General features: G+C 47.3%; 4 protein-coding genes, 1 long non-coding RNA gene, 1 other non-coding gene and 5 pseudogenes across 12 annotated transcripts; 9 read left to right on the top strand and 2 right to left on the bottom strand.

Annotated features, from left to right (window-relative positions):
* Positions 1 to 2671: 2671 nt before the first annotated feature.
* On the bottom strand, positions 2672 to 4658 carry LOC139405637 (2-iminobutanoate/2-iminopropanoate deaminase-like; annotated as a pseudogene).
* A 399-nt stretch (positions 4659 to 5057) lies between these two features.
* Positions 5058 to 62605, top strand: LOC139386548 (ribonucleases P/MRP protein subunit POP1-like). The gene is made up of 15 exons (XM_071132195.1): positions 5058 to 5111; positions 5441 to 5707; positions 5969 to 6144; positions 7690 to 7950; positions 11009 to 11096; positions 15019 to 15230; positions 17196 to 17470; positions 19011 to 19104; positions 20056 to 20164; positions 20755 to 20874; positions 21817 to 21938; positions 25153 to 25341; positions 56281 to 56435; positions 57635 to 57820; positions 61087 to 62605. The coding sequence occupies exons 2-15, from the start codon at positions 5452 to 5454 to the stop codon at positions 61853 to 61855; spliced, it is 3012 nt and encodes a 1003-aa protein (XP_070988296.1). The 5' UTR covers positions 5058 to 5111; positions 5441 to 5451; the 3' UTR covers positions 61856 to 62605.
* A 22779-nt stretch (positions 62606 to 85384) lies between these two features.
* LOC139406221 (U2 spliceosomal RNA) lies at positions 85385 to 85486 on the top strand (annotated as a pseudogene).
* Positions 85487 to 90604: 5118 nt separating this feature from the next.
* Positions 90605 to 90791, top strand: LOC139406217 (U2 spliceosomal RNA). Its single transcript, XR_011633945.1, has one exon. It is a non-coding gene; the product is annotated as a U2 spliceosomal RNA (small nuclear RNA).
* A 1165-nt stretch (positions 90792 to 91956) lies between these two features.
* On the top strand, positions 91957 to 99478 carry LOC139386539 (uncharacterized). Of its 3 annotated transcripts, none has more exons than XR_011629069.1 (2): positions 91957 to 92096; positions 98661 to 99478. XR_011629069.1 is itself a non-coding variant. In XM_071132173.1 (2 exons), exons 1-2 carry the CDS (start codon positions 95784 to 95786, stop codon positions 99207 to 99209), a joined length of 855 nt encoding a protein of 284 aa, XP_070988274.1. In that variant the 5' UTR covers positions 95655 to 95783; the 3' UTR covers positions 99210 to 99478. The 3 variants fall into 3 exon arrangements, 1 of the variants encoding a protein (XP_070988274.1); XR_011629070.1 differs by lacking the exon at positions 91957 to 92096 and adding an exon at positions 95654 to 96093; XM_071132173.1 differs by lacking the exon at positions 91957 to 92096 and adding an exon at positions 95655 to 96089.
* A 178-nt stretch (positions 99479 to 99656) lies between these two features.
* On the top strand, positions 99657 to 99831 carry LOC139406219 (U2 spliceosomal RNA; annotated as a pseudogene).
* Positions 99832 to 100325: 494 nt separating this feature from the next.
* On the top strand, positions 100326 to 108526 carry LOC139386528 (uncharacterized). 4 transcript variants are annotated; one of them, XM_071132150.1, is made up of 3 exons: positions 100431 to 101138; positions 105008 to 105131; positions 107703 to 108520. In XM_071132150.1, coding segments are annotated over exons 1-3 (675 nt in total). In that variant the 5' UTR covers positions 100431 to 101136; the 3' UTR covers positions 108252 to 108520. The 4 variants fall into 4 exon arrangements, 2 of the variants coding, with proteins under 2 accessions (XP_070988251.1, XP_070988243.1); XR_011629067.1 differs by lacking the exon at positions 105008 to 105131 and having other exon boundaries at positions 100326 to 101138; positions 107703 to 108526; XR_011629068.1 differs by lacking the exon at positions 100431 to 101138 and having other exon boundaries at positions 104696 to 105135.
* Positions 108527 to 108698: 172 nt separating this feature from the next.
* On the top strand, positions 108699 to 108873 carry LOC139406218 (U2 spliceosomal RNA; annotated as a pseudogene).
* A 639-nt stretch (positions 108874 to 109512) lies between these two features.
* Positions 109513 to 122767, top strand: LOC139405636 (uncharacterized). 2 transcript variants are annotated; one of them, XM_071148051.1, is made up of 3 exons: positions 109513 to 110161; positions 119057 to 119180; positions 121752 to 122767. In XM_071148051.1, coding segments are annotated over exons 1-3 (675 nt in total). In that variant the 5' UTR covers positions 109513 to 110159; the 3' UTR covers positions 122301 to 122767. The 2 variants fall into 2 exon arrangements, 1 of the variants encoding a protein (XP_071004152.1); XR_011633893.1 differs by lacking the exon at positions 119057 to 119180.
* Positions 122747 to 122920, top strand: LOC139406215 (U2 spliceosomal RNA; annotated as a pseudogene).
* A 5025-nt stretch (positions 122921 to 127945) lies between these two features.
* On the bottom strand, positions 127946 to 130743 carry LOC139405634 (uncharacterized). Its single transcript, XR_011633892.1, has 2 exons — positions 130647 to 130743; positions 127946 to 129745 (listed from the first exon to the last, which is right to left on the bottom strand). It is a non-coding gene; the product is annotated as an uncharacterized lncRNA (long non-coding RNA).
* Positions 130744 to 141986: the final 11243 nt, after the last annotated feature.

The raw sequence follows: 141986 nt of genomic DNA, 5'->3' as shown, positions 1-141986 counted from the left end.
CTTCTGGACTAGACTGAACCCTGCTGATGTGGAACTCAACCTGTTCTTCTGGACTAGACTGAACCCTGCTGATGTGGAACTCAACCTGTTCTTCTGGACTAGACTGAACCCTGCTGATGTGGAACTCAACCTGTTCTTCTGGACTAGACTGAACCCTGCTGATGGGGAACTCAACCTGTTCTTCTGGACTAGACTGAACCCTGCTGATGGGGAACTCAACCTGTTCTTCTGGACTAGACTGAACCCTGCTGATGTGGACTAGACTGGACTGGACTAGACTGAACCCTGCTGATGGGGGAAGTCATTAATGAATGAATGATTACTTCAATATGGTTATTTAACAGGTAGATAAGGAATACTAAGAGCTTAACAGTAGACCCGGAGTGTACAGTGAAATGTTGAGAAGAGAATTTACACTGAGTGAACAAAACATTAAGAACACCTTCCCTAATATTGAGTTGCCCTCAGAACAGCTTCAATCCGTTGGGTCATGGACTCTACAAGGTGTCGAAAGCGTTCCACAGGGATGCTGGCCCATGTTGACTCCAATGCTTCACACAGTTGTGTTAAGTTGGCTGGATGTCCTTTGGTGTGGTGAACCATTCTTGATACACACGGGAAACTGTTGAGCGGGAAAACCCCAGCAGCGTTGCAGTTCTTGACAAACACAAACCGGGGCGCCTGGCACCTACTACCATACCCAGTTCAACGGCTCTTAAAGCCACACACAATCCATGTCTCAACTGTCGAAAAGCTTATAAATCCTTCTTTAACCGGTCTTCCCCTTCATCTACACTGATTTTAACCTGTCTCTTCCTCTTCATCTACACTGATTTTAACCTGTCTCTTCCTCTTCATCTACACTGATTTTAACCTGTCTCTTCCTCTTCATCTACACTGATTTTAACCTGTCTCTTCCTCTTCATCTACACTGATTTTAACCTGTCTCTTCCTCTTCATCTACACTGATTTTAACCTGTCTCTTCCTCTTCATCTACACTGATTTTAACCTGTCTCTTCCTCTTCATCTACACTGATTTTAACCTGTCTCTTCCTCTTCATCTACACTGATTTTAACCGGTCTCTTCCCCCTTCATCTACACTGATTTTAAAGTGGATTTAACAAGTGATCATAGCGTTTACCTGGTCAGTCTGTTTAGTTCTCCTCTTTCTCACCTTGTTTGTTTCAAAATGTCACTATATATAGATTCATGATGAGTCTGTCTGTTTGAAGAGGAGTCCTGATCTCGATGCAGTAGGACATGATGTCACTATATATAGATTCATGATGAGTCTGTCTGTTTGAGGAGGAGTCCTGATCTCGATGCAGTAGGACATGAGGTACCAAATCGAGTGTAAATGAACCATTCAGTGTGAAAAACACTCAATGGTTAAAAAAATAAAATAAAGTTATTTAAACTTTGATTTCTACCTTTGTTATTTATAATAACATGGAGCCGTCACTTGTAGGTTTCTACCTTTTACCTGTCCTCTCTTCACCTGGGAATAACCTGTTACCTTCAGACACAGTCCTGAGCCAACACACACTACAGCTCCTCTCCCTTCATACACAGACCTGAGCCAACACACACTACAGCTCCTCTACCTTCTACAACCACCTCCGGCTGGAATGCAAAAGATTAAACAAAGGTCTTGGTATTAGATAAGACAGCCACAGGAGTCTGGTTCATCCTGAACAACAACTTTGGAGTCTCTTAATACCTAGCTGGCATTTCCCAAAAGGTTCAATCTGTCAACCTCCCCCTGAACTTATCAATGGCTCTGCATGCCATTGTAGAGAGACTGTGATTTTTAGTAGGTGTGTTGGGCAATAGGATTAAAGAGGTTTGATGTTCTTTTCTATGCCAGACCTTGAAACAGTGTTATATATTCATTCTGATAAGAGCTTTCTGTGTTCTGCACTAAACTGTACAGTCGAAATAAAGCTTTGTCTACTAATACCTAGACTGAGTTTGGTTTGGAGCTGGAGAGAGGGGGAGGAGAGGGGGGGGGGGGGGGTTGGTTTGGTGCTGGAGAGGGGGGGGGGGGGGGGGGGGTTGGTTTGGTGCTGGAGAGAGAGGGGGGTATCAGGCTATAATGCCATTGCAAGCAGCACCCAGGTTGGATTCCTGTCGGACTACGCTGCTAACCCACATCAGATCTTACAAATGCCTGGATATCAGCTACCCCACATCATATGATACCTGAATAGGTAGTTAATGTATCAGCTAACCCACATCTGATATAGTCATCTGATACCTGAATAGGTAGTTAATGTATCAGCTAACCCACATCACCTGATACCTGGATAGGTAGTTAACATATCAGCTAACCCACATCATCTGATGACCGACTGCACAGTTGATGTGGTGAGCAACCGTTGTCAGTCAGGAAGTACCAGAACCATTACCTCATCACGTAGGTCCTCAGCAGCCAATAAGAATGATGCTGTAGAACCTGCAACAGTCTTCTACAAAATGTCACAGATTTATTCACCAATACATTCTATTCATTTGTTTTGACTTTATTTTTAAACAGGAAGTGATGTTTTATTGGACCATCTTAACCAATGGAAATGATTCACTATGCTGGTATTGTGATGGCACGTCATTTTATGGGACATGGGAGTTGTTGATTTTGTTCCTGTTCTGTCGCTGACGTTTAGGCTACATCAAGAGACCTCAGTCAGAGGGCCCAGAACAGCAACAGCTTCAATCTCTACAAGCCCACCCTGAGAGAGAGAGAGAGAGAGAGAGAGAGAGAGAGAGAGAGAGAGAGAGAGAGAGAGAGAGAGAGAGAGAGAGAGAGAGAGAGAGAGAGAGAGAGAGAGAGAGAGAGAGAGAGAGAGAGAGAGAGAGAGAGACACACACACAAAAATAGCATTCAAGTACTTCTCAGGTTTGTTGTCAGTAACATCACATGGTTAGGTTCTGTATTCTTTCAGGATCTCCCCCATGTTTACCAGAGCCTGTATGGGATAGAAATAGAGGGAAAGGGAATGCATTCAACTGAAATGTGTCTTCCGCATTTAACTGCCACAATCGACTTCCACGGCGCCCGGGGAACAATGGGTTAACTGCCTTGTTCAGGGGAAACAGTGGGTTAACTGCCTTGTTCAGGGGAACAGTGGGTTAACTGCCTTGTTCAGGGGAACAGTGGGTTAACTGCCTTGTTCAGGGGAAGAGTGGGTTAACTGCCTTGTTCAGGGGAACAGTGGGTTAACTGCCTTGTTCAGGGGAACAGTGGGTTAACTGTCTTGTTCAGGGGAACAGTGGGTTAACTGCCTTGTTCAGGGGCAGAACGACAGATTTTGTACCTTGTCAGCTCAGGGATTCGATCAAATCAGGGATTCGATCCAGCAACCTTTCGGTTACTGGCCCAACGCTCTAACCACTAGTCTACCTGCAGCGCAAGTGGAAACACTTCAGTAGATGAGTGAGTTTCACAGATTTCCCCCCTCCCTCCATCGGCAACATCCCTGTTCTATGTCCTGTGGTTGTAACTGAGAAGGAGGGGGGGGGGGGGGTTCTAAGCTTCACCTCACCTGTTTGGTCTGAGCCTGGACCCCTCCCTCCACCAGCTGACCAGAGGCAGGGTCCATCCCCAGCTGGCCTGACACGTACATGGTCCTGTCCACCACCACCGCCTGGCTGGGAGACAGAACAACGAATATGAACACAGGACTGGACAGCTGATAAGATATGTACCAACATGGGGCAGGTGAAATGTTGTTCTCTGTCACAGTCAAGATATAATAGACACTACGACGACGACTACTACTACTACCTAAATGAAGCAAACAAATAAAATGTCCTCAGTCTTTTCCATCCAGAACACAATTAACGTTGTTTGACTTTCCAGGTATCTAAATTGATACTTTACTGCCACCTACTGGTTAAACTGAGCAACCATGTGGGGACTGTTTCTGAATGTCATGTAATACAATAGTGTGTAATACAGTAGGCGTTTAAGGGAACGTAGAGCAACGACAGTGCCAGTCCACAGAATGCTCCATTCCAACACATACCCTCTGTGCCAACTCTGCCAGTCACAGGCCTTCAGTCAAAAAGCACTTTAACCTGAAATAAAACTCAAGTCTCTCTTTCTCCAGTTTACAGCGGCGCCACAGCTCCACCTCCCACGATTATTGGGTAAAAAGGGGTGACACCCCCTACCGTAACAGACCGCGAATGTCCCTTCACAGACGGAACAGAAATGCCAATACAGCATGTGAGATTCATAGTACCCTGCGCAGACACACGAACAATGTTTAAAATAGTTGCTTACTGAATGAATGCAAACAAGAATATACTATTCTTATATATACATAAATACTCCGGACTCCGACATTGCTCGTCCTAATATTTCTATATTCCATTATTTAACATCGTACTCCTGCACTGTTAGATACTACGGCGCCGTTGAAGATAGGAACACAAGCATTTCGCTACAACCACAATAGCATCTTGCTAAATATGTGTATGCGATCAATTTGATTTGATTTGATTTAAAAAAAAAAAAAATAGTTCGACATCTTCAGATCAACAGTGTGATAAAGGCTGCACAGACCACCTACCTGTACGGCCCGATAGCTGCTGGCGCTTTAGTGGTGTTGATTATCTTCCTGATGATCGAAGACATGATTAGAATTGGACACAAAAAAGTCTTCACTTAAAACAAAGAAGTTCCTGCTTTGAAGCCCGTGGAGGTCTGAAATGACAGATCAGCTGGTAGAGCGCGTCTACTACCGTAAAGTCTCAACTAAACGGGCCTAGAAGTTTCAATAGACCCACAACTTATATCATTGTAATCGTTGTGGGTATTGGCAGGGTACTGATTCTTGCCCAAAAACCAAAATGACGCTAAATTCAGAAAGTGTCATTTATTTTCTGACAATTTTGCCATATTTTTTTGACGCGACTAAATATATCTACTACATAAATACATTTTAAATAACATTTTCAAAATATCTACTATATACTACGTTTCCCATGAACACAATTTAACCGGAACAAGATATACGTCATATTTATGCGGAAGAGCTGTAGACATAAATGTGAGCTTACGGCGTGGTTTTGAAATATCACTGTTCCTCCATTCAGGATTTGAAAGTGAATATATTTTCAGTTACCTTTACAAATACACTGTGGTGTGATGGAAGTGGGTAACTTCATAACTCGTTAGCATAGCCTGTTTGTGTCATGCAAAGTAGTCGCATGATGTCCCAATGTGTATCAAGCTTGCTAAGTAGCTAATTTAGCTATTAGCTATTCTGCTGAGGTGGAGATTGATTCAAAGGTTTGCTGACAATAACATCCGATCAGTGACTGTGCAATTCTCTCTTAAATAGTTGCTAGTAGCCTGCTCGTGTCCCACGATAGGATCATTTTTGACAGCACCACTAGCCTTATTATCAATGAGTCTTGTTTATTTTCTGCAGAGCTATCAAAAATGTCTACAGCCAAGCACAGGATGCGCGATAAGAAGATGAGGAACCAGCCGATCAACGTCACCTATTCCTCCCAGGGCAGCTCACACTGGAGGAACGGAGGGGACACTCCTACAGGTCGAGGCCATGATCTGTCTCCACATCCATGGGGCCAGGGGTCCTCCCACTCTGGCCATGCCCAGGGAGGGGGTTGGGTCCGGGGCCACCAGAGAGAAGGACACGGGGGATACCCGCAGGCTCTGCCCACACACATCACTGGTAAGAACACCTTCCTCTGCATACAGTTGTCAAATGTATTTTAAATGGATGCTCATGTCTTGATGGGTTTTTAAACTGATACAGGTTCTAACTGAGCACTTCTGCATGTCGATGTTGAACCAGCTGTAAATCAACAGCTTTTATTACATTCAATTCAAATGGCATTTAGAATGAGTAAATATAATGTCTGATGCTCCAACCCATTGACTCCCAGCCAGTCTTTTGTGATGTGTGGTGCTGTGCTGTGCCTCCTCTCCTCAGCCTCAGCGTTTGCCAAGGCCCGGGCTGCAGAGGTGAACGCCATGTTGATGGCCGTCACCAAGACAACAGGCAGCTCCCATGTGTTTGGAGCTCTTCCTAAACACATGAGGAGGCGGGCTATGAGTCATAACACCAAGAGACTGCCCTGCAGGCTGAGAGACATGGCCAACAACATGGTGGGTTTGTCTAAGTAACACACTTAGTCACACACACACGCACCCAGTCACACACACGCACCCAGTCACACACACACGCACCCAGTCACACACACACGCACTCAGTCACACGCACTCAGTCACACGCACTCAGTCACACGCACTCAGTCACACGCACTCAGTCACACGCACTCAGTCACACACACTCAGTCACACACACTCAGTCACAGTGAAACGCGGCCTTTCTCTCTCTTGACTTTAAAGCATGGTCCCAGATCTGTCTCTGTTATTGTCATGTCCATACATGGAGGAAGGACTGGTCACACCTAGAGCCGGACTAGTCACACCTAGAGCCGGACTGGCCACACCTAGAGCCGGACTGGTCACACCTAGAGCCGGACCGGCCACACCTAGAGCCGGACCGGTCACACCTAGAGCCTGACCGGCCACACCTAGAGCCTGACTAGCCACACCTAGAGCCGGACTAGTCACACCTAGAGCCTGACTAGTCACACCTAGAGCCTGACTAGTCACACCTAGAGCCTGACTAGCCACACCTACAGCCAGACTAGCCACACCTAGAGCCTGACTAGCCACACCTAGAGCCGGACTAGCCACACCTAGAGCCTGACTAGCCACACCTAGAGCCTGACTAGCCACACCTAGAGCCAGACTAGCCACACCTAGAGCCTGACTAGCCACACCTAGAGCCGGACCGGTCACACCTAGAGCCGGACCGGCCACACCTAGAGCCGGACCGGCCACACCTAGAGCCGGACCGGTCACACCTAGAGCCGGACCGGTCACACCTAGAGCCGGACCGGTCACACCTAGAGCCGGACCGGTCACACCTAGAGCCGGACCGGTCACACCTAGAGCCTGACTAGTCACACCTAGAGCCTGACTAGTCACACCTAGAGCCTGACTAGTCACACCTAGAGCCGGACTAGTCACACCTAGAGCCGGACTAGCCACACCTAGAGCCTGACTAGTCACACCTAGAGCCTGACTAGTCACACCTAGAGCCTGACTAGTCACACCTAGAGCCGGACTAGTCACACCTAGAGCCGGACTAGCCACACCTAGAGCCGGACTAGTCGCACCTAGAGCCGGACTAGCCGCACCTAGAGCCGGACTAGCCACACCTAGAGCCTGACTAGTCACACCTAGAGCCTGACTAGCCACACCTAGAGCCAGACTAGCCACACCTAGAGCCAGACTAGCCACACCTAGAGCCAGACTAGCCACACCTAGAGCCAGACTAATATAAACATCCTGTATGTTTCCTCTCTGGTCCAGTTGGAGAAGAGTCAGAAGGCTGGTCACACCTAGATCCAGACTAGCCACACCTAGAGCCAGACTAGTCACACCTAGAGCCAGACTAGTCACACCTAGAGCCAGACTATTCACACCTAGAGCCAGACTAGTCACACCTAGAGCCAGACTAGCCACACCTAGAGCCAGACTAGCCACACCTAGAGCCAGACTAGCCACACCTAGAGCCGGACTAGCCACACCTAGAGCCAGACTAATATAAACATCCTGTGTGTTTCCTCTCTGGTCCAGTTGGAGAAGAGTCAGAAGGCTGGTCAGAAGGTGAAGAAGGAACCGTCCAAGAGCAAGAGCCGTAAAGCCCGGCGTCGCCACGGCAACATGCTTCTGGAATTCAACCGTCGCCAGCGGAAGAACCTGTGGCTGGAGACGCACATCTGGCACGCCAAGCGCTTCCACATGGTCAAGAGATGGGGCTACTGTCTGGGAGACAGGCCAACCTACAAGTGTTACAGAGCCTGCTACAGAGCCATGAGCTCCCACTGTCTACTACAGGTTAGTGTCTTTACCCACGGAGGCTGGATATCTGGGAGACAGGCCAACCTACAAGAGTTACAGAGCCTGCTACAGAGCCATGAGCTCCCACTGTCTACTACAGGTTAGTGTCTTTACCCACGGAGGCTGGATATCTGGGAGACAGGCCAACCTACAAGTGTTACAGAGCCTGCTACAGAGCCATGAGCTCCCACTGTCTACTACAGGTTAGTGTCTATACCCACCGAGGCTGGATATCTGGGAAGCACTTTGGGACAACTGATAGGAAGTACATTTTGATTTGATTGACTGATTTTATAGGGTCCTGTTCGAATTACTGCTCAATAAGGTTAGGAGTTCTCCAGACCTGGGAAAACTCTAGTTTTAAATTACTGCTCAATAAGGTTAGGAGTTCTCCAGACCTGGGAAAACTCTAGTTTTAAATATTCTTTGTGGAAAGTTTAAAACATTTCTGGGGGACTATTTTCAATACACATCCCCAACAATGGGGGACACGAATCACCTTAACATTGAGCTAGATCTAGACAACAGTGAGGGATATGAATCACCTTAACATTGAGCTAGATCTAGACAACAGTGAGGGATATGAATCACCTTAACATTCAAAGTACAACAGTTTCAGAATGACTAAAATACAGTAACACTTGACGTTCTTCTAATAGGTTTACTGTGGGATCTCTACAGTAGTAGTCTCTGTAACAGTTCTAATAGGTTTACTGTGGGATCTCTACAGTAGTAGTCTCTGTAACAGTTCTAATAGGTTTACTGTGGGATCTCTACAGTAGTAGTCTCTGTAACAGTTCTAATAGGTTTACTGTGGGATCTCTACAACAGTAGTCTCTGTAACAGTTCTAATAGGTTTACTGTGGGATCTCTACAGTAGTAGTCTCTGTAACAGTTCTAATAGGTTTACTGTGGGATCTCTACAACAGTAGTCTCTGTAACAGTTCTAATAGGTTTACTGTGGGATCTCTACAATAGTAGTCTCTGTAATAGGTTTACTGTGGGATCTCTACAACAGTAGTCTCTGTAACAGTTCTAATAATTTACTGTGGGATCTCTACAACAGTAGTCTCTGTAACAGCTCTAATAATTTACTGTGGGATCTCTACAACAGTAGTCTCTGTAACAGTTCTAATAGGTTTACTGTGGGATCTCTACAATAGTAGTCTCTGTAACAGTTCTAATAGGTTTACTGTGGGATCTCTACAATAGTAGTCTCTGTAATAGGTTTACTGTGGGATCTCTACAACAGTAGTCTCTGTAACAGTTCTAATAATTTACTGTGGGATCTCTACAACAGTAGTCTCTGTAACAGCTCTAATAATTTACTGTGGGATCTCTACAACAGTAGTCTCTGTAACAGTTCTAATAGGTTTACTGTGGGATCTCTACAATAGTAGTCTCTGTAACAGTTCTAATAGGTTTACTGTGGGATCTCTACAACAGTAGTCTCTGTAACAGTTCTAATAATTTACTGTGGGATCTCTACAACAGTAGTCTCTGTAACAGTTCTAATAGGTTTACTGTGGGATCTCTACAGTAGTAGTCTCTGTAACAGTTCTAATAGGTTTACTGTGGGATCTCTACAACAGTAGTCTCTGTAACAGTTCTAATAGGTTTACTGTGGGATCTCTACAATAGTAGTCTCTGTAATAGGTTTACTGTGGGATCTCTACAACAGTAGTCTCTGTAACAGTTCTAATAATTTACTGTGGGATCTCTACAACAGTAGTCTCTGTAACAGCTCTAATAATTTACTGTGGGATCTCTACAACAGTAGTCTCTGTAACAGTTCTAATAGGTTTACTGTGGGATCTCTACAATAGTAGTCTCTGTAACAGTTCTAATAGGTTTACTGTGGGATCTCTACAACAGTAGTCTCTGTAACAGTTCTAATAATTTACTGTGGGATCTCTACAACAGTAGTCTCTGTAACAGTTCTAATAGGTTTACTGTGGGATCTCTACAATAGTAGTCTCTGTAACAGCTCTAATAGGTTTACTGTGGGATCTCTACAACAGTAGTCTCTGTAACAGTTCTAATAATTTACTGTGGGATCTCTACAACAGTAGTCTCTGTAACAGCTCTAATAGGTTTACTGTGGGATCTCTACAACAGTAGTCTCTGTAACAGTTCTAATAATTTACTGTGGGATCTCTACAACAGTAGTCTCTGTAACAGCTCTAATAGGTTTACTGTGGGATCTCTACAACAGTAGTCTCTGTAACAGTTCTAATAATTTACTGTGGGATCTCTACAACAGTAGTCTCTGTAACAGCTCTAATAGGTTTACTGTGGGATCTCTACAACAGTAGTCTCTGTAACAGTTCTAATAATTTACTGTGGGATCTCTACAACAGTAGTCTCTGTAACAGTTCTAATAATTTACTGTGGGATCTCTACAATAGTAGTCTCTGTAACAGCTCTAATAGGTTTACTGTGGGATCTCTACAACAGTAGTCTCTGTAACAGTTCTAATAATTTACTGTGGGATCTCTACAACAGTAGTCTCTGTAACAGTTCTAATAATTTACTGTGGGATCTCTACAACAGTAGTCTCTGTAACAGTTCTAATAGGTTTACTGTGGGATCTCTACAATAGTAGTCTCTGTAACAGTTCTAATAGGTTTACTGTGGGATCTCTACAATAGTAGTCTCTGTAATAGGTTTACTGTGGGATCTCTACAGTAGTAGTCTCTGTAACAGTTCTAATAGGTTTACTGTGGGATCTCTACAATAGTAGTCTCTGTAATAGGTTTACTGTGGGATCTCTACAGTAGTAGTCTCTGTAACAGTTCTAATAGGTTTACTGTGGGATCTCTACAACAGTAGTCTCTAAAGTATATAATAATTAACTGTTCTCTACTCAGGTCTGGTGTTCACACGGTATGAACATGAGCGACAACCACTTTAAATGTTTGCTGTGTGATCAGATATGAATACAGCATTTTGGTAAATTTGTCTTTTGGCGGTTTCCAAACTGTAAAATTATATTTTGAAGTGTTAGAGGATTCACTTTGGGTTACATACTGTCCCCCCCCCCCCCCCCACCCAGGACATGTCGTACTACTGCTGTGTGGAGTTACAGGGGCCAGGGGAACAGCTGTTAGCTGCTCTGTCTAAGCTGACCAGCAAGGAAACTGGTAAGTACTGCTTTCGTGTTTTCTCTCCTCAACAAACAAACGACCACAATTGTCAATCATGCTGCGTTTTAGATGGTACGAGGTAGACGGCATGCTGCGCTTTAGATGGTACGAGGTAGACGGCATGCTGCGTTTTAGATGGTACGAGGTAGACGGCATGCTGCGTTTTAGATGGTACGAGGTAGACGGCATGCTGCGCTTTAGATGGTACGAGGTAGACGTCCATGCTGCGTTTTAGATGGTACGAGGTAGACGGCATGCTGCGTTTTAGATGGTACGAGGTAGACGGCATGCTGCGTTTTAGATGGTACGAGGTAGACGTCCATGCTGCGCTTTAGATGGTACGAGGTAGACGTCATGCTGCGCTTTAGATGGTACGAGGTAGACGGCATGCTGCGCTTTAGGTGGTACGAGGTAGACGGCATGCTGCGCTTTAGATGGTACGAGGTAGACGTCCATGCTGCGCTTTAGATGGTACGAGGTAGACGGCATGCTTCGCTTTAGATGGTACGAGGTAGACGGCATGCTGCGCTTTAGATGGTACGAGGTAGACGGCATGCTGCGCTTTAGATGGTACGAGGTAGACGGCATGCTGCGTTTTAGATGGTACGAGGTAGACGGCATGCTGCGTTTTAGATGGTACGAGGTAGACGGCATGCTGCGCTTTAGATGGTACGAGGTAGACGGCATGCTGCGCTTTAGATGGTACGAGGTAGACGTCCATGCTGCGCTTTAGATGGTACGAGGTAGACGGCATGCTGCGCTTTAGATGGTACGAGGTAGACGTCCATGCTGCGCTTTAGATGGTACGAGGTAGACGTCATGCTGCGCTTTAGATGGTACGAGGTAGACGGCATGCTGCGTTTTAGATGGTACGAGGTAGACGTCATGCTGCGCTTTAGATGGTACGAGGTAGACGGCATGCTGCGCTTTAGATGGTACGAGGTAGACGGCATGCTGCGCTTTAGATGGTACGAGGTAGACGGCATGCTGCGTTTTAGATGGTACGAGGTAGACGGCATGCTGCGCTTTAGATGGTACGAGGTAGACGGCATGCTGCGCTTTAGATGGTACGAGGTAGACGGCATGCTGCGCTTTAGATGGTACGAGGTAGACGGCATGCTGCGCTTTAGATGGTACGAGGTAGACGGCATGCTGCGCTTTAGATGGTACGAGGTAGACGGCATGCTGCGCTTTAGATGGTACGAGGTAGACGGCATGCTGCGCTTTAGATGGTACGAGGTAGACGGCATGCTGCGCTTTAGATGGTACGAGGTAGACGGCATGCTGCGCTTTAGATGGTACGAGGTAGACGGCATGCTGCGCTTTAGATGGTACGAGGTAGACGGCATGCTGCGCTTTAGATGGTACGAGGTAGACGGCATGCTGCGCTTTAGATGGTACGAGGTAGACGGCATGCTGCGCTTTAGATGGTACGAGGTAGACGGCATGCTGCGCTTTAGGTGGTACGAGGTCGACGGCATGCTGCGCTTTAGGTGGTACGAGGTAGACGGCATGCTGCGTTTTAGATGGTACGAGGTAGACGGCATGCTGCGTTTTAGATGGTACGAGGTAGACGGCATGCTGCGCTTTAGATGGTACGAGGTAGACGGTACGAGGTAGACGTCATGCTGCGTTTTAGATGGTACGAGGTAGACGGCATGCTGCGTTTTAGATGGTACGAGGTAGACGTCATGCTGCGTTTTAGATGGTACGAGGTAGACGGCATGCTGCGCTTTAGGTGGTACGAGGTAGACGGCATGCTGCGCTTTAGATGGTACGAGGTAGACGGCATGCTGCGTTTTAGATGGTACGAGGTAGACGGCATGCTGCGTTTTAGATGGTACGAGGTAGACGGCATGCTGCGCTTTAAATGGTACGAGGTAGACGGCATGCTGCCCTTTAGATGGTACGAGGTAGACGGCATGCTGCGTTTTAGATGGTACGAGGTAGACGGCATGCTGCGCTTTAGGTGGTACGAGGTAGACGGCATGCTGCGCTTTAGGTGGTACGAGGTAGACGGCATGCTGCGCTTTAGATGGTACGAGGTAGACGTCATGCTGCGCTTTAGATGGTACGAGGTAGACGTCATGCTGCGCTTTAGATGGTACGAGGTAGACGGCATGCTGCGCTTTAGGTGGTACGAGGTAGACGGCATGCTGCGCTTTAGGTGGTACGAGGTAGACGGCATGCTGCGCTTTAGGTGGTACGAGGTAGACGGCATGCTGCGCTTTAGGTGGTACGAGGTAGACGGCATGCTGCGCTTTAGATGGTACGAGGTAGACGTCCATGCTGCGCTTTAGATGGTACGAGGTAGACGTCCATGCTGCGCTTTAGGTGGTACGAGGTAGACGGCATGCTGCGCTTTAGATGGTACGAGGTAGACGTCCATGCTGCGCTTTAGATGGTACGAGGTAGACGGCATGCTGCGCTTTAAATGGTACGAGGTAGACGGCATGCTGCGCTTTAAATGGTACGAGGTAGACGGCATGCTGCGCTTTAAATGGTACGAGGTAGACGGCATGCTGCGTTTTAGATGGTACGAGGTAGACGGCATGCTGCGCTTTAGATGGTACGAGGTAGACGGCATGCTGCGCTTTAGATGGTACGAGGTAGACGGCATGCTGCGTTTTAGATGGTACGAGGTAGACGTCATGCTGCGTTTTAGATGGTACGAGGTAGACGGCATGCTGCGCTTTAGGTGGTACGAGGTAGACGGCATGCTGCGCTTTAGGTGGTACGAGGTAGACGGCATGCTGCGCTTTAGGTGGTACGAGGTAGACGGCATGCTGCGCTTTAGATGGTACGAGGTAGACGGCATGCTGCGCTTTAGATGGTACGAGGTAGACGGTACGAGGTAGACGGCATGCTGCGTTTTAGATGGTACGAGGTAGACGGCATGCTGCGCTTTAGATGGTACGAGGTAGACGGTACGAGGTAGACGGCATGCTGCGTTTTAGATGGTACGAGGTAGACGTCATGCTGCGTTTTAGATGGTACGAGGTAGACGGCATGCTGCGCTTTAGATGGTACGAGGTAGACGGCATGCTGCGCTTTAGATGGTACGAGGTAGACGGTACGAGGTAGACGGCATGCTGCGTTTTAGATGGTACGAGGTAGACGTCATGCTGCGTTTTAGATGGTACGAGGTAGACGGCATGCTGCGCTTTAGATGGTACGAGGTAGACGGCATGCTGCGCTTTAGATGGTACGAGGTAGACGGCATGCTGCGCTTTAGATGGTACGAGGTAGACGGCATGCTGCGCTTTAGATGGTACGAGGTAGACGGCATGCTGCGCTTTAGATGGTACGAGGTAGACGGCAAACAAAGATGTCCGTTGTTTTCAACGAGAGCGCAACGGTAAACGCCGTTGAGGCACGGCGGTGAATGCCATCAGCCACCACGGTAGACGGGACTTGGCAACCAGAGTTTTAAAAAAATTATTTCAACCAGAGTTTAAAAAAAAAAATTCAACTTTTACCATCTGTGTTGTTTTCTACCTGATGTTGATTTGGACTGTTTGGTGAAATCACCATAGCAACGGCGTGCCGTCGTGCCGGCTTGTTTTTGCCGCCAGCCTCTTCCTTGCTTTCTTGTCCCGCTCTGCCGACTGGTATGACTGATCTTCATGTTCCTCGTCTAAACGCAGCATTAGTCTCGAAATATATACAAGTGTTTCAGTATAAAGTTTAGATGTGTTGGATTCTAGCTTGAAATACACTTATTCGTGTTGCCATATTAGATCGTATTGATGACTTAACATGTATAATGGAGGTCTGTGTTGGGGTCAGTGGAGGATGGATGAGAACCAAGTGTACGGAAAGTGACTGAGTGTGGGATTGTTTTGAGTCGGGTGGTCTAACAAATATGTGACTCGCTGCTTTACGGTATTATTGACGATGACGTGTGTTGTACCTGCAGGGCCTACGTTTGCAGCAGCCATGTGTGTGTCAGGCAGGAGACAGGGCAGTGTGGTGGTGTACAGAGCAGGACAGTACCCTCTCCAGCCCCTGGGGCCTGTCACATTCCTCTGGAGACCCACAACGCAGGGCCGGGGGGGCCAGGAGGACCAGGGCTCCCAGGGATCAACACACAGACAGCTGTGGATCTGGGCTCACCCCACCATGAAAACGGTCAGAGGGACTAATATGCAGAATCAATCAGTTGTAGAAGTGTTGAACAACCATTTAACTATTCATTGATGGTGTAATGTCTTTATTGTTGTCTATAATCTGGTGAACTTAATGTCCCCTTTGGGATCGGTAAAGGTACTATCCAATCAGATGTCCCCTTAGGGATCGGTAAAGTACTATCCAATCAGATGTCCCCTTTGGGATCGGTAAAGTACTATCCAATCAGATGTCCCCTTTGGGATCGGTAAAGTACTATCCAATCAGATGTCCCCTTTGGGATCGGTAAAGTACTATCCAATCAGATGTCCCCTTTGGGATCGGTAAAGTACTATTCATTCTGACTGTGCTCTGTGTCGTGACTGTGCTCTGTGTCGTGACTGTGCTCTGTGTCAGGACCTCCTCCCAGAGCTGCAGGCTGTCTGTCAGTGCCCCGTGTCGTGACTGTGCCCTGTGCTCTGTGTCGTGACTGTGCTCTGTGTCGTGACTGTGCCCTGTGCTCTGTGTCGTGACTGTGCTCTGTGTTGTGACTGTGCTCTGTGTCGTGACTGTGCTCTGTGTCGTGACTGTGCCCTGTGCTCTGTGTCAGGACCTCCTCCCAGAGCTGCAGGCTGTCTGTCAGTGCCCCGTGTCGTGACTGTGCCCTGTGCTCTGTGTCGTGACTGTGCTCTGTGTCGTGACTGTGCCCTGTGCTCTGTGTCGTGACTGTGCTCTGTGTCGTGACGGTGCCCTGTGCTCTGTGTCGTGACTGTGCTCTGTGTCGTGACTGTGCTCTGTGTCGTGACTGTGCTCTGTGTCGTGACTGTGCTCTGTGTCTGTGTTACTATCCAATCAGATGTCCCCTTAGGGATCGGTAAAGTACTATCCAATCAGATGTCCCCTTTGGGATTGGTAAAGTAATGTCCAATCAGATGTCCCCTTTGGGATCGGTAAAGTACTATTCATTCTGACTGTGCTCTGTGTCGTGACTGTGCTCTGTGTCGTGACTGTGCTCTGTGTCGTGACTGTGCTCTGTGTCGTGACTGTGCTCTGTGTCGTGACTGTGCTCTGTGTCGTGACTGTGCTCTGTGTCAGGACCTCCTCCCAGAGCTGCAGGCTGTCTGTCAGTGCCCCGTGTCGTGACTGTGCCCTGTGCTCTGTGTCGTGACTGTGCTCTGTGTCGTGACTGTGCCCTGTGCTCTGTGTCGTGACTGTGCTCTGTGTCGTGACTGTGCTCTGTGTCGTGACTGTGCTCTGTGTCGTGACTGTGCCCTGTGCTCTGTGTCAGGACCTCCTCCCAGAGCTGCAGGCTGTCTGTCAGTGCCCCGTGTCGTGACTGTGCCCTGTGCTCTGTGTCGTGACTGTGCTCTGTGTCGTGACTGTGCCCTGTGCTCTGTGTCGTGACTGTGCTCTGTGTCGTGACGGTGCCCTGTGCTCTGTGTCGTGACTGTGCTCTGTGTCGTGACTGTGCTCTGTGTCGTGACTGTGCTCTGTGTCGTGACTGTGCTCTGTGTCTGTGTTACTATCCAATCAGATGTCCCCTTAGGGATCGGTAAAGTACTATCCAATCAGATGTCCCCTTTGGGATCGGTAAAGTACTATTCATTCTGACTGTGCTCTGTGTCGTGACTGTGCTCTGTGTCGTGACTGTGCTCTGTGTCGTGACTGTGCTCTGTGTCGTGACTGTGCTCTGTGTCGTGACTGTGCTCTGTGTCGTGACTGTGCTCTGTGTCAGGACCTCCTCCCAGAGCTGCAGGCTGTCTGTCAGTGCCCCGTGTCGTGACTGTGCCCTGTGCTCTGTGTCGTGACTGTGCTCTGTGTCGTGACTGTGCCCTGTGCTCTGTGTCGTGACTGTGCTCTGTGTCGTGACGGTGCCCTGTGCTCTGTGTCGTGACTGTGCTCTGTGTCGTGACTGTGCTCTGTGTCGTGACTGTGCTCTGTGTCGTGACTGTGCTCTGTGTCGTGACTGTGCCCTGTGCTCTGTGTCAGGACCTCCTCCCAGAGCTGCAGGCTGTCTGTCAGTGTTCTGAGGCTGTCCTTCCACCTGCTCCAGTGGACCTCCCTGTCCCACAGCCAGCCCCTACCCCCACCTTGGCCCCCGGTCCTGAGGCGGCGCAGGCCTCTGGTTCTGGTTCTAAGAGGAAGTGGTCCTCCAGGGAGCCTGAGGCTGCTGGGCCACCAGCCAAGAAGCTCCTGGGATACAGTACCATTTCTGCTACCACACCCGTAACCTGGAGGTCCAGTACCACTGGTATAGTCATCAGGTGGGTTCTGACTGGTACCACTGGTATAGTCATCAGGTGGGTTCTGACTGGTACCACTGGTATAGTCATCAGGTGGGTTCTGACTGGTACCACTGGTATAGTCATCAGGTGGGTTCTGACTGGTACCACTGGTATAGTCATCAGGTGGGTTCTGACTGGTACCACTGGTATAGTCATCAGGTGGGTTCTGACTGGTACCACTGGTATAGTCATCAGGTGGGTTCTGACTGGTACCACTGGTATAGTCATCAGGTGGGTTCTGACTGGTACCACTGGTATAGTCATCAGGTGGGTTCTGACTGGTACCACTGGTATAGTCATCAGGTGGGTTCTGACTGGTATAGTCATCAGGTGGGTTCTGACTGGTATAGTCATCAGGTGGGTTCTGACTGGTATAGTCATCAGTTGGGTTCTGACTGGTATAGTCATCAGTTGGGTTCTGACTGGTACCACTGGTATAGTCATCAGGTGGGTTCTGACTGGTACCACTGGTATAGTCATCAGGTGGGTTCTGACTGGTACCACTGGTATAGTCATCAGGTGGGTTCTGACTGGTACCACTGGTATAGTCATCAGGTGGGTTCTGACTGGTACCACTGGTATAGTCATCAGGTGGGTTCTGACTGGTACCACTGGTATAGTCATCAGGTGGGTTCTGACTGGTACCACTGGTATAGTCATCAGGTGGGTTCTGACTGGTATAGTCATCAGGTGGGTTCTGACTGGTATAGTCATCAGGTGGGTTCTGACTGGTATAGTCATCAGGTGGGTTCTGACTGGTATAGTCATCAGTTGGGTTCTGACTGGTACCACTGGTATAGTCATCAGGTGGGTTCTGACTGGTACCACTGGTATAGTCATCAGGTGGGTTCTGACTGCTTTGATTTAGTCATATTTAGAGTTTTCTGTCAATTTTATAAAACCCCTCCCTTTATAAAACCCCTCCCTTTATAAAAACCCCTCCCTTTATAAAAACCCCTCCCTTTATAAAACCCCTCCCTTTATAAAAACCCCTCCCTTTATAAAACCCCTCCCTTTATTAAACCCCTCCCTTTATTAAACCCCTCCCTTTATTAAACCCCTCCCTTTATTAAACCCCTCCCTTTATAAAACCCCTCCCTTTATAAACCCCCTCCCTTTATTAAACCCCTCCCTTTATAAAACCCCTCCCTTTATTAAACCCCTCCCTTTATAAATCCCCTCCCTTTATAAACCCCTCCCTTTATAAACCCCTCCCTTTATAAACCCCTCCCTTTATAAAACCCCTCCCTTTATAAAACCCCTCCCTTTATAAACCCCCTCCCTTTATAAAACCCCTCCCTTTATAAACCCCTCCCTTTATAAAACCCCTCCCTTTATAAAACCCCTCCCTTTATAAAACCCCTCCCTTTATATACCCCTCCCTTTATAAAACCCCTCCCTTTATAAAACCCCTCCCTTTATAAAACCCCTCCCTTTATAAAACCCCTCCCTTTATAAACCCCTCCCTTCATTCTCAACCATGTGGACTTCCTGAATGTTGTTGTTTACTGTTTTGCAGTGACCTCACCATGGAGATGGTGCGGTATCGTCTGATTGGACCTCTATCACATTCCGTTCTGACTGAAACCCTGGCCCCTGCCACATACTGTGATGTAAGAACCTGGGATGATTTATCTGGAGGCCAGCTAATCACCTGAGATGATTTGTCTGGAGGCCAGCTAATCACCTGAGATGATTTGTCTGGAGGCCAGCTAATCACCTGAGATGATTTGTCTGGAGGCCAGCTAATCACCTGAGATGATTTGTCTGGAGGCCAGCTAATCACCTGAGATGATTTGTCTGGAGGCCAGCTAATCACCTGAGATGATTTGTCTGGAGGCCAGCTAATCACCTGGGATGATTTGTCTGGAGGCCAGCTAATCACCTGGGATGATTTGTCTGGAGGCCAGCTAATCACCTGGGATGATTTGTCTGGAGGCCAGCTAATCACCTGGGATGATTTGTCTGGAGGCCAGCTAATCACCTGGGATGATTTGTCTGGAGGCCAGCTAATCACCTGGGATGATTTGTCTGGAGGCCAGCTAACCACCAGGGATGATTTATCTGGAGACCAGCTAATCACCAGGGATGATTTATCTAGAGCCCAGCTAATCACTTGGGATGATTTATCTAGGGACCAGCTAATACCCTATCACCTGGGATGATTTGTCTGGAGACCAGCTAATCACCAGGGATGATTTGTCTGGAGACCAGCTAATCACCAGGGATGATTTGTCTGGAGACCAGCTAATCACCAGGGATGATTTGTCTGGAGACCAGCTAATCACCTGGGATGATTTGTCTGGAGGCCAGCTAATCACCTGGGATGATTTGTCTGGAGACGACATCCTGTTTGTTCCAGTGTAAGATGTTTTATCTAGACTACATCCTGTTTGTTCCAGTGTAAGGTGTTTTATCTAGATACTACATCCTGTTTGTTCCAGTATAAGATGTTTTATCTAGACTACATCCTGTTTGTTCCAGTGTAAGGTGTTTTATCTAGATACTACATCCTGTTTGTTCCAGTGTAAGGTGTTTAGTCAGGTGTTTTATCTGTATTCCAGGCTACAGGTAAATCCAGACCATCTCCCTTCTGGTGGCCAGATCACTGCAGAGATGACTGTAACATGTCTCTTCATCAACAACAAGCTGGTGTCTTCAACATGCTCAAAGGTGAGTTCCTCACAACTACATTCCTCATTCATTACCTACATTCATTAGCTCAGATCAGGGCTCTCCAACCCTGTTCCTGGAGAGAGACCCTCCTGTAGGTTTTAACTCCGACCCTGTTCCTGGAGAGATATCCTCCTGGAGGTTTTAACTCCGACCCTGTTCCTGGAGAGAGATCCTCCTGGAGGTTTTAACTCAAACCCTGTTCCTGGAGAGAAATCTTCCTGTAGGTTTTAACTCCGACCCCAGTTGTAACTAACCTTATTCAGCTTATCAACCAGCTAATCATTAGAATCAGGTGCACTAGATTGGGGTTGGAGTTAAACCCTACAGGAGGGTATCTCTCCAGGAACAGGGTTGGAGTTAAAACCTACAGGAGGGTCTCTCTCCAGGAACAGGGTTGGAGTTAAAACCTCATGTCTGTCCTGTCTCTCCTCCCCTCCAAAGCCTACCTCATGTCTGTCCTGTCTCTCCTCCCCTCCAAAGCCTACCTCATGTCTGTCCTGTCTCTCCTCCCCTCCAAAGCCTACCTCATGTCTGTCCTGTCTCTCCTCCAAAGCGTACCTCATGTCTGTCCTGTCTCCTCTCCTCAGGTGTGTACTCCACAGCGGAGGTCCCAGCCGGCTCAGTTCTGGGTCTGACGGTGGATGACCCCAGATTGACCTTACCAAACAAGAGAAGCAAGGCAGTGTCCGACATCAGGAAGGCACAAGGTAACCTCTGAGCCAGTAGCCATGGTAACCCCTGAGCCAGTAGCCATGGTAACCTCTGAGCCAGTAGCCATGGTAACCCCTGAGCCGGTAGCCATGGTAACCTCTGAGCCAGGAGACAGGGTGGGGGTGGTTCAGACATGTCCGATATAGTTTACATCATTAGTTCTCCTTTAGGGTGATTCTACCTGGGCCATGTTCAGAACACAACCTTTTCAATCAGAGTGAAACTGTGACGTAGCCGACTATTCAAATGAGAACGCATCCAAGAAAATGTCAGAGATTTGTTCCCTGCTGAACAGGACCCTGTGTTTATGAATGTGATGGTAATAGGTCCTGAGGCTTTGTGGGTAGGGAGGTTCTGTGGGTCATTCTCTGCTCTTCTGCTGGTGGTACTTCTCTGGTCCTGTGCTCCTGGGGAGCCTCTGCTCGTCCATGCAGATGTCCCAGGTTCGAATCCTGGCAGGACCCTGTGCTCAGACCACGCCCTCAGAGGTTCACACCCACTTCCTTATTTATCTTTTTAGTACCTGGCTGGGGATTGCATCACCCACTTCCTTATTGACCTTTTAGTACCTGGCTGGGGGTTGCATCACCCACTTCCTTGTTTTCCTTGTTTACCTTTTAGTACCTGGCTGGGGGTTGCATCACCCACTTCCTTGTTTACCTTTTAGTACCTGGCTGGGGGTTGCATCACCCACTTCCTTATTGACCTTTTAGTACCTGGCTGGGGGTTGCATCACCCACTTCCTTATTGACCTTTTAGTACCTGGCTGGGGGTTGCATCACCCACTTCCTTATTTAGTGGATGTAGGCCCTATAGAGCTACTCGGTGAAGCTGTAGATGTTGCCAACTAGTTGTGTGCTTCCTCTGGCCTACTCAACACAGTTTGGTGACTCTCCTGAGTACCTGGTCATACGGCACTATGCCCTCTGTTGTTTCAGGAGTGAACGAGGAGAGGAGGAGGGAACTGATGTTGAAGGGGATCCCTGAACCCCTCAGCCAGAGTTCCCTGTGGGACCGGTCTGTCCGCGACAACGTCACACACAACAAGATGACAGACCAGGTACTGAACCATAGCACCATGTCTGTTTAATATATCATTACTAAATGTATGAAGACTCTACCCAGGGTATGTCCCACAGGAAGAAGAGTCACTAAATGAATGTCCTCCTGGAGACTCAACCCAGGAAGAAGAGTCACTAAATGTATGTCCTCCTGGAGACTCAACCCAGGAAGAAGAGTCACTAAATGTATGTCCCCCTGGAGACTCAACCCAGGAAGAAGAGTCACTAAATGTATGTCCTCCTGGAGACTCAACCCAGGAAGAAGAGTCACTAAATGTATGTCCTCCTGGAGACTCAACCCAGGAAGAAGAGTCACTAAATGTATGTCCTCCTGGAGACTCAACCCAGGAAGAAGAGTCACTAAATGTATGTCCTCCTGGAGACTCAACCCAGGAAGAAGAGTCACTAAATGTATGTCCTCCTGGAGACTCAACCCAGGAAGAAGAGTCACTAAATGTATGTCCTCCTGGAGACTCAACCCAGGAAGAAGAGTCACTAAATGTATGTCCTCCTGGAGACTCAACCCAGGAAGAAGAGTCACTAAATGTACGTCCTCCTGGAGACTCAACCCAGGAAGAACAGTCACTAAATGTACATCCTCCTGGAGACTCAACCCAGGAAGAAGAGTCACTAAATGTATGTCCTCCTGGAGACTCAACCCAGGAAGAAGAGTCACTAAATGTATGTCCTCCTGGAGACTCAACCCAGGAAGAAGAGTCACTAAATGTATGTCCTCCTGGAGACTCAACCCAGGAAGAAGAGTCACTAAATGTATGTCCTCCTGGAGACTCAACCCAGGAAGAAGAGTCACTAAATGTATGTCCTCCTGGAGACTCAACCCAGGAAGAAGAGTCACTAAATGTATGTCCTCCTGGAGACTCAACCCAGGAAGAAGAGTCACTAAATGTATGTCCTCCTGGAGACTCAACCCAGGAAGAAGAGTCACTAAATGTATGTCCTCCTGGAGACTCAACCCAGGAAGAAGAGTCACTAAATGTACGTCCTCCTGGAGACTCAACCCAGGAAGAACAGTCACTAAATGTACATCCTCCTGGAGACTCAACCCAGGAAGAAGAGTCACTAAATGTATGTCCTCCTGGAGACTCAACCCAGGAAGAAGAGTCACTAAATGTATGTCCTCCTGGAGACTCAACCCAGGAAGAAGAGTCACTAAATGTATGTCCTCCTGGAGACTCAACCCAGGAAGAAGAGTCACTAAATGTATGTCCTCCTGGAGACTCAACCCAGGAAGAAGAGTCACTAAATGTATGTCCTCCTGGAGACTCAACCCAGGAAGAAGAGTCACTAAATGTATGTCCTCCTGGAGACTCAACCCAGGAAGAAGAGTCACTAAATGTATGTCCTCCTGGAGACTCAACCCAGGAAGAAGAGTCACTAAATGTATGTCCCCCTGGAGACTCAACCCAGGAAGAAGAGTCACTAAATGTATGTCCTCCTGGAGACTCAACCCAGGAAGAAGAGTCACTAAATGTACGTCCTCCTGGAGACTCAACCCAGGAAGAAGAGACCAATATGTGTTCCTTGCGTTTGATTGTTCTTCAAGAATCCACGCCGCTGTTTGATTGAGTCTTTGACTGCGTTTGTACCCAGGTTTCTATCCAATGGGGGGACAGATTTTCATGTGAATATAAAACAATCAGCATTTAAAAACAATGTGCACATCTTCCCGCCAGATGTGTTTCCATCACATTGACTTGTTGCAGGTTAAAGTCTGTGTGTGTGTGATGACGTAGGGCACATAAACATACCTTCTGTTGTTTAAATTCCTTAATATATTAACAATACAAGTTAGATGGGTTACCATCGCGTTCACAGAAACTGTTTCCTGTCAGGTTCTGGAGCGTTCACAGAAACTGTTTCCTGTCAGGTTCTGGAGCATTCTCCCTAGACAAACAGTTCACTGTCAGGTTCTGGAGCATTCTCTCTAGACGTTCTGGAGCGTTCTCTATAGACAACAGTTCACTGTCAGGTTCTGGAGCATTCTCTAGACGTTCTGGAGCATTCTCTATAGACAACAGTTCACTGTCAGGTTCTGGAGCATTCTCTAGACGTTCTGGAGCATTCTCTATAGACAACAGTTCACTGTCAGGTTCTGGAGCATTCTCTAGACGTTCTGGAGCATTCTCTATAGACAACAGTTCACTGTCAGGTTCTGGAGCATTCTCTATAGACAAACAGTTCACTGTCAGGTTCTGGAGCATTCTCTAGACGTTCTGGAGCATTCTCTCTAGACAACAGCTCACTGTCAGGTTCTGGAGCATTCTCTCTAGACAACAGTTCACTGACAGGTTCTGGAGCATTCTCTCTAGACAAACAGTTCACTGTCAGGTTCTGGAGCATTCTCTATAGACAACAGTTCACTGTCAGGTTCTGGAGCATTCTCTCTAGACAACAGTTCACTGACAGGTTCTGGAGCATTCTCTCTAGACAACAGTTCACTGACAGGTTCTGGAGCATTCTCTCTAGACAACAGTTCACTGACAGGTTCTGGAGCATTCTCTCTAGACGTTCTGGAGCGTTCTCTATAGACAACAGCTCACTGTCAGGTTCTGGAGCATTCTCTATAGACAACAGTTCACTGTCAGGTTCTGGAGCATTCTCTCTAGACAACAGTTCACTGACAGGTTCTGGAGCATTCTCTCTAGACAACAGTTCACTGACAGGTTCTGGAGAATTCTCCCTAGACAAACAGTTCACTGTCAGGTTCTGGAGCATTCTCTCTAGACAACAGTTCACTGTCAGGTTCTGGAGCATTCTCTATAGACAACAGTTCACTGTCAGGTTCTGGAGCATTCTCTATAGACAACAGTTCACTGTCAGGTTCTGGAGCATTCTCTAGACGTTCTGGAGCATTTTCCCTAGACAAACAGTTCACTGTCAGGTTCTGGAGCATTCTCTCTAGACAACAGTTCACTGACAGGTTCTGGAACATTCTCTCTAGACAACAGTTCACTGCCAGGTTCTGGAACATTCTCCCGGTTTACCACGCCGTAGTACAACGTAGCATTTCATGGCCTGACATAATACATTTTTACCAACAAAATAAACATGTCTAAGGAACATTTTTCTGTTGACGATTTGTGAAATTGTATCACACCTGTGGTGATTTATTTCCAAACGGTGTAACTTGCATAAAACCGTTGTATGGAAACGTGGTTTGTCTCCCATATCCAGTCTTCTCTCTGTCTACAGGAAGTAAACAGACTGCGTAATGAAGTTCTGGTCCCAGGCTCCAGACTCCCCACCCCCCTGCAGGGTAGAGTACCCGTCCTACTGGTGCAGCAGTCTGGGAAGAGCCAGGGCACAGAGATGGGGTCCTGGGGGGCGGGATGGGACCTGCTGCTACCCAAGGCCTGGGGCATGGCCTTCTGGGTCCCTCTGGTATGGACCACACATTCCCTATATAGTACATTACTCTAGACCAGGACCCAATGGCACCCTATTCCCTATATAGTGCACTACTTTAGACCAGGACCCACACTATTCCCTTTATAGTGCACTACTCTAGATCAGGACCCAATGGCACCCTGTTCTCTATGTAGTGCACTACTCTAGATCAATGGCCATATAATATTTTGAGAAGCCCCTTTTTAAGTAGACAAATGACTAATTACTACAAATATGTCTGATCAACCTCCTCTCCTCGACAGGTAGGTAGAGGAGAGGTAACTAAAGTAGTAACCCTCTCCAGGTAGATAGAGGAGAGGTAACTAAAGTAGTAACCCTCTCCTCTCCAGGTAGATAGTGGAGAGGTAACTAAAGTAGTAACCCTCTCCTCTCCAGGTAGATAGAGGAGAGGTAACTAAAGTAGTAACCCTCTCCAGGTAGATAGAGGAGAGGTAACTAAAGTAGTAACCCTCTCCTCTCCAGGTAGGTAGAGGAGAGGTAACTAAAGTAGTAACCCTCTCCAGGTAGATAGAGGAGAGGTAACTAAAGTAGTAACCCTCTCCTCTCCAGGTAGATAGAGGAGAGGTAACTAAAGTAATAACCCTCTCCTCTCCAGGTAGATAGAGGAGAGGTAACTAAAGTAGTAACCCTCTCCTCTCCAGGTAGATAGAGGAGAGGTAACTAAAGTAGTAACCCTCTCCAGGTAGATAGAGGAGAGGTAACTAAAGTAGTAACCCTCTCCAGGTAGATAGAGGAGAGGTAACTAAAGTAGTAACCCTCTCCAGGTAGATAGAGGAGAGGTAACTAAAGTAGTAACCCTCTCCTCTCCAGGTAGATAGAGGAGAGGTAACTAAAGTAGTAACCCTCTCCAGGTAGATAGAGGAGAGGTAACTAAAGTAGTAACCCTCTCCTCTCCAGGTAGATAGAGGTAACTAAAGTAGTAACCCTCTCCAGGTAGATAGAGGAGAGGTAACTAAAGTAGTAACCCTCTCCTCTCCAGGTAGATAGAGGAGAGGTAACTAAAGTAGTAACCCTCTCCTCTCCAGGTAGATAGAGGAGAAGTAACTAAAGTAGTAACCCTCTCCTCTCCAGGTAGATAGAGGAGAAGTAACTAAAGTAGTAACCCTCTCCTCTCCAGGTAGATAGAGGAGAGGTAACTAAAGTAGTAACCCTCTCCAGGTAGATAGAGGAGAGGTAACTAAAGTAGTAACCCTCTCCAGGTAGATAGAGGAGAGGTAACTAAAGTAGTAACCCTCTCCAGGTAGATAGAGGAGAGGTAACTAAAGTAGTAACCCTCTCCAGGTAGATAGAGGTAACTAAAGTAGTAACCCTCTCCTCTCCAGGTAGATAGAGGAGAGGTAACTAAAGTAGTAACCCTCTCCAGGTAGATAGAGGTAACTAAAGTAGTAACCCTCTCCTCTCCAGGTAGGTAGAGGAGAGGTAACTAAAGTAGTAACCCTCTCCTCTCCAGGTAGGTAGAGGAGAGGTAACTAAAGTAGTAACCCTCTCCTCTCCAGGTAGGTAGAGGAGAGGTAACTAAAGTAGTAACCCTCTCCTCTCCAGGTAGGTAGAGGAGAGGTAACTAAAGTAGTAACCCTCTCCTCTCCAGGTAGGTAGAGGAGAGGTAACTAAAGTAGTAACCCTCTCCTCTCCAGGTAGGTAGAGGAGAGGTAACTAAAGTAGTAACCCTCTCCTCTCCAGGTAGGTAGAGGAGAGGTAACTAAAGTAGTAACCCTCTCCTCTCCAGGTAGATAGAGGAGAGGTAACTAAAGTAGTAACCCTCTCCTCTCCAGGTAGATAGAGGAGAGGTAACTAAAGTAGTAACCCTCTCCTCTCCAGGTAGATAGAGGAGAGGTAACTAAAGTAGTAACCCTCTCCAGGTAGATAGAGGAGAGGTAACTAAAGTAGTAACCCTCTCCAGGTAGATAGAGGATAGGTAACTAAAGTAGTAACCCTCTCCAGGTAGATAGAGGAGAGGTAACTAAAGTAGTAACCCTCTCCAGGTAGATAGAGGAGAGGTAACTAAAGTAGTAACCCTCTCCAGGTAGATAGAGGTAACTAAAGTAGTAACCCTCCCCTCTCCAGGTAGATAGAGGAGAGGTAACTAAAGTAGTAACCCTCTCCAGGTAGATAGAGGAGAGGTAACTAAAGTAGTAACCCTCTCCTCTCCAGGTAGATAGAGAGGTAACTAAAGTAGTAACCCTCTCCAGGTAGATAGAGGAGAGGTAACTAAAGTAGTAACCCTCTCCTCTCCAGGTAGATAGAGGAGAGGTAACTAAAGTAGTAACCCTCTCCTCTCCAGGTAGGTAGAGGAGAGGTAACTAAAGTAGTAACCCTCTCCTCTCCAGGTAGATAGAGGAGAGGTAACTAAAGTAGTAACCCTCTCCTCTCCAGGTAGATAGAGGAGAGGTAACTAAAGTAGTAACCCTCTCCAGGTAGATAGAGGAGAGGTAATTAAAGTACTAACCCTATCCAGGTAGATAGAGGAGAGGTAACTAAAGTAGTAACCCTCTCCTCTCCAGGTAGATAGAGGAGAGGTAACTAAAGTAGTAACCCTCTCCAGGTAGATAGAGGAGAGGTAACTAAAGTAGTAACCCTCTCCAGGTAGATAGAGTAGAGGTAACTAAAGTAGTAACCCTCTCCTCTCCAGGTAGATAGAGAGGTAACTAAAGTAGTAACCCTCTCCAGGTAGATGGAGGAGAGGTAACTAAAGTAGTAACCCTCTCCTCTCCAGGTAGATAGAGGAGAGGTAACTAAAGTAGTAACCCTCTCCTCTCCAGGTAGATAGAGGAGAGGTAACTAAAGTAGTAACCCTCTCCTCTCCAGGTAGATAGAGGAGAGGTAACTAAAGTAATAACCCTCTCCTCTCCAGGTAGATAGAGGAGAGGTAACTAAAGTAATAACCCTCTCCTCTCCAGGTAGATAGAGGAGAGGTAACTAAAGTAGTAACCCTCTCCAGGTAGATAGAGGAGAGGTAACTAAAGTAGTAACCCTCTCCAGGTAGATAGAGGAGAGGTAACTAAAGTAGTAACCCTCTCCAGGTAGATAGAGGATAGGTAACTAAAGTAGTAACCCTCTCCAGGTAGATAGAGGAGAGGTAACTAAAGTAGTAACCCTCTCCTCTCCAGGTAGGTAGAGGAGAGGTAACTAAAGTAGTAACCCTCTCCTCTCCAGGTAGGTAGAGGAGAGGTAACTAAAGTAGTAACCCTCTCCTCTCCAGGTAGGTAGAGGAGAGGTAACTAAAGTAGTAACCCTCTCCAGGTAGATAGAGGAGAGGTAACTAAAGTAGTAACCCTCTCCTCTCCAGGTAGATAGAGGAGAGGTAACTAAAGTAGTAACCCTCTCCTCTCCAGGTAGATAGAGGAGAGGTAACTAAAGTAGTAACCCTCTCCTCTCCAGGTAGATAGAGGAGAGGTAACTAAAGTAGTAACCCTCTCCTCTCCAGGTAGATAGAGGAGAGGTAACTAAAGTAGTAACCCTCTCCTCTCCAGGTAGATAGAGGAGAGGTAACTAAAGTAGTAACCCTCTCCTCTCCAGGTAGATAGAGGAGAGGTAACTAAAGTAGTAACCCTCTCCAGGTAGATAGAGGAGAGGTAACTAAAGTAGTAACCCTCTCCAGGTAGATAGAGGAGAGGTAACTAAAGTAGTAACCCTCTCCAGGTAGATAGAGGATAGGTAACTAAAGTAGTAACCCTCTCCAGGTAGATAGAGGAGAGGTAACTAAAGTAGTAACCCTCTCCAGGTAGATAGAGGAGAGGTAACTAAAGTAGTAACCCTCTCCAGGTAGATAGAGGTAACTAAAGTAGTAACCCTCTCCTCTCCAGGTAGATAGAGGAGAGGTAACTAAAGTAGTAACCCTCTCCAGGTAGATAGAGGAGAGGTAACTAAAGTAGTAACCCTCTCCTCTCCAGGTAGATAGAGAGGTAACTAAAGTAGTAACCCTCTCCAGGTAGATAGAGGAGAGGTAACTAAAGTAGTAACCCTCTCCTCTCCAGGTAGATAGAGGAGAGGTAACTAAAGTAGTAACCCTCTCCTCTCCAGGTAGGTAGAGGAGAGGTAACTAAAGTAGTAACCCTCTCCTCTCCAGGTAGATAGAGGAGAGGTAACTAAAGTAGTAACCCTCTCCTCTCCAGGTAGATAGAGGAGAGGTAATTAAAGTACTAACCCTATCCAGGTAGATAGAGGAGAGGTAACTAAAGTAGTAACCCTCTCCTCTCCAGGTAGATAGAGGAGAGGTAACTAAAGTAGTAACCCTCTCCAGGTAGATAGAGGAGAGGTAACTAAAGTAGTAACCCTCTCCAGGTAGATAGAGTAGAGGTAACTAAAGTAGTAACCCTCTCCTCTCCAGGTAGATAGAGAGGTAACTAAAGTAGTAACCCTCTCCAGGTAGATGGAGGAGAGGTAACTAAAGTAGTAACCCTCTCCTCTCCAGGTAGATAGAGGAGAGGTAACTAAAGTAGTAACCCTCTCCTCTCCAGGTAGATAGAGGAGAGGTAACTAAAGTAGTAACCCTCTCCTCTCCAGGTAGATAGAGGAGAGGTAACTAAAGTAATAACCCTCTCCTCTCCAGGTAGATAGAGGAGAGGTAACTAAAGTAATAACCCTCTCCTCTCCAGGTAGATAGAGGAGAGGTAACTAAAGTAGTAACCCTCTCCAGGTAGATAGAGGAGAGGTAACTAAAGTAGTAACCCTCTCCAGGTAGATAGAGGTAACTAAAGTAGTAACCCTCTCCAGGTAGATAGAGGATAGGTAACTAAAGTAGTAACCCTCTCCAGGTAGATAGAGGAGAGGTAACTAAAGTAGTAACCCTCTCCAGGTAGATAGAGGAGAGGTAACTAAAGTAGTAACCCTCTCCAGGTAGATAGAGGAGAGGTAACTAAAGTAGTAACCCTCTCCAGGTAGATAGAGGAGAGGTAACTAAAGTAGTAACCCTCTCCTCTCCAGGTAGATAGAGGAGAGGTAACTAGTAGTAACCCTCTCCTCTCCAGGTAGGTAGAGGAGAGGTAACTAAAGTAGTAACCCTCTCCTCTCCAGGTAGATAGAGGAGAGGTAACTAAAGTAGTAACCCTCTCCAGGTAGATAGAGGAGAGGTAACTAAAGTAGTAACCCTCTCCTCTCCAGGTAGATAGAGGTAACTAAAGTAGTAACCCTCTCCAGGTAGATAGAGGAGAGGTAACTAAAGTAGTAACCCTCTCCAGGTAGATAGAGGAGAGGTAACTAAAGTAGTAACCCTCTCCTCTCCAGGTAGATAGAGGTAACTAAAGTAGTAACCCTCTCCAGGTAGATAGAGGAGAGGTAACTAAAGTAGTAACCCTCTCCTCTCCAGGTAGATAGAGGAGAAGTAACTAAAGTAGTAACCCTCTCCTCTCCAGGTAGATAGAGGAGAAGTAACTAAAGTAGTAACCCTCTCCTCTCCAGGTAGATAGAGGAGAGGTAACTAAAGTAGTAACCCTCTCCAGGTAGATAGAGGAGAGGTAACTAAAGTAGTAACCCTCTCCAGGTAGATAGAGGAGAGGTAACTAAAGTAGTAACCCTCTCCAGGTAGATAGAGGAGAGGTAACTAAAGTAGTAACCCTCTCCAGGTAGATAGAGGAGAGGTAACTAAAGTAGTAACCCTCTCCAGGTAGATAGAGGTAACTAAAGTAGTAACCCTCTCCTCTCCAGGTAGATAGAGGAGAGGTAACTAAAGTAGTAACCCTCTCCAGGTAGATAGAGGAGAGGTAACTAAAGTAGTAACCCTCTCCAGGTAGATAGAGGAGAGGTAACTAAAGTAGTAACCCTCTCCAGGTAGATAGAGGAGAGGTAACTAAAGTAGTAACCCTCTCCAGGTAGATAGAGGAGAGGTAACTAAAGTAGTAACCCTCTCCTCTCCAGGTAGATAGAGGAGAGGTAACTAGTAGTAACCCTCTCCTCTCCAGGTAGGTAGAGGAGAGGTAACTAAAGTAGTAACCCTCTCCTCTCCAGGTAGGTAGAGGAGAGGTAACTAAAGTAGTAACCCTCTCCTCTCCAGGTAGGTAGAGGAGAGGTAACTAAAGTAGTAACCCTCTCCTCTCCAGGTAGGTAGAGGAGAGGTAACTAAAGTAGTAACCCTCTCCTCTCCAGGTAGGTAGAGGAGAGGTAACTAAAGTAGTAACCCTCTCCTCTCCAGGTAGGTAGAGGAGAGGTAACTAAAGTAGTAACCCTCTCCAGGTAGATAGAGGAGAGGTAACTAAAGTAGTAACCCTCTCCTCTCCAGGTAGATAGAGGAGAGGTAACTAAAGTAGTCACCCTCTCCTCTCCAGGTAGGTAGAGGAGAGGTAACTAAAGTAGTAACCCTCTCCTCTCCAGGTAGGTAGAGGAGAGGTAACTAAAGTAGTAACCCTCTCCTCTCCAGGTAGGTAGAGGAGAGGTAACTAAAGTAGTAACCCTCTCCTCTCCAGGTAGGTAGAGGAGAGGTAACTAAAGTAGTAACCCTCTCCTCTCCAGGTAGGTAGAGGAGAGGTAACTAAAGTAGTAACCCTCTCCAGGTAGATAGAGGAGAGGTAACTAAAGTAGTAACCCTCTCCAGGTAGATAGAGGAGAGGTAACTAAAGTAGTAACCCTCTCCTCTCCAGGTAGATAGAGGAGAGGTAACTAAAGTAGTAACCCTCTCCTCTCCAGATAGGTAGAGGAGAGGTAACTAAAGTAGTAACCCTCTCCTCTCCAGGTAGGTAGAGGAGAGGTAACTAAAGTAGTAACCCTCTCCTCTCCAGGTAGGTAGAGGAGAGGTAACTAAAGTAGTAACCCTCTCCAGGTAGATAGAGGAGAGGTAACTAAAGTAGTAACCCTCTCCAGGATGATAGAGGAGAGGTAACTAAAGTAGTAACCCTCTCCAGGTAGATAGAGGAGAGGTAACTAAAGTAGTAACCCTCTCCAGGTAGATAGAGGAGAGGTAACTAAAGTAGTAACCCTCTCCTCTCCAGGTAGATAGAGGAGAGGTAACTAAAGTAGTAACCCTCTCCTCTCCAGGTAGATAGAGGAGAGGTAAGTAAAGTAGTAACCCTCTCCTCTCCAGGTAGATAGAGGAGAGGTAACTAAAGTAGTAACCCTCTCCTCTCCAGGTAGGTAGAGGAGAGGTAACTAAAGTAGTAACCCTCTCCTCTCCAGGTAGGTAGAGGAGAGGTAACTAAAGTAGTAACCCTCTCCAGGTAGATAGAGGAGAGGTAACTAAAGTAGTAACCCTCTCCAGGTAGATAGAGGAGAGGTAACTAAAGTAGTAACCCTCTCCAGGTAGATAGAGGAGAGGTAACTAAAGTAGTAACCCTCTCCAGGTAGATAGAGGAGAGGTAACTAAAGTAGTAACCCTCTCCAGGTAGATAGAGGAGAGGTAACTAAAGTAGTAACCCTCTCCAGGTAGATAGAGGAGAGGTAACTAAAGTAGTAACCCTCTCCAGGTAGATAGAGGAGAGGTAACTAAAGTAGTAACCCTCTCCAGGTAGATAGAGGAGAGGTAACTAAAGTAGTAACCCTCTCCTCTCCAGGTAGATAGAGGAGAGGTAACTAAAGTAGTAACCCTCTCCTCTCCAGGTAGGTAGAGGAGAGGTAACTAAAGTAGTAACCCTCTCCAGGTAGGTAGAGGAGAGGTAACTAAAGTAGTAACCCTCTCCAGGTAGATAGAGGAGAGGTAACTAAAGTAGTAACCCTCTCCAGGTAGATAGAGGAGAGGTAACTAAAGTAGTAACCCTCTCCAGGTAGATAGAGGAGAGGTAACTAAAGTAGTAACCCTCTCCTCTCCAGGTAGATAGAGGAGAGGTAACTAAAGTAGTAACCCTCTCCTCTCCAGGTAGATAGAGGAGAGGTAACTAAAGTAGTAACCCTCTCCAGGTAGATAGAGGAGAGGTAACTAAAGTAGTAACCCTCTCCTCTCCAGGTAGATAGAGGAGAGGTAACTAAAGTAGTAACCCTCTCCTCTCCAGGTAGATAGAGGAGAGGTAACTAAAGTAGTAACCCTCTCCAGGTAGGTAGAGGAGAGGTAACTAAAGTAGTAACCCTCTCCAGGTAGATAGTGGAGAGGTAACTAAAGTAGTAACCCTCTCCTCTCCAGGTAGATAGAGGAGAGGTAACTAAAGTAGTAACCCTCTCCAGGTAGATAGAGGAGAGGTAACTAAAGTAGTAACCCTCTCCAGGTAGATAGAGGAGAGGTAACTAAAGTAGTAACCCTCTCCAGGTAGATAGAGGAGAGGTAACTAAAGTAGTAACCCTCTCCTCTCCAGGTAGATAGAGGAGAGGTAACTAAAGTAGTAACCCTCTCCTCTCCAGGTAGATAGAGGAGAGGTAACTAAAGTAGTAACCCTCTCCAGGTAGGTAGAGGAGAGGTAACTAAAGTAGTAACCCTCTCCAGGTAGATAGAGGAGAGGTAACTAAAGTAGTAACCCTCTCCAGGTAGATAGAGGAGAGGTAACTAAAGTAGTAACCCTCTCCTCTCCAGGTAGATAGAGGAGAGGTAACTAAAGTAGTAACCCTCTCCAGGTAGATAGAGGAGAGGTAACTAAAGTAGTAACCCTCTCCAGGTAGATAGAGGAGAGGTAACTAAAGTAGTAACCCTCTCCAGGTAGATAGAGGAGAGGTAACTAAAGTAGTAACCCTCTCCAGGTAGATAGAGGAGAGGTAACTAAAGTAGTAACCCTCTCCTCTCCAGGTAGGTAGAGGAGAGGTAACTAAAGTAGTAACCCTCTCCTCTCCAGGTAGGTAGAGGAGAGGTAACTAAAGTAGTAACCCTCTCCTCTCCAGGTAGGTAGAGGAGAGGTAACTAAAGTAGTAACCCTCTCCTCTCCAGGTAGGTAGAGGAGAGGTAACTAAAGTAGTAACCCTCTCCAGGTAGATAGAGGAGAGGTAACTAAAGTAGTAACCCTCTCCTCTCCAGGTAGATAGAGGAGAGGTAACTAAAGTAGTAACCCTCTCCTCTCCAGGTAGGTAGAGGAGAGGTAACTAAAGTAGTAACCCTCTCCTCTCCAGGTAGGTAGAGGAGAGGTAACTAAAGTAGTAACCCTCTCCTGTCCAGGTAGGTAGAGGAGAGGTAACTAAAGTAGTAACCCTCTCCTCTCCAGGTAGGTAGAGGAGAGGTAACTAAAGTAGTAACCCTCTCCTCTCCAGGTAGGTAGAGGAGAGGTAACTAAAGTAGTAACCCTCTCCAGGTAGATAGAGGAGAGGTAACTAAAGTAGTAACCCTCTCCTCTCCAGGTAGATAGAGGAGAGGTAACTAAAGTAGTAACCCTCTCCTCTCCAGGTAGATAGAGGAGAGGTAACTAAAGTAGTAACCCTCTCCTCTCCAGATAGGTAGAGGAGAGGTAACTAAAGTAGTAACCCTCTCCTCTCCAGGTAGGTAGAGGAGAGGTAACTAAAGTAGTAACCCTCTCCTCTCCAGGTAGGTAGAGGAGAGGTAACTAAAGTAGTAACCCTCTCCAGGTAGATAGAGGAGAGGTAACTAAAGTAGTAACCCTCTCCAGGATTATAGAGGAGAGGTAACTAAAGTAGTAACCCTCTCCAGGTAGATAGAGGAGAGGTAACTAAAGTAGTAACCCTCTCCTCTCCAGGTAGATAGAGGAGAGGTAACTAAAGTAGTAACCCTCTCCTCTCCAGGTAGATAGAGGAGAGGTAACTAAAGTAGTAACCCTCTCCTCTCCAGGTAGATAGAGGAGAGGTAACTAAAGTAGTAACCCTCTCCTCTCCAGGTAGATAGAGGAGAGGTAACTAAAGTAGTAACCCTCTCCTCTCCAGGTAGGTAGAGGAGAGGTAACTAAAGTAGTAACCCTCTCCAGGTAGGTAGAGGAGAGGTAACTAAAGTAGTAACCCTCTCCAGGTAGATAGAGGAGAGGTAACTAAAGTAGTAACCCTCTCCAGGTAGATAGAGGAGAGGTAACTAAAGTAGTAACCCTCTCCAGGTAGATAGAGGAGAGGTAACTAAAGTAGTAACCCTCTCCAGGTAGATAGAGGAGAGGTAACTAAAGTAGTAACCCTCTCCAGGTAGGTAGAGGAGAGGTAACTAAAGTAGTAACCCTCTCCAGGTAGATAGAGGAGAGGTAACTAAAGTAGTAACCCTCTCCTCTCCAGGTAGATAGAGGAGAGGTAACTAAAGTAGTAACCCTCTCCTCTCCAGGTAGGTAGAGGAGAGGTAACTAAAGTAGTAACCCTCTCCAGGTAGGTAGAGGAGAGGTAACTAAAGTAGTAACCCTCTCCAGGTAGATAGAGGAGAGGTAACTAAAGTAGTAACCCTCTCCAGGTAGATAGAGGAGAGGTAACTAAAGTAGTAACCCTCTCCAGGTAGATAGAGGAGAGGTAACTAAAGTAGTAACCCTCTCCAGGTAGATAGAGGAGAGGTAACTAAAGTAGTAACCCTCTCCAGGTAGATAGAGGAGAGGTAACTAAAGTAGTAACCCTCTCCTCTCCAGGTAGATAGAGGAGAGGTAACTAAAGTAGTAACCCTCTCCTCTCCAGGTAGGTAGAGGAGAGGTAACTAAAGTAGTAACCCTCTCCAGGTAGGTAGAGGAGAGGTAACTAAAGTAGTAACCCTCTCCAGGTAGATAGAGGAGAGGTAACTAAAGTAGTAACCCTCTCCAGGTAGATAGAGGAGAGGTAACTAAAGTAGTAACCCTCTCCTCTCCAGGTAGATAGAGGAGAGGTAACTAAAGTAGTAACCCTCTCCTCTCCAGGTAGATAAAGGAGAGGTAACTAAAGTAGTAACCCTCTCCTCTCCAGGTAGATAGAGGAGAGGTAACTAAAGTAGTAACCCTCTCCAGGTAGATAGAGGAGAGGTAACTAAAGTAGTAACCCTCTCCTCTCCAGGTAGATAGAGGAGAGGTAACTAAAGTAGTAACCCTCTCCTCTCCAGGTAGATAGAGGAGAGGTAACTAAAGTAGTAACCCTCTCCAGGTAGGTAGAGGAGAGGTAACTAAAGTAGTAACCCTCTCCAGGTAGATAGTGGAGAGGTAACTAAAGTAGTAACCCTCTCCTCTCCAGGTAGATAGAGGAGAGGTAACTAAAGTAGTAACCCTCTCCAGGTAGATAGAGGAGAGGTAACTAAAGTAGTAACCCTCTCCAGGTAGATAGAGGAGAGGTAACTAAAGTAGTAACCCTCTCCAGGTAGATAGAGGAGAGGTAACTAAAGTAGTAACCCTCTCCAGGTAGATAGAGGAGAGGTAACTAAAGTAGTAACCCTCTCCTCTCCAGGTAGATAGAGGAGAGGTAACTAAAGTAGTAACCCTCTCCAGGTAGGTAGAGGAGAGGTAACTAAAGTAGTAACCCTCTCCAGGTAGATAGAGGAGAGGTAACTAAAGTAGTAACCCTCTCCTCTCCAGGTAGATAGAGGAGAGGTAACTAAAGTAGTAACCCTCTCCAGGTAGATAGAGGAGAGGTAACTAAAGTAGTAACCCTCTCCAGGTAGATAGAGGAGAGGTAACTAAAGTAGTAACCCTCTCCAGGTAGATAGAGGAGAGGTAACTAAAGTAGTAACCCTCTCCAGGTAGATAGAGGAGAGGTAACTAAAGTAGTAACCCTCTCCAGGTAGATAGAGGAGAGGTAACTAAAGTAGTAACCCTCTCCTCTCCAGGTAGATAGAGGAGAGGTAACTAAAGTAGTAACCCTCTCCTCTCCAGGTAGATAGAGGAGAAGTAACTAAAGTAGTAACCCTCTCCTCTCCAGGTAGATAGAGGAGAGGTAACTAAAGTAGTAACCCTCTCCTCTCCAGGTAGATAGAGGAGAGGTAACTAAAGTAGTAACCCTCTCCAGGTAGATAGAGGAGAGGTAACTAAAGTAGTAACCCTCTCCAGGTAGATAGAGGAGAGGTAACTAACGTAGTAACCCTCTCCAGGTAGATAGAGGAGAGGTAACTAACGTAGTAACCCTCTCCAGGTAGATAGAGGAGAGGTAACTAAAGTAGTAACCCTCTCCTCTCCAGGTAGATAGAGGAGAGGTAACTAAAGTAGTAACCCTCTCCAGGTAGATAGAGGATAGGTAACTAAAGTAGTAACCCTCTCCAGGTAGATAGAGGAGAGGTAACTAAAGTAGTAACCCTCTCCAGGTAGATAGAGGAGAGGTAACTAAAGTAGTAACCCTCTCCTCTCCAGGTAGATAGAGGAGAGGTAACTAAAGTAGTAACCCTCTCCTCTCCAGGTAGATAGAGGAGAGGTAACTAAAGTAGTAACCCTCTCCTCTCCAGGTAGATAGAGGAGAGGTAACTAACGTAGTAACCCTCTCCAGGTAGATAGAGGAGAGGTAACTAACGTAGTAACCCTCTCCAGGTAGATAGAGGAGAGGTAACTAAAGTAGTAACCCTCTCCTCTCCAGGTAGATAGAGGAGAGGTAACTAAAGTAGTAACCCTCTCCTCTCAGGTAGGTAGAGGAGAGGTAACTAAAGTAGTAACCCTCTCCTCTCCAGGTAGTTTGAGGAGAGGTAACTAAGTAGTAACCCTCTCCAGGTAGATAGAGGAGAGGTAACTAAAGTAGTAACCCTCTCCTCTCCAGGTAGATAGAGGAGAGGTAACTAAAGTAGTAACCCTCTCCAGGTAAATAGAGCAGAGGTAACTAAAGTAGTAACCCTCTCCAGGTAGATAGAGGAGAGGTAACTAAAGTAGTAACCCTCTCCTCTCCAGGTAGATAGAGGAGAGGTAACTAAAGTAGTAACCCTCTCCTCTCCAGGTAGATAGAGTAGAGGTAACTAAAGTAGTAACCCTCTCCAGGTAGATAGAGGAGAGGTAACTAAAGTAGTAACCCTCTCCTCTCCAGGTAGATAGAGGAGAGGTAACTAAAGTAGTAACCCTCTCCTCTCCAGGTAGATAGAGGAGAGGTAACTAACGTAGTAACCCTCTCCAGGTAGATAGAGGAGAGGTAACTAAAGTAGTAACCCTCTCCTCTCCAGGTAGATAGAGGAGAGGTAACTAAAGTAGTAACCCTCTCCTCTCCAGGTAGGTAGAGGAGAGGTAACTAAAGTAGTAACCCTCTCCTCTCCAGGTAGATAGAGGAGAGGTAACTAAAGTAGTAACCCTCTCCAGGTAGATAGAGGAGAGGTAACTAAAGTAGTAACCCTCTCCAGGTAGATAGAGGAGAGGTAACTAAAGTAGTAACCCTCTCCAGGTAGATAGAGGAGAGGTAACTAAAGTAGTAACCCTCTCCAGGTAGAGGAGAGGTAACTAAAGTAGTAACCCTCTCCAGGTAGATAGAGGAGAGGTAACTAAAGTAGTAACCCTCTCCAGGTAGATAGAGGAGAGGTAACTAAAGTAGTAACCCTCTCCAGGTAGATAGAGGAGAGGTAACTAAAGTAGTAACCCTCTCCAGGTAGATAGAGGAGAGGTAACTAAAGTAGTAACCCTCTCCTCTCCAGGTAGATAGAGGAGAGGTAACTAAAGTAGTAACCCTCTCCAGGTAGATAGAGGAGAGGTAACTAAAGTAGTAACCCTCTCCAGGTAGATAGAGGAGAGGTAACTAAAGTAGTAACCCTCTCCTCTCCAGGTAGATAGAGGAGAGGTAACTAAAGTAGTAACCCTCTCCAGGTAGGTAGAGGAGAGGTAACTAAAGTAGTAACCCTCTCCAGGTAGATAGAGGAGAGGTAACTAAAGTAGTAACCCTCTCCTCTCCAGGTAGATAGAGGAGAGGTAACTAAAGTAGTAACCCTCTCCTCTCCAGGTAGATAGAGGAGAGGTAACTAAAGTAGTAACCCTCTCCAGGTAGATAGAGGAGAGGTAACTAAAGTAGTAACCCTCTCCAGGTAGATAGAGGAGAGGTAACTAAAGTAGTAACCCTCTCCTCTCCAGGTAGATAGAGGAGAGGTAACTAAAGTAGTAACCCTCTCCTCTCCAGGTAGATAGAGGAGAGGTAACTAAAGTAGTAACCCTCTCCAGGTAGATAGAGGAGAGGTAACTAAAGTAGTAACCCTCTCCAGGTAGATAGAGGAGAGGTAACTAACGTAGTAACCCTCTCCAGGTAGATAGAGGAGAGGTAACTAACGTAGTAACCCTCTCCAGGTAGATAGAGGAGAGGTAACTAAAGTAGTAACCCTCTCCTCTCCAGGTAGATAGAGGAGAGGTAACTAAAGTAGTAACCCTCTCCTCTCCAGGTAGATAGAGGAGAGGTAACTAACGTAGTAACCCTCTCCAGGTAGATAGAGGAGAGGTAACTAACGTAGTAACCCTCTCCAGGTAGATAGAGGAGAGGTAACTAAAGTAGTAACCCTCTCCTCTCCAGGTAGATAGAGGAGAGGTAACTAAAGTAGTAACCCTCTCCAGGTAGATAGAGGAGAGGTAACTAAAGTAGTAACCCTCTCCTCTCCAGGTAGATAGAGGAGAGGTAACTAAAGTAGTAACCCTCTCCTCTCCAGGTAGATAGAGGAGAGGTAACTAACGTAGTAACCCTCTCCAGGTAGATAGAGGAGAGGTAACTAACGTAGTAACCCTCTCCAGGTAGATAGAGGAGAGGTAACTAAAGTAGTAACCCTCTCCTCTCCAGGTAGATAGAGGAGAGGTAACTAAAGTAGTAACCCTCTCCTCTCCAGGTAGGTAGAGGAGAGGTAACTCAAGTAGTAACCCTCTCCAGGTAGATAGAGGAGAGGTAACTAAAGTAGTAACCCTCTCCTCTCCAGGTAGATAGAGGAGAGGTAACTAAAGTAGTAACCCTCTCCAGGTAAATAGAGGAGAGGTAACTAAAGTAGTAACCCTCTCCAGGTAGATAGAGGAGAGGTAACTAAAGTAGTAACCCTCTCCTCTCCAGGTAGATAGAGGAGAGGTAACTAAAGTAGTAACCCTCTCCTCTCCAGGTAGATAGAGGAGAGGTAACTAACGTAGTAACCCTCTCCAGGTAGATAGAGGAGAGGTAACTAACGTAGTAACCCTCTCCAGGTAGATAGAGGAGAGGTAACTAAAGTAGTAACCCTCTCCTCTCCAGGTAGATAGAGGAGAGGTAACTAAAGTAGTAACCCTCTCCTCTCCAGGTAGGTAGAGGAGAGGTAACTAAAGTAGTAACCCTCTCCTCTCCAGGTAGATAGAGGAGAGGTAACTAAAGTAGTAACCCTCTCCTCTCCAGGTAGATAGAGGAGAGGTAACTAAAGTAGTAACCCTCTCCAGGTAGATAGAGGAGAGGTAACTAAAGTAGTAACCCTCTCCAGGTAGATAGAGGAGAGGTAACTAAAGTAGTAACCCTCTCCAGGTAGATAGAGGAGAGGTAACTAAAGTAGTAACCCTCTCCAGGTAGATAGAGGAGAGGTAACTAAAGTAGTAACCCTCTCCAGGTAGATAGAGGAGAGGTAACTAAAGTAGTAACCCTCTCCAGGTAGATAGAGGAGAGGTAACTAAAGTAGTAACCCTCTCCTCTCCAGGTAGATAGAGGAGAGGTAACTAAAGTAGTAACCCTCTCCTCTCCAGGTAGATAGAGGAGAGGTAACTAAAGTAGTAACCCTCTCCAGGTAGATAGAGGAGAGGTAACTAAAGTAGTAACCCTCTCCTCTCCAGGTAGATAGAGGAGAGGTAACTAAAGTAGTAACCCTCTCCAGGTAGGTAGAGGAGAGGTAACTAAAGTAGTAACCCTCTCCAGGTAGATAGTGGAGAGGTAACTAAAGTAGTAACCCTCTCCTCTCCAGGTAGATAGAGGAGAGGTAACTAAAGTAGTAACCCTCTCCAGGTAGATAGAGGAGAGGTAACTAAAGTAGTAACCCTCTCCAGGTAGATAGAGGAGAGGTAACTAAAGTAGTAACCCTCTCCAGGTAGATAGAGGAGAGGTAACTAAAGTAGTAACCCTCTCCTCTCCAGGTAGATAGAGGAGAGGTTTCTAAAGTAGTAACCCTCTCCTCTCCAGGTAGATAGAGGAGAGGTAACTAAAGTAGTAACCCTCTCCAGGTAGGTAGAGGAGAGGTAACTAAAGTAGTAACCCTCTCCAGGTAGATAGAGGAGAGGTAACTAAAGTAGTAACCCTCTCCAGGTAGATAGAGGAGAGGTAACTAAAGTAGTAACCCTCTCCTCTCCAGGTAGATAGAGGAGAGGTAACTAAAGTAGTAACCCTCTCCAGGTAGATAGAGGAGAGGTAACTAAAGTAGTAACCCTCTCCTCTCCAGGTAGATAGAGGAGAGGTAACTAAAGTAGTAACCCTCTCCTCTCCAGGTAGATAGAGGAGAGGTAACTAAAGTAGTAACCCTCTCCAGGTAGATAGAGGAGAGGTAACTAAAGTAGTAACCCTCTCCTCTCCAGGTAGATAGAGGAGAGGTAACTAACGTAGTAACCCTCTCCAGGTAGATAGAGGAGAGGTAACTAACGTAGTAACCCTCTCCAGGTAGATAGAGGAGAGGTAACTAAAGTAGTAACCCTCTCCTCTCCAGGTAGATAGAGGAGAGGTAACTAAAGTAGTAACCCTCTCCTCTCCAGGTAGATAGAGGAGAGGTAACTAAAGTAGTAACCCTCTCCTCTCCAGGTAGATAGAGGAGAGGTAACTAAAGTAGTAACCCTCTCCTCTCCAGGTAGATAGAGGAGAGGTAACTAAAGTAGTAACCCTCTCCTCTCCAGGTAGATAGAGGAGAGGTAACTAAAGTAGTAACCCTCTCCTCTCCAGGTAGATAGAGGAGAGGTAACTAAAGTAGTAACCCTCTCCAGGTAGATAGAGGAGAGGTAACTAAAGTAGTAACCCTCTCCAGGTAGATAGAGGAGAGGTAACTAAAGTAGTAACCCTCTCCAGGTAGATAGAGGAGAGGTAACTAAAGTAGTAACCCTCTCCAGGTAGATAGAGGAGAGGTAACTAAAGTAGTAACCCTCTCCAGGTAGATAGAGGAGAGGTAACTAAAGTAGTAACCCTCTCCAGGTAGATAGAGGAGAGGTAACTAAAGTAGTAACCCTCTCCTCTCCAGGTAGATAGAGGAGAGGTAACTAAAGTAGTAACCCTCTCCTCTCCAGGTAGATAGAGGAGAGGTAACTAAAGTAGTAACCCTCTCCTCTCCAGGTAGATAGAGGAGAGGTAACTAAAGTAGTAACCCTCTCCAGGTAGATAGAGGAGAGGTAACTAAAGTAGTAACCCTCTCCAGGTAGATAGAGGAGAGGTAACTAAAGTAGTAACCCTCTCCAGGTAGATAGAGGAGAGGTAACTAAAGTAGTAACCCTCTCCAGGTAGGTAGAGGAGAGGTAACTAAAGTAGTAACCCTCTCCAGGTAGATAGAGGAGAGGTAACTAAAGTAGTAACCCTCTCCTCTCCAGGTAGATAGAGGAGAGGTAACTAAAGTAGTAACCCTCTCCTCTCCAGGTAGATAGAGGAGAGGTAACTAAAGTAGTAACCCTCTCCAGGTAGATAGAGGAGAGGTAACTAAAGTAGTAACCCTCTCCAGGTAGATAGAGGAGAGGTAACTAAAGTAGTAACCCTCTCCAGGTAGATAGAGGAGAGGTAACTAAAGTAGTAACCCTCTCCTCTCCAGGTAGATAGAGGAGAGGTAACTAAAGTAGTAACCCTCTCCAGGTAGATAGAGGAGAGGTAACTAAAGTAGTAACCCTCTCCAGGTAGATAGAGGAGAGGTAACTAACGTAGTAACCCTCTCCAGGTAGATAGAGGAGAGGTAACTAACGTAGTAACCCTCTCCAGGTAGATAGAGGAGAGGTAACTAAAGTAGTAACCCTCTCCTCTCCAGGTAGATAGAGGAGAGGTAACTAAAGTAGTAACCCTCTCCTCTCCAGGTAGATAGAGGAGAGGTAACTAAAGTAGTAACCCTCTCCTCTCCAGGTAGATAGAGGAGAGGTAACTAAAGTAGTAACCCTCTCCTCTCCAGGTAGATAGAGGAGAGGTAACTAAAGTAGTAACCCTCTCCTCTCCAGGTAGATAGAGGAGAGGTAACTAACGTAGTAACCCTCTCCAGGTAGATAGAGGAGAGGTAACTAACGTAGTAACCCTCTCCAGGTAGATAGAGGAGAGGTAACTAAAGTAGTAACCCTCTCCTCTCCAGGTAGATAGAGGAGAGGTAACTAAAGTAGTAACCCTCTCCTCTCCAGGTAGGTAGAGGAGAGGTAACTAAAGTAGTAACCCTCTCCTCTCCAGGTAGATAGAGGAGAGGTAACTAAAGTAGTAACCCTCTCCAGGTAGATAGAGGAGAGGTAACTAAAGTAGTAACCCTCTCCAGGTAGATAGAGGAGAGGTAACTAAAGTAGTAACCCTCTCCAGGTAGATAGAGGAGAGGTAACTAAAGTAGTAACCCTCTCCAGGTAGATAGAGGAGAGGTAACTAAAGTAGTAACCCTCTCCAGGTAGATAGAGGAGAGGTAACTAAAGTAGTAACCCTCTCCTCTCCAGGTAGATAGAGGAGAGGTAACTAAAGTAGTAACCCTCTCCTCTCCAGGTAGATAGAGGAGAGGTAACTAAAGTAGTAACCCTCTCCAGGTAGATAGAGGAGAGGTAACTAAAGTAGTAACCCTCTCCTCTCCAGGTAGATAGAGGAGAGGTAACTAAAGTAGTAACCCTCTCCTCTCCAGGTAGATAGAGGAGAGGTAACTAAAGTAGTAACCCTCTCCAGGTAGATAGAGGAGAGGTAACTAAAGTAGTAACCCTCTCCAGGTAGATAGTGGAGAGGTAACTAAAGTAGTAACCCTCTCCTCTCCAGGTAGATAGAGGAGAGGTAACTAAAGTAGTAACCCTCTCCAGGTAGATAGAGGAGAGGTAACTAAAGTAGTAACCCTCTCCAGGTAGATAGAGGAGAGGTAACTAAAGTAGTAACCCTCTCCTCTCCAGGTAGATAGAGGAGAGGTAACTAAAGTAGTAACCCTCTCCTCTCCAGGTAGATAGAGGAGAGGTAACTAAAGTAGTAACCCTCTCCAGGTAGATAGAGGAGAGGTAACTAAAGTAGTAACCCTCTCCAGGTAGATAGAGGAGAGGTAACTAAAGTAGTAACCCTCTCCAGGTAGATAGAGGAGAGGTAACTAAAGTAGTAACCCTCTCCTCTCCAGGTAGATAGAGGAGAGGTAACTAAAGTAGTAACCCTCTCCTCTCCAGGTAGATAGAGGAGAGGTAACTAAAGTAGTAACCCTCTCCAGGTAGATAGAGGAGAGGTAACTAAAGTAGTAACCCTCTCCAGGTAGATAGAGGAGAGGTAACTAAAGTAGTAACCCTCTCCAGGTAGATAGAGGAGAGGTAACTAAAGTAGTAACCCTCTCCTCTCCAGGTAGATAGAGGAGAGGTAACTAAAGTAGTAACCCTCTCCTCTCCAGGTAGATAGAGGAGAGGTAACTAAAGTAGTAACCCTCTCCAGGTAGATAGAGGAGAGGTAACTAACGTAGTAACCCTCTCCAGGTAGATAGAGGAGAGGTAACTAACGTAGTAACCCTCTCCAGGTAGATAGAGGAGAGGTAACTAAAGTAGTAACCCTCTCCTCTCCAGGTAGATAGAGGAGAGGTAACTAAAGTAGTAACCCTCTCCTCTCCAGGTAGATAGAGGAGAGGTAACTAAAGTAGTAACCCTCTCCTCTCCAGGTAGATAGAGGAGAGGTAACTAAAGTAGTAACCCTCTCCTCTCCAGGTAGATAGAGGAGAGGTAACTAAAGTAGTAACCCTCTCCTCTCCAGGTAGATAGAGGAGAGGTAACTAACGTAGTAACCCTCTCCAGGTAGATAGAGGAGAGGTAACTAACGTAGTAACCCTCTCCAGGTAGATAGAGGAGAGGTAACTAAAGTAGTAACCCTCTCCTCTCCAGGTAGATAGAGGAGAGGTAACTAAAGTAGTAACCCTCTCCTCTCCAGGTAGGTAGAGGAGAGGTAACTAAAGTAGTAACCCTCTCCTCTCCAGGTAGATAGAGGAGAGGTAACTAAAGTAGTAACCCTCTCCAGGTAAATAGAGGAGAGGTAACTAAAGTAGTAACCCTCTCCAGGTAGATAGAGGAGAGGTAACTAAAGTAGTAACCCTCTCCTCTCCAGGTAGATAGAGGAGAGGTAACTAACGTAGTAACCCTCTCCAGGTAGATAGAGGAGAGGTAACTAACGTAGTAACCCTCTCCAGGTAGATAGAGGAGAGGTAACTAAAGTAGTAACCCTCTCCTCTCCAGGTAGATAGAGGAGAGGTAACTAAAGTAGTAACCCTCTCCTCTCCAGGTAGATAGAGGAGAGGTAACTAAAGTAGTAACCCTCTCCTCTCCAGGTAGATAGAGGAGAGGTAACTAAAGTAGTAACCCTCTCCAGGTAGATAGAGGAGAGGTAACTAAAGTAGTAACCCTCTCCTCTCCAGGTAGATAGAGGAGAGGTAACTAAAGTAGTAACCCTCTCCTCTCCAGGTAGATAGAGGAGAGGTAACTAACGTAGTAACCCTCTCCAGGTAGATAGAGGAGAGGTAACTAACGTAGTAACCCTCTCCAGGTAGATAGAGGAGAGGTAACTAAAGTAGTAACCCTCTCCTCTCCAGGTAGATAGAGGAGAGGTAACTAAAGTAGTAACCCTCTCCTCTCCAGGTAGGTAGAGGAGAGGTAACTAAAGTAGTAACCCTCTCCAGGTAAATAGAGGAGAGGTAACTAAAGTAGTAACCCTCTCCAGGTAGATAGAGGAGAGGTAACTAAAGTAGTAACCCTCTCCTCTCCAGGTAGATAGAGGAGAGGTAACTAAAGTAGTAACCCTCTCCAGGTAGATAGAGGAGAGGTAACTAAAGTAGTAACCCTCTCCTCTCCAGGTAGATAGAGGAGAGGTAACTAAAGTAGTAACCCTCTCCTCTCCAGGTAGATAGAGGAGAGGTAACTAACGTAGTAACCCTCTCCAGGTAGATAGAGGAGAGGTAACTAACGTAGTAACCCTCTCCAGGTAGATAGAGGAGAGGTAACTAAAGTAGTAACCCTCTCTTCTCCAGGTAGATAGAGGAGAGGTAACTAAAGTAGTAACCCTCTCCTCTCCAGGTAGGTAGAGGAGAGGTAACTAAAGTAGTAACCCTCTCCTCTCCAGGTAGATAGAGGAGAGGTAACTAAAGTAGTAACCCTCTCCAGGTAGATAGAGGAGAGGTAACTAAAGTAGTAACCCTCTCCAGGTAGATAGAGGAGAGGTAACTAAAGTAGTAACCCTCTCCAGGTAGATAGAGGAGAGGTAACTAAAGTAGTAACCCTCTCCAGGTAGATAGAGGAGAGGTAACTAAAGTAGTAACCCTCTCCAGGTAGATAGAGGAGAGGTAACTAAAGTAGTAATCCTCTCCAGGTAGATAGAGGAGAGGTAACTAAAGTAGTAATCCTCTCCAGGTAGATAGAGGAGAGGTAACTAAAGTAGTAACCCTCTCCTCTCCAGGTAGGTAGAGGAGAGGTAACTAAAGTAGTAACCCTCTCCAGGTAGGTAGAGGAGAGGTAACTAAAGTAGTAACCCTCTCCAGGTAGATAGAGGAGAGGTAACTAAAGTAGTAACCCTCTCCTCTCCAGGTAGATAGAGGAGAGGTAACTAAAGTAGTAACCCTCTCCTCTCCAGGTAGATAGAGGAGAGGTAACTAAAGTAGTAACCCTCTCCAGGTAGATAGAGGAGAGGTAACTAAAGTAGTAACCCTCTCCAGGTAGATAGAGGAGAGGTAACTAAAGTAGTAACCCTCTCCTCTCCAGGTAGATAGAGGAGAGGTAACTAAAGTAGTAACCCTCTCCTCTCCAGGTAGATAGAGGAGAGGTAACTAAAGTAGTAACCCTCTCCAGGTAGGTAGAGGAGAGGTAACTAAAGTAGTAACCCTCTCCTCTCCAGGTAGATAGAGGAGAGGTAACTAAAGTAGTAACCCTCTCCAGGTAGATAGAGGAGAGGTAACTAAAGTAGTAACCCTCTCCAGGTAGATAGAGGAGAGGTAACTAAAGTAGTAACCCTCTCCAGGTAGATAGAGGAGAGGTAACTAAAGTAGTAACCCTCTCCTCTCCAGGTAGATAGAGGAGAGGTAACTAAAGTAGTAACCCTCTCCAGGTAGGTAGAGGAGAGGTAACTAAAATAGTAACCCTCTCCAGGTAGATAGAGGAGAGGTAACTAAAGTAGTAACCCTCTCCTCTCCAGGTAGATAGAGGAGAGGTAACTAAAGTAGTAACCCTCTCCAGGTAGATAGAGGAGAGGTAACTAAAGTAGTAACCCTCTCCTCTCCAGGTAGATAGAGGAGAGGTAACTAAAGTAGTAACCCTCTCCTCTCCAGGTAGATAGAGGAGAGGTAACTAAAGTAGTAACCCTCTCCTCTCCAGGTAGATAGAGGAGAGGTAACTAAAGTAGTAACCCTCTCCAGGTAGATAGAGGAGAGGTAACTAAAGTAGTAACCCTCTCCAGGTAGATAGAGGAGAGGTAACTAAAGTAGTAACCCTCTCCTCTCCAGGTAGATAGAGGAGAGGTAACTAACGTAGTAACCCTCTCCAGGTAGATAGAGGAGAGGTAACTAACGTAGTAACCCTCTCCAGGTAGATAGAGGAGAGGTAACTAAAGTAGTAACCCTCTCCTCTCCAGGTAGATAGAGGAGAGGTAACTAAAGTAGTAACCCTCTCCTCTCCAGGTAGATAGAGGAGAGGTAACTAAAGTAGTAACCCTCTCCTCTCCAGGTAGATAGAGGAGAGGTAACTAAAGTAGTAACCCTCTCCAGGTAGATAGAGGAGAGGTAACTAAAGTAGTAACCCTCTCCAGGTAGATAGAGGAGAGGTAACTAAAGTAGTAACCCTCTCCTCTCCAGGTAGATAGAGGAGAGGTAACTAACGTAGTAACCCTCTCCAGGTAGATAGAGGAGAGGTAACTAACGTAGTAACCCTCTCCAGGTAGATAGAGGAGAGGTAACTAAAGTAGTAACCCTCTCCTCTCCAGGTAGGTAGAGGAGAGGTAACTAAAGTAGTAACCCTCTCCTCTCCAGGTAGATAGAGGAGAGGTAACTAAAGTAGTAACCCTCTCCAGGTAGATAGAGGAGAGGTAACTAAAGTAGTAACCCTCTCCTCTCCAGGTAGATAGAGGAGAGGTAACTAAAGTAGTAACCCTCTCCAGGTAAATAGAGGAGAGGTAACTAAAGTAGTAACCCTCTCCAGGTAGATAGAGGAGAGGTAACTAAAGTAGTAACCCTCTCCAGGTAGATAGAGGAGAGGTAACTAAAGTAGTAACCCTCTCCTCTCCAGGTAGATAGAGGAGAGGTAACTAAAGTAGTAACCCTCTCCAGGTAGATAGAGGAGAGGTAACTAAAGTAGTAACCCTCTCCAGGTAGATAGAGGAGAGGTAACTAACGTAGTAACCCTCTCCAGGTAGATAGAGGAGAGGTAACTAACGTAGTAACCCTCTCCAGGTAGATAGAGGAGAGGTAACTAAAGTAGTAACCCTCTCCTCTCCAGGTAGATAGAGGAGAGGTAACTAAAGTAGTAACCCTCTCCTCTCCAGGTAGATAGAGGAGAGGTAACTAAAGTAGTAACCCTCTCCTCTCCAGGTAGATAGAGGAGAGGTAACTAAAGTAGTAACCCTCTCCAGGTAGATAGAGGAGAGGTAACTAAAGTAGTAACCCTCTCCTCTCCAGGTAGATAGAGGAGAGGTAACTAAAGTAGTAACCCTCTCCAGGTAAATAGAGGAGAGGTAACTAAAGTAGTAACCCTCTCCAGGTAGATAGAGGAGAGGTAACTAAAGTAGTAACCCTCTCCTCTCCAGGTAGATAGAGGAGAGGTAACTAAAGTAGTAACCCTCTCCTCTCCAGGTAGATAGAGGAGAGGTAACTAAAGTAGTAACCCTCTCCAGGTAGATAGAGGAGAGGTAACTAAAGTAGTAACCCTCTCCTCTCCAGGTAGGTAGAGGAGAGGTAACTAAAGTAGTAACCCTCTCCTCTCCAGGTAGATAGAGGAGAGGTAACTAAAGTAGTAACCCTCTCCAGGTAGATAGAGGAGAGGTAACTAAAGTAGTAACCCTCTCCAGGTAGATAGAGGAGAGGTAACTAACGTAGTAACCCTCTCCAGGTAGATAGAGGAGAGGTAACTAACGTAGTAACCCTCTCCAGGTAGATAGAGGAGAGGTAACTAAAGTAGTAACCCTCTCCTCTCCAGGTAGATAGAGGAGAGGTAACTAACGTAGTAACCCTCTCCAGGTAGATAGAGGAGAGGTAACTAACGTAGTAACCCTCTCCAGGTAGATAGAGGAGAGGTAACTAAAGTAGTAACCCTCTCTTCTCCAGGTAGATAGAGGAGAGGTAACTAAAGTAGTAACCCTCTCCTCTCCAGGTAGGTAGAGGAGAGGTAACTAAAGTAGTAACCCTCTCCTCTCCAGGTAGATAGAGGAGAGGTAACTAAAGTAGTAACCCTCTCCAGGTAGATAGAGGAGAGGTAACTAAAGTAGTAACCCTCTCCAGGTAGATAGAGGAGAGGTAACTAAAGTAGTAACCCTCTCCAGGTAGATAGAGGAGAGGTAACTAAAGTAGTAACCCTCTCCAGGTAGATAGAGGAGAGGTAACTAAAGTAGTAACCCTCTCCAGGTAGATAGAGGAGAGGTAACTAAAGTAGTAATCCTCTCCAGGTAGATAGAGGAGAGGTAACTAAAGTAGTAATCCTCTCCAGGTAGATAGAGGAGAGGTAACTAAAGTAGTAACCCTCTCCTCTCCAGGTAGGTAGAGGAGAGGTAACTAAAGTAGTAACCCTCTCCAGGTAGGTAGAGGAGAGGTAACTAAAGTAGTAACCCTCTCCAGGTAGATAGAGGAGAGGTAACTAAAGTAGTAACCCTCTCCTCTCCAGGTAGATAGAGGAGAGGTAACTAAAGTAGTAACCCTCTCCTCTCCAGGTAGATAGAGGAGAGGTAACTAAAGTAGTAACCCTCTCCAGGTAGATAGAGGAGAGGTAACTAAAGTAGTAACCCTCTCCAGGTAGATAGAGGAGAGGTAACTAAAGTAGTAACCCTCTCCTCTCCAGGTAGATAGAGGAGAGGTAACTAAAGTAGTAACCCTCTCCAGGTAGGTAGAGGAGAGGTAACTAAAGTAGTAACCCTCTCCTCTCCAGGTAGATAGAGGAGAGGTAACTAAAGTAGTAACCCTCTCCAGGTAGATAGAGGAGAGGTAACTAAAGTAGTAACCCTCTCCAGGTAGATAGAGGAGAGGTAACTAAAGTAGTAACCCTCTCCAGGTAGATAGAGGAGAGGTAACTAAAGTAGTAACCCTCTCCTCTCCAGGTAGATAGAGGAGAGGTAACTAAAGTAGTAACCCTCTCCAGGTAGGTAGAGGAGAGGTAACTAAAATAGTAACCCTCTCCAGGTAGATAGAGGAGAGGTAACTAAAGTAGTAACCCTCTCCTCTCCAGGTAGATAGAGGAGAGGTAACTAAAGTAGTAACCCTCTCCAGGTAGATAGAGGAGAGGTAACTAAAGTAGTAACCCTCTCCTCTCCAGGTAGATAGAGGAGAGGTAACTAAAGTAGTAACCCTCTCCTCTCCAGGTAGATAGAGGAGAGGTAACTAAAGTAGTAACCCTCTCCTCTCCAGGTAGATAGAGGAGAGGTAACTAAAGTAGTAACCCTCTCCAGGTAGATAGAGGAGAGGTAACTAAAGTAGTAACCCTCTCCAGGTAGATAGAGGAGAGGTAACTAAAGTAGTAACCCTCTCCTCTCCAGGTAGATAGAGGAGAGGTAACTAACGTAGTAACCCTCTCCAGGTAGATAGAGGAGAGGTAACTAACGTAGTAACCCTCTCCAGGTAGATAGAGGAGAGGTAACTAAAGTAGTAACCCTCTCCTCTCCAGGTAGATAGAGGAGAGGTAACTAAAGTAGTAACCCTCTCCTCTCCAGGTAGATAGAGGAGAGGTAACTAAAGTAGTAACCCTCTCCTCTCCAGGTAGATAGAGGAGAGGTAACTAAAGTAGTAACCCTCTCCAGGTAGATAGAGGAGAGGTAACTAAAGTAGTAACCCTCTCCAGGTAGATAGAGGAGAGGTAACTAAAGTAGTAACCCTCTCCTCTCCAGGTAGATAGAGGAGAGGTAACTAACGTAGTAACCCTCTCCAGGTAGATAGAGGAGAGGTAACTAACGTAGTAACCCTCTCCAGGTAGATAGAGGAGAGGTAACTAAAGTAGTAACCCTCTCCTCTCCAGGTAGGTAGAGGAGAGGTAACTAAAGTAGTAACCCTCTCCTCTCCAGGTAGATAGAGGAGAGGTAACTAAAGTAGTAACCCTCTCCAGGTAGATAGAGGAGAGGTAACTAAAGTAGTAACCCTCTCCTCTCCAGGTAGATAGAGGAGAGGTAACTAAAGTAGTAACCCTCTCCAGGTAAATAGAGGAGAGGTAACTAAAGTAGTAACCCTCTCCAGGTAGATAGAGGAGAGGTAACTAAAGTAGTAACCCTCTCCAGGTAGATAGAGGAGAGGTAACTAAAGTAGTAACCCTCTCCTCTCCAGGTAGATAGAGGAGAGGTAACTAAAGTAGTAACCCTCTCCAGGTAGATAGAGGAGAGGTAACTAAAGTAGTAACCCTCTCCAGGTAGATAGAGGAGAGGTAACTAACGTAGTAACCCTCTCCAGGTAGATAGAGGAGAGGTAACTAACGTAGTAACCCTCTCCAGGTAGATAGAGGAGAGGTAACTAAAGTAGTAACCCTCTCCTCTCCAGGTAGATAGAGGAGAGGTAACTAAAGTAGTAACCCTCTCCTCTCCAGGTAGATAGAGGAGAGGTAACTAAAGTAGTAACCCTCTCCTCTCCAGGTAGATAGAGGAGAGGTAACTAAAGTAGTAACCCTCTCCAGGTAGATAGAGGAGAGGTAACTAAAGTAGTAACCCTCTCCTCTCCAGGTAGATAGAGGAGAGGTAACTAAAGTAGTAACCCTCTCCAGGTAAATAGAGGAGAGGTAACTAAAGTAGTAACCCTCTCCAGGTAGATAGAGGAGAGGTAACTAAAGTAGTAACCCTCTCCTCTCCAGGTAGATAGAGGAGAGGTAACTAAAGTAGTAACCCTCTCCTCTCCAGGTAGATAGAGGAGAGGTAACTAAAGTAGTAACCCTCTCCAGGTAGATAGAGGAGAGGTAACTAAAGTAGTAACCCTCTCCTCTCCAGGTAGGTAGAGGAGAGGTAACTAAAGTAGTAACCCTCTCCTCTCCAGGTAGATAGAGGAGAGGTAACTAAAGTAGTAACCCTCTCCAGGTAGATAGAGGAGAGGTAACTAAAGTAGTAACCCTCTCCAGGTAGATAGAGGAGAGGTAACTAACGTAGTAACCCTCTCCAGGTAGATAGAGGAGAGGTAACTAACGTAGTAACCCTCTCCAGGTAGATAGAGGAGAGGTAACTAAAGTAGTAACCCTCTCCTCTCCAGGTAGATAGAGGAGAGGTAACTAAAGTAGTAACCCTCTCCTCTCCAGGTAGATAGAGGAGAGGTAACTAAAGTAGTAACCCTCTCCTCTCCAGGTAGATAGAGGAGAGGTAACTAAAGTAGTAACCCTCTCCAGGTAGATAGAGGAGAGGTAACTAAAGTAGTAACCCTCTCCTCTCCAGGTAGATAGAGGAGAGGTAACTAAAGTAGTAACCCTCTCCTCTCCAGGTAGATAGAGGAGAGGTAACTAACGTAGTAACCCTCTCCAGGTAGATAGAGGAGAGGTAACTAACGTAGTAACCCTCTCCAGGTAGATAGAGGAGAGGTAACTAAAGTAGTAACCCTCTCCTCTCCAGGTAGATAGAGGAGAGGTAACTAAAGTAGTAACCCTCTCCTCTCCAGGTAGGTAGAGGAGAGGTAACTAAAGTAGTAACCCTCTCCAGGTAAATAGAGGAGAGGTAACTAAAGTAGTAACCCTCTCCAGGTAGATAGAGGAGAGGTAACTAAAGTAGTAACCCTCTCCTCTCCAGGTAGATAGAGGAGAGGTAACTAAAGTAGTAACCCTCTCCAGGTAGATAGAGGAGAGGTAACTAAAGTAGTAACCCTCTCCTCTCCAGGTAGATAGAGGAGAGGTAACTAAAGTAGTAACCCTCTCCTCTCCAGGTAGATAGAGGAGAGGTAACTAACGTAGTAACCCTCTCCAGGTAGATAGAGGAGAGGTAACTAACGTAGTAACCCTCTCCAGGTAGATAGAGGAGAGGTAACTAAAGTAGTAACCCTCTCTTCTCCAGGTAGATAGAGGAGAGGTAACTAAAGTAGTAACCCTCTCCTCTCCAGGTAGGTAGAGGAGAGGTAACTAAAGTAGTAACCCTCTCCTCTCCAGGTAGATAGAGGAGAGGTAACTAAAGTAGTAACCCTCTCCAGGTAGATAGAGGAGAGGTAACTAAAGTAGTAACCCTCTCCAGGTAGATAGAGGAGAGGTAACTAAAGTAGTAACCCTCTCCAGGTAGATAGAGGAGAGGTAACTAAAGTAGTAACCCTCTCCAGGTAGATAGAGGAGAGGTAACTAAAGTAGTAACCCTCTCCAGGTAGATAGAGGAGAGGTAACTAAAGTAGTAATCCTCTCCAGGTAGATAGAGGAGAGGTAACTAAAGTAGTAATCCTCTCCAGGTAGATAGAGGAGAGGTAACTAAAGTAGTAACCCTCTCCTCTCCAGGTAGGTAGAGGAGAGGTAACTAAAGTAGTAACCCTCTCCAGGTAGGTAGAGGAGAGGTAACTAAAGTAGTAACCCTCTCCAGGTAGATAGAGGAGAGGTAACTAAAGTAGTAACCCTCTCCTCTCCAGGTAGATAGAGGAGAGGTAACTAAAGTAGTAACCCTCTCCTCTCCAGGTAGATAGAGGAGAGGTAACTAAAGTAGTAACCCTCTCCAGGTAGATAGAGGAGAGGTAACTAAAGTAGTAACCCTCTCCAGGTAGATAGAGGAGAGGTAACTAAAGTAGTAACCCTCTCCTCTCCAGGTAGATAGAGGAGAGGTAACTAAAGTAGTAACCCTCTCCTCTCCAGGTAGATAGAGGAGAGGTAACTAAAGTAGTAACCCTCTCCAGGTAGGTAGAGGAGAGGTAACTAAAGTAGTAACCCTCTCCTCTCCAGGTAGATAGAGGAGAGGTAACTAAAGTAGTAACCCTCTCCAGGTAGATAGAGGAGAGGTAACTAAAGTAGTAACCCTCTCCAGGTAGATAGAGGAGAGGTAACTAAAGTAGTAACCCTCTCCAGGTAGATAGAGGAGAGGTAACTAAAGTAGTAACCCTCTCCTATCCAGGTAGATAGAGGAGAGGTAACTAAAGTAGTAACCCTCTCCAGGTAGGTAGAGGAGAGGTAACTAAAATAGTAACCCTCTCCAGGTAGATAGAGGAGAGGTAACTAAAGTAGTAACCCTCTCCTCTCCAGGTAGATAGAGGAGAGGTAACTAAAGTAGTAACCCTCTCCAGGTAGATAGAGGAGAGGTAACTAAAGTAGTAACCCTCTCCTCTCCAGGTAGATAGAGGAGAGGTAACTAAAGTAGTAACCCTCTCCTCTCCAGGTAGATAGAGGAGAGGTAACTAAAGTAGTAACCCTCTCCTCTCCAGGTAGATAGAGGAGAGGTAACTAAAGTAGTAACCCTCTCCAGGTAGATAGAGGAGAGGTAACTAAAGTAGTAACCCTCTCCAGGTAGATAGAGGAGAGGTAACTAAAGTAGTAACCCTCTCCTCTCCAGGTAGATAGAGGAGAGGTAACTAACGTAGTAACCCTCTCCAGGTAGATAGAGGAGAGGTAACTAACGTAGTAACCCTCTCCAGGTAGATAGAGGAGAGGTAACTAAAGTAGTAACCCTCTCCTCTCCAGGTAGATAGAGGAGAGGTAACTAAAGTAGTAACCCTCTCCTCTCCAGGTAGATAGAGGAGAGGTAACTAAAGTAGTAACCCTCTCCTCTCCAGGTAGATAGAGGAGAGGTAACTAAAGTAGTAACCCTCTCCAGGTAGATAGAGGAGAGGTAACTAAAGTAGTAACCCTCTCCAGGTAGATAGAGGAGAGGTAACTAAAGTAGTAACCCTCTCCTCTCCAGGTAGATAGAGGAGAGGTAACTAACGTAGTAACCCTCTCCAGGTAGATAGAGGAGAGGTAACTAACGTAGTAACCCTCTCCAGGTAGATAGAGGAGAGGTAACTAAAGTAGTAACCCTCTCCTCTCCAGGTAGGTAGAGGAGAGGTAACTAAAGTAGTAACCCTCTCCTCTCCAGGTAGATAGAGGAGAGGTAACTAAAGTAGTAACCCTCTCCAGGTAGATAGAGGAGAGGTAACTAAAGTAGTAACCCTCTCCTCTCCAGGTAGATAGAGGAGAGGTAACTAAAGTAGTAACCCTCTCCAGGTAAATAGAGGAGAGGTAACTAAAGTAGTAACCCTCTCCAGGTAGATAGAGGAGAGGTAACTAAAGTAGTAACCCTCTCCAGGTAGATAGAGGAGAGGTAACTAAAGTAGTAACCCTCTCCTCTCCAGGTAGATAGAGGAGAGGTAACTAAAGTAGTAACCCTCTCCAGGTAGATAGAGGAGAGGTAACTAAAGTAGTAACCCTCTCCAGGTAGATAGAGGAGAGGTAACTAACGTAGTAACCCTCTCCAGGTAGATAGAGGAGAGGTAACTAACGTAGTAACCCTCTCCAGGTAGATAGAGGAGAGGTAACTAAAGTAGTAACCCTCTCCTCTCCAGGTAGATAGAGGAGAGGTAACTAAAGTAGTAACCCTCTCCTCTCCAGGTAGATAGAGGAGAGGTAACTAAAGTAGTAACCCTCTCCTCTCCAGGTAGATAGAGGAGAGGTAACTAAAGTAGTAACCCTCTCCAGGTAGATAGAGGAGAGGTAACTAAAGTAGTAACCCTCTCCTCTCCAGGTAGATAGAGGAGAGGTAACTAAAGTAGTAACCCTCTCCAGGTAAATAGAGGAGAGGTAACTAAAGTAGTAACCCTCTCCAGGTAGATAGAGGAGAGGTAACTAAAGTAGTAACCCTCTCCTCTCCAGGTAGATAGAGGAGAGGTAACTAAAGTAGTAACCCTCTCCTCTCCAGGTAGATAGAGGAGAGGTAACTAAAGTAGTAACCCTCTCCAGGTAGATAGAGGAGAGGTAACTAAAGTAGTAACCCTCTCATCGACAGGTAGATAGAGGAGAGGTAACTAAAGTAGTAACCCTCTCCAGGTAAATAGAGGAGAGGTAACTAAAGTAGTAACCTTCTCCTCTCCTTCAGGTTTATAGAGGAGTACGTATTGGAGGGCTGAGGATGAGCCTGAAACACGCCCAGAATAAAGGAGAGCCTCACTTTCCCCACGACTACCCAGACTGCCCTGCAGGAGCACGCTTCCAGGAAGAGCAGGAGGTTGAGCTGCTGGCCAAGTTCAGGAGGTGAGGAGAGGGTCGGTTTCACGTGATGGAGCTCCAGGTGTGTTGGTATCACCTGATGTAACTCCAGGTGTGTTGGTATCACCTGATGTAACTCCAGGTGTGTTGAGGAGAGGGTTGGTATCACCTGATGTAACTCCAGGTGTGTTGGTATCACCTGATGTAACTCCAGGTGTGTTGAGGAGAGGGTTGGTATGACCTGATGTAACTCCATGTGTGTTGGTATCACCTGATGTAACTCCAGGTGTGTTGGTATCACCTGATGTAACTCCAGGTGTGTTGAGGAGAGGGTTGGTATCACCTGATGTAACTCCAGGTGTGTTGAGGAGAGGGTTGGTATCACCTGATGTAACTCCAGGTATGTTGGTATCACCTGATGTAACTCCAGGTGTGTTGGTATCACCTGATGTAACTCCAGGTGTGTTGGTATCACCTGATGTAACTCCAGGTGTGTTGGTATCACCTGATGTAACTCCAGGTGTGTTGAGGAGAGGGTTGGTATCACCTGATGTAACTCCAGGTGTGTTGAGGAGAGGGTTGGTATCACCTGATGTAACTCCAGGTGTGTTGGTATCACCTGATGTAACTCCAGGTGTGTTGGTATCACCTGATGTAACTCCAGGTGTGTTGAGGAGAGGGTTGGTATCACCTGATGTAACTCCAGGTGTGTTGGTATCACCTGATGTAACTCCAGGTGGGTTGGTATCACCTGATGTAACTCCAGGTGTGTTGAGGAGAGGGTTGGTATCACCTGATGTAACTCCAGGTGTGCTGGTATCACCTGATGTAACTCCAGGTGTGTTGGTATCACCTGATGTAACTCCAGGTGTGTTGGTATCACCTGATGCAACTCCAGGTGTGTTGAGGAGATGGTCGGTGTCACCTGTAACTCCAGGCAAAAGGGGGTGTCTGGTAGTGTTTGATAAAGTCTAACTCACTGGTATTCTGGATGTTTCATACTGTACTGGCTCTCAAACCAACATATTGATACAGGATCTGTGTTAACACTGTTAAGATTCAAGTCAGATTACCGGTGAGAGTTTAATATAAACTATCCTTTTGAGTTTGATATTTCAACTGAGCTCATTTCATCAAGTGGAGGCTAATGACTGGGTTATATATCATCGTTACATAAACGACTGGGCTCCCCCTCCTGCCCTGAAACAGTTTGACTAGAGCATGACCCCCTGACCTCTGTATAGGCGCCCACCAGCCAAACGGACCAATTACATCAAACATGGCTGCCTGGCTCCGTTCCGTTGTCCCTGGCAACAGCTGGTCGAGGAGTGGGAGCTGATCGTGAAGGAGGGAGGAGGAGGAGGAGAGGAGGCAGTCGCATCAATGGAACAGGAAGTGACACCACCACAGAGTAACTTCACAGTCTTGAGGTAGATGCCACTTCTGGATGATTCTGAATATAATATAATATATCTGTTGACAACAGTCGACGCCAACCCCATCTGTTTTGACCTATAGTCACACACACACGCGTCTGTTTTGTTGAATACTCCATTCTGATTGGGTAGAAGGGCATTCTAGAGTGTGAATACACTTCAGACAGTTGGACACCTCTGAAATAGTTCCAACAATACATTTATTTATTTTTACCTTTTATTTAACCAGGCAAGTCAGTTAAGAACAAATTCTTATTTTCAATGATGGCCTAGGAACAGTTAACCCCACTGTTCCTAGACCAGTTAACCCCACTGTTCCTAGACCAGTTAACCCCACTGTTCCTAGACCAGTTAACCCACTGTTCCTAGACCAGTTAACCCACTCTTCCTAGACCAGTTAACCCCACTGTTCCTAGGCCGTCATTGTTCCTAGGCCGTCATTGTAAATAATAATTTGTTCTTAACTGACTGTATATGCTGGGGAGGGGTTAAATAAAGGTAAAATAAAATTTGACATCAGTCAAAACACCTCCTGGTGTCAAGAACAAGATAACGAGCTGAAACGAGTCCCACAAGGCAGCTTCTTGTCATTGTTGTTGTCTGACCAACCAGAATCATTACAACACACGGCCTTGCCTCATTGAAGTGACGTTGTCAGCTAACCCGTCTAGAAGACTTATCTCAACTAGCTTATAGTAAGTATCCTGCTTAGCCCATGTTTTCACAAATGACTGGTACTTGTGTTGGTCCTCCTGCAATGATATGTTTTGTTAAGGAAAGTTCCTAAGTCAAACATCCTCCTTATATCCTGTTAGGCCTCTATTCAATCCTCCTTATATCCTGTTAGGCCTCTATTCAAACCTCCTTATATCCTGTTAGGCCTCTATTCAATCCTCCTTATATCCTGTTAGGCCTCTATTCAATCCTCCTTATATCCTGTTAGGCCTCTATTCAAACCTCCTTATATCCTGTTAGGCCTCTATTCAATCCTCCTTATATCCTGTTAGGCCTCTATTCAATCCTCCTTATATCCTGTTAGGCCTCTATTCAATCCTCCTTATATCCTGTTAGGCCTCTATTCAATCCTCCTTATATCCTGTTAGGCCTCTATTCAATCCGTATCACGGTAGTTCAGTGTTACAGCGTGATTTGACATTTAAAGGTGATGTTACCGCGGAAGTGGAGACTGCATTCACGGTAAACGTGGCATATGTCGGCTCAATGGGAAATTATCTTTCAATTTCTATAGCGGAATCTGTAGCGCTTCAGCCTTAGACTGAATAGAGTCCTGAATCTGTAGGGCTTCAGCCTTAGACCGAATAGAGTCCTGAATCTGTAGCGCTTCAGCCTTAGACCGAATAGAGTCCTGAATCTGTAGCGCTTCAGCCTTAGACCGAATAGAGTCCTGAATCTGTAGCGCTTCAGCCTTAGACCGAATAGAGTCCTGAATCTGTAGTGCTTCAGCCTTAGACCGAATAGAGTACTGAATCTGTAGCGCTTCAGCCTTAGACTGAATAGAGTCCTGAATCTGTAGTGCTTCAGCCTTAGACCGAATAGAGTACTGAATCTGTAGCGCTTCAGCCTTAGACTGAATGGAGTCCTGAATCTGTAGCGCTTCAGCCTTAGACTGAATAGAGTCCTGAATCTGTAGCGCTTCAGCCTTAGACCGAATTAGTCCTGAATCTGTAGCGCTTCAGCCTTAAACTGAATAGAGTACTGAATCTGTAGCGCTTCAGCCTTAGACCGAATAGAGTCCTGAATCTGTAGCGCTTCAGCCTTAGACCGAATAGAGTCCTGAATCTGTAGCGCTTCAGCCTTAGACCGAATAGAGTCCTGAATCTGTAGCGCTTCAGCCTTAGACTGAATAGAGTCCTGAATCTGTAGCGCTTCAGCCTTAGACTGAATAGAGTCCTGAATCTGTAGTGCTTCAGCCTTAGACCGAATAGAGTACTGAATCTGTAGCGCTTCAGCCTTAGACCGAATAGAGTCCTGAATCTCACTAGAAAGTGTTTTTCATTACCTCTAATATTAGTTTCATCCTCTCCTGCATAACTTATAGTATTCATTCATAATGTTTTAATAATTGCATTTCACATTTTATGAAACCCCTATTGTTGTTTTAATAATGACTTGTCCTTTTATGAAACCCCTATTGTTGTTTTAATAATGACTTGTCCTTTTATGAAACCCCTATTGTTGTTTTAATAATGACTTGTCCTTTTCCGCCCACAGTGTAGCGTAGTGTCTGACAGATCTGATGCATACCCCCTCCCAGCATACCTTTCATGATGATAACCCCTCCCCAGCATACCTTTCATGATGAGAACATAACCCCTCCCCAGCATACCTTTCATGATGAGAACATAACCCCTCCCCAGCATACCTTTCATGATGAGAACATAACCCCTCCCCAGCATACCTTTCATGATGAGAACATACCCCCTCCCCAGCATACCTTTCATGATGACCCCTCCCCAGCATACCTTTCATGATGAGAACATAACCCCTCCCCAGCATACCTTTCATGATGAGAACATACCCCCTCCCAGCATACCTTTCATGATGATAACCCCTCCCCAGCATACCTTTCATGATGAGAACATAACCCCTCCCCAGCATACCTTTCATGATGAGAACATAACCCCTCCCCAGCATACCTTTCATGATGAGAACATAACCCCTCCCCAGCATGCCTTTCATGATGAGAACATAACCCCTCCCCAGCATACCTTTCATGATGAGAACATAACCCCTCCCCAGCATACCTTTCATGATGAGAACATAACCCCTTCCCAGCATACCTTTCATGATGAGAACCCTTCCCTAGCATGCCTTTCATGATGAGAACCCTTCCCCAGCATACCTTTCATGATGAGAACATAACCCCTTCCCAGCATACCTTTCATGATGAGAACCCTTCCCCAGCATACCTTTCATGATGGTAACATCCAGACCCAAATAACTGCAGAGAGATTATCCTCCTAAAATCAGCAGTTTGTAGAGTAATGGCTGACTTCATGAGCTCAGATTGTGTTTTTACTGCGCTTTGGCTGAATCCATTATTTTTTTTTGGTGCTGGGAATCACTGGAGGGTTTTTAAAAAACAACGGTTCATACCTTTTTAAGACCACTTTGTTGGTCCACTGAGGATAGAAAATGGTTTTCCTAGAAGTAGTGGCTGTATTTTATAAACCCTGAGCCACGATTGGGTTCCGCAGCTTAAACACTGAACCCTAATTGGTTGTCTCTGTGTTCAACAGGAACAGGAAGTCTCTAAGGCAGCTGTCCGCTTGGTGTCGCCCCACATCCTCTAAATGTCAGAGGGCACGTAACCCGGGATCAACACCACAGCTCAACCGTAACGTTGCAGCGTCTCTCCTCTCGGCACACGGTGGCAGCAGCCTGGTGTGGATCCGTCTCTCCCTCGTCACCAAGGGCCAACCGGAGCAGCACGCCCTGGTGTGTGTCCCCACCGCAGAGGACCTCCAGCTGGTACGTAAGGAGCCGGGCTGCACAGGGCCCCAGGAGCCTCTCCACACTGACCACTTCAAGAGCCGTGTCAAACGGCCACGCAAGAAGGACCACAACAAACCTGGAACCACCTCCTCTTCCTCCACCAAGCCTGAAAACAAGCAGTCTGACCCTGCCTCTACCTCAGTCCCTGGTGTCAACCCTGGTCCTGATCCTAGCTCCTCATCTAGCCTCACCAACCCCTCTTCCTCCGCCAAGCAGTCTGACCCTGCCTCTACCTCAGTCCCTAGTGTCAACCCTGGTCCTGATCCTAGCTCCTCATCCAGCCTCACCAACCTTCCCAGCGTCACCTCCCACTGCTCCAGGGTGACTCTGGGCTGGGTGACCCAGGGGGACTTCTCCCTGTCGGCTGGCTGTGGAGAGGCTCTGGGGCTCCTCAGCCTTACTGGTCTCATACACACCCTGCTCAGACAGCCTGACGGCCAGAGAGGACTGGTGCTGCTACGGAACCCCGGGTCACTGCAGTACCGATTCGCTAAGATCAACATAGAGGTCTGAGGAGTACTGCAGGTTCAATCCCACATCACAACAGTACCGCTTCTCTAAGATCAACATAGAGGTCTGAGGAGTACTGCAGGTTCAATCCCATATCACAACAGTACTGCTTCCCTAAGATCAACATAGAGGTCTGAGGAGTACTGCAGGTTCAATCCCATATCACAACAGTACCGTTTCTCTATGTAAAGCCACAGACTGTGTTCTGAATAAAACACTGTGCCTAGTGCGAGTCCCTTCACCCCAACACCTGTTAGGGGTACTAGATATGAAATAAAACACTGTGCCTAGTGTGAGTCCCTTCACCCCAACCCCCGTTAGGGGTACTAGATATGAAATAAAACACCCTGTTAGGGGTACTAGATATGAAATAAAACACCCTGTTAGGGGTACTAGATATGAAATAAAACACCCTGTTAGGGGTACTAGATATGAAATAAAACACTGTGCCTAGTGTGAGTCCCTTCACCCCAACCCCTGTTAGGGGTACTAGATATGAAATAAAACACTGTGCCTAGTGTGAGTCCCTTCACCCCAACCCCTGTTAGGGGTACTAGATATGAAATGCCTGGCATGCACACACAACATTACACACATTGAATGACACATTGTTTGAGTGGAATAAATTCCCTGTAAGGTTTTCTGGGATTTTTTCATTTGAGTTGAAATGACAGTTATTTTTTTTTAGTTCAATATTGTTTTCACCGAAGGGACTGCCTTCAGATTGTCACTGGGTGTGTACCGGTTCTGTAGAGAAGACACCAGTCTGTACCGGTTCTGTAGAGAAGACACCAGTCTGTACCGGCTCTGTAGAGAAGACACCAGTCTGTACCGGTTCTGTAGAGAAGACACCAGTCTGTACCGGTTCTGTAGAGAAGACACCAGTCTGTACCGGCTCTGTAGAGAAGACACCAGTCTGTACCGGTTCTGTAGAGAAGACACCAGTCTGTACCGGTTCTGTAGAGAAGACACCAGTCTGTACCGGTTCTGTAGAGAAGACACCAGTCTGTACCGGTTCTGTAGAGAAGACACCAGTCTGTACCGGTTCTGTAGAGATGACACCAGTCTGTACCGGTTCTGTAGAGAAGACACCAGTCTGTACCGGTTCTGTAGAGAAGACACCAGTCTGTACCGGTTCTGTAGAGAAGACACCAGTCTGTACCGGTTCTGTAGAGAAGACACCAGTCTGTACCGGTTCTGTAGAGAAGACACCAGTCTGTACCGGTTCTGTAGAGAAGACACCAGTCTGTACCGGTTCTGTAGAGAAGACACCAGTCTGTACCGGTTCTGTAGAGAAGACACCAGTCTGTACCGGTTCTGTAGAGATGACACCAGTCTGTACCGGTTCTGTAGAGAAGACACCAGTCTGTACCGGTTCTGTAGAGAAGACACCAGTCTGTACCGGTTCTGTAGAGAAGACACCAGTCTGTACCGGTTCTGTAGAGAAGACACCAGTCTGTACCGGTTCTGTAGAGAAGACACCAGTCTGTACCGGTTCTGTAGAGAAGACACCAGTCTGTACCGGTTCTGTAGAGAAGACACCACTCATTCTTTGGTTTGCCTCGATTCCCATTTTTGTGAAAACAGATCTTTGTTTGGATTTGAGAGCTCGAGTTGAAATGGTTGACAATAAAAATCCCTCCACTCCAATCGGAGTTACCTAAAGTCTATTCCCTGTCAAACACTGTGTTAGTTACTGTATAGTGTAGCCTGGCCTGCACAGCGTTCGCTACTGTTTACTGCACATGGTAGTTGTCTTGCTAACGGTGTGTAACCTGGCCTGCACAGCGTTCGCTACTGTTTACTGCACATGGTAGTTGTCTTGCTAACGGTGTGTAGCCTGGCCTGCACAGCGATAGCTACTGTTTACTGCACATGGTAGTTGTCTAGCTAACGGTGTGTAGCCTAGCCTGCACAGCGATAGCTACTGTTTACTGCACATGGTAGTTGTCTTGCTAACGGTGTGTAGCCTGGCCTGCACAGCGTTCGCTACTGTTTACTGCACATGGTAGTTGTCTTGCTAACGGTGTGTAGCCTGGCCTGCACAGCGATAGCTACTGTTTACTGCACATGGTAGTTGTCTAGCTAACGGTGTGTAGCCTAGCCTGCACAGCGATAGCTACTGTTTACTGCACATGGTAGTTGTCTTGCTAACGGTGTGTAGCCTGGCCTGCACAGCGTTCGCTACTGTTTACTGCACATGGTAGTTGTCTAGCTAACGGTGTGTAGCCTAGCCTGCACAGCGATAGCTACTGTTTACTGCACATGGTAGTTGTCTTGCTAACGGTGTGTAGCCTAGCCTGCACAGCGATAGCTACTGTTTACTGCACATTGTAACGGTTTTGACTTGAGGTTATTTTTTTTATAGGGGTGCCAGGTAGGTTGTGCCTACCAGAGAAAACATTGGTTTCTCCTTTTAGTTTGGGAGGGAATGAGTCCCATCTGGTCCGTCAAGTCTACACCATACAAAGGACTTATGTAAACGTCAGAAGGGAAATCAACTTTTCATAAACCCTTAAAACATTGAAAGAACTTCAAAAACAACTATTCTTTTGCGTGGGTTGTATTAGCAACATCAATGGATTACACACACATAATAATATAATACAATGAGTTCTGGTTCCTCCAGAAATGTCCTGTACCTCGGGCCTAAAAAGAGTCCCGCCCGGTAAAGGAGTTCAGTGAACTCAAGTGACTTTGGTCACGCAATGTTGGTCCGTTCATTCCGTGTAGCGTAAACCCAGTATTAAATTATACAATCAATATAACCATTTTACCACAGAACTTTAAAGCGTATCTGCTCTTACTAATTCCTCAACTACATCTAACTACATAAATCATCACCGTATACATCATATCAAAACAAATGAAATACCGTATACAAAAAAGGTGGTAGTCAGTCGGTCAGTCAGACAATCCAATCCGCCAACAGATCTCCAGCGGAGAAAGGCCACGAAGAATAGAGAGGAGTAGTCCACGGACGCAAAGAGTGGATCCGATCCTGGGTAAACTCTCAGGCTACAAAACACACGTTTAACAGCAACAAAACAACCGGAATAGAGAAGCTTCGGGAACACATCCTCAGTCACGTCTCCATCACAAAACGCCACTTTTGCGCAGCTGATGCTGGCTATTTAATTGGGAATTAAAGGGCAAGCACCCTATTGGAAGGAGAAGCACTGAGACGGCTCAAAATAATTCAGGGCCGTCACACACCCCCTCCCCTGGAAAAAGCCGACCATTGCCCTGGAAGGCACATCTTGGTCGGGGTAACCGAGAAAGGTCTCCTCATCACTTTCCTCTACAAAAATTCTCATGACTTTTTGGAGCTCACGCTCCTCAGCTGAGGGGTCACAGGCCTTAAGGTGTGAGACTTCTGGGTCTGGGAATCCGAGAAAAGTCTCCTCACTTTCCTCTTCAAAGATATCCAAGATCTTGCGGCGCTCAATCGCCTCCAATTCCTCAGCCGAGGGGTAACAGGCCTTAAGGCGTGAGACATGGACAACGCGCATATCTTCACCTGTGTCCTCTTTCACCACTCGGTAGTTCAAAGGGCCCATCTGCTCCACAATCCTATATGGTCCTTGCCATTTAGGAGCGAGCTTGGCAGAGAAGAATTGTTCAGCTTTCGAGTAAGGATGAGAGCGAAGCCACACCCGATCACGAAGCTGAAACTGCATGTCTCGTCTGTTCTTATCATAATTTCTCTTCTGCTTGAGTCGAGCCTGGGTCATGTTCTTTGAGACAAGAGCTCTCAAGTCATGGAGATGGACTACCTGGTCATAGCAAGCAGCGTCTGGAGTAATCTGCTGGGGCTGTAGCACCATATCCAAGGGTCCTCGGAGGGGACGACTTAGGTTCAGCTCTGCAGGTGTGACTCCAGTGGACTCTTGCACAGCAGAATTCAGGGCAAATCGAAACTCGTGAAGGTGCTTGTCCCAGTGTTTGTGCTGGGTCCCTACATAGGAAGCAATCATTGTCTTCAAGGTTCGATTTACTCTCTCAGTGAGATTGGTCTGTGGGTGATAGGCCGTGGTCAACTTCTGTCTCAGGTTCCATCTTTGGCAGGTCTCCTCAAAGAGATCAGAGACAAATTGGGAACCTCGATCAGACAGGATGTAATCAGGCACTCCCCAGCGAGTCAGGATCTCTTTCGTAAGGATGTTAGAGACGGTCCTTGCTGTGGCCTGACGCAGGGAAAAGAGTTCCACCCACTTTGAATAATAATCAACAAACACAAGCATGTACACATTCTGATTGGAGCTTCTAGGAAATGGACCCATCAAATCCACTCCTAGCATTTCCCAAGGTCGGGTAACCACCGTTTGCTGCAACTTGCCAGCAGGCTTTCTACCTTCTGGTTTGTACATTTGACAAACCTGACAGTTTCGGATGTGTGACTTCACATCCATGCTCAGATGTGGCCAGTACAGTAACGCTTGCAACCGCTTGTAGGTTTTGAACCTGCCCAAATGACCAGCTAATGGGTCTTCATGGAAATGTTGAAGCAGTTGTAGGCGTAGAGTTTCAGGTATGTACAATTGGTAGAGGGTTCTGTGAGGTAGTTGTACAACACGGTAGACTTTGTCTTCCATGATGGTCAGCTTTGTGGTAGGATTGACCATCTTTTCTCCATCTTCCAGGATAGTCTGGTACAAAGCCTGTACTTCTGGATCATCCTGTTGGGCTGTCCATATGGTCTCATCAGAGATGGGAAAGTCTGCTTTGGGCGAGTCTCGACTGCTTGACAGGACAGTAGCACATGTAAGATGCTCAGTGAGTTTCTGAATTCCATGGCACTCTGTTGTTGCTCTTCCCTCAGACATTTGAATTTATCGTGGATAAGAGTTTGGAGATGTTGTTGAGTCCGACGAATATCAAGGATGTCACCTTGAAGTTGTAAAACTACAACCTCTGGAGATAAACCAGACAATGGAGGAAGGTTGGGTGTCAGATGGAGGGCTGGCTCAGTACTTTCACACAGATCCATGTCAATAAGTGAGTAACTGGTTAGACCTCCTGTGGCCTGTGGTCCAGACCGAGCATTCAGATTCCCAGGGCTCTGGCCCAAATCAACTCCATTATCTCCATTCCCATTATGATTTGTGTTGTCAGCTTGATGGTCAGAATGGCCCTGTGTATTCCCATTGACAGGTATGAAATGGATGAGCACATTATCTTGGGGTGAATCCATTGTTTTAATTCCACACAAAATATTTGCTTTGGTTAGTTCTCAATGTTGAGCTGTCCCATCTGGGGTGCCATTTTTTATGTAACGGTTTTGACTTGAGGTTATTTTTTTTATAGGGGTGCCAGGTAGGTTGTGCCTACCAGAGAAAACATTGGTTTCTCCTTTTAGTTTGGGAGGGAATGAGTCCCATCTGGTCCGTCAAGTCTACACCATACAAAGGACTTATGTAAACGTCAGAAGGGAAATCAACTTTTCATAAACCCTTAAAACATTGAAAGAACTTCAAAAACAACTATTCTTTTGCGTGGGTTGTATTAGCAACATCAATGGATTACACACACATAATAATATAATACAATGAGTTCTGGTTCCTCCAGAAATGTCCTGTACCTCGGGCCTAAAAAGAGTCCCGCCCGGTAAAGGAGTTAAGTGAACTCAAGTGACTTTGGTCACGCAATGTTGGTCCGTTCATTCCGTGTAGCGTAAACCCAGTATTAAATTATACAATCAATATAACCATTTTACCACAGAACTTTAAAGCGTATCTGCTCTTACTAATTCCTCAACTACATCTAACTACATAAATCATCACCGTATACATCATATCAAAACAAATGAAATACCGTATACAAAAAAGGTGGTAGTCAGTCGGTCAGTCAGACAATCCAATCCGCCAACAGATCTCCAGCGGAGAAAGGCCACGAAGAATAGAGACGAGTAGTCCACGGACGCAAAGAGTGGATCCGATCCTGGGTAAACTCTCAGGCTACAAAACAGTAGTCGGTAGTTGTCTAGTGAGACCTAGTTAGCTAGCTAACCGGTGTGTAGCCTAGCCTGCACAGCGATAGCTACTGTTTACTGCACATGGTAGCAGTAAGTGACGTGTGCCAGAACACGCCCCTTATTTTGAAATTGATGAGCTGATTTGCTATAATTTTATATATTTTTTATATTTTTCCCCCATTTTAAATATTCAAGCATAATTTAAAATTCATTACATAGGCCTAAATGAAATATACTTCATGTACGATATCCTGAAAGGCATCTACCAAATAAAACGTATTATTATTATTGACTATAGTTTTAGGTTCACCCCCCCCCCCCCGTTCACAAAAATGGTTCGCTCCTACAGACAGTGAGTCACGTGGCCTGCTATAAAAAGCAGGCAGACCGGCCATTCAGTTACTGTTCGATTGAGCAAAACGAGTGACCCAAGCGATTTTGAGCGTGCTGTGATCGGCCTCCTGGGCTATTCACGCATGACAGTGTCTGGGGTTTACCGAGAACGCTACGACAAACAAACAACATCCAGTCAGAGGCAGTCCTGTGGGTGAAAACAGCTCATTAATGAGAGGTCGGCAGTCCTGTGGGTGACAACATCTCGGTAATGAGAGGGAGGCAGTCCTGTGGGTGAAAACATCTCGGTAATGAGGTCGGCAGTCCTGTGGGTGACAACATCTCATTAATGAGAGGGAGGCAGTCCTGTGGGTGACAACAGCTCATTAATGAGAGGTCAGCAGTCCTGTGGGTGAAACAGCTCATTGATGAGAGGGAGGCAGTCCTGTGGGTGACAACATCTCATTAATGAGAGGGAGGCAGTCCTGTGGGTGACAACATCTCATTAATGAGAGGGAGGCAGTCCTGTGGGTGACAACATCTCATTAATGAGAGGGAGGCAGTCCTGTGGGTGACAACAGCTCATTCATGAGAGGTCAGCAGTCCTGTGGGTGACAACAGCTCATTAATGAGAGGGAGGCAGTCCTGTGGGTGACAACATCTCATTAATGAGAGGGAGGCAGTCCTGTGGGTGACAACATCTCATTAATGAGAGGGAGGCAGTCCTGTGGGTGACAACATCTCGGTAATGAGAGGGAGGCAGTCCTGTGGGTGACAACATCTCGGTAATGAGGTCGGCAGTCCTGTGGGTGACAACATCTCATTAATGAGAGGGAGGCAGTCCTGTGGGTGACAACATCTCATTAATGAGAGGGAGGCAGTCCTGTGGGTGACAACATCTCATTAATGAGAGGGAGGCAGTCCTGTGGGTGACAACATCTCATTAATGAGAGGGTGGCAGTCCTGTGGGTGACAACATCTCATTAATGAGGTCGGCAGTCCTGTGGGTGACAACATCTCATTAATGAGAGGGAGGCAGTCCTGTGGGTGACAACATCTCATTAATGAGAGTGAGGCAGTCCTGTGGGTGACAACATCTCATTAATGAGAGGGAGGCAGTCCTGTGGGTGACAACATCTCATTAATGAGGGAGGCAGTCCTGTGGGTGACAACATCTCATTAATGAGAGGGAGGCAGTCCTGTGGGTGACAACATCTCATTAATGAGAGGGAGGCAGTCCTGTGGGTGACAACATCTCATTAATGAGAGGGAGGCAGTCCTGTGGGTGACATCTCATTAATGAGAGGGTGGCAGTCCTGTGGGTGACAACATCTCATTAATGAGAGGGTGGCAGTCCTGTGGGTGACAACATCTCATTAATGAGAGGGAGGCAGTCCTGTGGGTGACAACATCTAATTAATGAGGGAGGCAGTCCTGTGGGTGACAACATCTCGGTAATGAGGTCGGCAGTCCTGTGGGTGACAACATCTCATTAATGAGAGGGAGGCAGTCCTGTGGGTGACAACATCTCATTGATGAGAGGGAGGCAGTCCTGTGGGTGACAACATCTCATTAATGAGAGGGAGGCAGTCCTGTGGGTGACAACATCTCATTAATGAGAGGGAGGCAGTCCTGTGGGTGACAACATCTCATTAATGAGAGGGAGGCAGTCCTGTGGGTGACAACATCTCATTAATGAGAGGGAGGCAGTCCTGTGGGTGACAACATCTCATTAATGAGAGGGAGGCAGTCCTGTGGGTGACAACATCTCATTAATGAGAGGGAGGCAGTCCTGTGGGTGACAACATCTCATTAATGAGAGGGAGGCAGTCCTGTGGGTGACAACATCTCATTAATGAGAGGGAGGCAGTCCTGTGGGTGACAACATCTCATTAATGAGAGGGAGGCAGTCCTGTGGGTGACAACATCTCATTAATGAGAGGGAGGCAGTCCTGTGGGTGACAACATCTCATTAATGAGAGGGAGGCAGTCCTGTGGGTGACAACATCTCATTGATGAGAGGGAGGCAGTCCTGTGGGTGACAACATCTCATTAATGAGAGGGAGGCAGTCCTGTGGGTGACAACATCTCATTAATGAGAGGGAGGCAGTCCTGTGGGTGACAACATCTCGGTAATGAGAGGGAGGCAGTCCTGTGGGTGACAACATCTCGGTAATGAGGTCGGCAGTCCTGTGGGTGACAACATCTCATTAATGAGAGGGAGGCAGTCCTGTGGGTGACAACATCTCATTAATGAGAGGGAGGCAGTCCTGTGGGTGACAACATCTCATTAATGAGAGGGAGGCAGTCCTGTGGGTGACAACATCTCATTAATGAGAGGGTGGCAGTCCTGTGGGTGACAACATCTCATTAATGAGGTCGGCAGTCCTGTGGGTGACAACATCTCATTAATGAGAGGGAGGCAGTCCTGTGGGTGACAACATCTCATTAATGAGAGGGAGGCAGTCCTGTGGGTGACAACATCTCATTAATGAGAGGGAGGCAGTCCTGTGGGTGACAACATCTCATTAATGAGGGAGGCAGTCCTGTGGGTGACAACATCTCATTAATGAGAGGGAGGCAGTCCTGTGGGTGACAACATCTCATTAATGAGAGGGAGGCAGTCCTGTGGGTGACAACATCTCATTAATGAGAGGGAGGCAGTCCTGTGGGTGACATCTCATTAATGAGAGGGTGGCAGTCCTGTGGGTGACAACATCTCATTAATGAGAGGGTGGCAGTCCTGTGGGTGACAACATCTCATTAATGAGAGGGAGGCAGTCCTGTGGGTGACAACATCTAATTAATGAGGGAGGCAGTCCTGTGGGTGACAACATCTCGGTAATGAGGTCGGCAGTCCTGTGGGTGACAACATCTCATTAATGAGAGGGAGGCAGTCCTGTGGGTGACAACATCTCATTGATGAGAGGGAGGCAGTCCTGTGGGTGACAACATCTCATTAATGAGAGGGAGGCAGTCCTGTGGGTGACAACATCTCATTAATGAGAGGGAGGCAGTCCTGTGGGTGACAACATCTCATTAATGAGAGGGAGGCAGTCCTGTGGGTGACAACATCTCATTAATGAGAGGGAGGCAGTCCTGTGGGTGACAACATCTCATTAATGAGAGGGAGGCAGTCCTGTGGGTGACAACATCTCATTAATGAGAGGGAGGCAGTCCTGTGGGTGACAACATCTCATTAATGAGAGGGAGGCAGTCCTGTGGGTGACAACATCTCATTAATGAGAGGGAGGCAGTCCTGTGGGTGACAACATCTCATTAATGAGAGGGAGGCAGTCCTGTGGGTGACAACATCTCATTAATGAGAGGGAGGCAGTCCTGTGGGTGACAACATCTCATTAATGAGAGGGAGGCAGTCCTGTGGGTGACAACATCTCATTGATGAGAGGGAGGCAGTCCTGTGGGTGACAACATCTCATTAATGAGAGGGAGGCAGTCCTGTGGGTGACAACATCTCATTAATGAGAGGGAGGCAGTCCTGTGGGTGACAACATCTCATTAATGAGGTTGGCAGTTCTGTGGGTGAAAACAGCTCATTAATGAGGTCGGCAGTCCTGTGGGTGACAACATCTCGGTAATGAGGTCGGCAGTCCTGTGGGTGAAACATCTCGGTAATGAGGTCGGCAGTCCTGTGGGTGACAACATCTCATTAATGAGAGGGAGGCAGTCCTGTGGGTGGCAACAGCTCATTAATGAGAGGGAGGCAGTCCTGTGGGTGACAACATCTCATTAATGAGAGGGAGGCAGTCCTGTGGGTGACAACATCTCATTAATGAGAGGGTGGCAGTCCTGTGGGTGACAACATCTCATTAATGAGAGGGAGGCAGTCCTGTGGGTGACAACATCTCATTAATGAGAGGGAGGCAGTCCTGTGGGTGACAACATCTCATTAATGAGAGGGTGGCAGTCCTGTGGGTGACAACATCTCATTAATGAGGTCGGCAGTCCTGTGGGTGACAACATCTCGGTAATGAGGTCAGCAGTCCTGTGGGTGACAACATCTCATTAATGAGAGGGAGGCAGTCCTGTGGGTGACAACATCTCATTGATGAGAGGGAGGCAGTCCTGTGGGTGACAACATCTCATTAATGAGAGGGAGGCAGTCCTGTGGGTGACAACATCTCATTAATGAGAGGGAGGCAGTCCTGTGGGTGACAACATCTCATTAATGAGAGGGAGGCAGTCCTGTGGGTGACAACATCTCATTAATGAGAGGGAGGCAGTCCTGTGGGTGACAACATCTCATTAATGAGAGGGAGGCAGTCCTGTGGGTGACAACATCTCATTAATGAGAGGGAGGCAGTCCTGTGGGTGACAACATCTCATTAATGAGAGGGAGGCAGTCCTGTGGGTGACAACATCTCATTAATGAGAGGGAGGCAGTCCTGTGGGTGACAACAGCTCATTAATGAGAGGGAGGCAGTCCTGTGGGTGACAACATCTCATTAATGAGAGGGAGGCAGTCCTGTGGGTGACAACATCTCATTAATGAGGTCGGCAGTTCTGTGGGTGAAAACAGCTCATTAATGAGGTCAGCAGTCCTGTGGGTGACAACATCTCGGTAATGAGGTCGGCAGTCCTGTGGGTGAAACAAATCGGTAATGAGGTCGGCAGTCCTGTGGGTGACAACATCTCATTAATGAGAGGGAGGCAGTCCTGTGGGTGACAACAGCTCATTAATGCGAGGTCAGCAGTCCTGTGGGTGAAACAGCTCATTGATGAGAGGGAGGCAGTCCTGTGGGTGACAACATCTCATTAATGAGAGGGAGGCAGTCCTGTGGGTGACAACATCTCATTAATGAGAGGGAGGCAGTCCTGTGGGTGACAACATCTCATTAATGAGAGGGAGGCAGTCCTGTGGGTGACAACAGCTCATTAATGAGAGGGAGGCAGTCCTGTGGGTGACAACATCTCATTAATGAGAGGGAGGCAGTCCTGTGGGTGACAACATCTCATTAATGAGAGGGAGGCAGTCCTGTGGGTGACAACATCTCGGTAATGAGAGGGAGGCAGTCCTGTGGGTGACAACATCTCGGTAATGAGGTCGGCAGTCCTGTGGGTGACAACATCTCATTAATGAGAGGGAGGCAGTCCTGTGGGTGACATCTCATTAATGAGAGGGAGGCAGTCCTGTGGGTGACAACATCTCATTAATGAGAGGGTGGCAGTCCTGTGGGTGACAACATCTCATTAATGAGGTTGGCAGTCCTGTGGGTGACAACATCTAATTAATGAGAGGGAGGCAGTCCTGTGGGTGACAACATCTCATTAATGAGAGGGAGGCAGTCCTGTGGGTGACAACATCTCATTAATGAGAGGGAGGCAGTCCTGTGGGTGACAACATCTCATTAATGAGGTCGGCAGTCCTGTGGGTGACAACATCTCATTAATGAGAGGGAGGCAGTCCTGTGGGTGGCAACAGCTCATTAATGAGAGGGAGGCAGTCCTGTGGGTGACAACATCTCATTAATGAGAGGGAGGCAGTCCTGTGGGTGACAACATCTCATTAATGAGAGGGTGGCAGTCCTGTGGGTGACAACATCTCATTAATGAGAGGGAGGCAGTCCTGTGGGTGACAACATCTCATTAATGAGAGGGAGGCAGTCCTGTGGGTGACAACATCTCATTAATGAGAGGGTGGCAGTCCTGTGGGTGACAACATCTCATTAATGAGGTCGGCAGTCCTGTGGGTGACAACATCTCGGTAATGAGGTCAGCAGTCCTGTGGGTGACAACATCTCATTAATGAGAGGGAGGCAGTCCTGTGGGTGACAACATCTCATTAATGAGAGGGAGGCAGTCCTGTGGGTGACAACATCTCATTAATGAGAGGGAGGCAGTCCTGTGGGTGACAACATCTCATTAATGAGAGGGAGGCAGTCCTGTGGGTGACAACATCTCATTAATGAGAGGGAGGCAGTCCTGTGGGTGACAACATCTCATTGATGAGAGGGAGGCAGTCCTGTGGGTGACAACATCTCATTAATGAGAGGGAGGCAGTCCTGTGGGTGACAACATCTCATTAATGAGAGGGAGGCAGTCCTGTGGGTGACAACATCTCATTAATGAGGTTGGCAGTTCTGTGGGTGAAAACAGCTCATTAATGAGGTCGGCAGTCCTGTGGGTGACAACATCTCGGTAATGAGGTCGGCAGTCCTGTGGGTGAAACATCTCGGTAATGAGGTCGGCAGTCCTGTGGGTGACAACATCTCATTAATGAGAGGGAGGCAGTCCTGTGGGTGACAACATCTCATTGATGAGAGGGAGGCAGTCCTGTGGGTGACAACATCTCATTAATGAGAGGGAGGCAGTCCTGTGGGTGACAACATCTCATTAATGAGAGGGAGGCAGTCCTGTGGGTGACAACATCTCATTAATGAGAGGGAGGCAGTCCTGTGGGTGACAACATCTCATTAATGAGAGGGAGGCAGTCCTGTGGGTGACAACATCTCATTAATGAGAGGGAGGCAGTCCTGTGGGTGACAACATCTCATTAATGAGAGGGAGGCAGTCCTGTGGGTGACAACATCTCATTAATGAGAGGGAGGCAGTCCTGTGGGTGACAACAGCTCATTAATGAGAGGGAGGCAGTCCTGTGGGTGACAACATCTCATTAATGAGAGGGAGGCAGTCCTGTGGGTGACAACATCTCATTAATGAGGTCGGCAGTTCTGTGGGTGAAAACAGCTCATTAATGAGGTCAGCAGTCCTGTGGGTGACAACATCTCGGTAATGAGGTCGGCAGTCCTGTGGGTGAAACATATCGGTAATGAGGTCGGCAGTCCTGTGGGTGACAACATCTCATTAATGAGAGGGAGGCAGTCCTGTGGGTGACAACAGCTCATTAATGAGAGGTCAGCAGTCCTGTGGGTGAAACAGCTCATTGATGAGAGGGAGGCAGTCCTGTGGGTGACAACATCTCATTAATGAGAGGGAGGCAGTCCTGTGGGTGACAACATCTCATTAATGAGAGGGAGGCAGTCCTGTGGGTGACAACATCTCATTAATGAGAGGGAGGCAGTCCTGTGGGTGACAACATCTCATTAATGAGAGGGTGGCAGTCCTGTGGGTGACAACATCTCATTAATGAGGGAGGCAGTCCTGTGGGTGACAACATCTCATTAATGAGAGGGAGGCAGTCCTGTGGGTGACAACATCTCATTAATGAGAGGGAGGCAGTCCTGTGGGTGACAACATCTCATTAATGAGAGGGAGGCAGTCCTGTGGGTGACAACATCTCATTAATGAGGGAGGCAGTCCTGTGGGTGACAACATCTCATTAATGAGAGGGAGGCAGTCCTGTGGGTGACAACATCTCATTAATGAGAGGGAGGCAGTCCTGTGGGTGACAACATCTCATTAATGAGAGGGAGGCAGTCCTGTGGGTGACATCTCATTAATGAGAGGGTGGCAGTCCTGTGGGTGACAACATCTCATTAATGAGAGGGTGGCAGTCCTGTGGGTGACAACATCTCATTAATGAGAGGGAGGCAGTCCTGTGGGTGACAACATCTAATTAATGAGGGAGGCAGTCCTGTGGGTGACAACATCTCGGTAATGAGGTCGGCAGTCCTGTGGGTGACAACATCTCATTAATGAGAGGGAGGCAGTCCTGTGGGTGACAACATCTCATTGATGAGAGGGAGGCAGTCCTGTGGGTGACAACATCTCATTAATGAGAGGGAGGCAGTCCTGTGGGTGACAACATCTCATTAATGAGAGGGAGGCAGTCCTGTGGGTGACAACATCTCATTAATGAGAGGGAGGCAGTCCTGTGGGTGACAACATCTCATTAATGAGAGGGAGGCAGTCCTGTGGGTGACAACATCTCATTAATGAGAGGGAGGCAGTCCTGTGGGTGACAACATCTCATTAATGAGAGGGAGGCAGTCCTGTGGGTGACAACATCTCATTAATGAGAGGGAGGCAGTCCTGTGGGTGACAACATCTCATTAATGAGAGGGAGGCAGTCCTGTGGGTGACAACATCTCATTAATGAGAGGGAGGCAGTCCTGTGGGTGACAACATCTCATTAATGAGAGGGAGGCAGTCCTGTGGGTGACAACATCTCATTAATGAGAGGGAGGCAGTCCTGTGGGTGACAACATCTCATTGATGAGAGGGAGGCAGTCCTGTGGGTGACAACATCTCATTAATGAGAGGGAGGCAGTCCTGTGGGTGACAACATCTCATTAATGAGAGGGAGGCAGTCCTGTGGGTGACAACATCTCGGTAATGAGAGGGAGGCAGTCCTGTGGGTGACAACATCTCGGTAATGAGGTCGGCAGTCCTGTGGGTGACAACATCTCATTAATGAGAGGGAGGCAGTCCTGTGGGTGACAACATCTCATTAATGAGAGGGAGGCAGTCCTGTGGGTGACAACATCTCATTAATGAGAGGGAGGCAGTCCTGTGGGTGACAACATCTCATTAATGAGAGGGTGGCAGTCCTGTGGGTGACAACATCTCATTAATGAGGTCGGCAGTCCTGTGGGTGACAACATCTCATTAATGAGAGGGAGGCAGTCCTGTGGGTGACAACATCTCATTAATGAGAGGGAGGCAGTCCTGTGGGTGACAACATCTCATTAATGAGAGGGAGGCAGTCCTGTGGGTGACAACATCTCATTAATGAGGGAGGCAGTCCTGTGGGTGACAACATCTCATTAATGAGAGGGAGGCAGTCCTGTGGGTGACAACATCTCATTAATGAGAGGGAGGCAGTCCTGTGGGTGACAACATCTCATTAATGAGAGGGAGGCAGTCCTGTGGGTGACATCTCATTAATGAGAGGGTGGCAGTCCTGTGGGTGACAACATCTCATTAATGAGAGGGTGGCAGTCCTGTGGGTGACAACATCTCATTAATGAGAGGGAGGCAGTCCTGTGGGTGACAACATCTAATTAATGAGGGAGGCAGTCCTGTGGGTGACAACATCTCGGTAATGAGGTCGGCAGTCCTGTGGGTGACAACATCTCATTAATGAGAGGGAGGCAGTCCTGTGGGTGACAACATCTCATTGATGAGAGGGAGGCAGTCCTGTGGGTGACAACATCTCATTAATGAGAGGGAGGCAGTCCTGTGGGTGACAACATCTCATTAATGAGAGGGAGGCAGTCCTGTGGGTGACAACATCTCATTAATGAGAGGGAGGCAGTCCTGTGGGTGACAACATCTCATTAATGAGAGGGAGGCAGTCCTGTGGGTGACAACATCTCATTAATGAGAGGGAGGCAGTCCTGTGGGTGACAACATCTCATTAATGAGAGGGAGGCAGTCCTGTGGGTGACAACATCTCATTAATGAGAGGGAGGCAGTCCTGTGGGTGACAACATCTCATTAATGAGAGGGAGGCAGTCCTGTGGGTGACAACATCTCATTAATGAGAGGGAGGCAGTCCTGTGGGTGACAACATCTCATTAATGAGAGGGAGGCAGTCCTGTGGGTGACAACATCTCATTAATGAGAGGGAGGCAGTCCTGTGGGTGACAACATCTCATTGATGAGAGGGAGGCAGTCCTGTGGGTGACAACATCTCATTAATGAGAGGGAGGCAGTCCTGTGGGTGACAACATCTCATTAATGAGAGGGAGGCAGTCCTGTGGGTGACAACATCTCATTAATGAGGTTGGCAGTTCTGTGGGTGAAAACAGCTCATTAATGAGGTCGGCAGTCCTGTGGGTGACAACATCTCGGTAATGAGGTCGGCAGTCCTGTGGGTGAAACATCTCGGTAATGAGGTCGGCAGTCCTGTGGGTGACAACATCTCATTAATGAGAGGGAGGCAGTCCTGTGGGTGGCAACAGCTCATTAATGAGAGGGAGGCAGTCCTGTGGGTGACAACATCTCATTAATGAGAGGGAGGCAGTCCTGTGGGTGACAACATCTCATTAATGAGAGGGTGGCAGTCCTGTGGGTGACAACATCTCATTAATGAGAGGGAGGCAGTCCTGTGGGTGACAACATCTCATTAATGAGAGGGAGGCAGTCCTGTGGGTGACAACATCTCATTAATGAGAGGGTGGCAGTCCTGTGGGTGACAACATCTCATTAATGAGGTCGGCAGTCCTGTGGGTGACAACATCTCGGTAATGAGGTCAGCAGTCCTGTGGGTGACAACATCTCATTAATGAGAGGGAGGCAGTCCTGTGGGTGACAACATCTCATTGATGAGAGGGAGGCAGTCCTGTGGGTGACAACATCTCATTAATGAGAGGGAGGCAGTCCTGTGGGTGACAACATCTCATTAATGAGAGGGAGGCAGTCCTGTGGGTGACAACATCTCATTAATGAGAGGGAGGCAGTCCTGTGGGTGACAACATCTCATTAATGAGAGGGAGGCAGTCCTGTGGGTGACAACATCTCATTAATGAGAGGGAGGCAGTCCTGTGGGTGACAACATCTCATTAATGAGAGGGAGGCAGTCCTGTGGGTGACAACATCTCATTAATGAGAGGGAGGCAGTCCTGTGGGTGACAACATCTCATTAATGAGAGGGAGGCAGTCCTGTGGGTGACAACAGCTCATTAATGAGAGGGAGGCAGTCCTGTGGGTGACAACATCTCATTAATGAGAGGGAGGCAGTCCTGTGGGTGACAACATCTCATTAATGAGGTCGGCAGTTCTGTGGGTGAAAACAGCTCATTAATGAGGTCAGCAGTCCTGTGGGTGACAACATCTCGGTAATGAGGTCGGCAGTCCTGTGGGTGAAACAAATCGGTAATGAGGTCGGCAGTCCTGTGGGTGACAACATCTCATTAATGAGAGGGAGGCAGTCCTGTGGGTGACAACAGCTCATTAATGAGAGGTCAGCAGTCCTGTGGGTGAAACAGCTCATTGATGAGAGGGAGGCAGTCCTGTGGGTGACAACATCTCATTAATGAGAGGGAGGCAGTCCTGTGGGTGACAACATCTCATTAATGAGAGGGAGGCAGTCCTGTGGGTGACAACATCTCATTAATGAGAGGGAGGCAGTCCTGTGGGTGACAACAGCTCATTAATGAGAGGGAGGCAGTCCTGTGGGTGACAACATCTCATTAATGAGAGGGAGGCAGTCCTGTGGGTGACAACATCTCATTAATGAGAGGGAGGCAGTCCTGTGGGTGACAACATCTCGGTAATGAGAGGGAGGCAGTCCTGTGGGTGACAACATCTCGGTAATGAGGTCGGCAGTCCTGTGGGTGACAACATCTCATTAATGAGAGGGAGGCAGTCCTGTGGGTGACATCTCATTAATGAGAGGGAGGCAGTCCTGTGGGTGACAACATCTCATTAATGAGAGGGTGGCAGTCCTGTGGGTGACAACATCTCATTAATGAGGTTGGCAGTCCTGTGGGTGACAACATCTAATTAATGAGAGGGAGGCAGTCCTGTGGGTGACAACATCTCATTAATGAGAGGGAGGCAGTCCTGTGGGTGACAACATCTCATTAATGAGAGGGAGGCAGTCCTGTGGGTGACAACATCTCATTAATGAGGTCGGCAGTCCTGTGGGTGACAACATCTCATTAATGAGAGGGAGGCAGTCCTGTGGGTGGCAACAGCTCATTAATGAGAGGGAGGCAGTCCTGTGGGTGACAACATCTCATTAATGAGAGGGAGGCAGTCCTGTGGGTGACAACATCTCATTAATGAGAGGGTGGCAGTCCTGTGGGTGACAACATCTCATTAATGAGAGGGAGGCAGTCCTGTGGGTGACAACATCTCATTAATGAGAGGGAGGCAGTCCTGTGGGTGACAACATCTCATTAATGAGAGGGTGGCAGTCCTGTGGGTGACAACATCTCATTAATGAGGTCGGCAGTCCTGTGGGTGACAACATCTCGGTAATGAGGTCAGCAGTCCTGTGGGTGACAACATCTCATTAATGAGAGGGAGGCAGTCCTGTGGGTGACAACATCTCATTAATGAGAGGGAGGCAGTCCTGTGGGTGACAACATCTCATTAATGAGAGGGAGGCAGTCCTGTGGGTGACAACATCTCATTAATGAGAGGGAGGCAGTCCTGTGGGTGACAACATCTCATTAATGAGAGGGAGGCAGTCCTGTGGGTGACAACATCTCATTAATGAGAGGGAGGCAGTCCTGTGGGTGACAACATCTCATTGATGAGAGGGAGGCAGTCCTGTGGGTGACAACATCTCATTAATGAGAGGGAGGCAGTCCTGTGGGTGACAACATCTCATTAATGAGAGGGAGGCAGTCCTGTGGGTGACAACATCTCATTAATGAGGTTGGCAGTTCTGTGGGTGAAAACAGCTCATTAATGAGGTCGGCAGTCCTGTGGGTGACAACATCTCGGTAATGAGGTCGGCAGTCCTGTGGGTGAAACATCTCGGTAATGAGGTCGGCAGTCCTGTGGGTGACAACATCTCATTAATGAGAGGGAGGCAGTCCTGTGGGTGACAACATCTCATTGATGAGAGGGAGGCAGTCCTGTGGGTGACAACATCTCATTAATGAGAGGGAGGCAGTCCTGTGGGTGACAACATCTCATTAATGAGAGGGAGGCAGTCCTGTGGGTGACAACATCTCATTAATGAGAGGGAGGCAGTCCTGTGGGTGACAACATCTCATTAATGAGAGGGAGGCAGTCCTGTGGGTGACAACATCTCATTAATGAGAGGGAGGCAGTCCTGTGGGTGACAACATCTCATTAATGAGAGGGAGGCAGTCCTGTGGGTGACAACATCTCATTAATGAGAGGGAGGCAGTCCTGTGGGTGACAACATCTCATTAATGAGAGGGAGGCAGTCCTGTGGGTGACAACAGCTCATTAATGAGAGGGAGGCAGTCCTGTGGGTGACAACATCTCATTAATGAGAGGGAGGCAGTCCTGTGGGTGACAACAGCTCATTAATGAGGTCAGCAGTCCTGTGGGTGACAACATCTCGGTAATGAGGTCGGCAGTCCTGTGGGTGAAACATATCGGTAATGAGGTCGGCAGTCCTGTGGGTGACAACATCTCATTAATGAGAGGGAGGCAGTCCTGTGGGTGACAACAGCTCATTAATGAGAGGTCAGCAGTCCTGTGGGTGAAACAGCTCATTGATGAGAGGGAGGCAGTCCTGTGGGTGACAACATCTCATTAATGAGAGGGAGGCAGTCCTGTGGGTGACAACATCTCATTAATGAGAGGGAGGCAGTCCTGTGGGTGACAACATCTCATTAATGAGAGGGAGGCAGTCCTGTGGGTGACAACAGCTCATTAATGAGAGGGAGGCAGTCCTGTGGGTGACAACATCTCATTAATGAGAGGGAGGCAGTCCTGTGGGTGACAACATCTCATTAATGAGAGGGAGGCAGTCCTGTGGGTGACAACATCTCGGTAATGAGAGGGAGGCAGTCCTGTGGGTGACAACATCTCGGTAATGAGGTCGGCAGTCCTGTGGGTGACAACATCTCATTAATGAGAGGGAGGCAGTCCTGTGGGTGACATCTCATTAATGAGAGGGAGGCAGTCCTGTGGGTGACAACATCTCATTAATGAGAGGGTGGCAGTCCTGTGGGTGACAACATCTCATTAATGAGGTTGGCAGTCCTGTGGGTGACAACATCTCATTAATGAGAGGGAGGCAGTCCTGTGGGTGACAACATCTCATTAATGAGAGGGAGGCAGTCCTGTGGGTGACAACATCTCATTAATGAGAGGGAGGCAGTCCTGTGGGTGACAACATCTCATTAATGAGGTCGGCAGTCCTGTGGGTGACAACATCTCATTAATGAGAGGGAGGCAGTCCTGTGGGTGGCAACAGCTCATTAATGAGAGGGAGGCAGTCCTGTGGGTGACAACATCTCATTAATGAGAGGGAGGCAGTCCTGTGGGTGACAACATCTCATTAATGAGAGGGTGGCAGTCCTGTGGGTGACAACATCTCATTAATGAGAGGGAGGCAGTCCTGTGGGTGACAACATCTCATTAATGAGAGGGAGGCAGTCCTGTGGGTGACAACATCTCATTAATGAGAGGGTGGCAGTCCTGTGGGTGACAACATCTCATTAATGAGGTCGGCAGTCCTGTGGGTGACAACATCTCGGTAATGAGGTCAGCAGTCCTGTGGGTGACAACATCTCATTAATGAGAGGGAGGCAGTCCTGTGGGTGACAACATCTCATTGATGAGAGGGAGGCAGTCCTGTGGGTGACAACATCTCATTAATGAGAGGGAGGCAGTCCTGTGGGTGACAACATCTCATTAATGAGAGGGAGGCAGTCCTGTGGGTGACAACATCTCATTAATGAGAGGGAGGCAGTCCTGTGGGTGACAACATCTCATTAATGAGAGGGAGGCAGTCCTGTGGGTGACAACATCTCATTAATGAGAGGGAGGCAGTCCTGTGGGTGACAACATCTCATTAATGAGAGGGAGGCAGTCCTGTGGGTGACAACATCTCATTAATGAGAGGGAGGCAGTCCTGTGGGTGACAACATCTCATTAATGAGAGGGAGGCAGTCCTGTGGGTGACAACAGCTCATTAATGAGAGGGAGGCAGTCCTGTGGGTGACAACATCTCATTAATGAGAGGGAGGCAGTCCTGTGGGTGACAACATCTCATTAATGAGGTCGGCAGTTCTGTGGGTGAAAACAGCTCATTAATGAGGTCAGCAGTCCTGTGGGTGACAACATCTCGGTAATGAGGTCGGCAGTCCTGTGGGTGAAACATCTCGGTAATGAGGTCGGCAGTCCTGTGGGTGACAACATCTCATTAATGAGAGGGAGGCAGTCCTGTGGGTGACAACATCTCATTAATGAGAGGTCGGCAGTCCTGTGGGTGACAACATCTCGGTAATGAGAGGGAGGCAGTCCTGTGGGTGACAACATCTCGGTAATGAGGTCGGCAGTTCTGTGGGTGAAAACAGCTCATTGATGAGAGGTCAGCAGTCCTGTGGGTGAAAACAGCTCATTAATGAGAGGTCGGCAGTCCTGTGGGTGAAACAGCTCATTAATGAGAGGTCGGCAGTCCTGTGGGTGACAACATCCCGGTAATGAGGTCGGCAGTTCTGTGGGTGACAACATCTCATTAATGAGAGGTCGGCAGTCCTGTGGGTGACAACATCTCGGTAATGAGGTCGGCAGTCCTGTGGGTGACAACATCTCATTAATGAGAGGGAGGCAGTCCTGTGGGTGACATCTCATTAATGAGAGGGAGGCAGTCCTGTGGGTGACAACATCTCATTAATGAGAGGGAGGCAGTCCTGTGGGTGACAACATCTCATTAATGAGAGGTCGGCAGTCCTGTGGGTGACAACATCTCGGTAATGAGAGGGAGGCAGTCCTGTGGGTGACAACATCTCGGTAATGAGGTTGGCAGTTCTGTGGGTGAAAACAGCTCATTGATGAGAGGTCAGCAGTCCTGTGGGTGAAAACAGCTCATTAATGAGAGGTCGGCAGTCCTGTGGGTGAAACAGCTCATTAATGAGAGGTCGGCAGTCCTGTGTGTGAAAACAGCTCATTAATGAGAGGTTGGCAGTCCTGTGGGTGAAACAGCTCGGTGATGAGAGGTCGGCAGTCCTGTGGGTGACAACAGCTCGGTGATGAGAGGTCGGCAGTCCTGTGGGTGACAACAGCTCATTGATGAGAGGCTGGACAGTCCTGTGGGTGACAACAGCTTGGTGATGAGAGGTCCAAGGAGAATTGCAAGAATCGTGCAAGCGGATGAGGTGGGACCGCTCGCCACGGAGGTTGCTCGAACTTCCGTTCGTGCGCTCAACGTAGCGGTGGCCCACCTCCGGGCACTTCATGCAGACGACCTTCTGACAGGCGTCTGCAAGGTGGCCATGTTCACCACACTTACGGCACAGCTTGGGCTGGTCCTGGTAGTGAACATGGCCCCTGTTCTCTCCGAGGACTATGGTGGATGGGATGGCTTTCAACCCACCATAGCCCCCAAGGTCCCCCCTTTGCTGGACAGTGACCCTCCAGGCCCCTGTCCAGATCCCATCGAGGTCTTTTACCTGGATCAGGGGACCCTTCACGTTGCAGTTCCTGCCCAGCCATACTGCAACGTCCTCCGGCTGTACGGTTTCATTGTACATACGGACAATAACGGTTTTAATGCTATTATCCGTCAGCTTGGTCACCTCAAACATCGCTGTGAGGGACCCCTGGGTGTTCAGGGCGTTCTGGAGTTTCCCCCAGAACTCCCTCAGGAAGCTGGCGTTGGCAAAGCTGACATCGATTAAATGTGGTTAATGTAGGGCTCATTAAATGTGGTTAATATAGGGCTCATTAAATGTGGTTAATGTAGGGCTCATTAAATGTGGTTAATGTAGGGCTCATTAAATGTGGTTAATGTAGGGCTCATTAAATGTGGTTAATGTAGGGCTCATTAAATGTGGTTAATGTAGGGCTCATTAAATGTGGTTAATGTAGGGTTCATTAAATGTGGTTAATGTAGGGCTCATTAAATGTGGTTAATGTAGGGCTCATTAAATGTGGTTAATGTAGGGCTCATTAAATGTGGAAACTACCAGGTTATTTATTATCCTATAATACAGGGGAAATATTCAACTTTAATGCACATACAGGTTGATTCACAAGACACCAATCAAGTAACTTACATATATTGTATCTTCATTAGGCCTAATGGCATTTTATGAAGTTAGTTATAGTGACTGAGTAAGTCTACAAAAGAGAGGCTATTTTTATTGGTCACGTTATTTTCGTTGACGATGTCTTGAAGTCAAGTGGTTCAATATTGAAATGCATTTTTCTGTACCACACAGGACAACCACAGGACAACCAGGAAAAAGCGACGGTCGGTGGAACTCTGGCACCACCAAGTGGACAATTGCTTCAGTTCGTTTGCGGCAGCAATGCTACCAGATATACTTGATACAAGATTAAATGTTACGTCAACATTATTATCTCCAAATTGCCCCCCCCCCCCCCCACACACAAACACACACGTAATAAATTATTATTCCAATTTGGCTGTTGATCTGGTTTTAACTTAACAACTCTTTCTCTCATTTCTGATTGGAGGGCGGACGACCACGTGTTCTTAGAACCTACAAATGTGTTACATTGTAACAGTCAAACGTGGTCATTCCTGGCGTTGATCAACTCTCCCTCCAAGTCACCATTTATTGAAAGCATTCTATTTTTTATGGAAAACAAAAAGCATACAGAGCTCATTGTGACGTAAACATATTCGAATTTAACGTGTCGGAGAACGGCCACTTCGTCCCGAAACCATTGTGGGTATCGCTTCTCGGCCTTTTGGCTAAGATCAAGTGTAGTATCGCTTCTCGGCCTTTTGGCTAAGATCAAGAGCAAGATCGACTGTATTTCTCGCGGGATCCTCAAAGTGGTGCGATGTCGTCATCGGCCACGTCACAGTCAGCGGCTGCTGGACTGAAGAATACGCTTCGTTTTAATTGGACAGGAAAGGAAAATTTGATGGAGAGAGTTCGATTTGGAAAGGAAGTGCTGTTTGGACCTCTACGCCTGACAGCAGACGATGTGCACTGCCTGCAACAGAACACACCCGAGAAGTTCTACGATGTGTCGTTCTACACCATCACCCGGCTGGAGGAAGTAAAGGGGCTCTTCCGTGCGAACGCGACAGCACCCGCCCTCGTGGATTTTAAAGTTGAGTCCATGTGCAGGCACAATATGAGGGTGCTAACGGTGCATATGTTCAACCCCTGGGTCACTGAAGAAACGTTAGTGTGCTATCTCAGCCGGTATGTGACCATCTTGCCAGGAGTGAGAGACATTAAGGACGCCCTAGGCATCTGGACAGGGAAGAGGCAGTTTCGTGTGCTGCTAAAGGAAGACGAGAGCGGCCATGATGGATACCGCCATCCTCCCGCTTCGTTTTCCATCGGTGCTGACAGGGGCTACCTCATGTATGCTGGACAGCCTCGTTTCTGCAGGAAGTGTAGCACGTACGGGCACCTCGCGGATGCCTGCACACAGACAAGGTGCAGAAACTGTGGAATTATTGGACACACAATGAGGGATTGCACGGTGCCAAAGCGCTGCAGTCTGTGTAACTCAGAGGACCACCTGTTCCGTCACTGCCCGAAGGCAGTCCCCTCTTACGCCAGAGCGGTAAGCGGGAAAAGAGCTGAAGGCGGGAAAAGACCAGATGAGGGAGAAGGCATGGAACTACGCGCCATTGAGGAGGTTGTGGATGAGATAGTGATGGAGAGAGAACTGCGAGAGTCAGAGGAGAGCGGGAGTGAGACGCCATCATCATCTCACGAGGAGAGAGGAGAAGCGGACAGAAGTTGGAATAAGCAAGTGGAGGAGGAGAAGGGAGAGCCCACCGCGCCCGCGGCTACCGAGAGCTGGACAACGGTGAGAGAGAGGAGAAAGTGCTCGGTGAAAAGGAAGCAGATGAGCCCTGTTTCCCCACTCATCCGCATGGAGGCGACGGAGAAGTCCGCTTTGGGGGGGAATCGCTTCAGTTGTTTCGAAAGCGGGAAGTCTGAGGAGAAAAGCGAGGGAAACCTGGGCAGCGCAGAGGAGACTCTGCTAACCCTGTCAGGCGCGGCCTCCATCGAGAGCAGCGGTCTGGCACCCAGTGGGGTTCCAGCACCCACGCAGATGGAGGGGGAGCATGAGGAGGAGGACAGTGTTTTCCAGACCCCTATCTTGGTGGACAGTCCTCCGACTGGAGACCATCGTTTCCCAGACCGGCCGCCAAATGAGTTAATGTACTTAAAGTGAGTTTGGAAAATAACGTCATAATTAGATAGTTGTCTTTTTCCCTTTTTACCTCATGTCGTCTTTTATTAACCTAGCTAGCATCAATGTTAGAGGGTTTAGAAACCCAGTTAAAAGGGCGACTGTTTTTTCCCATTTGTCCTCCATTCGCTTCTCTGTGTGTTTTTTACAAGAAGTACATTTAAAAGATCAAAATGACGTGGAGAGGTTTACGCGGGAATGGGTTCAGGGAGAGTCGAGGTGGAGTGTCGGAGGGGTGCATTCTACAGGGGTTGGTGTTCTATGTGGGAATAGGGATTTAAAAATAGTAGGAAGTTTTTCGGCAGTACACGGGAGGGTTTTAATAGTAGATATCGATTGGAAGGGTAAATGTTTTAGATTTATTAATGTATATGCACCATCGACACCCAAGGAAAGGAGGGAAATGCTTAACGACCTAGACGCTATTTTTATGACAAACAGACAGGTGTTTATGGGGGGAGATTTTAATGTGTCATATGACCGAGGTAATCTAGGCGGGCATCTTGTAAAAAGTCTTATAGGTAAATATAATTTGGTTGATTCTTATAGAATGGCGCATGCGGATGATCCCGGTTTCACTTGGGGAAACAGCAGAGGCTCGAGGAGCCGAATAGATTATCTGTTTGTTCCGCGTGAACTCCGTGTGTCCTCCGCGTGCGTTACACCGGTTTTTTATTCGGACCACAGTTGCCTGTCTGTGACAGTAGAATTAAAAACAATTGAATTTGGAAAAGGGTATTGGAAAATTAATAACGGCATTTTACATGACAAAACTTTTGGGACAAGATTCAGGTCTTTTTTCCAGGGCTGTGTAGCTATGAAACCTTTTTATTCCACTGTCATAGAGTGGTGGGAGAGCACAAAATTAAGAATCAAGAGTTTTATTCAGAATTTTTGCAAAGACAAAGTACGTAATAACCACACAGAATTTTATAAATTGCAGAATGAACTAAAAGATCTACACATCCAAGGAAATGTAAATGGTGGTGGATTAGATAAAGACAAATTGGGTATCCTGCTGAAAAAGCAACACACATTATTTGAAAAGAAAGCTCGAGACTTCATTTTTAAAAGTCAGCAAGATAAATGGGAAAATGATGAGAAGTGCTCGGCATATTTTTTCAAGCAAATTAAATCACGGGGAAAGAGGAGGACTATTTCGGCTTTATTGGACCAAGATGGGGAGATGGTTGAGGATAGAGATGGCATGCTTGGTGTCGCTACACACCACTTTTCTCAGCTATTTCAAAAACAAACAATTGATTATGAGAAAGGGACTACATTTTTAAAATGCGTGGATGTGCAAATACCTTTGGATATTAGAGACCAATTAGAAGGGGAATTGAAATTAGATGAAATTTATATGGCACTGAAGAGCATGAAAGATAACAAAGTACCAGGAGTGGATGGGCTCTCTAAAGAGTTCTACTTAGTTTTTTGGGATATAATTGGATGTCATCTGTTGGAAGTGTTTAGAGCTATATTTGGTTTAGAGCATATGGGAGGTTCGATGTGTGAGGGGGTAATCTCACTACTGTATAAAAAGGGAGACCCCAAGACATTAGCAAATTGGAGACCTTTAACAATGTTGTGTGTTGACTATAAATTATTAAGCAAAGCCGTAACTAATCGCCTATCTTCTGCCATGGCATATGTTGTTGGTTTAGACCAAACATGTGGTGTGGTGGGGAGAAGATTAACCTGGAACTTGCAATTGCACAGAGACGTTCAAGCCTATTTAGAGGAAAGGCACCTGCAAGCTATTACTGTGAATTTGGACCAGGAAAAAGCCTTTGACATGGTAAACCATGAGTTTTTGTTTAGAATTATGGGGAAATTTGGGTTTGGAAATAATTTTATGAAATGGGTAAAAATTCTGTATAGTAATGTGGGTAGCAGGGTAAATATTAATGGGAATATTGGAAATGTTATCAAGCAATTACGAGGTGTCAGACAGGGTGACCCTCTATCTGCTCTATTGTATGTTTTATATATTGAACCTTTCGCATGCGCAATTAGGAAAAATTATAACATCAAAGGCATCATTTTACCTGGAGGGGATATGCTAAAAATATCGCAATATGCGGACGACACAGTTTTATATTTACAAGACGACCTGAGCTTGAAAGAGTCTATCAAAGTCATTGATGAATTCTCTGTTGCGTCTGGGTCGAAGATAAACAAGAATAAAACAGAAATAAAATATTTGGGACAGTGGAAAAGGAGAACGGACCAGTTATGTGGTTTGACTGTGTGCACAGGACCAATGGTTGTCCTCGGCATATCTTTCGGAAATGAAATTAAAGATGACATGTTCAATTGGAAAGAAAAACTATTATCGATTAATAAAAGATTGGGACTGTGGAAAGTCAGGCGACTATCTTTTAGTGGGAAGGTGTTAGTGCTGAAGGCGGACATTCTGCCTTCATTACTTCACCTTGCATATGTGTTTCCCATGCCGGTGTCGCTAAGAAAAACTTTTATACGGGTACTGTTTAATTTCTTTTGGGGGGGATATGAGTACATCCGTAGAGATCGGATGTACCAGCCTATAGAGGCTGGTGGAAGGGATTTCCCTCATATTCCTCTCAAGCTAGATGCGTTGTTCTACTCAAACATTTGTTGTCTTTTGTCGTCTTCTGTACACAAATGTCACATTTTAATAAAATTCTGGCTGTCTGTACCGTTAAGGTTCATGGTGAAGTGGGATAATAGTAAGCCAAAAGCTGAAATTATCCCGTTACATTTTAAGAAAATAGTGGAATGGGCAAAGAAAACCCCTGTCTGCAAAGTAAAGGAAAATGTAATCAACCACAGATTGCTATACGCCAAATTAATAGAAAATTGTCGTCCTAGAGACAGATTACCAATATCGCCTTCCACCTGGATACGGACACAATTAAAAGGGTTAGACAACAGACTGAAAGATTTTAATTGGCTTGTTTTACACAGACGTCTTCCGGTCCGTTCAACTTTATACGATCATAATTTGACCCTAAATAAATTCTGTCCCAGGGACAATTGTTTCGCAATCGAAACAATTCCACATGTTTTATGGGAATGTTCTTTTGCTCAATCAGTTTGGGGAAAAAGTAAACAATTTTTTGAGATTTTAAAAAACATTGATTATGAAGGGGTTGCCAAACTAGAAATAAAAAATGTGGAAAGGGTGCAATTATTAGCAGTAGTGACTCTGGTGTCCCTTATCAAGACCAAACTTTGGGAGGCCAGATGTGGTGCAGTTAATGACACCCTCAAGTGGTCACCGACGGGATTGGTTCAATTTATAAAACAGGAAGTTTGGAAAAGAATACAATTTGAAATAGATAAGGGGGGCATTGCATCAGTAAAACAGAGATGGAAAGGGATTTACCCGTCATTGTAAATGTGTTTATAACCAATATATAATTGTATTACATAGGTACAATTGAAATGTAAACTAAGCCTTTGTAGATATTTGATATACACAGTTTTATCCAGAGTGCATTTTGGCATATGTATATATTTTTATTTATAGAATTGTTTGTATTGTTTTTGGAGATTGTTAGAGGCATGTTAATCTTGAATATAGGCCAATAATACTGCTCAGGTTCTGCAGAACAGCACTTTTTTTAGGAGTTTTGATATTCTTATATTGTTACGGTACTTGTTGATACTGTTTGTAAGTATCCATGTTATGTACAACGTTATGCACTGAATTTGTATTTCAATGTGAAATGAAAATAAAAATTATTTTTCCAAAAAAAAAAAAAAAAAAAAAAATCTGTTCTTATCAGTTTAATATCTGATACGTCCCCTATCTGGGGACCATATATTAAATTGATTTTTGGAATAGGGAGATGGAATAGGGGCTTGCTCCGTCCACTCCACGCATCGACCTGGTATTGCAGTACCTCCAGGAACGGTGCACCCCCTTTCATTGTAAAGAGAAATCACACAGAGTTGCTTCGTTGATCTATATTGTATCTTCACATTGAGCAACTTCATTTCAATGTCAGTGATGGCTAGATAGTGCTGGTCAAATCAAATCGGTCACCGTTTTACTGACTACGATAGCTGTTATAATCAAATATTTTTTTCGTCACACGGGATACTTACTTGCAAACTTTCCTCAACAGTGCAAATATACACACAGAGCTAAGTAATAAAGTAGTTAAAACATTAATATACACACAGAGCTAAGTAATAAAGTAGTTAAAACATTAATATACACACAGAGCTAAGTAATAAAGTAGTTAAAACATTAACTATTGAACCTGACTGGTGTCAGGAAGAATCACCCTCTGCCTCAAATGACACCCCTGAATGGGAACAGCTGATAGACATTGCTGATAGAGTAATAGGCTCTGTCATAAACAGAGGCCCATATGCGCACTGTAAGAAAAGTATTTCCTCATTGTTGCTAGAGTAATAGGCTCTGTCATAACCAGAGGCCCATATATGCACTGTAAGAAAAGTATTTCCTGTTGTAAGATATGTCATCACCCTCTCTGCTCTGAGGGAATGGGAGGAGCAGCGGATCGGGTGCAGAGAATCAAAAGGTATATAAAGAGACATTTGCCATTACTTTGGCGCTGACTTCTTGAATTCTGAATTCATTTAGACAACCATTTGACTTCGGGTAAATTGACACCTGACTCAAATTACTTAAAAGATTCTAACTTGTTGGATCTGAGAAGTGACTCTCCGATATACCGTTTAACTATCGAACAGCTGTTTTGTCGCTTTGCGCCAGGTACGTGGGTGCTGATGCAAATATATCCAGAGAGTTCTCTGTAGGCTCTCGATTGAGCTCAGCATCTCGACCTCGTTGCGAGCCACTGACACTGCGGTATTCAACGGGGTTGAGAGGCACTCTAGTCCTTAAGGTTATCCCTTGCTTTCTCTTATGGATGTCTGAATTGACCCTGTGGTTTTGCGCCAGGTACGTGGATGCTGATGCAAATATATCCAGAGAGTTCTCTGTAGCCTCTCGATTGAGCTCAGTATCGCGACCTCGTTGCGGACACAGACTTTTTGGTATTCCATTTGGGGCAGGGAATCACCAGCGGGTTCTCCCATCCGAGCCACACTTGAATCTCTCGATTTAGTAAAGCACCGACTCCAATTCAACCTCTCAGCCAGTAGAGGGGAGTCGCTACCTATCTAAATTCTTAACAGAACTCTGACCGAGTGAAACTCTGCTCCTGATCTCGTGGGTCTCCTCGTCATCTCTCAAATGTAATTAAATAACTATTCTAAGTATTTAAATATAGAGATAAGTGTTATCATTGTACCAGGCATTTTATAAGAGCATTAAGTCATTTGCATGTTTTTGATTAACGCTGTGTGTGACCGAGTAACAAATTGTGTATTTTGAAGTGTGTTTGATTGTAAAAGACAAAAAACAGAGTGTTTTCAAAAATAAACGGTAGTCTTATTTTGTCTCGAGTAAAACGCCCTCCCAAGACAGTTAACGGCACGGGAGATAACAACTCTGACACTCCCCGCTACCGGGACACTGGAAACGGGGATCAATGGTCTATGACAGAATGAGTTACCATTAAAAGACAAGGAGGAAGGTGTGTCCAGTAGTGATTCATTTAATTGTCTTATCGATCTATCTAAGTTTTATTTTCCAAGCGATACATAGCCGACGGGCAGAGTAGTGAGACTAAGTTGACTAAAGGTCTTCACACTTTAAACTAGATACATCACAGAGGGGAAACACTCAACCACAGGGAAATCATATAGAGACTGGTAGGACTAGTGCTTAATAACAACTCAAGGACCAATTAGTGGTGAAGCAAAGAGTCTAGAGGATAAAGGTGAGGTTCACACATCCCATTTAGAGCTAGACCGTTGAGAGTGACAAGGCAAAAGACCTCTCTACGCGGACAACTCTTCGATATAGAAAGAGAGGCAGGGCTACGCGAGCGGTCCAGGTTATACCGAGATAACCTGAAGTATCTATAGTGCCCTGTCCAATCCATCCCTGGACGCTAACCACCTCTAGCACCCCGCTGCCGGCCAATGGGCGGGGCTGAAGGTTTCTTATCACGACAGATCTATACTCGCTTTATCATCTAGACTCCCTTTATCATCTTTGATCTAGACTCCCTTTATCATCTATGATCTTGACTCCCTTTATCATCTATGATCTAGACTCCCTTTATCATCCAGATTCCATTTATCATCTAGACTCCCTTTATCATCTAGACTCCCTTTATCATCTAGACTCCCTTTATCATCTAGACTCCCTTTATCATCTAGATTCCCTTTATCATCTAGACTCCCTTTATAATCTTTGATCTAGACTCCCTTTATAATCTTTTATCTAGACTCCCTTTATCATCTATGATCTAGACTCCCTTTATCATCTATGATCTAGACTCCCTTTATCATCTAGACTCCATTTATCATCTAGACTCCCTTTATCATCTAGACTCCCTTTATCATCTAGACTCCCTTTATCATCTATGATCTAGACTCCCTTTATCATCTAGACTCCCTTGATTATCTAGACTCCCTTGATTATCTAGACTCCCTTTATCATCTAGCCACCTCTACACTCTAACCACTAGGCTACCCTGCCGCCTCTACACTCTAACCACTAGGATACCCTGCCGCCTCTACACTCTAACCACTAGGCTACCCTGCCTCCTCTACACTCTAACCACTAGGCTACCCTGCCAGCTCTACGCTCTAACCACTAGGCTACCCTGCCAGCTCTACGCTCTAACCACTAGGCTACCCTGTCTCCTCTACACTCTAACCACTAGGCTACCCTGCCGCCTCTACACTCTAACCACTAGGCTACCCTGCCACCTCTACACTCTAACCACTAGGATACCCTGCCGCCTCTACACTCTAACCACTAGGCTACCCTGCCTCCTCTACACTCTAACCACTAGGCTACCCTGCCAGCTCTACTCTCTAACCACTAGGCTACCCTGCCACCTCTACACTCTAACCACTAGGCTACCCTGCCTCCTCTACACTCTAACCACTAGACTACCCTGCCGCCTCTACACTCTAACCACTAGGCTGCCCTGCCCCCTCCACACTCTAACCACTAGGCTACCCTGCCTCCTCTACACTCTAACCACTAGGCTACCCTGCCGCCTCTACACTCTAACCACTAGGCTACCCTGCCGCCTCTACACTCTAACCACTAGGCTACCCTGCCGTCTCTACACTCTAACCACTAGGCTACCTTGCCGCCTCTACACTCTAACCACTAGGCTACCCTGCCGCCTCTACGCTCTAACCACTAGGCTACCCTGCCGCCTCTACACTCTAACCACTAGGCTACCCTGCCGCCCCTACGCTCTAACCACTAGGCTACCCTGCCTCCTCTACACTCTAACCACTAGGCTACCCTGCCTCCTCTACACTCTAACCACTAGGCTACCCTGCCGCCTCTACACTCTAACCACAAGGCTACCCTGCCACCTCTACACTCTAACCACTAGGCTACCCTGCCACCGCTACACTCTAACCACTAGGCTACCCTGCTGCCTCCACGCTCTAACCACTAGGCTACCCTGCCGCCTCTACACTCTAACCACTAGGCTACCCTGCCACCTCTACACTCTAACCACTAGGCTACCCTGCCGCCTCTACACTCTAACCACTAGGCTACCCTGCCACCTCTACACTCTAACCACTAGGCTACCCTGCCGCCTCTACACTCTAACCACTAGGCTACCCTGCCGCCTCTACACTCTAACCACTAGGCTACCCTGCCGCCTCTACGCCTCTACCTTGGCAACAAGCCTTGCCGTGCCTCAACATAATATAACGTACTGACACCTGAGCTTCTGATCCTGGCGTTACCTTGGCAACGCTCAGGAAGCGCTCCAGTCATGTATTTAAAGCTTTTCAGTGCTGGTGTTGTTTTTACGGCTTGTTTTTACGTTGCAGTATGGCTGGGCAGGTACTGCAACGTGAAGGGTCCCCTGATCCAGGTAAAAGACCTCGATGGGATCTGGACAGGGGCCTGGAGGGTCACTGTCCCGCAAAGGGGGGACCTTGGGGGCTATGGTGGGTTGAAAGCCATCCCATCCACCATAGTCCTCGGAGAGAACAGGGGCCATGTTCACTACCAGGACCAGCCCAAGCTGTGCCGTAAGTGTGGTGAACATGGCCACCTTGCAGACGCCTGTCAGAAGGTCGTCTGCATGAAGTGCCGGGAGGTGGGCCACCGCTACGAGGAGTGACGAGCGGTCCCACCTCATCCGCGACTGCCCCTCCTCCTGGGCCAACAGGGCCAAGGCTGGAAGGAGGGAGTGGGCGGCCGCGGACCGGGCTTTCGAGCGCCAGAGGGCTGGAACGGCAGTTGCCGAGGTGGTAGTGGAGGAGCCGGTGGTGGAGGAGGCAGTAGTGGAGCCGGTAGTGGTGGTAGAGGAGACAGTGGTGGAGCCGGTGGTGGTGGCTGTAGTGGAGGGCGCGGAAGGTGCAGTGGTGGAAGAAGTGGGAGGAGAGGACAAAACCCTCCCCACCCCAACCCCCCTGCCCCAGACTAATGTGACCCCAGAAGGAGAAAGTGCAGAGAAAGACGGCTCCGGAGAGATGTTCAGCGAAAGCTCCCCAAGTGGGTCAGACATCATAGGGTCGGTGTCGGAAAGCACCATGGAGACTGTGTCAGAAGGTACGGGAGAGGAGGGGGAGATTCTGAAGGACCACCTCCCCCTACGTAAAAGAAACGCTGAGGAGCTCTCTGACCCCGAACAGGGTGAGGAGAAAAAGGGAAAGGTGGAGTGGGAGAGCTCCCAGGGGGAGGAGGAACCCAGAACCTTCCCCTCCAACTCCCCCAATCAAGTCTCCTTTTTAAGTCCTGTTTTAACCTCCTCTCCCTTCCAAACCCCCTTACCCCGGAGGGAGAGAGAGAAAGTCCCTGAAGACTAACCCCCTTTTAACTTTTCAATGGCTTTTCTTCTAGCACTGTTTTTACTCACCCCTTTTATGGCTTTTAAAATCACCACTATAAACGTGAGGAGCGTAAAGACAGCAACAAGAGCACAGTCGGTTTTATCCTTTTTAGAAAGGTTTAACTCTGATGTGTTTTTACTACAGGAGTGTGGTCTACCCTTTTTATCCTCTTACAGGAAATGGGAGGATAAGTGGCGGCACGGGCCCTCCATTTGGAGTGGTTCCAATTTTAACAAGAACGACGGTGTTGCCATTTTAATCAAGACCCCACAGGTGGTGGTGAAGGGGAGCACAGTGGTGGTAGGTGGGCGTGCTCTTTTAGCCAACTGTACTTTTATGGGGAGGGATTTTAACATGCTAAACGTGTATGGTTTTAACGATAAACATGACCGGTGTGCACTTTTAGAGGACCTGCAGTCCCACATGCTAGGGAGGGATCCTCTAGTGGTGGGTGGGGATTTTAATTGCGTTTTAAGCAGAGCAGACAGGAGAGGGGCAGGAGGGGATTTTAAGGTAGACAGGTCAAGTGTTTTATTGCAAGGGCTGTGCAGGGATTTTAAACTGACTGACTGTTTTAAAACCCTGCATCCAAGAGAGGAGGGCTTCACCTGGACCAGTGGTGATGGCACCAGAGCCTCTCGCATTGATTATCTGTTTACCCGGGACTGTCCCCCAACTGATGCTAGAATAACCCCTGCTTTCTTCTCAGACCACGTAATGCTGACGTGCACCCTTTCACTATCTTCGGGTGTGACTGTGGGAAGAGGGCCCTGGAAACTGAACTGCTCCCTTCTAGAAGATGATAGAGTAGTTAGTCAGTACAGAGAGCAGTTCAGCCAGTGGCAGACGCTACAGGACTTCTTTGACACGCGAGCACAGTGGTGGGAAATGGTGAAGGAAAGGACAAGGACCTTCTTTAGAGAGATAGGAAAGGGAAAAAGCAGAGAAAAAGATAGACGCATGGTGGGACTGCAAAAGCGACTGGAAAGGTATTTTAACCTATGCCAACAGGGCCTTGATTTTAACCAAGAAATTAAAGAAGTAAAGAAGGAAATGGCACTTTTAGCAGAACAGAGAAGCAAGGGGGTTATTTTAAGAAGCAAGGAAAGGGAATTAGAAGAAGGGGAGAAGTGCACTAGGTACTTTTTTAAGAAAATAGTTAGTAAGGGTAGGATTATGACAGGATTGAGAAACAAGGACGGGGTTTTAAAAACAGATACAGAGGGAATAAAGGAAGTGGTCGAGGACTTTTATGGGGAACTGTTTGGGGTAAAAGATGTGTGCGAGGGAACAATGGGGGACCTTTTAACATACATCGACAAGACCTTACCCAATACAGACGACCTGAAAAAAGACCTGACGAGGACAGAAATCGACCAAGGACTGAAACGTTTTAAGAGGGGTAAATCACCGGGGGAGGACGGCCTCCCTTTGGAGTTTTATCTGACCTTTTGGGATGTTTTAGCCGACGAACTTCTGACTGTTTTTACTGACTTCGAACACCTCGACAGACTACCCGACAGTTTTAGAGTGGGGATCGTGACTCTTTTACACAAGAAAAACGACAGGACGGACCTGAAAAACTGGAGACCGATTACCCTTTTAAACTTTGATTGTAAACTTTTTACCAAGGTTTTAACACTCAGAATGTCTTCTGTTTTAGGGGAGGTGATCCACCCGGACCAAACCTGTGCTGTGCCCGGAAGGAAGATCACGGACAGCCTGATACTGATCCGAGATGCCATCTGTTATGCGAGAGACAGAAACATGCGGCTTGTAGTCCTAAATTTAGATTTTGAAAAAGCCTTTGATCGGGTCTCGCACCAGTACCTCTTTAAGGTACTGCAAAAAATGGGTTTCCCGGACAGGTTCTTAGCTTGGGTGGGACTGCTGTACGGGGACATCACCAGCAAAATCCTTGTAAATGGGCATCTGTCAAAAGCAGTGGGAGTACACTGCGGCGTCCGTCAGGGCTGTCCGTTATCTCCCCTTCTGTTCGTGGCCTGTATTGAACCACTGGCACAGGTCTTGAGAAGGGACCAAGGGATCAGTGGGGTGGGTATCCCGGGGAGTGGGGGGATGACCGCCAAGTGCGTCTTTTACATGGACGACGTCAACATTTTATGTACCGACCTTTTATCCGTCGACAGGACTCTGGACAGGACTGACTGGTACGGACGAGCCTCTGGGGCGAGACTGAACAGAGACAAGACAGAGGCCCAATTCTTCGGACCGTGGGCAGACCCAGACTTGACCAGACTACCTCTGACAGTTAAACTGACGGACATAAGGGTACTGGGGGTAAAGTTTGACCGGGGGGGAGGAGGGAGCGGTAACTGGAGTGGAATCCTGGGGACGGTAAGACAGAGACTGGGTTTTTGGGGACTACGACAGCTGACTTTTGAGGGCAAGGTTTTAATCATTAAAGCTGTGATTTTACCTGTGCTTTTATTAATCAGTTCTGTTTTTATCCCCCCTCGAAGGAGTATTTTAGACCTGGAGCGGATGCTTTTTTACTTCCTGTGGGGAGGCAAGTGGGAGAGGCTGAGGAGGGAGGTGGTCAAGAGGCCCAGGTCCAAGGGGGGGAAAGGCTTGCCTGACCTCTACTTGTTCCTGGGCAGCCGCTACACAGCGTTACATCTGACTCTTGCCACCTCCCCGGTCAACAACAAGACCCAGGCCCTCGCACGGTTCTGGCTGGGATCTTACCTCAGGACTCTGAGGCTGATCCCAGTCGACCTGCGAGCCCCAGTCTCTTTCCTGCTACCCCCGCACTACGTCCAGCTCCAGAAGTTTTTAAGACATTTTAAACTGGAAAAAGAAACAGTCACGGTTTTAACAAAACACCGCTCTCTTCTCTCTCTTGTGCAGGATCGGGAACCAGTGTGTCCAGTGCGCGGGCTCGCTATAGGTGAGCCCACAACGGTTTGGCGCAACGTGGCCCATCCTGCTCTCCTGAATCGGCATCGGGACCTGTCCTGGATGGTCGCCCACGAGATCCTCCCGGTCAGGGCCGTTATGCACTCACGGGGCATGGCGAGGACATCCGCGTGCCCCCGACCAGGCTGCGGCCAAGAAGAGTCGGTGAGGCACATGCTCTGGGAGTGCAGAGCCGCCAGGGACCTGTGGAAGGAAGCAGGCCCCCTGATCACCTCGTGTCTGCCAGCAGGGGAGGACCTAACACCTCAGCTCGTGCTGTATGGGGTGGGCCGAAGGCCCATTCCATCGAAGGCCTTCACCAAGCTCTGGCCCACCCTCACGTGCCTGAAGGAAGCACTGTGGTCCTCCCGTAACCTGCTGGTAGCGAAAAACGTAGAGACCACCCCCCAGGCAGTGGCCATGGTAGCCACGGAAGCCCTGGGGTGGTACGGAAGGAAGGGGGCCTCGACCCCAGGCGAAGGGTCCCCCACAACACCCTAGGTCCCGGCGGCCACGGCCTGACAGCGCTGCGGCGCCTAGGGCGATGCGCCTAGGGGAGGGATCTCCTCTGGGCCCCGAAGGACGGGACGATGATCTATTCAGAAGAGCAGGATGAGGTGAGCTTGATAAAGACTCACCCCCCTCCTGTACAAGGGACTGAAGACAGCCTTTTAACAAAGTGACTTTTTAACATGGTTTTTCATGTCTTAAAAATGTTTTACCTTTGTTAGATCATTAGTACACATTTTAAATGGCTTTTACAGATTTGATGTTTTTTACAAGGAAAGTACTTTTATCCATGGTTGTTTTCATTGGTTTTAACAACATGTACTTTTTAACAAATTTAAATGTAACTTTCAAATGCTGTGTTTTATGCTTTGTTGCCGTTTTTATGTGTATCAATGATGTAAAAAATGTATGAGCTGTTTTTAAAGGAAATGTATCAATAAAACTTTTCCAAAAGAAAAAATCTGTTCTTATCAGTTTAATATCTGATACGTCCCCTATCTGGGGACCATATATTAAATTGATTTTTGGAATAGGGAGATGGAATAGGGGCTTGCTCCGTCCACTCCACGCATCGACCTGGTATTGCAGTACCTCCAGGAACGGTGCACCCCCTTTCATTGTAAAGAGAAATCACACAGAGTTGCTTCGTTGATCTATATTGTATCTTCACATTGAGCAACTTCATTTCAATGTCAGTGATGGCTAGATAGTGCTGGTCAAATCAAATCGGTCACCGTTTTACTGACTACGATAGCTGTTATAATCAAATATTTTTTTCGTCACACGGGATACTTACTTGCAAACTTTCCTCAACAGTGCAAATATACACACAGAGCTAAGTAATAAAGTAGTTAAAACATTAATATACACACAGAGCTAAGTAATAAAGTAGTTAAAACATTAATATACACACAGAGCTAAGTAATAAAGTAGTTAAAACATTAACTATTGAACCTGACTGGTGTCAGGAAGAATCACCCTCTGCCTCAAATGACACCCCTGAATGGGAACAGCTGATAGACATTGCTGATAGAGTAATAGGCTCTGTCATAAACAGAGGCCCATATGCGCACTGTAAGAAAAGTATTTCCTCATTGTTGCTAGAGTAATAGGCTCTGTCATAACCAGAGGCCCATATATGCACTGTAAGAAAAGTATTTCCTGTTGTAAGATATGTCATCACCCTCTCTGCTCTGAGGGAATGGGAGGAGCAGCGGATCGGGTGCAGAGAATCAAAAGGTATATAAAGAGACATTTGCCATTACTTTGGCGCTGACTTCTTGAATTCTGAATTCATTTAGACAACCATTTGACTTCGGGTAAATTGACACCTGACTCAAATTACTTAAAAGATTCTAACTTGTTGGATCTGAGAAGTGACTCTCCGATATACCGTTTAACTATCGAACAGCTGTTTTGTCGCTTTGCGCCAGGTACGTGGGTGCTGATGCAAATATATCCAGAGAGTTCTCTGTAGGCTCTCGATTGAGCTCAGCATCTCGACCTCGTTGCGAGCCACTGACACTGCGGTAGTTCAACGGGGTTGAGAGGCACTCTAGTCCTTAAGGTTATCCCTTGCTTTCTCTTATGGATGTCTGAATTGACCCTGTGGTTTTGCGCCAGGTACGTGGATGCTGATGCAAATATATCCAGAAGAGTTCTCTGTAGCCTCTCGATTGAGCTCAGTATCGCGACCTCGTTGCGGACACAGACTTTTTGGTATTCCATTTGGGGCAGGGAATCACCAGCGGGTTCTCCCATCCGAGCCAAACTTGAATCTCTCGATTTAGTAAAGCACCGACTCCAATTCAACCTCTCAGCCAGTAGAGGGGAGTCGCTACCTATCTAAATTCTTAACAGAACTCTGACCGAGTGAAACTCTGCTCCTGATCTCGTGGGTCTCCTCGTCATCTCTCAAATGTAATTAAATAACTATTCTAAGTATTTAAATATAGAGATAAGTGTTATCATTGTACCAGGCATTTTATAAGAGCATTAAGTCATTTGCATGTTTTTGATTAACGCTGTGTGTGACCGAGTAACAAATTGTGTATTTTGAAGTGTGTTTGATTGTAAAAGACAAAAAACAGAGTGTTTTCAAAAATAAACGGTAGTCTTATTTTGTCTCGAGTAAAACGCCCTCCCAAGACAGTTAACGGCACGGGAGATAACAACTCTGACACTCCCCGCTACCGGGACACTGGAAACGGGGATCAATGGTCTATGACAGAATGAGTTACCATTAAAAGACAAGGAGGAAGGTGTGTCCAGTAGTGATTCATTTAATTGTCTTATCGATCTATCTAAGTTTTATTTTCCAAGCGATACATAGCCGACGGGCAGAGTAGTGAGACTAAGTTGACTAAAGGTCTTCACACTTTAAACTAGATACATCACAGAGGGGAAACACTCAACCACAGGGAAATCATATAGAGACTGGTAGGACTAGTGCTTAATAACAACTCAAGGACCAATTAGTGGTGAAGCAAAGAGTCTAGAGGATAAAGGTGAGGTTCACACATCCCATTTAGAGCTAGACCGTTGAGAGTGACAAGGCAAAAGACCTCTCTACGCAGACAACTCTTCGATATAGAAAGAGAGGCAGGGCTACGCGAGCGGTCCAGGTTATACCGAGATAACCTGAAGTATCTATAGTGCCCTGTCCAATCCATCCCTGGACGCTAACCACCTCTAGCACCCCGCTGCCGGCCAATGGGCGGGGCTGAAGGTTTCTTATCACGACAGATCTATACTCGCTTTATCATCTAGACTCCCTTTATCATCTTTGATCTAGACTCCCTTTATCATCTATGATCTTGACTCCCTTTATCATCTATGATCTAGACTCCCTTTATCATCCAGACTCCATTTATCATCTAGACTCCCTTTATCATCTAGACTCCCTTTATCATCTAGACTCCCTTTATCATCTAGACTCCCTTTATCATCTAGATTCCCTTTATCATCTAGACTCCCTTTATAATCTTTGATCTAGACTCCCTTTATAATATTTTATCTAGACTCCCTTTATCATCTATGATCTAGACTCCCTTTATCATCTATGATCTAGACTCCCTTTATCATCTAGACTCCATTTATCATCTAGACTCCCTTTATCATCTAGACTCCCTTTATCATCTAGACTCCCTTTATCATCTATGATCTAGACTCCCTTTATCATCTAGACTCCCTTGATTATCTAGACTCCCTTGATTATCTAGACTCCCTTTATCATCTAGCCACCTCTACACTCTAACCACTAGGCTACCCTGCCGCCTCTACACTCTAACCACTAGGATACCCTGCCGCCTCTACACTCTAACCACTAGGCTACCCTGCCTCCTCTACACTCTAACCACTAGGCTACCCTGCCAGCTCTACGCTCTAACCACTAGGCTACCCTGCCAGCTCTACGCTCTAACCACTAGGCTACCCTGTCTCCTCTACACTCTAACCACTAGGCTACCCTGCCGCCTCTACACTCTAACCACTAGGCTACCCTGCCACCTCTACACTCTAACCACTAGGATACCCTGCCGCCTCTACACTCTAACCACTAGGCTACCCTGCCTCCTCTACACTCTAACCACTAGGCTACCCTGCCAGCTCTACTCTCTAACCACTAGGCTACCCTGCCACCTCTACACTCTAACCACTAGGCTACCCTGCCTCCTCTACACTCTAACCACTAGACTACCCTGCCGCCTCTACACTCTAACCACTAGGCTGCCCTGCCCCCTCCACACTCTAACCACTAGGCTACCCTGCCTCCTCTACACTCTAACCACTAGGCTACCCTGCCGCCTCTACACTCTAACCACTAGGCTACCCTGCCGCCTCTACACTCTAACCACTAGGCTACCCTGCCGTCTCTACACTCTAACCACTAGGCTACCTTGCCGCCTCTACACTCTAACCACTAGGCTACCCTGCCGCCTCTACGCTCTAACCACTAGGCTACCCTGCCGCCTCTACACTCTAACCACTAGGCTACCCTGCCGCCCCTACGCTCTAACCACTAGGCTACCCTGCCTCCTCTACACTCTAACCACTAGGCTACCCTGCCTCCTCTACACTCTAACCACTAGGCTACCCTGCCGCCTCTACACTCTAACCACAAGGCTACCCTGCCACCTCTACACTCTAACCACTAGGCTACCCTGCCACCGCTACACTCTAACCACTAGGCTACCCTGCTGCCTCCACGCTCTAACCACTAGGCTACCCTGCCGCCTCTACACTCTAACCACTAGGCTACCCTGCCACCTCTACACTCTAACCACTAGGCTACCCTGCCGCCTCTACACTCTAACCACTAGGCTACCCTGCCACCTCTACACTCTAACCACTAGGCTACCCTGCCGCCTCTACACTCTAACCACTAGGCTACCCTGCCGCCTCTACACTCTAACCACTAGGCTACCCTGCCGCCTCTACGCCTCTACCTTGGCAACAAGCCTTGCCGTGCCTCAACATAATATAACGTACTGACACCTGAGCTTCTGATCCTGGCGTTACCTTGGCAACGCTCAGGAAGCGCTCCAGTCATGTATTTAAAGCTTTTCAGTGCTGGTGTTGTTTTTACGGCTTGTTTTTACGTTGCAGTATGGCTGGGCAGGTACTGCAACGTGAAGGGTCCCCTGATCCAGGTAAAAGACCTCGATGGGATCTGGACAGGGGCCTGGAGGGTCACTGTCCCGCAAAGGGGGGACCTTGGGGGCTATGGTGGGTTGAAAGCCATCCCATCCACCATAGTCCTCGGAGAGAACAGGGGCCATGTTCACTACCAGGACCAGCCCAAGCTGTGCCGTAAGTGTGGTGAACATGGCCACCTTGCAGACGCCTGTCAGAAGGTCGTCTGCATGAAGTGCCGGGAGGTGGGCCACCGCTACGAGGAGTGGCGAGCGGTCCCACCTCATCCGCGACTGCCCCTCCTCCTGGGCCAACAGGGCCAAGGCTGGAAGGAGGGAGTGGGCGGCCGCGGACCGGGCTTTCGAGCGCCAGAGGGCTGGAACGGCAGTTGCCGAGGTGGTAGTGGAGGAGCCGGTGGTGGAGGAGGCAGTAGTGGAGCCGGTAGTGGTGGTAGAGGAGACAGTGGTGGAGCCGGTGGTGGTGGCTGTAGTGGAGGGCGCGGAAGGTGCAGTGGTGGAAGAAGTGGGAGGAGAGGACAAAACCCTCCCCACCCCAACCCCCCTGCCCCAGACTAATGTGACCCCAGAAGGAGAAAGTGCAGAGAAAGACGGCTCCGGAGAGATGTTCAGCGAAAGCTCCCCAAGTGGGTCAGACATCATAGGGTCGGTGTCGGAAAGCACCATGGAGACTGTGTCAGAAGGTACGGGAGAGGAGGGGGAGATTCTGAAGGACCACCTCCCCCTACGTAAAAGAAACGCTGAGGAGCTCTCTGACCCCGAACAGGGTGAGGAGAAAAAGGGAAAGGTGGAGTGGGAGAGCTCCCAGGGGGAGGAGGAACCCAGAACCTTCCCCTCCAACTCCCCCAATCAAGTCTCCTTTTTAAGTCCTGTTTTAACCTCCTCTCCCTTCCAAACCCCCTTACCCCGGAGGGAGAGAGAGAAAGTCCCTGAAGACTAACCCCCTTTTAACTTTTCAATGGCTTTTCTTCTAGCACTGTTTTTACTCACCCCTTTTATGGCTTTTAAAATCACCACTATAAACGTGAGGAGCGTAAAGACAGCAACAAGAGCACAGTCGGTTTTATCCTTTTTAGAAAGGTTTAACTCTGATGTGTTTTTACTACAGGAGTGTGGTCTACCCTTTTTATCCTCTTACAGGAAATGGGAGGATAAGTGGCGGCACGGGCCCTCCATTTGGAGTGGTTCCAATTTTAACAAGAACGACGGTGTTGCCATTTTAATCAAGACCCCACAGGTGGTGGTGAAGGGGAGCACAGTGGTGGTAGGTGGGCGTGCTCTTTTAGCCAACTGTACTTTTATGGGGAGGGATTTTAACATGCTAAACGTGTATGGTTTTAACGATAAACATGACCGGTGTGCACTTTTAGAGGACCTGCAGTCCCACATGCTAGGGAGGGATCCTCTAGTGGTGGGTGGGGATTTTAATTGCGTTTTAAGCAGAGCAGACAGGAGAGGGGCAGGAGGGGATTTTAAGGTAGACAGGTCAAGTGTTTTATTGCAAGGGCTGTGCAGGGATTTTAAACTGACTGACTGTTTTAAAACCCTGCATCCAAGAGAGGAGGGCTTCACCTGGACCAGTGGTGATGGCACCAGAGCCTCTCGCATTGATTATCTGTTTACCCGGGACTGTCCCCCAACTGATGCTAGAATAACCCCTGCTTTCTTCTCAGACCACGTAATGCTGACGTGCACCCTTTCACTATCTTCGGGTGTGACTGTGGGAAGAGGGCCCTGGAAACTGAACTGCTCCCTTCTAGAAGATGATAGAGTAGTTAGTCAGTACAGAGAGCAGTTCAGCCAGTGGCAGACGCTACAGGACTTCTTTGACACGCGAGCACAGTGGTGGGAAATGGTGAAGGAAAGGACAAGGACCTTCTTTAGAGAGATAGGAAAGGGAAAAAGCAGAGAAAAAGATAGACGCATGGTGGGACTGCAAAAGCGACTGGAAAGGTATTTTAACCTATGCCAACAGGGCCTTGATTTTAACCAAGAAATTAAAGAAGTAAAGAAGGAAATGGCACTTTTAGCAGAACAGAGAAGCAAGGGGGTTATTTTAAGAAGCAAGGAAAGGGAATTAGAAGAAGGGGAGAAGTGCACTAGGTACTTTTTTAAGAAAATAGTTAGTAAGGGTAGGATTATGACAGGATTGAGAAACAAGGACGGGGTTTTAAAAACAGATACAGAGGGAATAAAGGAAGTGGTCGAGGACTTTTATGGGGAACTGTTTGGGGTAAAAGATGTGTGCGAGGGAACAATGGGGGACCTTTTAACATACATCGACAAGACCTTACCCAATACAGACGACCTGAAAAAAGACCTGACGAGGACAGAAATCGACCAAGGACTGAAACGTTTTAAGAGGGGTAAATCACCGGGGGAGGACGGCCTCCCTTTGGAGTTTTATCTGACCTTTTGGGATGTTTTAGCCGACGAACTTCTGACTGTTTTTACTGACTTCGAACACCTCGACAGACTACCCGACAGTTTTAGAGTGGGGATCGTGACTCTTTTACACAAGAAAAACGACAGGACGGACCTGAAAAACTGGAGACCGATTACCCTTTTAAACTTTGATTGTAAACTTTTTACCAAGGTTTTAACACTCAGAATGTCTTCTGTTTTAGGGGAGGTGATCCACCCGGACCAAACCTGTGCTGTGCCCGGAAGGAAGATCACGGACAGCCTGATACTGATCCGAGATGCCATCTGTTATGCGAGAGACAGAAACATGCGGCTTGTAGTCCTAAATTTAGATTTTGAAAAAGCCTTTGATCGGGTCTCGCACCAGTACCTCTTTAAGGTACTGCAAAAAATGGGTTTCCCGGACAGGTTCTTAGCTTGGGTGGGACTGCTGTACGGGGACATCACCAGCAAAATCCTTGTAAATGGGCATCTGTCAAAAGCAGTGGGAGTACACTGCGGCGTCCGTCAGGGCTGTCCGTTATCTCCCCTTCTGTTCGTGGCCTGTATTGAACCACTGGCACAGGTCTTGAGAAGGGACCAAGGGATCAGTGGGGTGGGTATCCCGGGGAGTGGGGGGATGACCGCCAAGTGCGTCTTTTACATGGACGACGTCAACATTTTATGTACCGACCTTTTATCCGTCGACAGGACTCTGGACAGGACTGACTGGTACGGACGAGCCTCTGGGGCGAGACTGAACAGAGACAAGACAGAGGCCCAATTCTTCGGACCGTGGGCAGACCCAGACTTGACCAGACTACCTCTGACAGTTAAACTGACGGACATAAGGGTACTGGGGGTAAAGTTTGACCGGGGGGGAGGAGGGAGCGGTAACTGGAGTGGAATCCTGGGGACGGTAAGACAGAGACTGGGTTTTTGGGGACTACGACAGCTGACTTTTGAGGGCAAGGTTTTAATCATTAAAGCTGTGATTTTACCTGTGCTTTTATTAATCAGTTCTGTTTTTATCCCCCCTCGAAGGAGTATTTTAGACCTGGAGCGGATGCTTTTTTACTTCCTGTGGGGAGGCAAGTGGGAGAGGCTGAGGAGGGAGGTGGTCAAGAGGCCCAGGTCCAAGGGGGGGAAAGGCTTGCCTGACCTCTACTTGTTCCTGGGCAGCCGCTACACAGCGTTACATCTGACTCTTGCCACCTCCCCGGTCAACAACAAGACCCAGGCCCTCGCACGGTTCTGGCTGGGATCTTACCTCAGGACTCTGAGGCTGATCCCAGTCGACCTGCGAGCCCCAGTCTCTTTCCTGCTACCCCCGCACTACGTCCAGCTCCAGAAGTTTTTAAGACATTTTAAACTGGAAAAAGAAACAGTCACGGTTTTAACAAAACACCGCTCTCTTCTCTCTCTTGTGCAGGATCGGGAACCAGTGTGTCCAGTGCGCGGGCTCGCTATAGGTGAGCCCACAACGGTTTGGCGCAACGTGGCCCATCCTGCTCTCCTGAATCGGCATCGGGACCTGTCCTGGATGGTCGCCCACGAGATCCTCCCGGTCAGGGCCGTTATGCACTCACGGGGCATGGCGAGGACATCCGCGTGCCCCCGACCAGGCTGCGGCCAAGAAGAGTCGGTGAGGCACATGCTCTGGGAGTGCAGAGCCGCCAGGGACCTGTGGAAGGAAGCAGGCCCCCTGATCACCTCGTGTCTGCCAGCAGGGGAGGACCTAACACCTCAGCTCGTGCTGTATGGGGTGGGCCGAAGGCCCATTCCATCGAAGGCCTTCACCAAGCTCTGGCCCACCCTCACGTGCCTGAAGGAAGCACTGTGGTCCTCCCGTAACCTGCTGGTAGCGAAAAACGTAGAGACCACCCCCCAGGCAGTGGCCATGGTAGCCACGGAAGCCCTGGGGTGGTACGGAAGGAAGGGGGCCTCGACCCCAGGCGAAGGGTCCCCCACAACACCCTAGGTCCCGGCGGCCACGGCCTGACAGCGCTGCGGCGCCTAGGGCGATGCGCCTAGGGGAGGGATCTCCTCTGGGCCCCGAAGGACGGGACGATGATCTATTCAGAAGAGCAGGATGAGGTGAGCTTGATAAAGACTCACCCCCCTCCTGTACAAGGGACTGAAGACAGCCTTTTAACAAAGTGACTTTTTAACATGGTTTTTCATGTCTTAAAAATGTTTTACCTTTGTTAGATCATTAGTACACATTTTAAATGGCTTTTACAGATTTGATGTTTTTTACAAGGAAAGTACTTTTATCCATGGTTGTTTTCATTGGTTTTAACAACATGTACTTTTTAACAAATTTAAATGTAACTTTCAAATGCTGTGTTTTATGCTTTGTTGCCGTTTTTATGTGTATCAATGATGTAAAAAATGTATGAGCTGTTTTTAAAGGAAATGTATCAATAAAACTTTTCCAAAAGAAAAAATCTGTTCTTATCAGTTTAATATCTGATACGTCCCCTATCTGGGGACCATATATTAAATTGATTTTTGGAATAGGGAGATGGAATAGGGGCTTGCTCCGTCCACTCCACGCATCGACCTGGTATTGCAGTACCTCCAGGAACGGTGCACCCCCTTTCATTGTAAAGAGAAATCACACAGAGTTGCTTCGTTGATCTATATTGTATCTTCACATTGAGCAACTTCATTTCAATGTCAGTGATGGCTAGATAGTGCTGGTCAAATCAAATCGGTCACCGTTTTACTGACTACGATAGCTGTTATAATCAAATATTTTTTTCGTCACACGGGATACTTACTTGCAAACTTTCCTCAACAGTGCAAATATACACACAGAGCTAAGTAATAAAGTAGTTAAAACATTAATATACACACAGAGCTAAGTAATAAAGTAGTTAAAACATTAATATACACACAGAGCTAAGTAATAAAGTAGTTAAAACATTAACTATTGAACCTGACTGGTGTCAGGAAGAATCACCCTCTGCCTCAAATGACACCCCTGAATGGGAACAGCTGATAGACATTGCTGATAGAGTAATAGGCTCTGTCATAAACAGAGGCCCATATGCGCACTGTAAGAAAAGTATTTCCTCATTGTTGCTAGAGTAATAGGCTCTGTCATAACCAGAGGCCCATATATGCACTGTAAGAAAAGTATTTCCTGTTGTAAGATATGTCATCACCCTCTCTGCTCTGAGGGAATGGGAGGAGAATCAAAAGGTATATAAAGAGACATTTGCCATTACTTTGGCGCTGACTTCTTGAATTCTGAATTCATTTAGACAACCATTTGACTTCGGGTAAATTGACACCTGACTCAAATTACTTAAAAGATTCTAACTTGTTGGATCTGAGAAGTGACTCTCCGATATACCGTTTAACTATCGAACAGCTGTTTTGTCGCTTTGCGCCAGGTACGTGGGTGCTGATGCAAATATATCCAGAGAGTTCTCTGTAGGCTCTCGATTGAGCTCAGCATCTCGACCTCGTTGCGAGCCACTGACACTGCGGTAGTTCAACGGGGTTGAGAGGCACTCTAGTCCTTAAGGTTATCCCTTGCTTTCTCTTATGGATGTCTGAATTGACCCTGTGGTTTTGCGCCAGGTACGTGGATGCTGATGCAAATATATCCAGAAGAGTTCTCTGTAGCCTCTCGATTGAGCTCAGTATCGCGACCTCGTTGCGGACACAGACTTTTTGGTATTCCATTTGGGGCAGGGAATCACCAGCGGGTTCTCCCATCCGAGCCAAACTTGAATCTCTCGATTTAGTAAAGCACCGACTCCAATTCAACCTCTCAGCCAGTAGAGGGGAGTCGCTACCTATCTAAATTCTTAACAGAACTCTGACCGAGTGAAACTCTGCTCCTGATCTCGTGGGTCTCCTCGTCATCTCTCAAATGTAATTAAATAACTATTCTAAGTATTTAAATATAGAGATAAGTGTTATCATTGTACCAGGCATTTTATAAGAGCATTAAGTCATTTGCATGTTTTTGATTAACGCTGTGTGTGACCGAGTAACAAATTGTGTATTTTGAAGTGTGTTTGATTGTAAAAGACAAAAAACAGAGTGTTTTCAAAAATAAACGGTAGTCTTATTTTGTCTCGAGTAAAACGCCCTCCCAAGACAGTTAACGGCACGGGAGATAACAACTCTGACACTCCCCGCTACCGGGACACTGGAAACGGGGATCAATGGTCTATGACAGAATGAGTTACCATTAAAAGACAAGGAGGAAGGTGTGTCCAGTAGTGATTCATTTAATTGTCTTATCGATCTATCTAAGTTTTATTTTCCAAGCGATACATAGCCGACGGGCAGAGTAGTGAGACTAAGTTGACTAAAGGTCTTCACACTTTAAACTAGATACATCACAGAGGGGAAACACTCAACCACAGGGAAATCATATAGAGACTGGTAGGACTAGTGCTTAATAACAACTCAAGGACCAATTAGTGGTGAAGCAAAGAGTCTAGAGGATAAAGGTGAGGTTCACACATCCCATTTAGAGCTAGACCGTTGAGAGTGACAAGGCAAAAGACCTCTCTACGCGGACAACTCTTCGATATAGAAAGAGAGGCAGGGCTACGCGAGCGGTCCAGGTTATACCGAGATAACCTGAAGTATCTATAGTGCCCTGTCCAATCCATCCCTGGACGCTAACCACCTCTAGCACCCCGCTGCCGGCCAATGGGCGGGGCTGAAGGTTTCTTATCACGACAGATCTATACTCGCTTTATCATCTAGACTCCCTTTATCATCTTTGATCTAGACTCCCTTTATCATCTATGATCTTGACTCCCTTTATCATCTATGATCTAGACTCCCTTTATCATCCAGACTCCATTTATCATCTAGACTCCCTTTATCATCTAGACTCCCTTTATCATCTAGACTCCCTTTATCATCTATGATCTAGACTCCCTTTATCATCTAGACTCCCTTTATCATCTATGATCTAGACCCTTTATCATCTAGACTCCCTTTATCATCCAGACTCCATTTATCATCTAGACTCCATTTATCATCTAGACTCCATTTATCATCTAGACTCCCTTTATCATCTAGATTCCCTTTATCATCTAGACTCCCTTTATCATCTAGACTCCCTTTATCATCTAGACTCCCTTTATCATCTAGATTCCCTTTATCATCTAGATTCCCTTTATCATCTAGACTCCCTTTATCATCTAGACTCCCTTTATCATCTAGACTCCCTTTATAATCTTTGATCTAGACTCCCTTTATCATCTAGACTCCATTTATCATCTAGATTCCCTTTATCATCTAGACTCCCTTTATCATCTAGACTCCCTTTATCACCTAGATTCCCTTTATCATCTAGACTCCCTTTATCATCTAGACTCCATTTATCATCTAGACTCCATTTATCATCTAGACTCCCTTTATAATCTTTGATCTAGACTCCATTTATCATCTAGACTCCCTTTATAATCTTTGATCTAGACTCCCTTTATCATCTAGACTCCCTTTATCATCTAGACTCCCTTTATCATCTAGACTCCATTTATCATCTAGATTCCCTTTATCATCTAGACTCCCTTTATCATCTAGACTCCATTTATCATCTAGACTCCCTTTATAATCTTTGATCTAGACTCCCTTTATCATCTAGACTCCATTTATCATCTAGACTCCCTTTATCATCTAGACTCCATTTATCATCTAGACTCCCTTTATAATCTTTGATCTAGACTCCCTTTATCATCTAGACTCCCTTTATCATCTAGACTCCCTTTATCATCTAGACTCCCTTTATCATCTAGACTCCATTTATCATCTAGACTCCCTTTATCATCTAGACTCCCTTTATCATCTATGATCTAGACTCCCTTTATCATCTAGACTCCCTTGATTATCTAGACTCCCTTTATCATCTAGACTCCCTTTATCATCTAGACTCCCTTTATCATCTATGATCTAGACTCCCTTTATCATCTAGACTCCCTTGATTATCTAGACTCCATTTATCATCTAGACTCCCTTTATCATCTAGACTCCCTTTATCATCTAGATTCCCTTTATCATCTAGACTCCCTTTATAATCTTTGATCTAGACTCCCTTTATAATATTTGATCTAGACTCCCTTTATCATCTAGACTCCATTTATCATCTAGACTCCATTTATCATCTAGACTCCCTTTATAATCTTTGATCTAGACTCCCTTTATCATCTAGACTCCCTTTATCATCTAGACTCCCTTTATCATCTAGACTCCCTTTATAATCTTTGATCTAGACTCCCTTTATCATCTAGACTCCCTTTATCATCTAGACTCCCTTTATCATCTAGACTCCCTTTATCATCTAGACTCCCTTTATCATCTATACTCCATTTATCATCTAGATTCCCTTTATCATCTAGACTCCCTTTATAATCTTTGATCTAGACTCCCTTTATAATCTTTGATCTAGACTCCCTTTATCATCTAGACTCCATTTATCATCTAGACTCCCTTTATCATCTAGACTCCCTTTATCATCTAGACTCCCTTTATCATCTAGACTCCCTTTATCATCTAGACTCCATTTATTATCTAGACTCCCTTTATCATCTAGACTCCCTTTATCATCTAGACTCCCTTTATCATCTATGATCTAGACTCCCTTTATCATCTAGACTCCCTTGATTATCTAGACTCCATTTATCATCTAGACTCCCTTTATCATCTACACTCCCTTTATTATCTAGATTCCCTTTATCATCTAGACTCCCTTTATAATCTTTGATCTAGACTCCCTTTATAATCTTTGATCTAGACTCCCTTTATCATCTAGACTCCATTTATCATCTAGACTCCATTTATCATCTAGACTCCCTTTATAATCTTTGATCTAGACTCCCTTTATCATCTAGACTCCCTTTATCATCTAGACTCCCTTTATCATCTAGACTCCCTTTATAATCTTTGATCTAGACTCCCTTTATCATCTAGACTCCCTTTATCATCTAGACTCCCTTTATCATCTAGACTCCCTTTATCATCTAGACTCCCTTTATCATCTAGACTCCATTTATCATCTAGATTTCCTTTATCATCTAGACTCCCTTTATAATCTTTGATCTAGACTCCCTTTAAAATCTTTGATCTAGACTCCCTTTATCATCTAGACTCCCTTTATCATCCAGACTCCATTTATCATCTAGACTCCCTTTATAATCTTTGATCTAGACTCCCTTTATCATCTAGACTCCCTTTATCATCTAGACTCCCTTTATCATCTAGACTCCCTTTATAATCTTTGATCTAGACTCCCTTTATCATCTAGACTCCCTTTATCATCTAGACTCCCTTTATCATCTAGACTCCCTTTATCATCTAGACTCCCTTTATCATCTAGACTCCATTTATCATCTAGATTCCCTTTGTCATCTAGACTCCCTTTATAATCTTTGATCTAGACTCCCTTTATAATATTTGATCTAGACTCCCTTTATCATCTAGACTCCATTTATCATCTAGACTCCATTTATCATCTAGACTCCCTTTATAATCTTTGATCTAGACTCCCTTTATCATCTAGACTCCCTTTATCATCCAGACTCCATTTATCATCTAGTCTCCCTTTATCATCTAGACTCCCTTTATCATCTAGACTCCCTTTATCATCTAGACTCCCTTTATCATCTAGACTCCATTTATCATCTAGATTCCCTTTATCATCTAGACTCCCTTTATCATCTAGACTCCCTTGATTATCTAGACTCCCTTTATCATCTAGACTCCCTTTATCATCTAGACTCCCTTTATCATCTATGATCTAGACTCCCTTTATCATCTAGACTCCCTTGATTATCTAGACTCCATTTATCATCTAGACTCCCTTTATCATCTACACTCCCTTTATTATCTAGATTCCCTTTATCATCTAGACTCCTTTTATAATCTTTGATCTAGACTCCCTTTATAATCTTTGATCTAGACTCCCTTTATCATCTAGACTCCATTTATCATCTAGACTCCATTTATCATCTAGACTCCCTTTATAATCTTTGATCTAGACTCCCTTTATCATCTAGACTCCCTTTATCATCTAGACTCCCTTTATCATCTAGACTCCCTTTATAATCTTTGATCTAGACTCCCTTTATCATCTAGACTCCCTTTATCATCTAGACTCCATTTATCATCTAGATTCCCTTTATCATCTAGACTCCCTTTATCATCTAGACTCCATTTATCATCTAGACTCCCTTTATAATCTTTGATCTAGACTCCCTTTATCATCTAGACTCCATTTATCATCTAGACTCCCTTTATCATCTAGACTCCCTTTATCATCTAGACTCCCTTTATCATCTAGACTCCATTTATCATCTAGACTCCCTTTATCATCTAGACTCCCTTTATCATCTATGATCTAGACTCCCTTTATCATCTAGACTCCCTTGATTATCTAGACTCCCTTTATCATCTAGACTCCCTTTATCATCTAGACTCCCTTTATCATCTATGATCTAGACTCCCTTTATCATCTAGACTCCCTTGATTATCTAGACTCCATTTATCATCTAGACTCCCTTTATCATCTAGACTCCCTTTATCATCTAGATTCCCTTTATCATCTAGACTCCCTTTATAATCTTTGATCTAGACTCCCTTTATAATATTTGATCTAGACTCCCTTTATCATCTAGACTCCATTTATCATCTAGACTCCATTTATCATCTAGACTCCCTTTATAATCTTTGATCTAGACTCCCTTTATCATCTAGACTCCCTTTATCATCTAGACTCCCTTTATCATCTAGACTCCCTTTATAATCTTTGATCTAGACTCCCTTTATCATCTAGACTCCCTTTATCATCTAGACTCCCTTTATCATCTAGACTCCCTTTATCATCTAGACTCCCTTTATCATCTAGACTCCATTTATCATCTAGATTCCCTTTATCATCTAGACTCCCTTTATAATCTTTGATCTAGACTCCCTTTATAATCTTTGATCTAGACTCCCTTTATCATCTAGACTCCATTTATCATCTAGACTCCATTTATCATCTAGACTCCCTTTATAATCTTTGATCTAGACTCCCTTTATCATCTAGACTCCCTTTATCATCCAGACTCCATTTATCATCTAGACTCCCTTTATCATCTAGACTCCCTTTATCATCTAGACTCCCTTTATCATCTAGACTCCCTTTATCATCTAGACTCCATTTATCATCTAGATTCCCTTTATCATCTAGACTCCCTTTATCATCTAGACTCCCTTGATTATCTAGACTCCCTTTATCATCTAGACTCCCTTTATCATCTAGACTCCCTTTATCATCTATGATCTAGACTCCCTTTATCATCTAGACTCCCTTGATTATCTAGACTCCATTTATCATCTAGACTCCCTTTATCATCTACACTCCCTTTATTATCTAGATTCCCTTTATCATCTAGACTCCCTTTATAATCTTTGATCTAGACTCCCTTTATAATCTTTGATCTAGACTCCCTTTATCATCTAGACTCCATTTATCATCTAGACTCCATTTATCATCTAGACTCCCTTTATAATCTTTGATCTAGACTCCCTTTATCATCTAGACTCCCTTTATCATCTAGACTCCCTTTATCATCTAGACTCCCTTTATAATCTTTGATCTAGACTCCCTTTATCATCTAGACTCCCTTTATCATCTAGACTCCCTTTATCATCTAGACTCCCTTTATCATCTAGACTCCCTTTATCATCTAGACTCCCTTTATCATCTAGACTCCATTTATCATCTAGATTTCCTTTATCATCTAGACTCCCTTTATAATCTTTGATCTAGACTCCCTTTAAAATCTTTGATCTAGACTCCCTTTATCATCTAGACTCCCTTTATCATCCAGACTCCATTTATCATCTAGACTCCCTTTATCATCTAGACTCCCTTTATCATCTAGACTCCCTTTATCATCTAGACTCCCTTTATCATCTAGACTCCATTTATCATCTAGATTCCCTTTATCATCTAGACTCCCTTTATCATCTAGACTCCATTTATCATCTAGACTCCCTTTATCATCTAGACTCCATTTATCATCTAGACTCCCTTTATCATCTAGACTCCCTTTATCATCCAGACTCCATTTATCATCTAGACTCCCTTTATCATCTAGACTCCCTTTATCATCTAGACTCCCTTTATCATCTAGACTCCCTTTATCATCTAGACTCCATTTATCATCTAGATTCCCTTTATCATCTAGACTCCCTTTATCATCTAGACTCCATTTAGCATCTAGACACCATTTATCATCTAGACTCCCTTTATCATCTATGATCTAGACTCCCTTTATCATCTATGATCTAGACTCCCTTTATCATCTATGATCTAGACTCCCTTTATCATCTATGATCTAGACTCCCTTTATCATCTATGATCTAGACTCATTTTATCATCTATGATCTAGACTCCCTTTATCATCTATGATCTAGACTCCATTTATCATCTAGACTCCCTTTATCATCTAGACTCCCTTTATCATCTAGCCACCTCTACACTCTAACCACTAGGCTACTCTGCCGCCTCTACACTCTAACCACTAGGATACCCTGCCGCCTCTACACTCTAACCACTAGGCTACCCTGCCTCCTCTACACTCTAACCACTAGGCTACCCTGCCAGCTCTACGCTCTAACCACTAGGCTACCCTGCCAGCTCTACGCTCTAACCACTAGGATACCCTGCCGCCTCTACACTCTAACCACTAGGCTACCCTGCCTCCTCTACACTCTAACCACTAGGCTACCCTGCCAGCTCTACGCTCTAACCACTAGGCTACCCTGCCACCTCTACACTCTAACCACTAGGCTACCCTGCCTCCTCTACACTCTAACCACTAGACTACCCTGCCGCCTCTACACTCTAACCACTAGGCTGCCCTGCCCCCTCCACACTCTAACCACTAGGCTACCCTGCCTCCTCTACACTCTAACCACTAGGCTACCCTGCCGCCTCTACACTCTAACCACTAGGCTACCCTGCCGCCTCTACACTCTAACCACTAGGCTACCCTGCGGTCTCTACACTCTAACCACTAGGCTACCCTGCCGCCTCTACACTCTAACCACTAGGCTACCCTGCCGCCTCTACGCTCTAACCACTAGGCTACCCTGCCGCCTCTACACTCTAACCACTAGGCTACCCTGCCGCCCCTACGCTCTAACCACTAGGCTACCCTGCCTCCTCTACACTCTAACCACTAGGCTACCCTGCCTCCTCTACACTCTAACCACTAGGCTACCCTGCCGCCTCTACACTCTAACCACTAGGCTACCCTGCCGCCTCTACACTCTAACCACTAGGCTACCCTGCCGCCTCTACACTCTAACCACTAGGCTACCCTGCCGCCTCTACACTCTAACCACTAGGCTACCCTGCCGCCTCTACACTCTAACCACTAGGCTACCCTGCCGCCTCTACGCCTCTACCTTGGCAACAAGCCTTGCCGTGCCTCAACATAATATAACGTACTGACACCTGAGCTTCTGATCCTGGCGTTACCTTGGCAACGCTCAGGAAGCGCTCCAGTCATGTATTTAAAGCTTTTCAGTGCTGGTGTTGTTTTTACGGCTTGTTTTTACGTTGCAGTATGGCTGGGCAGGTACTGCAACGTGAAGGGTCCCCTGATCCAGGTAAAAGACCTCGATGGGATCTGGACAGGGGCCTGGAGGGTCACTGTCCAGCAAAGGGAGGACCCTGGGGGCTATGGTGGGTTAAAAGCCATCCCATCCACCATAGTCCTCGGAGAGAACAGGGGCCATGTTCACTACCAGGACCAGCCCAAGCTGTGCCGTAAGTGTGGTGAACATGGCCACCTTGCAGACGCCTGTCAGAAGGTCGTCTGCATGAAGTGCCGGGAGGTGGGCCACCGCTACGAGGAGTGGCGAGCGGTCCCACCTCATCCGCGACTGCCCCTCCTCCTGGGCCAACAGGGCCAAGGCTGGAAGGAGGGAGTGGGCGGCCGCGGACCGGGCTTTCGAGCGCCAGAGGGCTGGAACGGCAGTTGCCGAGGTGGTAGTGGAGGAGCCGGTGGTGGAGGAGGAGGCAGTAGTGGAGCCGGTAGTGGTGGTAGAGGAGACAGTGGTGGAGCCGGTGGTGGTGGCTGTAGTGGAGGGCGCGGAAGGTGCAGTGGTGGAAGAAGTGGGAGGAGAGGACAAAACCCTCCCCACCCCAACCCCCCTGCCCCAGACTAATGTGACCCCTGAAGGAGAAAGGGCAGAGAAAGACGGGTCCGGAGAGATGTTCAGCGAAAGCTCCCCAAGTGGGTCAGACATCATAGGGTCGGTGTCGGAAAGCACCATGGAGACTGTGTCAGAAGGTACGGGAGAGGAGGGGGAGATTCTGAAGGACCACCTCCCCCTACGTAAAAGAAACGCTGAGGAGCTCTCTGACCCCGAACAGGGTGAGGAGAAAAAGGGAAAGGTGGAGTGGGAGAGCTCCCAGGGGGAGGAGGAACCCAGAACCTTCCCCTCCAACTCCCCCAATCAAGTCTCCTTTTTAAGTCCTATTTTAACCTCCTCTCCCTTCCAAACTCCTTTACCCCGGAGGGAGAGAGAGAAAGTCCCTGAAGACTAACCCCCTTTTAACTTTTCAATGGCTTTTCTTCTAGCACTGTTTTTACTCACCCCTTTTATGGCTTTTAAAATCACCACTATAAACGTGAGGAGCGTAAAGACAGCAACAAGAGCACAGTCAGTTTTATCCTTTTTAGAAAGGTTTAACTCTGATGTGTTTTTACTACAGGAGTGTGGTCTACCCTTTTTATCCTCTTACAGGAAATGGGAGGATAAGTGGCGGCACGGGCCCTCCATTTGGAGTGGTTCCAATTTTAACAAGAACGACGGTGTTGCCATTTTAATCAAGACCCCACAGGTGGTGGTGAAGGGGAGCACGGTGGTGGTAGGTGGGCGTGCTCTTTTAGCCAACTGTACTTTTATGGGGAGGGATTTTAACGTGTTAAACGTGTATGGTTTTAACGATAAACATGACCGGTGTGCACTTTTAGAGGACCTGCAGTCCCACATGCTAGGGAGGGATCCTCTAGTGGTGGGTGGGGATTTTAATTGTGTTTTAAGCAGAGCAGACAGGAGAGGGGCAGGAGGGGATTTTAAGGTAGACAGGTCAAGTGTTTTATTGCAAGGGCTGTGCAGGGATTTTAAACTGACTGACTGTTTTAAAACCCTGCATCCAAGAGAGGAGGGCTTCACCTGGACCAGTGGTGATGGCACCAGAGCCTCTCGCATTGATTATCTGTTTACCCGGGACTGTCCCCCAACTGATGCTAGAATAACCCCTGCTTTCTTCTCAGACCACGTAATGCTGACGTGCACCCTTTCACTATCTTCGGGTGTGACTGTGGGAAGAGGGCCCTGGAAACTGAACTGCTCCCTTCTAGAAGATGATAGAGTAGTTAGTCAGTACAGAGAGCAGTTCAGCCAGTGGCAGACGCTACAGGACTTCTTTGACACGCGAGCACAGTGGTGGGAAATGGTGAAGGGAAGGACAAGGACCTTCTTTAGAGAGATAGGAAAGGAAAAAAGCAGATAAAAAGATAGACGCATGGTGGGACTGCAAAAGCGACTGGAAAGGTATTTTAACCTATTCCAACAGGGCCTTGATTTTAACCAAGAAATTAAAGAAGTAAAGAAGGAAATGGCACTTTTAGCAGAACAGAGAAGCAAGGGGGTTATTTTAAGAAGCAAGGAAAGGGAATTAGAAGAAGGGGAGAAGTGCACTAGGTACTTTTTTAAGAAAATAGTTAGTAAGGGTAGGATTATGACAGGATTGAGAAACAAGGACAGGGTTTTAAAAACAGATACAGAGGGAATAAAGGAAGTGGTCGAGGACTTTTATGGGGAACTGTTTGGGGTAAAAGATGTGTGCGAGGGAACAATGGGGGACCTTTTAACATACATCGACAAGACCTTACCCAATACAGACAACCTGAAAAAAGACCTGACGAGGACAGAAATCGACCAAGGACTGAAACGTTTTAAGAGGGGTAAATCACCGGGGGAGGACGGCCTCCCTTTGGAGTTTTATCTGACCTTTTGGGATGTTTTAGCCGACGAACTTCTGACTGTTTTTACTGACTTCGAACACCTCGACAGACTACCCGACAGTTTTAGAGTGGGGATCGTGACTCTTTTACACAAGAAAAACGACAGGACGGACCTGAAAAACTGGAGACCGATTACCCTTTTAAACTTTGATTGTAAACTTTTTACCAAGGTTTTAACACTCAGAATGTCTTCTGTTTTAGGGGAGGTGATCCACCCGGACCAAACCTGTGCCGTGCCCGGAAGGAAGATCACGGACAGCCTGATACTGATCCGAGATGCCATCTGTTATGCGAGAGACAGAAACATGCGGCTTGTAGTCCTAAATTTAGATTTTGAAAAAGCCTTTGATCGGGTCTCGCACCAGTACCTCTTTAAGGTACTGCAAAAAATGGGTTTCCCGGACAGGTTCTTAGCTTGGGTGGGACTGCTGTACGGGGACATCACCAGCAAAATCCTTGTAAATGGGCATCTGTCAAAAGCAGTGGGAGTACACTGCGGCGTCCGTCAGGGCTGTCCGTTATCTCCCCTTCTGTTCGTGGCCTGTATTGAACCACTGGCACAGGTCTTGAGAAGGGACCAAGGGATCAGTGGGGTGGGTATCCCGGGGAGTGGGGGGATGACCGCCAAGTGCGTCTTTTACATGGACGACGTCAACATTTTATGTACCGACCTTTTATCCGTCGACAGGACTCTGGACAGGACTGACTGGTACGGACGAGCCTCTGGGGCGAGACTGAACAGAGACAAGACAGAGGCCCAATTCTTCGGACCGTGGGCAGACCCAGACTTGACCAGACTACCTCTGACAGTTAAACTGACGGACATAAGGGTACTGGGGGTAAAGTTTGACCGGGGGGGAGGAGGGAGCGGTAACTGGAGCGGAATCCTGGGGACGGTAAGACAGAGACTGGGTTTTTGGGGACTACGACAGCTGACTTTTGAGGGCAAGGTTTTAATCATTAAAGCTGTGATTTTACCTGTGCTTTTATTAATCAGTTCTGTTTTTATCCCCACTCGAAGGAGCATTTTAGACCTGGAGCGGACGCTTTTTTACTTCCTGTGGGGAGGCAAGTGGGAGAGGCTGAGGAGGGAGGTGGTCAAGAGGCCCAGGTCCAAGGGGGGGAAAGGCTTGCCTGACCTCTACTTGTTCCTGGGCAGCCGCTACACAGCGTTACATCTGACTCTTGCCACCTCCCCGGTCAACAACAAGACCCAGGCCCTCGCACGGTTCTGGCTGGGATCTTACCTCAGGACTCTGAGGCTGATCCCAGTCGACCTGCGAGCCCCAGTCTCTTTCCTGCTACCCCCGCACTACGTCCAGCTCCAGAAGTTTTTAAGACATTTTAAACTGGAAAAAGAAACAGTCACGGTTTTAACAAAACACCGCTCTCTTCTCTCTCTTGTGCAGGATCGGGAACCAGTGTGTCCAGTGCGCGGGCTCGCTATAGGTGAGCCCACAACGGTTTGGCGCAACGTGGCCCATCCTGCTCTCCTGAATCGGCATCGGGACCTGTCCTGGATGGTCGCCCACGAGATCCTCCCGGTCAGGGCCGTTATGCACTCACGGGGCATGGCGAGGACATCCGCGTGCCCCCGACCAGGCTGCGGCCAAGAAGAGTCGGTGAGGCACATGCTCTGGGAGTGCAGAGCCGCCAGGGACCTGTGGAAGGAAGCAGGCCCCCTGATCACCTCGTGTCTGCCAGCAGGGGAGGACCTAACACCTCAGCTCGTGCTGTATGGGGTGGGCCGAAGGCCCATTCCATCGAAGGCCTTCACCAAGCTCTGGCCCACCCTCACGTGCCTGAAGGAAGCACTGTGGTCCTCCCGTAACCTGCTGGTAGCGAAAAACGTAGAGACCACCCCCCAGGCAGTGGCCATGGTAGCCACGGAAGCCCTGGGGTGGTACGGAAGGAAGGGGGCCTCGACCCCAGGCGAAGGGTCCCCCACAACACCCTAGGTCCCGGCGGCCACGGCCTGACAGCGCTGCGGCGCCTAGGGCGATGCGCCTAGGGGAGAGATCTCCTCTGGGCCCCGAAGGACGGGACGATGATCTATTCAGAAGAGCAGGATGAGGTGAGCTTGATAAAGACTCACCCCCCTCCTGTACAAGGGACTGAAGACAGCCTTTTAACAAAGTGATTTTTTAACATGGTTTTTCATGTCTTAAAAATGTTTTACCTTTGTTAGATCATTAGTACACATTTTAAATGGCTTTTACAGATTTGATGTTTTTACAAGGAAAGTACTTTTATCCATGGTTGTTTTCATTGGTTTTAACAACATGTACTTTTTAACAAATTTAAATGTAACTTTCAAATGCTGTGTTTTATGCTTTGTTGCCGTTTTTATGTGTATCAATGATGTAAAAAATGTATGAGCTATTTTTAAAGGAAATGTGTCAATAAAACTTTTCCAAAAGAAAAATCTGTTCTTATCAGTTTAATATCTGATACGTCCCCTATCTGGGGACCATATATTAAATTGATTTTTGGAATAGGGAGATGGAATAGGGGCTTGCTCCGTCCACTCCACGCATCGACCTGGTATTGCAGTACCTCCAGGAACGGTGCACCCCCTTTCATTGTAAAGAGAAATCACAACGAGTTGCTTCGTTGATCTATATTGTATCTTCACATTGAGCAACTTCATTTCAATGTCAATAGTGCTGGTCAAATCGGTCACCGTTTTACTGACTACGATAGCTGTTGGGAATGGGGTGCGTTTATCTTATAATCAAAGATTTTTTGTCACACGGGATACTTACTTGCAAACTTTCCTCAACATTGCATGATCAAAAATATACACACAGAGCTAAGTAATAAAGTAGATCGCTTCTCGGCCTTTTGGCTAAGATCAAGTGTAGTCTTTGACAGTGCTGCAGTTGATCGGAGAAGCGATCGCAGGCCGGAGGGCGCCCGGGAAATGTGCCATTTATTTTTTTGTTGAAAATCATTATAGTTGTTTTGTTTTTCCTTGTCCTGGGTTAGGTGGTAGTTTATGCCGGTAACAGGTATGACCTACCAGCTTCAGTCCATACCGCACCAGGAGTAGAAACTCCCCAAATACAGGTGTACCAAGCCTGTAGCATCATCCCCAAGAAGACTCGAGGCTGTCATCGCTGCCAAAGGTGCTTCAACAAAGTACTGAGTAAATGGTCTGAATACTTCCAATGCATTCAAGATAACTGGGAACTCAGAAAAAAATATATATCATTTTCAATGGTCAACCAACTTGGAATTCCCAAGTTGGAAACTCCGGCATTTTTCCAAAGCTTTAACTTTTTGGACCTGATGTCACACCCTGGTCGAAGTATTTTGTGTTTATCTTTATTTATTTGGTCAGGCCAGGGTGTGGCATGGGTTTTTGTATGTGGTGTGTATGTATGGGGATTGTAGCTAGTAGGGTGTTCTAGCTAAGTCTATGGCTGTCTGAAGTGGTTCTCAATCAGAGGCAGGTGTTTATCGTTGTCTCTGATTGGGAACCATATTTAGGCAGCCATATTCTTTGAGTTTGTCGTGGGTGATTGTCCTTAGTGTTAGTTTGCACCAGTTTAGGCTGTTTCGGTTTTCATTACGTTTATTATTTTGCACTGTTTGTATTTAGATTCGTGTTGCTATAGTCACAATAAACATGGATCGTAATCTACACGCTGCATTTTGGTCCGACTCTCCTTCTCATCAAGAAAACCGTTACAGAATCACCCACCACAAAGGGACCAAGCAGCGTGTCAACAGGCAGGAACAGCCCAAAGTGGAGTACAGTATGGACTATACTTCTTGGGAGGAGATAGACAGGTGGGCGGTCGACCCAGGGAGAGTGCCGGAGCCCGCCTGGGATTCGATGGAGCAGTGCGCGGAAGGATATAGGAGAATGGAGTTTGCGAAGCAAGCAAGGCGGCGCGGACGGAGGCCCCAGAGTCAGCCCCAAACATTTCTTGGGGGGGGGCTCAGGGAGAGTGTGGCAGAGTCAGGAGCCAGACCTGAGCCAACTCTCCCTGTTTATCGTGAGGAGCCAAGGAGGAGACCAGAACCAGAGCCGGTGTTGGAGGTGAGCGAAACAGAGACTGTGAAGGAGTTAATGGGGAAATTGGAGGAGAGAGAAATGAGGGAGTTGCTGTGTTGGTGTTTTAAACATGGAATTCGCCCGACGGAGCGTGTCGGGGATTTGATGGCACCTGGGTCAGCGCTCCATACTCGTCCTGAGGTGCGTGTTAGTCGGCTGGTGAAGATGGTGCCAGTCTCACGTACCAGGCCTCCTGTGCACCTCCCTAGCCTTGTACGTCCTGTGCCAGCACCGCTCTCAAGATCTCCAGTACGCCTTCACGGTCTAACCCATCCTGTGCCACCTCCACACCCCAGCCCTCCGGTAGCAGCTCCCCGCACCAGGCTTCCCGTGCGTGTCCTCGGCCCAGTACCACCAGTGCCAGCACCACGCATCAGGCCTACAGTGCGCCTCGCCTGTCCAGCGCTGTCGGAGCCCTCCTCCTCTCCAGCGCTGTCGGAGTCTCCCGCCTGTTTAGCGCTGTTAGAGCCTTCCTTCTCTACAGCGCTGCCGGAGTCTCCCGCCTGTTCAGAGCTGCCAGTCTGCAAGGAGCTGCCAGTCTGCAAGGAGCTGCCAGTCTGCAAGGAGCTGCCAGTCTGCAAGGAGCTGCCAGTCTGCAAGGAGCTGCCAGTCTGCAAGGAACCGCCAGTCTGCAAGGAACCGCCAGAGCTGCCTGTCTGCAGGATGCCGCCAAAGCTGCCAGTCTGCAAGGAGCCGCCAGAGCTGCCAGTCTGCAAGGAGCCGCCAGAGCTGCCAGTCTGCAAGGAGCCGCCAGAGCTGCCAGTCTGCAAGGAGCCGCCAGAGCTGCCAGTCTGCAAGGAGCCGCCAGAGCCGCCAGTCAGCATGGAGCAGCCAGGGCCGCCAGTCAGCATGGAGCAGCCAGGGCCGCCAGTCAGCATGGAGCAGCCAGTCAGCATGGAGCAGCCAGAGCAGCCAGTCAGCATGGAGCAGCCAGAGCTGCCAGTCAGCATGGAGCAGCCAGTCAGCATGGAGCAGCCAGAGCTGCCAGTCAGCATGGAGCAGCCAGTCAGCATGGAGCAGCCAGAGCTGCCAGTCATCATGGAGCAGCCAGTCAGCATGGAGCAGCCAGAGCTGCCAGTCGACCAGACTCTTCCAGATCTGCCAGTCGACCAGACTCTTCCAGATCTGCCAGTCGACCAGACTCTTCCAGATCTGCCAGTCGACCAGACTCTTCCAGATCTGCCAGTCGACCAGACTCTTCCAGATCTGCCAGTCGACCAGACTCTTCCAGATCTGCCAGTCGACCAGACTCTTCCAGATCTGCCAGTCGACCAGACTCTTCCAGATCTGCCAGTCGACCAGACTCTTCCAGATCTGCCAGTCGACCAGACTCTTCCAGATCTGCCAGTCGACCAGACTCTTCCAGATCTGCCAGTCAGCCAGGATCTGCCAGCCAGCCAGGATCTGGTAGATTCATCAACCTGCCTGAGCTTCCTCTCACTCCTGAGCTTCCTCTCACTCCTGAGCTTCCCCTCAGTCCCGAGCTGCCTCAGTCCCGAGCTGCCCCTCAGTCCCGAGCTGCTCCTCAGTCCAGTGGGGTTCTGGATGAGGACTACTAGGCCATGGTCGGCGGCGAGGGTGGACTATCCAGGGACGCGAGGAGAGGGGACTAAGACATTGATTGAGTGGAGTCCACGTCCCGCGCCGGAGCCGCCACCATGGACAGACGCCCACCCGGACCCTCCCTATTGTTTTGAGGTGCGTTCGGGAGTCCGCACCTTAGGGTTCTGTCACACCCTGGTCGAAGTATTTTGTGTTTATCTTTATTTATTTGGTCAGGCCAGGGTGTGGCATGGGTTTTTGTATGTGGTGTGTATGTATGGGGATTGTAGCTAGTAGGGTGTTCTAGCTAAGTCCATGGCTGTCTGAAGTGGTTCTCAATCAGAGGCAGGTGTTTATCGTTGTCTCTGATTGGGAACCATATTTAGGCAGCCATATTCTTTGAGTTTGTCGTGGGTGATTGTCCTTAGTGTTAGTTTGCACCAGTTTAGGCTGTTTCGGTTTTCATTACGTTTATTATTTTGCACTGTTTGTATTTAGATTCGTGTTGCTATAGTCACAATAAACATGGATCGTAATCTACACGCTGCATTTTGGTCCGACTCTCCTTCTCATCAAGAAAACCGTTACACCTGAAGATCACTGACATTGATCTGTTTTTGTTTGTTTGTTCCCAGTTGTCTTAAAAGCAGAATCATTCTCTTTGCTGAGGCACGTTTTGACCTTGAATGTGAATTTGCACCACCTCATCTCAGCCAATCAGAAAACCGGACCGGCCCATCTTCGTAGGTCAGTCAGATGCTTAATACAGATTATTATGACAACAGAAAAATGGTGCAAAAGTCATTAAAACAGGCCCATGTCACGATTATTATTAATATATATATATATATATACACTGACTGGACAGAACATTAGGAACACCTGCTCTTTCCATGACAGACTGACCAGGTCAATGAGGAGTTCCTATAGGCCGATACACTGACTGGACAGAACATTAGGAACACCTGCTCTTTCCATGACAGACTGACCAGGTGAATCCAGGAGAAAGCTGCGATCCCTTAAATCCACTTCAGTGTAGATCAGAGCTGCCCAACCCTCTTCCTAGAGATCGACTGTTCTGTTGGTTTTCATTCCAAGTAGATCTCCAGGAAGAGGGTTGTACTGAAACCCACAGGACAGTAGATCTCCAAGGAGAGGGTTGTACTGAAAACCCACAGGACAGTAGATCTCCAGGAAGAGAGTTGGACTGAAAACCCACAGGACAGTAGATCTCCAGGAAGAGAGTTGGACTGAAAACCCACAGGACAGTAGATCTCCAGGAAGAGAGTTGGACTGAAAACCCACAGGACGGTAGCTCTCCAGGAAGAGGGTTGCGCTGGCCTGGTGTAGATGAAGGGGTGGAGACACGTTCAAGAAGAATTTTTAAGCCTCGATACAATTCAGACATGGACTGTTTGTGTGCCCCATTCAGTGGATGAACGGGGTATGGTAGTAGGTGCCAGGCGCACCGGTTTGTGTGAGTGTGTGTGTGTGAGAGAGAGTGTGTGGGGTGGGGGTTGGGTAGGTGTGTGGGTATTTAGTCCAAGTAATTCTGTGAGCAGCTCTGGAGGTTTTGTGGTTCGGGGGGTAATAACAGGACGACTCCAGACATGAGTGATTCAGAGAGAACAGTAGTTCCAACCAATTGTTTCCTGTTTTGTTTGTGTGAACCAGCCAACCTGGACTGTTTTGCAGTATGCCGACCTCTTTCATTTCATACTCTGGATTAGTCACCGAGTTGCCAGACTGGGTCACCGAGTTGCCAGACCGGGTCACCGAGTTGCCAGACCGGGTCACCGAGTTGCCAGACCGGGTCACCGAGTTGCCAGACCGGGTCACCGAGTTGCCAGACCGGGTCACCGAGTTGCCAGACCGGGTCACCGAGTTGCCAGACTGGGTCACCGAGTTGCCAGATTTGTGATCTCTTACCAAAGGCGTTGAGGGGGGAAAAAAACCTGGAGATTAAGAGCTCTAAAATAATTCAGATCAGACAACGTAAACTTTTAAATTATCTTTTTAATTCCACATACATGAAATAACATTTCCCTCCAGATAACAGTTATGCTTTAGGTGTTTCGTATGAAAATTTCCAAAAAAGACATGGACAAAGACAACCAGCCCAACAATAACCTCCCTTTTCTCCCCGTTAACTAGTTCTCAACCACAAGTATCAAAAGAAAACCTTAACTGGGGAAGGAAAGAAGAAGCAGCAACTAGATGAAGCAACGAGGGGAAATTCTTCCTTGCTCTGCTGGTTTTAAAACAGTCTGAGTATTAGGAGTCCTCTTTGTTCTAGACTTTTCCCAAACCTCCTACTTGACACAGAAATACAAAATGACGTTAGCAGGTCAGTGAAACTGAAGAAGAAGAAGAAGCTGGAGCAGAACAGTGACAGTTTAATGGAATGTAACATCACTATCCAAGGTTTCCCTCTCAGCTGGAACGCTATTCCCTACATAGTGCACGGGTGTTTGACCAAGGTCCATAGGGTTCTGGTCTAAAAGTAGTGTACTTTATAGGGAATAGGGTGCCATTTTGGGGAGCAGCACAACGACCACGCCAACCCACCATCGATAAGACGCCATCAGGACTATCCCCTAATGCTCCTGCCGTCAGTCGCCTGGCTACAGACTAAAACCGCTCGCTGCTGCCTCCTCCAATCAAGAGAGACTGATGTCGAACCACAAATGAATCAAGCAATGTTGTCAAGCACAAGATCTTTACCATGTAGACAGGTAGAGGACTAGACCAGGTTCATTCCCAACCTGAACACAGGTAGAGGACTAGACCAGGTTCATTCCCAACCTGAACACAGGTAGAGGACTAGACCAGGTTCATTCCCAACCTGAACACAGGTAGAGGACTAGACCAGGTTCATTCCCAACCTGAACACAGGTAGAGGACTAGACCAGGTTCATTCCCAACCTGAACACAGGTAGAGGACTAGACCAGGTTTATTCCCAACCTGAACACAGGTAGAGGACTAGACCAGGTTCATTCCCAACCTGAACACAGGTAGAGGACTAGACCAGGTTCATTCCCAACCTGAACACAGGTAGAGGACTAGACCAGGTTCATTCCCAACCTGAACACAGGTAGAGGACTAGACCAGGTTCATTGCATGAGTTGAGAAGTTCCCCTCCCCCGTCAACCTACATGTAACACCCTGTTGCTCCGCCCACAAATAATTATTTGCTCAGTAGACAAGTCCCTCCCCCCAACATACCATAATATACGTCCCAAAACCCCTCCCACAACCAAGTCCTGGAACGAAACCCCTCCCACAACCAAGTCCTGGAAAGCAACCCCCCCCACAACCAAGTCCTGGAAAGCAACCCCCCCCACAACCAAGTCCTGGAAAGCAACCCCCCCCCCCCACAACCAAGTCCAGGAAAGCAACCCCCCCCACAACCAAGTCCTGGAAAGCAACCCCCCCCCCCCCCCCCCCCACAACCAAGTCCTGGAAAGCAAGCCCCCCCCACAACCAAGTCCTGGAAAGCAACCCCCCCCCCCCACAACCACGTCCTAGAAAGCAACCCCCCCCACAACCAAGTCCTGGAAAGCACCCCCCCCCCACAATGATTCCCGAAAGAAGAGTAAACGCATGGAGAGACGCCATGACAGACAGAACTAAAGAGAAGCGTTGGGCAGGATGAGGTGGTCAGTCTGTCTGTCTCAGTGTTGATAGATAGAGGATGATGACAGTCAGTCAGACAGACAGACCAGGAAACAGGAACCAGGTCAGTCTCTACCCTCCTCAGCTTCCTCTCCATCTCCCTGGTTGTCTGAGGTCCACAGCTACAGAGATGAGAGAGGACAGGGATTAACAACATGTTAAAAAAGACTGTAGGTCAACATTCACATGACATGTCAGTAGAGCTGACCTCGGACTGAGTACATTCGCTCATTCTACATTCTAATCATTTAGCAGACTCTCTGATCCAGAGACGCTAACAGTAGTGAGTCATTTAGTAGACTCTCTGATCCAGAGACGCTAACAGTAGTGAGTCATTTAGTAGACTCTCTGTTCCAGAGCCACTTACAGCAGTGAGTCATTTAGCAGACTCTCTGATCCAGAGCCACTAACAGCAGTGAGTCATTTAGCAGACTCTCTGATCCAGAGCCACTAACAGTAGTGAGTCATTTAGCAGACTCTCTAATCCAGAGCCACTAACCGCAGTGAGTCATTTAGCAGACTCTCTGATCCAGAGCCACTTACAGCAGTGAGTCATTTAGCAGACTCTCTGATCCAGAGCCACTAACAGTAGTGAGTCATTTAGCAGACTCTCTGATCCAGAGACACTTACAGTAGTGAGTCATTTAGCAGACTCTCTGATCCAGAGCCACTTACAGCAGTGAGTCATTTAGCAGACTCTCTGATCCAGAGCCACTAACAGTAGTGAGTCATTTAGCAGACTCTCTAATCCAGAGACATTTACAGTAGTGAGTCATTTAGCAGACTCTCTGATCCAGAGACACTTACAGTAGTGAGTCATTTAGCAGACTCTCTACTGTAGTGAGCAGAGTGCATACGTTTTCATATTTGTTCCTACTGGGTAGACAGGTTACATAGCTCCTCTACCTTTGTCTCAGTAATATGTGACCGAAACAAATGGAGTGAGAGACACCAGTGACTCTCCGACATCATAAGTCAACCCAGTGACAACAGGGAACTATGATTTCAGTACCCGACACTTACTGTCAAGTTGTCTCTCAGTAGCTGCATGATCAAGGTGCTGTCTTTGTAGGAGTCTTCACTCAGAGAATCCAGCTCTGCAATAGCGTCGTCGAAAGCCTGCAGGAGAACAGAAGTTAACAGTAAAAATAAAACAATCACAGTGTTGTTCTACATTTCATACTGGATGACTGCGTATCGTTGGGTTTGGAGCTGGAGAGAAAGGCATCTCTCACTGTTACTTGGTCACGTGACATTAAAACCTGGAAGGAGAGAGGGGGTCACGCGCTTAGCTAGAACCTTCTCACCTCGACTCTGATAGGCCCTCATGTCGTTCATCAGGTTCTCCTGTAGGTGACAGGGCGACGTGTGGACAGAAACCGGGTGGTTCACAAAGCACGATCAAATTAATTAGCCAGTCATTTTGAGAAACATTAAGAAAGTTTGGTTAATTTGACTAAAATAAAATAAATAGACCAGTTATCTACCTTTGATAAGCAGCTAGTTAACTCCCATACCAATTTCAAATGTTTCTGAACTAATATCTGACTAACTCAGAAATATGAAAGTGATTTCAGAATGAAAGTTAATTATGTTAGCTAGCTATCCCCAGTTAGATCATGCTCTGTTATGTTAGCTAGCTATCCCCAGTTAGATAACGCTCTGTGACATTATGTTAGCTTGCTATCCCCAGTTAGATAATGCTCTGTGACATGTTAGCTAGCTATCCCCAGTTAGATAATGCTCTGTGACGTTATGTTAGCTAGCTATCCCCAGTTAGATAACGCTCTGTTATGTTAGCTAGCTATCCCCAGTTAGATAACGCTCTGTGACATTATGTTAGCTAGCTATCCCCAGTTAGATCATGCTCTGTGATGTTATGTTAGCTAGCTATCCCCAGTTAGATAATGCTTTGTGACATTATGTTAGCTAGCATCAATTCCAATGATTTTACTGAGCTACGGTTCATATAAGTAAATAAGTAAATTGAAAATCAATTCATTAGGCCCTAACCTATGAATGTCACATGAATGGGAATAAAGATATCAATCGGTTGGTCACAGATCTCTTCAAAAAAACGTTAGGGGGCGTGGATCAGAAAACCAGTCAGTATTTGGCGTGACCAACATTTACCTCATGCAGCGAGACACATCTCCTTCACAGAGTTGATCAGGCTGTTGATTGTGGCCTGGGGAATGTTGGGTAGCCTGTCTGGTAAGTATGCAGGCCATGGAAGAACTGGGACAGGAATTGTGACCAGATCCTTGTGACATGGAGCCGTGGATAATCACGCTGAAACGTGAGGTGATGGCGGCGGATGAATGGCACGACAATGAGGCCTCGGGATCTCGTCACGGTATCTCTGTGCATTCATTATGCTGAAACATGAGGTGATGGAGGAGGATGAATGGCACGACAATGAGGCCTCGGGATCTCATCACGGTATCTCTGTGCATTCATTATGCTGAAACATGAGGTGATGGAGGAGGATGAATGGCACGACAATGAGGCCTCGGGATCTCGTCACGGTATCTCTGTGCATTCATTATGCTGAAACATGAGGTGATGGAGGAGGATGAATGGCACGACAACAGACCTCAGGATCTCGTCACGGTATCTCTGTGCATTCATTATGCTGAAACATGAGGTGATGGAGGAGGATGAATGGCACGACAACAGACCTCAGGATCTCGTCACGGTATCTCTGTGCATTCAAATTGACATCAATAAAAATGCCATTGTGTTCGTTGTCCGTAGCTTACGCCTGCCCCATACCATAACCCCACCACCACCATGGGACACTCTGTTTACAACGTTGACATCAGCAAACACCTCTCAAACACAACGCCACACTGCCCGGTACAGTTAAAACCGGAATTAATCCGTGAAGAGCACACAGGGTAGCCTAGTGGTTAAAGTGTAAAGGCGCCAGGGTAGCCTAGTGGTTAAAGTGTAAAGGTGCCAGGGTAGCCTAGTGGTTAGAGCGTTGGACTAGTAACTGAAAGGTTGCAAGTTCAAATCCCCGAGCTGACAAGGTACAGATCTGTCGTTCTGCCCCTGAACAGGCCGTCATTGAAATTAAGAATTTGTTCTTAACTGACTTACCTAGTTAAATAAAGGAAAACTTCTCCAGCGTACCAGTGGCCATCGAAGGTTGAGCATTTCCCCATTGAAGTCGGTTACAATGCCAAACTGCAGTCAGGTCAAGACCCTGGTGAGGACGACGAGCACACAGATGAGCTTCCCTGAGACGGTTTCTGACAGTTTGAGCAGAAATTCTTCAGTTGTGTCAACCCACGGTTTCGTCAGCTGTGCGGGTGGCTGGTCTCAGATGATCCCTGCGGTGAAGAAGCCGGATGTGGAGGTCCTGGGTTGGCGTGGTAACACGTGATCTGCGGTGAAGAAGCCGGATGTGGAGGTCCTGGGTTGGCGTGGTAACACGTGATCTGCGGTGAAGAAGCTGGATGTGGAGGTCCTGGGTTGGCGTGGTAACACGTGATCTGCGGTGAAGAAGCTGGATGTGGAGGTCCTGGGTTGGCATGGTAACACGTGATCTGCGGTGAAGAAGCCGGATGTGGAGGTCCTGGGTTGGCATGGTAACACGTGGTCTGCGGTGAAGAAGCCGGATGTGGAGGTCCTGGGTTGGCGTGGTAACACGTGATCTGCGGTTGTGAGGCCCGGTTGGACGTAGAGCAAACATTTTCTAAGACGACGTTGGAGGCGGCTTATGGTAGAGGAATTAACATTAAATTATGTTTTGTGACAAAACTGCAAATTCCCTCTAACCACTAGGCTACCTGCCTCCCCCCCTCTAACCACTAGACTACCTGCCTCCCCCCTCTAACCACCAGGCTACCTGCCTCCCCCCTCTAACCACTAGACTACCTGCCGCCCCCCTCTAACCACTAGGCTACCTGCCTCCCCCCTCTAACCACTAGACTACCTGCCTCCCCCCTCTAACCACTAGGCTACCTGCCTCCCCCCTCTAACCACTAGGCTACCTGCCTCCCCCCTCTAACCACTAGACTACCTGCCACCCCCCCTCTAACCACTAGACTACCTGCCTCCCCCCTCTAATCACTAGACTACCTGCCTCCTCCCTCTAACCACTAGGCTACCTGCCTCCCCCCTCTAACCACTAGGCTACCTGCCTCCCCCCTCTAACCACTAGGCTACCTGCCTCCCCCCTCTAACCACTAGGCTACCTGCCTCCCCCCTCTAAACACTAGACTACCTGCCTCCCCCCTCTAAACAATAGACTACCTGCCTCCCCCCTCTAACCACTAGACTACCTGCCTCCCCCCTCTAACCACTAGACTACCTGCCTCCCCCCTCCCGCTCTAACCACTAGACTACCTGTCCCCCCCCCCCTCTAACCACTAGACTACCTGGCCCCCCCCCCCCTAACCACTAGACTACCTACCTCCCCCCTCCCCCTCTAACCACTAGACTACCTGCCTCCCCCCTCTAACCACTAGCCTACCTGCCTCCCCCTCTAACCACTAGACTACCTACCTCCCCCCTCCCCCTCTAACCACTAGACTACCTGCCTCCCCCCTCTAACCACTAGACTACCTGCCTCCCCCCTCTAACCACTAGACTACCTGCCCCCCCCCCCCCCCCTCTAACCACTAGACTACCTACCTCCCCCCTCCCCCTCTAACCACTAGACTACCTGCCTCCCCCCTCTAACCACTACCCTACCTGCCTCCCCCCTCTAACCACTAGGCTACTTGCCTCCCCCCTCTAACCACTAGGCTACCTGCCTCCCCCTCTAACCACTAGACTACCTGCCTCCCCCCTCTAACCACTAGGCTACCTGCCTCCCCCCTCTAACCACTAGGCTACCTGCCTCCCTCCTCGAACCACTAGACTACCTGCCTCCCCACCTCTAACCACTAGACTACCTACCTCCCCCCTCCCCCTCTAACCACTAGACTACCTGCCTCCCCCCTCTAACCACTAGACTACCTACCTCCCCCCTCCCCCTCTAACCACTAGACTACCTGCCTCCCCCCTCTAACCACTAGACTACCTGCCTCCCCCCTCTAACCACTAGACTACCTGCCCCCCCCCCCCCCCCTCTAACCACTAGACTACCTGCCTCCCCCCTCTAACCACTAGGCTACCTCCCCCCTCCCCCTCTAACCACTAGACTACCTGCCTCCCCCCTCTAACCACTAGCCTACCTGCCTCCCCCTCTAACCACTAGGCCACTTGCCTCCCCCCTCTAACCACTAGGCTACCTGCCTCCCCCTCTAACCACTAGACTACCTGCCTCCCCCCTCTAACCACTAGACTACCTGCCTCCCCCCTCTAACCACTAGACTACCTGCCACCCCCCCTCTAACCACTAGGCTACCTGCCTCCCTCCTCTAACCACTAGACTACCTGCCTCCCCCTTCTAACCACTAGACTACCTGCCTGCCCCTCTAACCACTAGGCTACCTGCCCCCCCCCCCCCCCCCCCCCCTCTAACCACTAGGCTACCTGCCTCCCTCCTCTAACCACTAGACTACCTGCCTCCCCCCTCTAACCACTAGGCTACCTGCCTCCCTCCTCTAACCACTAGACTACCTGCCTCCCCCCTCTAACCACTAGGCTACCTGCCTCCCTCCTCTAACCACTAGACTACCTGCCTCCCCCCTCTAACCACTAGACTACCTGCCTCCCCCCTCTAACCACTAGGCTACCTGCCTCCCTCCTCTAACCACTAGATTACCTGCCTCCCCCCTCTAACCACTAGACTACCCCCCCCCCCCCGCCTCTAACCACTAGCCTACCTGCCTCCCCCCTCTAACCACTAGGCTACCTGCCTCCCTCCTCTAACCACTAGACTACCTGCCTCCCCCTCTAACCACTAGGCTACCTGCCCCCCCCCCTAACCACTAGGCTACCTGCCACCCCCCCTCTAACCACTAGACTACCTGCCTCCCCCTCTAACCACTAGACTACCTGCCTCCCCCTCTCTAACCACAAGGCTACCTGCCTCCCCCCTCTAACCACTAGACTACCTGCCTCCCCCTCTAACCACTAGGCTACCCGCCTCCCCCCTCTAACCACTAGACTACCTGCCTCCCCCCCTCTAACCACTAGGCTACCTGCCTCTCCCCCTCTAACCACTAGACTACCTGCCTCCCCCCTCTAACCACTAGGCTACCTGCCTCCCCCCTCTAACCACTAGGCTACCTGCCTCCCCACCTCTAACCACTAGGTAAATAGTCCGGGTGGCCATTTGAGTAATTGTTCAGCAGTTTTATGGCTTAAAAACAAATGGGGGGGGGGGGGGGTAAATAGTCCGGGTGGCCATTTGAGTAATTGTTCAGCAGTCTTATGGCTTGGGGGAAGGGCAATTAATCAAATGGCCATCGGACTATTTACATTGACCCCCCCACCCCCACTACCCCCCCCCATTTGTTTTTAAACTGCTGCTACTCACATTTGAGTAATTGTTCAGCAGTCTTATGGCTTGGGGGAAGAACGATTAATCAAATGGCCACCGCCCCCCTCCCCTGCCCCTCATGAACATTCCCATGACATTCTGATTCAGAATCTAGTGCTCACCAAAATTCATAGTGACAAACAGCATAGTGCTCAGCAACATTCTAATGACAAACAGAATAGTGCTCAGCAACATTCTAATGACAAACAGCATAGTGCTCAGCAACATTCTAATGACAAACAGCATAGTGCTCAGCAACATTCTAATGACAAACAGCATAGTGCTCAGCAACATTCTAATGACAAACAGCATAGTGCTCAGCAACATTCTAATGACAAACAGCATAGTGCTCAGCAACATTCTAATGACAAACAGCATAGTGCTCAGCAACATTCTAATGACAAACAGCATAGTGCTCAGCAACATTCTAATGACAAACAGCATAGTGCTCAGCAACATTCTAATGACAAACAGCGTACGAGAGCTTTTATACCGTGGCCCTACTTTCAGCGTTCTACGCCGTCCAATGGGAGCAGCCAGATCATGTTGGATACTTTTATACCGTGGCCCTACTTTCAGCGTTAAAACAACAACTGCCCCCCCCCCCTCTAACCACTAGCCTACCTGCCTCCCCCCTCTAACCACTAGACTACCTACCTCCCCCTCCCCCTCTAACCACTAGACTACCTGCCTCACCCCTCTAACCAATAGACTACCTGCCTCCCCCCTCTAACCACTAGACTACCTGCCCCCCCCCCTCTAAACACTAGACTACCTACCTTCCCCCCTCCCCCTCTAACCACTAGACTACCTGCCTCCCCCCTCTAACCACTAGCCTACCTGCCTCCCCCCTCTAACCACTAGCCTACCTGCCTCCCCCCTCTAACCACTAGACTACCTGCCTCCCCCTCTAACCACTAGACTACCTGCCTCCCCCCCTCTAACCACTAGGCTACCTGCCTGCCCCTCTAACCACTAGCCTACCTGCCTCCCCCCTCTAACCACTAGACTACCTGCCTCCCCCTCTAACCACTAGACTACCTGCCTCCCCCCCTCTAACCAATAGACTACCTGCCTCCCCCCTCTAACCACTAGACTACCTGCCCCCCCCCCTCTAAACACTAGACTACCTACCTTCCCCCCTCCCCCTCTAACCACTAGACTACCTGCCTCCCCCCTCTAACCACTAGCCTACCTGCCTCCCCCCTCTAACCACTAGACTACCTGCCTGCCCCTCTAACCACTAGACTACCTGCCTCCCCCCTATAACCACTAGACTACCTGCCTCCCCCCTCCCGCTCTAACCACTAGACTACCCCCCCCCCCCCCCCCACCTCTAACCACTAGACTACCTGCCCCCCCCCCCCCCCCCCTGGTGTTGAATATATGTCTAAAAATGTAACCGTTTCCAGACTGAGATTTACTAAAACAACAACAGATATACCTCATTGGTATTGTATTATTATGGAGCCCCATTAGTTCCTGCCAAGGCAGCAGCTACTCTTCCTGGGGTTTATTATGGATCCCCATTAGTTCCTGCCAAGGCAGCAGCTACTCTTCCTGGGGTTTATTATGGATCCCTATTAGTTCCTGCCAAGGCAGCAGCTACTCTTCCTGGGGTTTATTATGGATCCCTATTAGTTCCTGCCAAGGCAGCAGCTACTCTTCCTGGGGTTTATTATGGATCCCCATTAGTTCCTGCCAAGGCAGCAGCTACTCTTCCTGGGGTTTATTATGGATCTCCATTAGTTCCTGCCAAGGCAGCAGCTACTCTTCCTGGGGTTTATTATGGATCCCCATTAGTTCCTGTCAAGGCAGCAGCTACTCTTCCTGGGGTTTATTATGGATCCCCATTAGTTCCTGCCAAGGCAGCAGCTACTCTTCCTGGGGTTTATTATGGATCCCCATTAGTTCCTGCCAAGGCAGCAGCTACTCTTCCTGGGGTTTATTATGGATCCCCATTAGTTCCTGCCAAGGCAGCAGCTACTCTTCCTGGGGTATTATGGATCCCCATTAGTTCCTGCCAAGGCAGCAGCTACTCTTCCTGGGGTTTATTATGGATCCCCATTAGTTCCTGCCAAGGCAGCAGCTACTCTTCCTGGGGTTTATTATGGATCCCCATTAGTTCCTGTCAAGGCAGCAGCTACTCTCCCTGGGGTTTATTATGGATCTCCATTAGTTCCTGCCAAGGCAGCAGCTACTCTTCCTGAGGTTTATTATGGATCCCCATTAGTTCCTGTTAATACAGCAGCTACTCTTCCTGGGGTTTATTATGGATCCCATTAGTTCCTGCCAAGGCAGCAGCTACTCTTCCTGGGGTTTATTATGGATCCCCATTAGTTCCTGCCAAGGCAGCAGCTACTCTTCTTGGGGTTTATTATGGATCCCCATTAGTTCCTGTCAAGGCAGCAGCTACTCTTCCTGGGGTTTATTATGGATCTCCATTAGTTCCTGCCAAGGCAGCAGCTACTCTTCCTGAGGTTTATTATGGATCCCCATTAGTTCCTGCCAAGGCAGCAGCTACTCTTCCTGGGGTTTATTATGGAACCCCATTAGTTTCTGCCAAGGCAGCAGCTACTCTTCCTGGAGTTTATTATGGATCCCCATTAGTTCCTGCCAAGGCAGCAGCTACTCTTCCTGGGGTTTATTATGGATCCCAATTAGTTCCTGCCAAGGCATCAGCTACTCTTCCTGGGGTTTATTATGGATACCCAGTAGTTCCTGTCAAGGCAGCAGCTACTCTTCCTGGGGTTTATTATGGATCCCCATTAGTTCCTGCCAAGGCAGCAGCTACTCTTCCTGGGGTTTATTATGGATCCCCATTAGTTCCTGCCAAGGCAGCAGCTACTCTTCCTGGGGTTTATTATGGATCCCCATTAGTTTCTGCCAAGGCAGCAGCTACTCTTCCTGGGGTTTATTATGGATCCCCATTAGTTCCTGCCAAGGCAGCAGCTACTCTTCCTGGGGTATTATGGATCCCCATTAGTTCCTGCCAAGGCAGCAGCTACTCTTCCTGGGGTTTATTATGGATCCCCATTAGTTCCTGCCAAGGCAGCAGCTACTCTTCCTGGGGTTTATTATGGATCCCCATTAGTTCCTGCCAAGGCAGCAGCTACTCTTCCTGGGGTATTATGGATCCCCATTAGTTCCTGCCAAGGCAGCAGCTACTCTTCCTGGGGTTTATTATGGATCCCCATTAGTTCCTGCCAAGGCAGCAGCTACTCTTCCTGGGGTTTATTATGGATCCCCATTAGTTCCTGCCAAGGCAGCAGCTACTCTTCCTGGGGTTTATTATGGATCCCATTAGTTTCTGCCAAGGCAGCAGCTACTCTTCCTGGGGTTTATTATGGATCCCCATTAGTTTCTGCCATGTGTAACTCTGTGTTGTTGTTTTGTGTCACACTGCTTTGCTATATCAGGTCACAGTTGTAAATGAGAACTTGTTCTCAACTGGCCTACCTGGTTAAATAAAGGTGTTCTCACCCGGCCTACCTGGTTAAATAAAGGTGTTCACACCTGGCCTACCTGGTTAAATAAAGGTGTTCTCACCTGGCCTACCTGGTTAAATAAAGGTGTTCTCACCTGGCCTACCTGGTTAAATAAAGGTGTTCTCAACTAGCCTACCTGGTTAAATAAAGGTGTTCTCACCTGGCCTACCTGGTTAAATAAAGGTGTTCTCACCTGGCCTACCTGGTTAAATAAAGGTGTTCTCACCTGGCCTACCTGGTTAAATAAAGGTGTTCTCACCTGGCCTACCTGGTTAAATAAAGGTGTTCTCACCTAGCCTACCTGGTTAAATAAAGGTGTTCTCACCTGGCCTACCTGGTTAAATAAAGGTGTTCTCACCTGGCCTACCTGGTTAAATAAAGGTGTTCTCACCTGGCCTACCTGGTTAAATAAAGGTGTTCTCACCTGGCCTACCTGGTTAAATAAAGGTGAGATAAAATAATAAAACTCTTCCTGAGGTTCAGCAAAATGAAAGCCGTTATAGAATAGAAAAACATTACAATACAATGATGAATTTACTGTGTTTTAAGTGAGGCCTCACCTCCTGGTTACACTAGTGACCATATGCACCTGGAATTCCAACTTGGAAACTCCGGCATCTTTCCAGAGCTTTAACTTTTCGACCTAAAGATAATTTACATTGATTAGGTTTTCATTCCAACCCTCTTCCTAGAGATCTACCGTCCTGTAGGTTTACAGCCCAACCCTCTTCCTGGAGATCTACTGTCCTGTGGGTTTACAGTCCAACCCTCTTCCTGGATATCTACCGTCCTGTAGGTTTTCATTCCAACCCTCTTCCTGGAGATCTACTGTCCTGTAGGTTTACAGCCCAACCCTCTTCCTGGAGATCTACTGTCCTGTGGGTTTACAGTCCAACTCTCTTCCTGGAGATCTACCGTCCTGTAGTTTTACAGCCCAACCCTCTTCCTGGAGATCTACTGTCCTGTAGGTTTACAGCCCAACCCTCTTCCTGGAGATCTACCGTCCTGTAGGTTTACAGCCCAACCCTCTTCCTGGAGATCTACTGTCCTGTAGGTTTACAGTCCAACCCTCTTCCTGGAGATCTACTGTCCTGTAGGTTTACAGCCCAGCCCTCTTCCTGGAGATCTACCGTCCTGTGGGTTTACAGTCCAACCCTCTTCCTGGAGATCTACTGTCCTGTAGGTTTACAGCCCAACCCTCTTCCTGGAGATCTACTGTCCTGTGGGTTTACAGCCCAACCCTCTTCCTGGAGATCTACCGTCCTGTGGGTTTACAGTCCAACCCTCTTCCTGGAGATCTACTGTCCTTTAGGTTTACAGTCCAACCCTCTTCCTGGAGACCCACCTACCACCACCGTGCTCCCCTTCACCACCACCTGTGGGGTCTTGATTAAAATGGCAACACCGTCGTTCTTGTTAAAATTGGAACCACTCCAAATGGAGGGCCTGTGCTGCCACTTATCCTCCCATTTGCTGTAAGAGGATAAAAAGGGTAGACACTCCTGTAATAAAAACACATCCGAGTTAAACCTTTCTAAAAAGGCTAGAAAAAGTGAAATAGTGAAAACAGTGCTAAAAGAAAAGGCATTGAACAGTTAAAAGGGGGTTAGTTTTCAGGGACTTTCTCTCTCTCCCTCCGGGGTAAGGGGGTTAGTTTTCAGGGACTTTCTCTCTCTGCCTCCGGGGTAAAGGGGGTTAGTTTTCAGGGACTTTCTCTCTCTCCCTCCGGGGTAAAGGGGGTTAGTTTTCAGGGACTTTCTCTCTCTGCCTCCGGGGTAAAGGGGGTTAGTTTTCAGGGACTTTCTCTCTCGCCCTCCAGGGTAAAGGGGGTTAGTTTTCAGGGACTTTCTCTCTCTCCCTCCGGGGTAAGGGGGTTAGTTTTCAGGGACTTTCTCTCTCTCCCTCCGGGGTAAAGGGGGTTAGTTTTCAGGGACTTTCTCTCTCTCCCTCCGGGGTAAAGGGGGTTCGTTTTCAGGGACTTTCTCTGTCTCCCTCCGGGGTAAGGGGGTTCGTTTTCAGGGACTTTCTCTCTCTCCCTCCGGGGTAAAGGGGGTTAGTTTTCAGGGACTTTCTCTCTCTCCCTCCGGGGTAAAGGGGTACGTTTTCAGGGACTTTCTCTCTCTCCCTCCGGGGTAAAGGGGGTTCGTTTTCAGGGACTTTCTCTCTCTCCCTCCGGGGTAAAGGGGGTTAGTTTTCAGGGACTTTCTCTCTCTCCCTCCGGGGTAAAGGAGTAAGTTTTCAGGGACTTTCTCTCTCTGCCTCCGGGGTAAACGGGGTTAGTTTTCAGGGACTTTCTCTCTCTCCCTCCAGGGTAAAGGGGGTTAGTTTTCAGGGACATTCTCTCTCTCCCTCCGGGGTAAGGGGGTTAGTTTTCAGGGACTTTCTCTCTCTCCCTCCGGGGTAAAGGGGGTTAGTTTTCAGGGACTTTCTCTC

The sequence above is a fragment of the Oncorhynchus clarkii genome, chromosome 3 (assembly GCF_045791955.1).
Source record: "Oncorhynchus clarkii lewisi isolate Uvic-CL-2024 chromosome 3, UVic_Ocla_1.0, whole genome shotgun sequence".
In the NCBI taxonomy this organism is placed as follows: domain Eukaryota; kingdom Metazoa; phylum Chordata; class Actinopteri; order Salmoniformes; family Salmonidae; genus Oncorhynchus; species Oncorhynchus clarkii.
The sequence above is the reverse complement of the archived record's forward strand: the minus strand, read 5'-3'. Positions and strand labels throughout refer to the sequence as shown.

Excerpts from the sequence above, each read along its gene's own strand:
- LOC139386548 (XM_071132195.1), top strand. The coding sequence starts at position 5,452 with ATGTCTACAGCCAAGCACAGGATGCGCGATAAGAAGATGAGGAACCAG. Across the intron at positions 5,708-5,968 it reads TCTGCCCACACACATCACTG|CCTCAGCGTTTGCCAAGGCC; the intron begins GTAAGAACACCT and ends TCCTCTCCTCAG. Across the intron at positions 15,231-17,195 it reads CTCACCCCACCATGAAAACG|GACCTCCTCCCAGAGCTGCA; the intron begins GTCAGAGGGACT and ends GCTCTGTGTCAG.
- LOC139386539 (XM_071132173.1), top strand. The coding sequence starts at position 95,784 with ATGGCTTTTCTTCTAGCACTGTTTTTACTCACCCCTTTTATGGCTTTT. Across the intron at positions 96,090-98,660 it reads TGAAGGGGAGCACAGTGGTG|GATCGGGAACCAGTGTGTCC; the intron begins GTAGGTGGGCGT and ends TCTCTTGTGCAG.
- LOC139386528 (XM_071132142.1), top strand. The coding sequence starts at position 104,826 with ATGGCTTTTCTTCTAGCACTGTTTTTACTCACCCCTTTTATGGCTTTT. Across the intron at positions 105,132-107,702 it reads TGAAGGGGAGCACAGTGGTG|GATCGGGAACCAGTGTGTCC; the intron begins GTAGGTGGGCGT and ends TCTCTTGTGCAG.
- LOC139405636 (XM_071148051.1), top strand. Across the intron at positions 119,181-121,751 it reads TGAAGGGGAGCACGGTGGTG|GATCGGGAACCAGTGTGTCC; the intron begins GTAGGTGGGCGT and ends TCTCTTGTGCAG.